Here is a 120,262-nt window from a genome sequence, read left to right on the forward strand (position 1 = left end):
TATCCTATATTTAGATTTTATCTATAGAAATTATTTTTTTCAACGGGAGGAGTACTTCATCCGTCCTTAACAAAAAAAAAGCTATCCTCGTACTAGAACGGGATACATTATAGTATAATGAAGTTGGACACGTAGATTTATACAAATGAGTGCATAGATAACTATTTTTTTTACATCGTTAATGATGGCAAGTGACCTCACATCTCGCAAGCCAACACAAATCACGAAGAGACGTTGATATTATGGGTTTGCAGCTTTCACAGTGCAGCCACGGGACGTGGGAGTGGATATACTCCCCCCCTACCGTACTCCTATCTTTTTGAAACAGCCTCTTTTTTTGAATGGTGAGCTACTACAACTTTGGTAGTTCTCTCATGCTCTCACACACTTGGATGCTAGCTGCACCGCCATTTGTTTATTGCCATCATTTATGATTTCGTATTTCGATTTGGTTTGGTCGCATTTGGTTTGATTTGATTCTTTCCTAGGGATAGTTTTTTTTCCCCTTTATTTTTTAAAATTTTTTGTCTTGTATTGGACCCCCCCCCCCCCCTCCCCTTCTTTTTATTTGAACCCCGCTCCTCCCTCCCGGGCGTTTCCCTCTCTTATTCAAACTTGACCCGTTCCGCCTTCTTGCTCAAGTGTTCGACCTGGTCTTGGAGCGCGGCGTGTCTCTCTCGCCGGCCGGAGTCGCGAATTCCGGCCATGGGCAAGGCGGCGAGGTGGTTCCGCAGCCTGTGGGGCGGCGGCGGCGGGAAGAAGGAGCAGGGGAGAGAACATGGGAGGACGGCCGCGGCGCCGCCCCCGCCGGACAGGAAGCGGTGGAGCTTCGCCAAGTCGTCGAGGGACTCGACGGAGGGGGAGGCGGCGGCGGCGGCGGCGGCGGTGGGAGGGAATGCGGCGATCGCGAAGGCGGCCGAGGCGGCGTGGCTCAAGTCGATGTACAGCGACACCGAGAGGGAGCAGAGCAAGCACGCCATCGCGGTCGCCGCGGCGACCGCGGCTGCGGCGGACGCGGCCGTGGCGGCGGCACAGGCGGCCGTCGAGGTCGTCCGCCTCACCAGCCAGGGGCCACCCACCTCGTCGGTGTTCGTCTGCGGCGGCGTCTTGGATCCCCGTGGCCGCGCCGCCGCGGTCAAGATCCAGACAGCCTTCCGAGGATTCTTGGTGAGTGAGCCCCAACAACTTCCTCGCTTCTTCCAAGAACAACAGTGTCTGCTTCTGTTCTTGATCTGTTCGTCTTCTTTGGCGACGTGCTCATTTCGATTTCATCCACTGTTCCAGTAGATTTCCTTTTCCAAAAAAAGCTCATAGATTAAGACATGATTAGATTTTTATTTTTGTTCTTGGTTCAGGCGAAGAAGGCGCTGCGAGCGCTCAAGGCGCTGGTGAAGCTGCAGGCGCTGGTGCGCGGCTACCTGGTGAGGCGGCAGGCGGCGGCGACGCTGCAGAGCATGCAGGCGCTCGTCCGCGCGCAGGCCGCCGTCCGCGCCGCGCGCTCGTCGCGCGGCGCCGCGCTGCCGCCGCTGCACCTCCACCACCACCCTCCCGTCCGGCCGCGCTACTCCCTGGTACGAGTACGACCACGATCGCTTGCGTGCGAAGCGGGCGAGCTTTTTTTTAAAAGGTGTTCGTCCGAGGCATGTTGGTTGCTGTGACACAATTCTTACCTCGGGGGTTTCTTGTGTTTGCAGCAAGAGCGGTATATGGACGACACGAGGAGCGAGCATGGCGTGGCAGCGTACAGCCGCCGCCTGTCGGCGAGCATCGAGTCGTCGTCGTACGGGTACGACCGGAGCCCCAAGATCGTGGAGATGGACACCGGGCGGCCCAAGTCGAGGTCGTCGTCGGTCAGGACGAGCCCTCCCGTGGTCGACGCCGGCGCCGCCGAGGAGTGGTACGCCAACTCGGTGTCGTCGCCGCTCCTCCCGTTCCACCAGCTCCCCGGCGCGCCGCCGCGGATATCGGCGCCGAGCGCGCGCCACTTCCCGGAGTACGACTGGTGCCCGCTCGAGAAGCCCAGGCCGGCGACGGCGCAGAGCACGCCGCGGCTTGCGCACATGCCGGTGACGCCGACGAAGAGCGTCTGCGGCGGCGGCGGCTACGGCGCGTCGCCCAACTGCCGCGGCTACATGTCGAGCACGCAATCGTCGGAGGCGAAGGTGCGGTCCCAGAGCGCGCCGAAGCAGCGGCCGGAGCCGGGCGTCGCCGGCGGCACCGGCGGCGGCGCGCGGAAGAGGGTGCCGCTGAGCGAGGTGACCCTGGAGGCGAGGGCGAGCCTGAGCGGCGTGGGCATGCAGCGGTCGTGCAACCGTGTCCAGGAGGCGTTCAACTTCAAGACCGCCGTGCTCAGCCGCTTCGACCGCTCGTCGGAGCCGGCCGCCGAGAGGGACCGCGACCTCTTCTTGCAGAGGAGGTGGTGATCTGAACAGCGTTCGCCATTGCAAGAAGGAAGAGGACTACAAGAACTAGTTCTTCTTCTTCTTCTTAGTCTCTGTTTCCATGCGACATAGTAGCGATCGATCATGTTTGATCGATGGCAATGGCGATCGTGTGCTCCGCCATTGCCGTCGTCTCCGAGCTTGTTACTGACAAGTGACAGGCAAAGTGTACGTTGAGCTAGCTGGAGGGGAGATTACAAAAAAAAAAAAAAATCCCACTTCTTTCCCCTCTGATTTAACAGTGCACTTGGATGTACATTCCCCTATCAATTCAAGGCCAGCAAATCAAATCCCGTTGTTTTTTTTAAAACAAGTCCGGAAAGGTAACGGATTGAACGGCATTGACCAGCCAGGATTTGAATGGTAGAGGCCAGCAGTATGCTATACCCTATTTGGGGAGTTTAACATTCTGAGAAACAGATTCTTGCTAGTAAGCTTTTAAGAATTTAGAAAAGTTGGGTTTCCAGTTTCTGACTTTTAGTTTATTTTTTAAATTTTACATTTACAACTTTTTAAAATCTAAACCAAAAAACTGTTTAGGGGAGCTTCTAATTGTAAGAGAAGTTCATTTTCTAGTTTCTAATTTATTTTCTGGATTCTAATGCTATAACTTTTTAGAATTCAAACTAAAAGCCGTACCGTTTAGGAGTGCTTCTGATTCTTAGAAAAGTTGCAGCAGCTATTCAAACAAGCCCTATATGTCTCGTCACAGCAAGCGAGCTAGTCACTCATGGGACGAGACCACCATAGCCGACCACCACCAATCCACCATGGCCTTGGACCGACTCGAGGTTGCCATGCATGCATGTGACCGGGCGAGGTCGACGACGACCGACCGGGGAGGCTGTAGAGGCATGAGGGGGGCGTGCCTGCATGCGTTTGCCTCCCCGGGGAGCGGAAGAATTCCGATGCTGCACTGTGCCCTTTGCCTGCGCTCGTTTGGAGGCTTGCACTCATCCTGGATCGATCGATCGCTAGCTGCTTACAACTGTTTGGCATGTCGTGTGTTTTGAACTGGGTTGGGTACTTGCCGCTGCTGCCACTTGCCGTAGTTTGTTCCTCCCAGTTCCAGCTCAGGGGTACTGGTGATGTACATGTAGCTAGAGCTGTAGCCCTTACTTCCACCTTTTTACGATGTAAATCATTCTAATATTTTTCATATTCATATTAATATTAATGAATCTAGATAGATATAGGGTGCGTTCAGAAGAGCTGGCTGTGACAGCAGCGGCGCTGCAGCTACATTACTCAACAAGCAAGATTATGCTAGGAGAGCTGCAGCGCTGTAGCTGTGCAGCCACAGTCCAGCTGAACCGAACAGACCCATATATGTCTAGATTCATTAGCATCAATATGAATGTGGGAAATGCTAGAATGACTTACATTATGAAACGGATGGAGTAAATTTTAGTTTGAAGAGTTGGTTCTAGAGTACAATTGTGAGTAACCTAATAGCAGCTACACCTCTTTGATTCATTTTATCAAAACAGTCTAGTTTACTCCACTCTCTTTTTGTAGATGTGGCTGAAACCGTTTGGTTGGCTCTGTCAAACCTGCTACTCTAATTAATTTTTCTTTTTTTTCTTTCGGTTATAGAGACGAGGGGCTGTTTGGTTGGTACACAGTTTATCATGTTAATCCTTATTAGACGTGCCATTGTTTTTTTTAAGAACTTTTGATTCTTAAGCCGTTAACACCACATATGCAAAGTTTTATTCCTAAATTATTTTTTATCAATAATAAACGGTTATGACTTATACTATGCTGAAGGAGTGAAGGCAACTGATGGGAAGTTGGGAGCCTCAAACTTCAACCACTTTACAGCACATGGCGAATGGGGACTCGGTAACTGCTTAACGGAACTGTGCTCACCGTACAAACCCAACGGATGGATCACTCGACGAGATTCCGATTTTTCACTGTTACAGCACACTCGCCGGCCGATCGAAACATTCAACTGGCTATTGGATCGAACCATTCAATTGGCTGTTCTTCCTATTTTCTAGTCCACCTCGCAGTGAAAAAATGTCGGCAATCACCACACCCCCCATATCCTGGGTATAGAATTGAATGAATTGTAACGATGCCTCCAGCAGTATACGCAGGGATTGTCCCTTTTACTGCAGTAGGTCCAATGCATGGAAGATCTCCATGTAAACCAGATTGGATACTCGTAATTAAGTTACTGCAGTCATGGACCATCCGGTTTATGGACACAGCAGAATCCAGCATGAGCCATGAAGAACTAGGTAATGGTTAATAATACTGCTCCCTCTGTTTTCAATTACTCTTTCTTAGGATTCAAATCTGTACAAAAATATACATTATGATAGTACTAGTACAAAACAACCTGCAAATCAATCGCTTGCGTTTGGAAATGGATGAAGTAACTAATTAGATCGCTAATTATCAGAAAGGGTTCAATCTAATTATAAGTAAGAGTTTTTCTGAAACTCAGGATTGATAAAAAGGTAGAAATATAAAAGTTGTTTGGATTGATGCTAAAACGTGCCCATACCAATCTTTTGGTAATTTAAATAGTAAATGCGATAGTTTGGCTTGAAGCCAATTAGTTGGTTATACCCATGTTAAATTTGGCACAGTTTCTAGAAATTTCCTCACTACAATATGGGAAATTTCCTCACTACAATATGGGATTTGGCTTGTAATTGGCACCAATCCAAATATCAAATACTACAAATACGGTTGTTTATATAGGAGTAGATCATACAAATCGAATGAGAGAGAGATTAAAAAAAACAAAATTTAAAGATTCTAAAGCTTCTGTTGACTTTCTTTTAAAATCTACGTATACTACTAAGCTTATTTCTTAGTACTCTTAAGCTTATTTCTTAGGGATTTTAAAGGATTTGAAAAACTGTAAAACTAGCCAGATGTGCTGCACACAAGCCCATTGCATGTGAGCACACACTACTGGAGTGTACTGGTAGGAGTAGTAGGAGTAGCATGTAGCAGGTGGTGAATGAATCGGAGCTGAGTGGTGATATGAAAGGTCATACTTTTGTCTTTCTTTTTTTTTCTCTGGCGCTAGCTTTTCAACGCCTATCTTTCTTTTCGGCAATGATTAGGTTCTGATTTGATAGCTGAGAAAGGCACTCGATCTCTCCTGGAAGGACTTGACTGGGGTACACTCGTCATTGTAGTACAGTACTCCCTCAGTGCTAGTAAAGGAGTCGTTTAAAATAATGTTTAAATTAAATCTTAGAAACATAAATTATGAATAACTTTTAATTATAACTTTTAATTATTAAGTTTAAAAATGTAAAAATTATGTGAATAGATTTATCTTAAAAAATACTTTAATAAAAGTATACGTATATCACTTTTCAATAAACTAGGAAGGTGGCCCGCACGTATGCGCGGGCACTTATATTATTGAAAGGTAAGATTATTATTTGTTCAGAAATTTTGTCTCACAGATTTAGGACAAACTAAAGTTTGGATAATATTATTTTATAATAATTTAAGGGTTCTATTTTTCTTAAGGTATCATAGAAAACCATTCACGAACTTTTGAGTAGGAGATGGATTAAGTATTTACAACTTTTGAATATTTTTTTTCTCGAGTAAATAAGAAACTATTGGTAGTTAATTATCATGCATTCTATCTATATACATATCGTATAGTATGGCCGCAAATAAAAAATACGAGTGCAAGATACTCAAAATCTTTGATTAAATCGTCTCATGAAGACGCATGATATAGTAATAAAGGGAGGGAAGCATATGCATGGAAAAAAAGAAGAAAGAGAAAAATGAAAAAAGGGAGGTGAGGCGTACGAACCCGCGCACGTAGGTACATACCTATGAGGTGGGACCCTGTAGTATTTAGTTTATTCTAAGATCAATTTAATCTAATGGTTTATAATATTGGACCTACCGATTTAAGTGGAAATTAAGTAATAGATACTTTGATTTTTTTTCTTAGAATTTCTAATATTTGCGCTAATTTATCAGAGCACCACGTGGTAGCTTGAGAGCATTTTAAGGAATTTTAAATGACTAATTAGAATATTAACTGCGTAATATATATATGTATGGGACATATGGTAGTATTTAGCTTCGTCCATGTTTATATGCATGTATAGAGAAATTAATTTTGTGGCTAGCAAGCCATTAGATGTCTAATTAATAGCAATTAATTTTAACACCTATTTACAATTGTTCAGAGTAACTCTTACATATTCACCTTACGACTTCGATGATCCTTTGATCACTAATTTACTAATCACCATGACTTGCATGAAAAAAAATGTAGTAAGGTTTATGATAGATGAAATTGATGAATTATACAATTTATGTGATAGCTATTTGAGGGTATAAACGAATGAATTGACTTCTAAAAAGTTATAATGTTGTTTAAAGAAGACACCATTTAGAAACTTAGAAAGCATGCAAACAAAAATCCAAAATATAGAATCGGGAAAAAAAAAGAGTGCCTTAAACTCTATTTATCACCCTTGTCGTAGTAAGAGTTCTATGGATATTCGTCAATATTATGCTCACATTTATAACATAATGATTCCTTTCACCTGTACGAATAAATAGTACAAAATCCAAATACGATATAACACAAATACATTACAATTATTATGTAATCAATTCTTAGTTTCAACTTAAATAGAGCTAATTAGTGTTGAGAAAAACATAACCCATGGTACTTAATTATTCTCTCGCTGCATCACACCTTTAATTTTCTTTTCATGTTATTAACAAAATTAATCATCTCCATATATGATTTGATATATGGCAAAGCGGTAGCGCTACATCGGTTGTGATCACCTTAGATGTCTCAGACACTATGCTTTGTCACACGTGTGAAAGGCAAAGGTGCAGACATGCATTGTGCAGCGAGCAAAAAGATAATTTCGGACGCTTTATTCATTAGCAAACAATAGATCCGATGATTATAATAATATGTCCGTCAGTTCTAGTGTAAGTGTAAATTAGTTAATATATATTTTAAATTGTTATTTTAATGGGTACACATGGTGTGCATCTTATTTTAAAGGGGGCTGCTATATAACGGAATCCCGTTTTCGAACGGGATGATCCCGAGTAGGTATCAGGTGTGATACCTATCAGGTATCAGACGATTCTACAAAACAGGATGATCCCGAGTAGGTATCAGGTGTGATACCTATTAGGTATCAGACAATTCTACACACGTTTCAGGTGATACATGCGAAGTATCACGTGATACTTATCAAGTATCATGCGATTTTCTACCACGTGTCGCGTGATACTCGCGAGGTATCATGTGAAACCTGTCAGGTATCAGATGATTTCAACCACGTATCGCATGATACTCGCGAGGTATCATGCGATACCTGTCATGTATCAGACGATTTCTACCATGTATCACGTGATACTTGCGAGGTATCGGATGATACTTACCAGGTATCAGGCGATTCCTGCTAGATATAGCTGGGCATCCCGTTAGGGTAGGAGCACCCCGACACGCGCAGTTGCCCCCTGCAGCCGTCACTTGTAGACGAGGACGGCGACGGCGAGGGCATAGGACGGGCGCGGCGACGGTAGCGGGGGATTGGCGCGGCGGCGGCGGCGATAGGGGACGGACGCCGCGGCGGCGACGACAGCAGCGGCGGGGAACAACGACGACAGTGGTGGGGGATGGGCGCGGCGGCGGCGGCATCGACGGGGGACGCGAATCGCGTTTGTGGAGAGGAGCTATCCCGTTGGGGGACGGTATCCCGTCCCCTAGCATTCCCGTATTTTAAAATTGTGCATTACTTGAGAATAATAGACCAATGTAATAAAAAGTAGATCCGATGATTTATATAATGGGGCCATCAGTTTAAGTGCACGTATAAATTAGTTAATATAGATATTATTTATTTGATAGGTACACGATATAATTGTGTAAAATTTATTTTAAAATAGTGCATTATTTGAAAATAATAGTACAAAGTAAACCGGTTTAAGTTATATGATGGTAGATTATTTGTTTGTAAAATTATAATTATTTAAAAATATATCCATTATATATATAAATGGAAAAAAAAAGAAGAAAAAAGAAAAAAGAAAAAAAAAGCTGGGGGAGAGGAACGTACGCATGTACGTAGGTATATACTCCACCTGCCAATACGCGGGAGGAGGATAGGTGGGACCCATGGTATTTAGTTTGTTTTAAGATTAATTTTATCTAACGGTGTATAATATTGAACCCACCAATTTATGTAAAAATCAAGGGACAGATGTTTTGCTTTTTTCAGGATTTTCTCTATTTTATTAGAGCGCCACGTGGCGCTTTGAGAGCGTTTATAGTAAGTTTCATGGACTTTTAGTATATAATAGATTTTTTATAGAAACAAGATGTCAAAATTGTGTTTTGGAGATCGTGTCGCTGTCCAAAACGATTTTCTTTATGAGTATGGAGGGAGTATACTACTGGTAGGTCAATACTAGCTCGATCCGGTTCTCCAATGGCTGCGTCACAGTGGCATTGCCATGGCTCATTGGCTCTGGTTTGCAGCTTTGCTGCGTGTCGCAGTGTCCGTGTGGATGATGAACACACAAACACACACGCAGTCATGAATTTGAATACTGCATAGTAGTAATAGTGGAGTATGAAATATGGATATGAATATTACTAGCAAATGCAAGCTTCTGGTGTCAGGATTGGTAGGAATTAGCTCAAGCTTATTAGAGCAAGTTTAATGGTATAGCCCATTACTACCTCCAATTCATCCATAGCCTCCAATTCATCTATAGCCATTGTAATAGTTAATTCATGCAATATAGTTGTTTACTATACTATTAATATATGGTCATACCTATTATACACACGCTGTATCTTGGAATCCGTGCTGTAGCTGGTTATAGATCTGTAGTCCGTTTCTCTTCTCTTTTATCTTTTATTTCATTAAAATATGTTTATAGTTAGCTAATAGTCGGCTACTGTATCCGCTCTTAATCGTAATTGATTACAGTAGTGATGGAAGTGGCATCCCTCTGCCCTCGGTTCCGGTGACACTGGGAGGGCTGGACATCCATCGAGGTGACACCGCCTCGCGCGGGTCGACATGTGCGACCATCATCTCACTGGATGCATTTTGGCAAAGAGGATCACATGCATGCACACTTGGCCTAGCGTGCATGGGTAGCCGGACCGGTACAAAACGAAGGATATAAACACACACAGGCTAGCGCTGCAGGCAGGCAGGCAGGCGAGCATGCAGGAGTCGTGGTGCGACGCGCCGACGAGTGGACGCAGGGCGCCGTATTGGTGGTCGTCGCTTCGGGTGGAGTAGGAGTAGGAGTAGCAGAGGTTGCGATATGATTCATATCGTCTCCGACGACGCGAGGCCAGCCGGTGGGTTCATGCATGCGACGGCCAGGAATAGCAGAGTCCACGAGACGAGACGCGAAGGCGACGAGCTACCCTACTCCGGAGTCCGGACAGGGCTAGTGGTAGCAGAGCTCAGAGGAGTGTACTGCTACATGATGACGTGCGACTTGACCACCGGCCGGCCTGCCCTGCCCTGGACTCCCGACTGACACCTGCGCATGCACTTCGCACGCATGCACGGCTCCCCACGCCCTGGATCTTTGTTGCCGCCCTGTGTCGCGTGTCTCGTCTCCTCCCTCCTGTTCCGCTCAATCTACTCCCTGCGTACGGATGCCCGACGTGCCCACGTACTCTAAATAGAGTACTCCTACGGTGCACAGTACTCTACTCTTCTATTACACCCTTGGTAAAAAAACAAAGGCTGTGTTTAGTTTCTTTCAAAGTTAAAAGTTTTGTTGAAATTGGTATGATGTGACTGAAAAGTTGTGTGTGTATGACAGGTTGATGTGATGGAAAAAGTTGGAAGTTTGGATCTAAACACAGCCAAACACATACTACTCCTACTGTCCAGATTCGTAACGGAGAAAAACTATTCAAATCTGTATTACTACGACATTTACACATCCTATACAAGATGTACTCCTACTAGTACTTATTTAGGGATAGAGTATAAGAATCTTGAACCAGACATGATATTTTCTAGTATTATGAATTTGAAAAAACTGTTGGTCCATATTCTTATATTTTGGAATGAAGTAATAGCGGCTGGTTGGTGTGGCTGTGACAAAGAAACGTAGTGCTATACTAGTAGTAGTACAATTCAATCAACTATGTGCAATGCGATGGTGTGCCCAAGCATGGCATACTAGCACGGTCACGGCGTGTAGTATGTGCTGCAAATTGTACAGGACACCTGTAACGTACCGCCTCTCCCAGGTCTGGCCCGCTTACATCTGGCAGCTTTCATAGATCATAGATTGCCCTCACAGACCAACACTAACGTCCCACCTGGGGACCAACACAAGTCTTTTCTGCACACTTTGTCCTCATTCGTACGCACTCAGGAAGAATTTCCAGATCGGTCACCCATCCCTAAATTGCTCCAGACCAAGCACGCTTAACCTCAAAGTTCTTTAAAGATCGGCTTCCAGAAAAGAAGTTGCAACTTGTTGCGCCCGTGAAACCGCGAGAGTCGGCTCTGATACCATTTTGTAACGTCCCGCCTCTCCCAGGCCGGGCCCGCTTACATCTGGCAGCTTTCATAGATCATAGACTGCCCTCACAGACCAACACAAGTCTTTTCTGCACACTTTATCCTCACTCGTGCGCACTCGGGAAGAATTTCCAGATCGGTCACCCATCCTTAAATTGCTCGAGGTCAAGCACGCTTAACCTCGGAGTTCTTTAGAGATCGGCTTCCAGAAAAGAAGTTGCAACTTGTTGATATGAGTATTCTATTAATCATATTAAGCTCTAGGCCGGGATGTTACAACACCGAAGTTGGGACCGTCCGTCTTAACATCAGTTATAGGCAGGGTTTACCTTATCGTTTGGGCCGAGCTTACCGCCTAAAATCGCACAAAAATCACATCCAAAAATTCGAATTCAAAACTTGGTGGTTTGGCGGTTTCACCGCGATAATCGCATGGTTTATCACGATAACCGCAATATTTGCACGGTTATCATGGGCTATGTAGCTGAAATCATTTAATGTAAAATAAATAGGGAAAAAAAATAAAAAATACGGTTGAATATGTGTAGAAAACTATAAATTGAGAATAATTGGAAGAATATGTTGGATATTTAAGGCCTAATATTCTCTTCCCTTTTCCAATTTGTAAACTATTTTCGCTTTTGCCCTCAAATTTGAATTTAGCTTACACTATTTCAAAAATATTCTTTACTATTGACAATTACAAATCAAGAACTACATCAATGATTTTTTTCAATTTTTTTGATTTTTTTCCGGAATTTTGAATTTGGTCAAAATTCACCCAAACTATATCGCCGATTTCCCCGTGATAAGCGCAATCACCGTGATTATCGTACGATAAGTGAAACCCTTGTTATAGGTGAACCTAGAATCCATTACGTACAATGAAAAAAAAACAAACCTTATACACTGTGAGAACCGAATAGTTTCAATCAAAGAGAAGTTGAACACATCGAATAAATTCTTTTAGATATGCAGGATGAGGGGAAAGATGTGATTGGGATATTTTTTGGGTGGGTCTCGTAAAATCGATTCTGACGTTTCGGGAATCTAACAAAAAATTGATTCAGCGCTGCTATACGTACGATTTTTTTGTACGATGTTTATACGATGAAACGTTTCTCTCCTAGCCCATGAGTGCTCTTGACTGCCGCGTGCGCATGTGCCGTGTGCTCGTCATGTGCTCGCGCCGTTATCGTACTAAGATCGTAAGAAAAAATTGTACGTACAACAATTTCCAAATTTATTTAGGGCATGTTTAGTTAGCGAAAAGAAAATTTTTGGATGTCACATCGGATGTTTGACCGGATATCAGAAGGGGTTTTTGGACACGAATGAAAAAACTAATTTCATAACTCGCCTGAAAACCGCGAAACGAATCTTTTGAGCCTAATTAATCCGTCATTAGCACTTGTGGGTTACTGTAGCACTTATGGCTAATCATGGACTAATTAGACTTAAAAGATTCGTCTCACGAATTTCTCCCTAACTGTGCAATTAGTTTTTTCATTTATCTATATTTAATGTTTATGCATGTATTCAAATATTCGATGTGATGTTTTTTTAAAAAAAATTTTAGGGAACTAAACGGGGCCTTAACTTCGGTGGAACAAACTCGCCGAATCGATACTACAGCTGCCATAAGACCTTAGCAGGCATGCCCAGCCCGACTGATGACTCAAAATAGTCTGAAACTGGCAATTTTAGAGTATGCTCGTGTGGAAACTTTCTAGGTTAAGTATATTCTTCTCTTCCCTTTTCCAACTTCTACCTCTTATTTTTCACACGCATATTTCCCGAACTACTGAATAATGTATTTTTTTACAAAAAAATCTATTAAAAAGTTGTTTACAAAAATTATATAGTCTATTCTTTAAGTATTTAAACTAATACTTAATAAATCATTCGCTAATGATCTGTTTCTTTTTTTTGTCGAAAGGATTAGTTTCCAACGTATCCTGCCGAACACATCCCAAGTCAACTGGCCCTGATGCAAGTCTGGCTTGACTCTTTTTTTTCTCTTTACCTTTGCACTTTCGGGTGTGAATTAGGGGGGTGAAAATGGATCACATATGAAGGAATAATTTTCATATCATATTCTAAACTACAGTAGTTGTCTATAATCAGTGAGTCTATACTGAAATCTACGAGTTGTAGTAAAGCTAGAAAGGGTGCTTTTGACCCTAATTTTGTTTGTGTATAACACTATTGCATTGTGCACAAGATCTAATAAGTTCATATATTGAAGATAAGTGGACTCAAATCACTGACATCTGCTATATGGTAAACCACTGCTTCTCAACTCTCAAGACTCCTGACTGTTCTACTATATATGGAGGCCAACAATACACAATAATTCTCCTCCGAGTCTGAGAGAAAGAGCTAAACTCTAAAGTAAGGACTCTTTTGGAACACATGATTAACGACACTCATAGAAATTAGTAAAAAAAGGTTACATAATTAGAGACTTAGAATGCCCTAGCACTTCAAATCCTATGAATTAAAAAAAACTCTAAAAATGACCGTCTGAATGTAAGCAGGAAAAAGATAGGCACATATGATTCTTTTTTTCCCAATAGGTTGGACCTTAAGTTAAAAAAAAAAAATCAAAATTCCTATGTTTTGAGCAGACCCAAAGAAATCGCATATGATTTTTTGATGTCTATTCATTTGATCCAAAGGATCACTTAGGAAATTTTTTCCATGGAATTGAATTTCTTTTAAAAACCGTTTTGTTCCAAAGGAGCCTAATTCTGGCCGGATAAAAAAAAAAACTTCCACGGTCATCAAGCATTTATAGTGACCCATACTACTTCCTCCGCCTCGTATTGAATTCATTTTTAGCTCCTTCCATTTGTCCCAAAATAAGTTCTTTTATAAAGTAATCATTGTATTTGGAGTTTGTACAAGTATGAGAATTAGGAGAAGATAAAATGAGGAATAGTTATATTGGGAATTTGATAAAAACGGGGGATGAAAAATAAACTTGTTTTGAGACAGAGGTAGAAGTATTAAACTATCAAATGAGATTGTTGTGGTGATTGTACTACTCAAATTGAAAAGAAAAAAAAAACAATGGTACTGATGAGATTCACAAGTTGCTCATAGAGTGATGGACAGGAAGTGTACTGGGACAGTGTGAGTGAGGATGAATTGAAGGTACCATTTGTCATGAGACGGGCATATTCCATCACGTCCTCTATTCCCATCGGTATCATTAAACAACGGCTCATTTCCGTTGTCTCCCTCTGCACTCAGATCCAACGGTCCTGTATTCCCTGAAGTATTCTCATCCCAACCAACAGTGTCCTGCAAAGAGAGTAAGTCCTTCAAATTTGAAAAACAAAAGTCAGTATAGTATACTACCACTCGAGTACTGAGAATATACGTGTATTTGTTTTTACTAATTGCTGCAGCGCCGTACATCTATATATTTGTTTTACTTGTAATAAATTGGTAGTTACTGTAATATAAAAGTCGTCATGGTCAACACCCCAAACACACCGTAGTCACATGAGCAATCCTTACATGTGCAGCTTCGGTATACTCTACAGTATCCATTTCAAAAGATGGAAAATTAACATATTGAGTTGAATATTGTTTGTGGCTAAACATCATTTGAAAATTGTGGATTCATGTTTGATACTCTATCTGTCCTAAATATAAGAGATTTTAGTGTGGGATGTAACACATCCTAGTATAACGAATCTGGACATACTAGGATGTGTCACATCCCACCAAAATCACTTATATTTAGGGACGGATGAAGTATATGAATACGTTTTTTCTACTTAAAGATGAGCAACTTTTAAGTTTTGATTTTAAATAGTACTCCATCCCTTCTAAAATATAACAATGTTTATCTATGAATTTAAATAAATACATATCCATGTTTATAGCTAAAAATTAGAACGGACATAGTACGGTATAACGAATTTTGCCTAATTGCACAAGAAGATCAGGACCGTTGATCCAGAGAGATGCTTTTCTTGAGATCAGTATGGTGATGTCAACATGTCACAGGTGCCACAACGAGAATCACGCGCGTAGGAACCTTCCCTTACGACCACTTGATCGATCCATCATCACGCAGATAGTTCAAAAAACTGCGATAAATTGGCGTAAAACTCGCGTAGTTCCACAATTAAATTAACGTGATCAACCTGATTACGCCCCTGCTTGTCACTAATCATGTCCGGACTTGGTCACGTTCTTCTGTTCTTAATTACCATCGCTGAATAATTATGGATTTTTGGCCTGTTCGTTTGTTGGTTGATCTTGTCGTGTAGGTTGTCCCTTGTTTTCTTGGCCATGTTTTTGGGTGATCGGAGACGTAAACCCTACTGCCTAACCTGACACCTGATTGCTGTTCATGAATACGGACAGCACTAATTACAGTTTAAGTTGCTTGTTCAAACGGCAAAACATGGACAAAATGTGTGTCTTCAGCTATGGATTATCACTGGGTCTTCAGTCTTCTGCATCTCGAGCCCAGCAATGCTAGCTGCTGCTGCTGCTGCTGACAGTTTGGTTTCATGTGTCGTTGCGGCCATTCGATCGATTTGATTCCAGCCAATGATGTCAAACTAAGTGTAGTGTTGATTAATTAAACTAACCCAGCTCTCACTCTAATGAATCCTTCTGCTACTCCTCCTGCTCCACTAATTTAGTGATTAGCACGTGAATCGAGGCGGCTTTATGAGTAAGTATTGCATAGCCGTTTGTCATTAGCAGTCATGCATCTTATCTGTGTCCTAAACACTACAGAACTATATAAAGTAAAATACTCTACAGTGCAGTATATTTCTAGTGTTTTTTCAAAAAGTTTGGATGCTTTAGTTTGGGTCAAGTGCATGCCCCCCACTAGTTTAAGTCTGAAGAAGTAGCTTCAATTAATTATCAACTGGAGAGAGTCCCCATCATTTGAATTTTTGAAGTGGCTATGTGATCCCCTGATCTTGATGCTACTTTTGTAGCTAAATTAAGCAGATTCTACTCCTGACCTGATGAAGATGAACACATGACTTCTGGCACATAGTGTAGTTGAGATTAAACTATGGTAGGAAGATTGTATTTCTTATAGTCCATTAACACTGCTTAGTTAATTGTGTAACAATGGGTTAGTTGGGCATTGATCATAGTATTACTTTATAAATTAGGGCACTGGTTAGTTCCTACTTGGGATTTTGTCAAGTGATCTAGTCGTCACTACCGTTGGGAAGATTCGGCTTGAAAATATTAGAAAAGCATCACCACTTCTAGCTTAGCCTTCTATATGCTACTAGTACTACACTATATGAGTACAGATTATTACACTAGTTTAGAGAGATGGTGATTCGAAAACAAGGAGTTTTCATCAGCAATATAGCTAGATGATCGGACCAAATATGCGGGAATCGAACCAATTCCAATGAAATTTTTGTGAAGTTTTCATAAGAGCATTTCATTCCCAATGAGACCGAATCCGAACCGGTTTCGACGATAATTTTATAAGGTTTTTCATGAGAATGCTGCAGAGTAGTAGTACGTCGTGTGAGGCCCGCGAGAATTCGTCTGCCTGCCTGGGCCTCATTGTGCTGAGTAGTAGTCCTATATGTCTCGCTTTACAGGCAAAAATCTACCATGAAATCAGTTGAGCAACGCCCAAGGAAATTCTCAGCTGTCAGAGTTTCAGAGGGGACACCTGAATCGATCGATCGAGCTCCCAAAGCAAAGCTAGGTCGCTCTCAATTCTCCAGCCACTCACATTAACTCTGAATTGAAATCTCAAGAACTGTCAGGCATTCAGGCAATGGCTAAACTTTGGGGTTAGGACCACCTGACCTCAGGATCATTTAGTTATTCAGAGAGTGACCTCACAGCTGTAACCATTTTCGCTGGGAATGTTTCAAAGCATTGTTCAGGCCAAGCAAAGCACACATGTATAATTTGAATTGCCAGTGATCGATTAAGTAGAGCAGTACTTACTTCGCTGCATCAGTAGTGAGATTCTGATGCACTGGTGTGCTCTAAATTGGCTGCCCAAATCTTCATTAGAATTGAAAGCTTCAGTGGACCTCATTTGCTACTACAGGTTTTGCAGGGCAGAGGCACGAGGCAGACAATCCTTCAGAAAATCAGAATGAATCACTGCTTCTTGTTCAGAGATCAGAAATGCCAAGGATACAGTGCTCTTATTCAGTGCAAAGTATGGCAAGTGAGGAATTTCCTCGCTGTTAGTGAAGGAGTAAATCAAATCCATCACATTCACAAGCCACAAGTGGCACTGAAGAATGTCAGAGTGCATGGTTTGCCTCAATTCTACTGTACCACTAGTACTAATAGTAGTATCTTTTTTCCCCTCTCAGGACAGGAATTGATCCCAAATCAAGGACAGGTTGGGTCTTTCTCTCCAGGCACATAATTTTGCACCATTTTCGAATCGAAAACGTAAGAGGTGGGTTACAATGCTTAGTACAACCAATTTTAGTCTGTTTATTTCATCTAATCCAATGGATCAAATCTATATATACTACCACATCAACTACTGGTAGTAAAAAAAGAATTCTATTGATAATATAATTCATGAATAAGTGGTTACTAATTTATGAATTCATAAATCACTTCTACTAATAATAATACTGGTAACAGAATATTACCAACAAAGAGCGCCGTAAAGTTACTTAAGACGTAAACGCTGGCTACCCAAATAAAGGAATGGTCAGTAGTTCATCAGAAGGTCACTCAAGATTGTGAGGTGATTCATGTGAGTCTGCCTAGAGAGGACGAAATTCGTTTAGGTTGCTGAATTTAAGAGGGACGGCGCAGCCAGACTGCAGGAGAAACTGACAGCAACATATCGTCATTTCCTCATTGGATTGGAGTGTGCAATAAATAGGAGCCTGCGCTTCTCATTCTTGTGAAAAATGAAAAAAAAAAAGCTCATGAAAAAAAAAAGAACGAGGTTTTATTGCATGAATATGGCTGAAAAAGAATTATGGTGGCATTTCCTCCCCTCTCCAATTTGGCAACAAAATAGTGCAGTGTATATTTTATGTACCCTTTCATAGAGATGCTTTTTAGGATTTGTTTATTTTAGTTGCAAAAAGATCTCTTCTTTCAAGATTTAATAACCTTGTGGGACCGCCTATACATTTGTCGACAAATTTTCTTCTAAAAATTTGACAGATGTAATTATAGTACAATTGTAGTGTAATTACACTGTAACTTGCATGTAACTACAGTGTAATTTGTATATAAGTTTCACGTAATTTTGAATCGTTAGATCTATTACAAAATTTGTTCCGGTGAGGAAGAAAAAAAAATCACATCACACACATATGTGAAAGAATGTTCTCACAACCTCCATTTTACCGAAATAAATGTTAGAGTAAATTTCATAAAACTACATGTTTTATGGTTCAAGTTGCAGAAAACCACACATATTTTTGACACTTGGTACTTAAGTACATATATTTTGGTAGTTTAGTTTCACAAAACCACACTATCGATGAATGAATTCACCCATGATATAACGTGGTTGTTCCATTTAGGATGTGGACGTGGCATCCTATTAATTTCGTGCGATGGCTGGTAATAGGATGCCATGTCTTTCTCCTAGGTGAAACAACCGCGTCATTTCGCGGGTGAATCCATCCATTGATAGTGTGGTTTTGTGAAACTACACTACCAAAATATATGTACTTAAGTGTCAAGTATCAAAGTGTGTGCGGTTTTCTGCAACTTGGACCACAAAACTTGTAGTTTTGTGAAATTTACTCTAAACGTTATGGAGAGATTTTTGAAAGTTACATACATGTTACATTATAGTTACAGTGTAATTACACTACTATTGTATTATAATTACATCTGTCAAATTTTTAATGGAAAATTTGTTGACAAATATATAGCAAATTCGTAACCTTGTATATTTTGAGACGACATAATCTTCCAAGGCCCAATTGCAATTTGCAAAAGAACACAAGGACAGGCGGGCCTTCAGGGAAAGGCCACATTTAATTTTGCAGAGGTCTTGCAAGTCCAATGAAGAACCAGCCCATAGCTGAAGCGAGTGTTACTGGGCCATCAAAAAGCCCATTTATCTCTGTTACATTCCGACAAGAATATGCTAAAATTGCGTCAGTTCACTCGGAGCTAGTATGTAATGTATGTAAGCAAATCCGTTGATTAGCAGATTCACTGATTCAGTGGTTGGTTTTGAGGAAGGGCACTTGAAGAGGTGAAGGAACCAGTGCATGGCATTGCCAATAATATACTGTCAACTGCTCTGTTTTGCAATTAGAAAAAAAATGTGCTAACCTACCAAAACAACCACCTCTTCTTAGCTCCCTTGCGCTTGAGAATTTTGGCTTCCTCCCTTCTCCATCCCACGGACCAGTGCTTCCATCCTTTTCCTGCAAAGACATTAATGTAAAACAGAACAGCGAAAACGCAAACTTGACACGCAAAAACGAAGATGTAAGCCCATTTCTGAACTCAAACAATTGAAATTTTCATCTGGAGTAGCCATTCAAGAAGCACTTAACGTATCAGTGTATAATTTGTTCAATATCCTAATGAGCATGGGTGTAAATATGTTGTAACAGTTCATTCTGCTCTATCAATACATACGAGGCAAAACTTTTGCCCTCTTTTCAAGAGAGAGAGAGAGAGAGAGCATGGGTGGGATAAGGCCCCTTAGGCCTAGTCGGGATTTCTTGCTCAGTCTCAGATGATAGCTGAATATTCTTAATTGCTAAGTAAAAGAAATTGACAAGGCCTTTATTTTCAGATGTTTACAAACCAATCATCTGGATGTGAATAAAGAAACTATTCAAATGCATATGGATTATATTACACATTAATTAAGCACCATTCCTTCACTAGTTTGTCAATATTTGAAGTACATGTTCACAAGTTACAAGTGAGCCCATTCGACTATGACAGAGATGATAAAAACACATGAACAATGCAAGATTTAATACCTCGTATCCTCGAGCTGTCCATGCAAGCTCCATCTCTGGCAAAATCCCTCCATGCCCTCAAGCCCACTAGCAAGAATCATGCGCCTACAGAAGTACGAGACCACATACAAGCAGAACTGATGAAATCATGCCGATGAATTATTAACAAAAACTCAGTACACCTGATGATTTCTTTTGTCCAGTCTAATCTAATCAATACAATTAGAAAAAAAGTGTCTGTAGGCAATAGGTAGTGTTCTTAAAAGCAAAAGTCTGTAAATCATTTTATACGGTGCTGAAGAGTGGTCACAAGGCAATTTTACGTGTGCTTGGCTTTGTCCCCGGTGCTACTCATTGTCTCGTATGCCTGTAGAACAGCAGAATGCGTAGTATTGGTTACAAGTGTTTCACAGAGCATCGGCTTAACTTAACTAAACAGTAAACACCTAGGGCTCTCAATGTGAAAATTACTGGAGTATAGCGTATATAAGTTGTTTGTCTACATGACTTCTACTTATATGTGGTTTACAGTATCATTTTTAACCCCTTTGCTCTCATCTAAATCTATAAGAACAGGTAGAAATGCAGAATAATTCCTTTGGTGTTAATACAAGAAAATATGTGGGAGAACGAAGGCATATACAATTGGAGTGTGCTATCATCTCTTAATTATAGCCTGAACACTTCGGTGGGTTCACTGAAGCTTAATTTAGAAAGTATAAATACAAATGAGCTGCTAAGCAGAGAATGATGCTACGGAAATATATAGGGGGGAAGCAATCCTAGTTAGGTTACCTTTCAAGCAATGTGACTTCCAATTGGAGTTGAGTAGTTCTTTCCTTTCCTTCTTCCAGGGGCATCGAAATGCCCAGTTTATATTCACTGTCTACCATCTTCTCTCTTATTTCCTTGTCCTATAAAATAGGATATAAAAGCAACATATTAAATAATAAAAGGGAAAACCACTTGCAGTTTCAAATAGTTCAACATAACCTTACCCTTTTTGCAGCACATTGTCGGTAAAACACAATTTCATCTTGGCAAAAAGGCTCGATGTCATTGATTTGCAGGCCTGTGCCGTATAATATTTTTGAATAATACTTCCACACACAGAGAAAGAGAAACACGATTTTAAATGTCACAGAAACAGTTAACTCACATAAGAAAAGATTCCTGAGTATACCATCACAGGGCTCAACACCTTGAAGGACATGCGAGGCAATTTCTTTTGGTATGACAGGGGATGGTGGCTCACGCATGAGATCATCACCAACGAGAATGGTCTCTTCCATTGTTTCCTGTTTATCGACTATTGGGAAACAGATATGAAACAATAGCATCACGGGCACAAGCAGAAGCCATACATGATCACAAAGTTAGAATCTAAGGCTGGATTCTCTTATCTATTACGTATGAATACACAGCATATTGGGAGATTAGTTATGATTGTAATGTCATGTAGGTAAGTAGTATCTTGCAGATGCTTTATTGGTTATGCAGCTAGAAGAGGATTTTTACCAGCATTCCACCAAACTTGATATCATTTACATGAATGGAGGGGAAATAGAGCAAAGACACCAACTGAGCTAATCAACAAATCTCGGGTATCATTGTGTGCAGAAAATCAGCACAAGTTCCAGAAGTTGAAAGCCCAATGGAAGATTATACTAGAGAGAAAAAACTTAAGAGGCACCTGAGAAAAAGATACTATACGATGAGACTGAAATACTGAACATGTCCGGACTGACTCTATAAGGGCTTTGTTCACCGTATTTTGATTACATCCTTTCTTACAATACAAAGATAACAACACAAATTTTATTAATGTTACCATCATATTCTGTAGGATGATATGGAGTTCATTTTTCAAGACAAGAAATGGACTGGAGAGCTTAGTCCTTGTTGTCCTCCAAACCCATATAATTGGCAATCTACTCAGGATGACAATGCTGACAATAATGAATTTCAAAGTGATTTTCACACTGCACATCACTATAATTCAGATCGCCTATCAGTGCAAAAAAAGAGTTCTTTCCTTGTAGTTGCAGTTGTTAAATCCAAAATTAACTCGGCTTACCACTAAATTGCCTGTCATGCAACTACAATCAACCCAGGTCCGCACTAATCACCAACTGCACATTCCATCAGCTAAGACACAAATTATACCCCTAACTAATAAAAACTGTTCTTTCTACTCCCCCCCAAACTAACACATAATAACCAGAGAGCAGTAGGAGAAAGGGGATTACAAGAGGGCAAGCGCGTGCATACCGTCCATGATGCCCTAGTAAGCTTTCACGCCGGCGAGCAATCCGACGCGGCAAAATCGAATCAACTCCCTCCAGCAACAAGAGGAACAAATACAATACAGGTTAGCCTCCGACTTCGGGAGCAGAGGCGTGAAGCCCGAAAAGAACGAATCAAATGCAGAGATGGATACAAGAAATGGATCGGAGAGGAGCCGGACGGCGGCGGCCGGCGACCAACGGCGGCGCGCCGTTTGCCGGCGAGGGGATCGGAGGAGGAGGACGACGACGACCTGAGCCCTGAACCACCTGTGGGCCTTCTGGGCTTTTCTTCGCTACGATAGGCCCACACGTCTGTGCCCATGGGCCTGGTTTTCCGGCCCACGATCCATCGGCCCCGATCAACGGCTGTGATTCGACGAGGGTGAGCTAGGGCAGGAGTCCCCGCCTTCCGATGGAAAACGGACGGCGCAGATCGCGTCCCGCGGCGGCCGCGCGCTGTATAAATCCGCGGCCCCGCAGCGCGAGAAACCCTTCACCGCAGAAACCCTAGAGCTCACCCTAGCGCGCCGCCGCCGCCGCCGCCATCTCCGCCGCCGCTCGTCGAGCTCTCTCCATCTCCCATCCAGGTAAACGGCACACCCCCCTTGGATCTCTCCCTCTCTTAGGTTGCCATTTGTTAGAGTTTATCTTGTTGATGGAATGATGACGGGTGCTGGAAATGTGCTTCGCTAATGCTAGTGCTGCGATCTGTGATCCTTTTGCTGTGAGATAATTGGTCTTGCTGCTGTAAGTGTTAGTTTCTACGCGTTGGCAGTAGGTTCTTGGATCGAATGCAGCAGCGGGCGTTGGGTTTACTTGAAATGTTCTGTTTTTTTAATGTTACAGTTTCATGTGTGAATCATAGAATATTTGTTTCCGTATTGATGAAATGGACAAAAGTATGGTTAGGATCTGAATATGTAGTTCCACGTTTACGGGATGTGTACAAACTTGTATATGTTACATTCTATCTCTCCTGATTGGTTGTTACGCTCATTTATTTGCTTTGTCCTTACATGCTAGTGTTATATGTTAGATTCATTCTTTTGCTGTGATAGTTTATTTTGTGGCTAGTTAATGCCATTTATCTGTTTAGACTTTGCATCGCAGTCTTGGTCATTGTCACCTATGTTCGTCCTTTATTCTTAGGAGATAACATGCTTACCGATAGTTGTTAGTCACCTTAGTTGTTTAGATACATGAGGAGTTTCTGCTAATCATGATCCTTCTGTTAAGTTGAAGTTACATAGTCTGACCATATTTCGTCCCGATTTGTTCAGGATGAAGTTCATTTCTGCCTATCTGATGGCCTATCTGGCTGGCAACTCCAGCCCCACTGCGGAGGATTTGACAACGATTCTGGAGTCAGGTAATTTCATCTCCCTGATTTATGTCCATATTTGAAACTGTTCAGAAAATGTAATCTAGCCAATAAATCTGCTTAACTGGTGTCTACATTTTCTTCTGCTTAATCTGGCTAATTCCATGACTTCAGAAAGCAGTTTTTTTGGTCTAATTTTCTTAGCATTTAATTGTTAAATTAGAAGGTACCATTCTAAGGTTTGCATTCCTTTCTAAATGTTAGACTATATTTAGATTGATTGGTTTTGTTCTTATCTTCCTGGGTGCTTTCATTAAATATAATATTGAAGTAATAGTCATCCACTTCTAGCTGTATGTACTGTGAAATTTGACCTCAATGTTTATCTTTGTGGCAGTTGGTTGTGAAATCGACAATGCAAAGATGGAACTCCTGTTGTCTCAAGTGAGTGGCAAGGACATCACTGAGCTCATCGCTTGTGGCAGGGAGAAGTTTGCTTCAGTTCCATCTGGTGGTGGCGGTGTAGCTGTTGCTGCTGCTGCTCCTGCTGCCGGTGGTGCTGGTGGTGCTCCTGCAGCTGAGGCGAAGAAAGAAGATAAGGTCGAAGAGAAGGAAGAAAGTGATGATGTAAGACCAATGTTCTTATTTGTCTCAATTAGCATATTTTGCTCATTCATTATGTCTATGGTAGTTTGACATGACTTCTATTCAATGTATAATATCGTATGATTTGCAAACCGTTGCTTCTGCTATGCTTCTTATTGCCATTTAACATTCATGTTTAGTTTATTAGAACAAATACACCTAATGGTAACTAATTTAACTGTTTGCAAATTTATTTACAGGACATGGGCTTCAGTTTGTTTGACTGAGTGATGCGGTCACCTCTTCTATCATCAATACCAGACTTTGCGCAGGAAACTAGAGTGATGATGTTTGGGATTTTAGCTTTTCTTCTTTAGTTTAAGTTGAAAACACTTGAGGAAAGACTATGCTTCCTACTATGTTTTGATATGTAGTAACGCAGCCATAGGTTGCTGGTTACTTCACTGGTGAACCATGCTTTTGCTATCAAAATTCAATGCTTAATGGAGGATGAATTGTGCTCGGCAGTAGTTTTTAGCTGTGTTCAATTATGTGTCCCTATTTGTTCGGTGTTATCAGCTCCCAATTTGATTCATTTGAGCTACGTTATCTGTCTATCGTTCATCTTCCGAAGTTGTTTTCCTTTGATTTTCTGTTTTAGAGATTACGATAAGCCAGAAGTTACATCAGTAATAATAAAAAACTTTGGCAATTTTAAACGAGAAAAAAAGGCTATTTTTTGCATGCAGATGCAGTAAAAAATCATGTAAACAATTTCTGGAGTCTGCACATAGCAAATGAAAGATTAAGGACATGCGTAGTGGTTAATTTCAAAGTAGTGATAGAATCATAGAATTGCCATACAATCTAATGATCTCTCTCGAAGAGCAAAATATGTAGATGGAAACTATAGGACTGGCATATAATACGAAATGAACCAATCACGAAAGAGCTACTACTAAATTTGCCAGAATTCCATATCTCAAAGAGCAAAATATGGAGATGGAAATTATAGGACTATGGCATATAAATACGAAATGAACCAATCACGAAAGAGCTACTACTAAATTTGCCATAATTTATTTTTATGATTACTGCTTCAGAATGATAAGAAACAGAAGGTGCAGTGCAGAGTTGCAATCAGAATGATACTCCCTCCGTTTTTTAATGAGAAAATCTCTTATATATCCCTGAAATTTTTCCTAATCCCTTCTATACCCCTGAATTTTGCTTACTTCCTTGTATACCCTAAAATTTAATTTTGATCCCTTGCATACCCCTCCCGTTAGTTGACCGTGTATTTTCTATAAAAATGACCATTTTACCTTTGGATGAACAAAGAAATTCATGAATTACATTATTAAAAATATAAAAGCTTCTCACATGAAACTATTATAGTTATGAGTTGGTTGTGCGATGCATTATTTATAAAAAAATATTTTTAGATAATGAAATAAAAAATACGTATTTATTTTTTTAAAAAAAGGTCATAAAAATGAGGAGCATTCATATAAAGATAGGTATACCAATGTTCACAACATATTTTTTTTATGAATGCTCCTAATAATAAAGATCCATTGTCCTATTAAAATTTCAAATAAAAATCTTAATTTTTTACATTTATTTTATTTTCAAAATTTATGTCAAAATTTTCTGCACTAATTATTTAGTCTCATTAGTTTTATAAAATGCACACGATGTGCACTCAAACAAAATTTTCAATTGTTTTTGAAGCTTATATTTAAACCTAAAGCATCAAAGGCAAAAAGGACATTTGCAACCAAACGTAACAGTGAAATGATGGAAAATGTAACGGTAGGGGCATGGAAGGGATCAAATTGAAATTTCAGGGGTATAGAAGGGATCGGGTAAATTTTAGGGGTATGAAAGGGATTGAGTGAGTTTTCAGGGGTACACAGGGAATTTACTCTTTTTTAATAGATGAGAATGATACTCCCTCCGTTTTTTAATAGATGACGCTGTTGATTTTTTCTCACATGTTTGACCATTCGTCTTATTCAAAAATTTTATACAAATGTATAAGATATAAATCACACTTAAAGTACTATGAGTGATAAAATAACTCGTAATAAAATAAATTATTATTACGTAAATATTTTGAATAAGACGAATGATCAAACATGTGAGAAAAAGTCAACGGCGTCATCTATTAAAAAACGGAGGTAGTAGCAGATAACAAACAATACGGTGCAGCGCAAAGTAGCAATGGAGAGAATTTCCTTGCTTTTAAGCAGAAATTGGATAATCACATTGAAGAGAAACTGGATAATCTTCAAAAACATCACAGCCACCATGGTTAAACAATTACATGCATGATTTATGACACATGTCATGTACTCAACAATTCCAACATAATGACGAACTGACTTTTAAACAGATACCCAAATTTTGTGCTGATTATTTATGGGATTAATGACAGATTCTTGTATACATATACCCAGTTGCCCTCTTACTGCAGATTCTGAGTTCAGAAACCCTGTTCAACAAGGTAATCGCCAAGCCTCTCCACAACCATGTTGCACTGGCCAGGAGTCATCGGTTCCTCATAGATTCCAATGATGATGGATAGATAAGGTCTTCTTGACAGTAACCCCTCCAGTTCCCTGAGAAAATGTAACAAAAATGCGATACATGAAATTAGCATGTCTCTACAGAGACCAGCAAGAGCTTGTAGCAAATCAATTTTCAGGTAAAATTTGTAAGTTTGTTAAACATAAAATACTTCTGCGGTTGAGATAGTGTCTGAACAATTAAAGGTCTGGTCAATCTGCTTTCCGAGATAAAACGGTTTGATGAGAGAACGGAGATAGTAGCAGGGATGAAAATGGTCGGAAAAACCTTAGTGTGATTCAATTCTAGGAAACTTTATCAATGTGCTAGTGATATTTATGGTCCATATTGTGGCGTTCCTAGTGATTTCTGAAAGAAAGGGGAATCTTGCAGCACTATTCTAGACCCTTAGCTTCGAAAAATGATGTAATTGCTTTCAGCTGATTTGCTGGAAGGGAAGTATATTTTGTAGGTCAAAAGTTGAAATTTGAATCGGCGAACTCGGTAAAGTTGCTCTCATAGCTTTCACATATTTGTGAGCCCTATGGGTAGATATAAGAAGGAAGCCGACATAATCTACCTTTCTGTGAGATAGAAGCTAAAGAAGTTTATTCCCATGTAACTGGAAAATTCGAATAAAATGCTCATAAGATACTGGGCTACATGGTCATTCGAATTTCAGAAGATGAAGTCTATACAGAGGTGTGTTTGGAGGACCATTCACATGAAACAGTCCTTGCAAGGTTGCAAGAATCAGGAACCAAAATTTCTCTCATTTTTCTAGAAATTTTTGCGATAATAACAACTTGCCAAATATACCAAGTATAAAACGCAATCGCTGGCCACACAGGAAGCCTTTTGTGTTCAGCAATATAATTTCCCTTCATCACATTGTTCTAAACTTCTAATCAGTTGTGTTTAGTTTACCACCGATTCACCATTCACCAACAACGATGTCAGTCCTCCTTTTGGCACAGAATGACTGACTGATAACATCGAATGCTGACTAAAAATTAGCAACGGAAAACACATGACAGGGAAAAAAAAAATAGAGCCTGGTTTTGCTGCTAGATCAAAATTCTCTTCTCTTCCAGGACTGGAACAAGCAAAGCAATCGCAAACGTCTCTGCTGGTAATGGCAGGGTTAGAGTTACGCATCTGAATATCTCTCATCTCATGAGAGTGAAGCAGAGAGCGAGAGAGAAAATTGCTCTGCTCCGCTCGTCCTGTGCTCCCAGAGATTTGATTCGATTCGATTCGATTCTTGCCCCTGACTTGCCTTGCCCAAATCTTGGCAAGCGTCGTCTCTGCTCACCGTATGTTTGATTGATCGCACGTAAATCAGTAGTATTATGGGCCTTGAAGGCCCGTAATGGAAAATCAGCCTGTTGCCCGGGTGTTGATCCTTGCATCATCATGCTGTCTTTTAATAGATTTTTTTTTGGTGGGGTGGGGGGTTATAGTAGGCCTAATACCTTTTTTTTTTTACATCGGCTGAATAAATGATTACTCCTACATTCTTGGTTTAACGAGTCTAGGATTTGGGCGGGAGCATACAGTCTCCAGTCAGCACTAGACCTAGCACTTATTGCCATTCGAGCAAGATCATGAGCCACCCTATTTCTCCTCTTTTTATTTTGTGCACTTGCACCTGTTAGAGACATTGCATCACACTTATTTCCAAGCTTTAATGGATGAATGGCTGAACTGCAACGGATTATCTGATGATTTGGGATGTGATAATATTTGAGGTACAACCAAATGGATTAACTGTTATAAATTTAAAAGAAGTATTGTGGGGAACTTACATACGTAGAAAGCTATTATTATAAAGCTTGAAGGCTGAAGCTTCCAACCATAACTTAGGCTGTGTTCGGAAACCCCTCCTCCCCGGCAAGCAAAACGAAATACATATTATTGCATGATTAATTAAGTATTAACTATTTTTTAAAAGAAAATGATTAATATGATTTTTTTAAAAACAACTTTCATATAGAATTTTTTTTTAAAAAAACACACCGTTTAGCAGTTTGAAAACCATTCACGCGAAAAACGAGAGAAGTGAGAACACAATCTTAGGGTGTGTTCGTTTTTCTTTTTTGCTTTTGCAACTCCCTTGTTTACCGTAAGCACACTTTTCAAACTGTTAAACGATATATTTTAAAAATAATTGTATATAAAAATTTATTTTAAAAAAAGCAAATAAACATATTTTTCAAGTTTGTCGTACTTAATAACTAATTAATTATACACTAATATCATTTATTGTTTCGCACATGGTAAGAAAAAGAAAAAGGTAAACGAGCTTTCCAAACAGAGAGTATATTGCAAAAGTTCAAGATTCAAGCCATAGCATCACAAATAGTAATAGTGAAAAATAGTTAACACAATAAAAGTCAACTATTTTAGACTAATAAAATTAATTAATTTGAGATGTAAAAACCTGCTATAGAAACAAAATGGTTCGACGTATGGCAACAAATCGACCAACCATAAGTAGATTTGATTTAATTTATTATTAAATGTTCTTTAAACGTGATATAAATATTTTTATATTTACATAAATATTATTGAATAAGATAAATCGTTAAATATTGATAAAAAGTTATCGGCTTTTATTATTAAGATACGGAGGTAGTAGATGTTGATATGCCGGCCAAACAAGAGCCCATCCAAGATCGGATGCCCCCACGTAGCGTATTCATCAGGATAAGGTTGTGCATCTGCAATCGCCTACGCCAACAGCCGATGCACACGCGTGCGATACCGGAGGCAGGATATAGACCAGCAGAGAGAAATATCTCCTCAGAAATTTGTCATTAGCAGCAAGCCTAATTAATTCACGGTAAAACCAATTATAAAAGATAAACCCAAAGATATTTCAATCATCTCACCAAAAAGATACAACAGTGCACAGCACGGCAGGTACGTACACGACCGATTATTAACTGAACTTATGTGTCTGAAAAAAAAATGCAATTCAAAGTTGAGTACTATAGCTAGCTAGGCATCGTTTGCTTCACGACGACGACGACGAGGAGGAGGCTGTAATGGCTACGGCGGCGCCGGCGCGCTTGTAGTTGTCGATGTAGTAGGCAGGGTTGGGCAGCTTGAAGGTCCGGCGGCCCTCCGGCGAGCCCAGCAGGTCGCTCCACTGGTCGCCGATGTTGCCGATGATCACCATCCCCTTCTCCTCCTCCAGCTTCTTCCTCTCCCCCGACTTGTACTCCACCACCGATCCCGTCGCCGTCGAGTTCTCCGACCTGTTCGTTCGTTTCATCAATTTTATACTCGCACCGTCTCAAAATATAAGTATTTTTAGACTCTTATACACGGTCTGCGAGATGTTACTTTAACCAACAATATCTATATAAGTAAGATGTTTTAAATAAAAAGAGTTACATATTATGATAGTTTGTTTAATGATAAATCTAGTAACATCAATTTTATATGATTGAATTTTTTTACTATTAATGGTTAAAGTTTAAAATATTTGATTTGTCACTATGCTAAAAATGTTTATATTTTGGGAGGGAGTACACGCAGGAATTCAGAGATTAATTAGTTTGTAATGTGACCTTAATATGAGCTCGTCCCAGCAGTCGAAGCCTTCCTTGATGAGATTGGTGGCGGTGGCGTTCCTCAGCTCCGGCGTGTCCGGCCTGTCCGACAGGAAGACGATCTTGACGCCGAGGAGGAGCAGCTTCTTGTACAGCGTCACCGTGTTCGGCAACGCCGACGCTCTGCCGGCGATCAGCCACTCCATGAACGCCGGCTCGTCGGTTCTGTGGTACCCGAAGCCGTGGTTCTTGTAGAACTTGACGTGGGAGAGGGCGGTCTCGTCGACGTCGAACACCCAGGTGGCGTTGGCGTCGGCGGCGGGGTCGCCGGAGAGGACGGCGGCCTCGGCGTAGGCGGCGGCCTCGTCGACGACGACCTTGCTGTCGCGGCGGTAGTGGTGGCCGCGCATGTAGTTCTCGACGTAGTTGTCGCACTTGCGCGGCGTCGCCGTCCACCCCCGCACGTTGTTCGCCTCCACGCCGACGCGCCAGCTGTCGCAGTAGTCGCCGTCGCCCACGGCCGCCGGGATCATCATCTGCCTCAGCCTGTCCACGAACGAGAGCGCCGCCGCCGACGACGACACGACATCGCCGGCGCCGCCGCCCCACCCGTGGCAGGTGGTGGCTAGCGCGGCGGCCACGGCCAAGAAGGAGACAAGTCGCTTGGGCGCCATCGCCGTCGTCTACTGATGTTTATGCTTCACTCTGCAGCTGGCAGCTGGATATATATACACACACTGACACACAGCACTGGCACAGTGCAGAGTTAGTTACTCCTAACATTCTATCCAAGATTTATGGAGGTAATTGTATGGCGGCCCCGGTGGCGAGGTGAAGAGACAAGAAGAGTTTTTGTCTATTGCAATCAATCAATCGAGCAAGCATGAACCATGTCGCATTTGTCACGTTATCCGGGACCAAGCAGCAACAGCAGCTAGCTATAGCCTATAGCTGGGGCTCAGGAATCATGTGGATTCTGGTGTCAAGATAAGGCGCCGCGGGCGCGTAGCGCGACGTACATGTGTGTGGACGCGGCGCAGATGAGGCCGCCTCGCCTCGCCTCGCCGGCCGCTTCACCTGTCGCCGCGCCGCGCCGCGCCACGCCACGCCACGGCGCGCCGCGCGACGCTTCACCCGCGCGCGCGAGAGAGAAGCGGGCCGGTGTGATGTGATGGGGACGGCGTGGCGTGGGCCGGCCCATGCGGTTCCGGGCCGAGATGGCGGATGGCAATGGGCTAAGAGCTATTGGGCCGCGGTGCGTTGTGAGGCCCATTGGAAGAAAAGGGAAATTGATTGAAGCGTAGTAGTTCACCGTACTTGGATTTGCTGATGTGATGACGCCACGAGTTCCATGACGCATCGGATGATCGGATTTGTCATATTCTTGGGAGGAATTCTGCTGCTATTTTCTAAGCGGAGCGCGCATCTGCAAACAACAGGCGACAATTGCAAAGCCAACAGAATCTAAGATATACCCGCACCAGCATATATTTTATTTCCCACAAAATATTATTACAAAATTAGTTCTCTCTTCTGTTCCCATCCACTACTATAACCCAAAGTTGTTTTACTTACTTGGGAAGGCGAGAAACACATGGCTATTTTAGGAGAGACTTCCGACAATCAAAAGCTACTCAAATAGTTTAGTTTTTTATTTAGGTTTGGAGAAGTTATATAGTTTTAAAATTCAGGAAAATAATAAGAAGCAGACGCCTGCAAAAATGTTTTTTTTTCAGTTGTGTGTTTTTTTTTTCACATGGTTTTTCTATTCTCTCAAACTGCTTATCTGAATCTAAAACTCTCCTAAATAGACCGACAGATCGAGGTACAGTTGAGAAGTTGGGTGCATATGATTATTCATCATGGTTCTAAAATCCGAATTCCCCACCAAATATCGCACATATGGGTACCTTTCAAGAAAATAAAGTTGTTTTACTTACTTCCATTACTAGCTAGGTTTAATTACTTACACAGCACTAAAACCACAAATGTGGGTAAGGAAACAGCGTCGCATTGGAGGCAGGAATAGATAGGCATACTCCTTTGAGATAATTAAATATGATTAGGGAACAATTGCTTAAAAGAAAAGAAGAAACTAAAGCTAGATCAATATCACATTTGGGAGAGAATAATCCGGAAAGGAAAGATAGGCTAGCTTAGCTAGGCCATGTTGTGTTATTCTCAATCCCACTATCTAACAGTACAATTCGCCTTGCAACTTCTTTTTGGGACCGAATCAACGACACATGGGAGAGCTTAACAAGAGGTTAACTCATCTACACACATGTGCACTTTTAGTTTCTTTTTCTTTTCTATAGTATCGTCTCCAAGTAATATAATTAAGGTGTATTAATTCTTATTGTATATATGCTTGTGCGCGTGAGAGAGAATATATCCCCAGATCGATCTCTTTTCAATTTCTTTGTTAACAAAATAGTTGTTTTGTTTTGTTGCATGGCCATAAAAGAAATAGATGAGAGTGAAGAAGACAGACATGAGACATGGCCGAACTCTCTCTTTTTCACTCTTTCTTTTATCCTTTCTATCTCCTGTGGAAAGGGACATGTGAGCATCTGGTTTGTTCTATGATGTTCCATGAACCTGAAACTGTCTGAACCTAACCATTATTTTTTATTAATCTCTGAGGCTCTGAGCATATCATAGGCAACAAAACACATGATCAGTAGCTTGGATCATATCATACTATCATATCGGCTGAGAGATCTAGCAGTAAATATTAACTAGTGTTAAATTGCCCAAAACAGATTGTACAAGAACTATATATTTCAGTCTTAATTTAGAGATGAAACGAATAATGTTCATAATTTAGCTAGGTTACAAACACAGACGCACAAATGGGCAAGTTACTTCTTTGGTTAGCTGCTCTGAAAGGTAGAATTATAAAGATAGAGATAGTTTATTATGATTCGCTAAAAGACAAATGCAAGAACAAATAATAGGGGACATTAACTGCAAAACAAACAAGGAGGAACCTTTCCTTTACCTAACTCGTTCATCATCAAGTTTTTTATGAGGAAAGGCGATGCATATGTTCTCTCCTTAGCACTGAGATTCTCAGCAGCAATTATAGAAGTAGCATTATGCCCTAGAAAGACGAACTCCATGATCAGTTCGTGTGTATATATATGATCAGACCGAGTGATATTTAAGAAGCATCTTCCAGATAAAATTCGATGATGGTACAGAAAGAAAGGTTTGCATAGTAGCTAGTAAAAAAGAAGAGATCATATTCCAAGCGCGTACCCTGATATCGATGCATGGTAGGTCCTAGGATCGAGTTGACGTACAATCCGAGGTCCGGAATAATCTCTATCGATCCTCCAATCATTTAAATTTTTTTAGGGATCGGAATACCTCCATTATCTAATTGTAGTATAGGGTATCTCCGATTCTGAGGTGCTAACATATAAATGTCTAATATATAATGTATAGGGAGTACTCCCTCCGTTTCATATAATAAGTCATTTGGATATATTTCATGTCAAAAAAAAAGGTATTGTACTGTGTTTCATCAAACATCAATGTTATATTAGGATATATTAGCACTCACGAATCTCATCCCAATTAGCTAGATAAAATGGTAATCTAGCTTGGTGTATATACACATATTCTACTAGCTATAGCTAAGTATACACTCTCTTCATCCAAAAATATAAGGGATTTGACATTCACCCAAAATCCCTTATATTTTGGGACTATCACATGTGGCATGTACTACTGCACACGCACGTTTTATACCTAGCGTACGTGAAACCCTCCTATATCGATCAATATGCCCCGTGCATTAATGATCAGAAGATAGAAGCTTCCTAGGTACTCGATCTTAATTTATACTACTCTGTCAAAAAAAGAGAGCAAACTCTAGCTACGAACCTGGGTACACATATGATTGGATTTTTTGACAGAGAGGGTACAAGAGTAAGACACGTAACCATTTATTTTTAATATTAATACAAAACACGCATGCATATATGTAGTTAACTAGCACATTCCTCTTCCTTTTAATTCATTTTTAAATCATACACCTTAAAAATCTCTAATCTAATATTTTTGGGTGTATGTATTATATTTTATTAGAGTGATCCAGAGGTGATAATAATTCTTGATATTTGTGTCAATGGTAGTTGTGCCATGTATTTTAATTTGGGATGGAGATAGTAAATTTAGATCGTACGTCTAATTAAGTAGAGATTCAGTTACAGTGTTGATTTAACTCAATTAGTTAATTAAAATTGCTGCGAGTAATTAAGATATCTATTCCGGCAGCCAAGATATATACTCCCTCCGTTTCAAAATATTTGACACCGTTAACTTTTTAACACATGTTTGACCATTCGTCTTATTCAAAAAAAATTTGTGAAATATGTAAAACTATATATGTACATAAAAGTATATTTAACAATGAATCAAATGATATAAAAAGAATAAATAATTACTTAATTTTTTTAATAAGGCGAATGGTCAAATATGTACTTAAAAAAATCAACGGTGTCAAACATTTTAAAACGCGGGGAGTATATGAGAGCCGCCCATGCATGGTCCACAGGCAATTACTGGCATGCACGTTGCTGCTTCCTCCCCATCAAGCAGTGACGTGGTGGGTGCATCTCTCATGTGATCGAATTGAGAAAGAAAATTAAATATGCATATATATGGAGTATACGTAGTAAACTTGAATGCAGTATTAGCCAGCACGTACGATATATAGGATGATCTATCATGATGCGAGGTTTATGGTTAATAGAAACGCAATATACAATAATTAAGTAGTTAAAAAAGAGCACTTTGTTGTATTGGTCTTGAGGCCCGTTTGTAATTATCAAAACTAATTCATAAAAAAAGGTATGTAGGAAAATAACTTGCTGTTCATTTTGGAGGATTATGAAAAGAAAATTATATATATCATGCATGCTTCAGCCTAATTAATTAATTAAATGGGTAATAGCTAATTACCCAAAAGTTTCATAGTTCCCACATAATGTGGAAATGAAACTAATTGATGAAACCATGCTACGTACAAAAGGTGGCGTTGCATGCATGCGCGCTAATACTAGCACTTATGTTAGGTGTTCCGACTTAATTAGAGCTACCCACATACGTCCTCGCAGATTAATTTTGTTCTAAATGGTGTACTGTACATATGCAAACATATAGTACTACTATATATGCAAATGCGTACATTAACCACATGTTTTTGTCGATCTCTAACATGCGTGCATTAATTAATTGGTATATATATACGTCGCGTGTACGATCGAATGAGAATTAATACGTGCACAAAATCACACACAAATGTACACAGTAGAATATGCGAGCGACAACCTTAAACAAGCAGCTAGCACATATGCCTGCACCTTTCTTCTTCCATCGACATATATTCATATGTTGCACTTTTGCCTGAAAACTACAAGCGCTAGCTCTTTAATTTGGAACAATAGGTGGGAGTACACCACCAGTGATATGTGCATTACCCGAAAAAAAAAAACAGTACATCTAGTGATGCTAGCTACTTCCTCCATTTCATAATGTAAGTTATTCTAGCATTTCTCACATACATATTGATGTTTAGATTCATTAACATCAATATGAATATAGGAAATGCTGCTAGAATGACTTACATTGTGAAACGGAAGGAGCAGTAAAAAGCAATGCAATTTTGGTTTCATTCCATATATATGTGTGTGCAACGTACATGCTGGGGTCGGATTCGTTCAGTTTAATCCTCAAGTACTCCAAAAAACATCATTTTTGTTAAATTTTTTTTGAAAGGAGTCATTTTTGTTAAATTAAACAAAGCCTTATGTTCTAGGTAGGGCATGCAACTAAATGTAAACAAATTGACAATAACATGCATGCACGGTATTAAAGTATAAATAGCAGGGTGTGTTAATTATACTGTGATATTTGTTAGTGCCCCCCAACACACAAAAAAAATATATTCTGTGGAATAGTATGACGATGCACAGAGATCTCCCTATATATGCAATAGTGATAAATTAGAATATACTAATATTTGTATTTCTAAAATGTAATAGTATATATCCAACAATACTAATAATGCTCATTAATTGTTCCCCTGGTAAAAAAAAAACGTATGTACCTCCTGAAAATAGTCTAGCCTAAAACTGTAATCAAACTTGTCAAAAAATAGCACACTATATGCATAACATTAAATTGATATGCAATAATTAAATAGCTGTTAATTAATTTGTATTTAATTTAGTAGCTATATATATACACCGTAATATGTAAATGAAACTTGAAATGCCAATAGGTACAGGTGCACTACTGCACATTAATTGTATAAATACAACACATGTCTATATTGAGAGCTGATATTTTTTTATATGAACAAAGGAATTTTCTGTGCTTACGTATATGTACATCAGTATCAGTATGCAAGCATAACTCTTAATATATAGCCAACACCACTCTGATTCTTAAACCCATATGTACAGGTACAGCAGTAAACTAACTAGTTAGATCATCGAGTAATCTGATATATATGTGATATATATAGACCACAAAAATCATGCATGTCAACGCCAGTTTATTCCTTGAAACCAACATGCATGGCAGATGAATTCAACTCTCGTTACAAAGTAAGTAGCATCAGTACCCAAACGCTAAACAATTTTTGCGCCTCTAGAAAGGAAAAAGAACTTATTAAGTTGGGAATTTAGTCCCCCTGGATGCATTTGAAGCACAAGGTAAGCAAGGTTAAAAACACACACGCACACACCCATCTAGAGAGAGAAGGGACCGGCCAGGGGGTGTAATGTACATCACAGTACATGCAAACAATACTACTTTTTACAGTTGAAAAATATCTAATGCATATCAAAAGCTGTGATAAACCAAAATGTAATTATAATTATGCTTCGGTTGGGGTGCATTAATATTGACTGCATCTAGCATGTCTAGCCTTCATTCTGATGTAATTAAGCACAACAATACCTTTGCCCAAACTTTTTTTGTCCTCTCTTTTCTTTTCTTTCAACAACTTTGTCTCTTCTATCTTGGAGTGTCCTTGCACAGTTAATTTGATCTCCCTTTTTTCATGGAGGCAGATCTATACAGATCTCTTTAATCTTTTTCTTCTCCCAACCGTAGTACATACATTCTTCAAGAAAGCAATGTTGTATATTCAAGAAGACAGAGACCACACAAGGTGAAAGAGAATGTGGTTAGTTTTCTTTTGGTATTGATCTTCACTATTTACCAGCCTTGTTGCTACTATCCATGATGATCCTGGTTGTCAGGAGTCCAGTATGGCTGGTAAGGCCATTCTGTCTCTTGGGAGTGAGGAATTGAAGCTTCCTGCAATAGAATATGGAAAAGGGGGGGGGTGGGGGGGGGGTCAAAAAAGAACAGCTCAGTGAAGTGCAACAGTTGAATAAGAAAGATACGGTATCACTTTAAAATGTCAGTAGGGAAATAATTCAAAATTTTCAACTGTTCAAGTACGGACTACCTTAGAGCAAGTTTTATAGTACTTGCTCTTATTTACACTCCAGATGATACCAGAAATGTTCATTTAAATAATATCAAGGTAGCCAATTCGGATCTCTTGTGAGAGATATAGCAGATACCACGGTAGTAGACTAGTAGTACTATAGTTGTGTTGTCACAGTACTTTATTAATTAATCTCCCATATAATTCAACGCGAAAACAAAGGAGGGGAATAGTAGTAACTATAGCATAACTCTTTTTGTCACTTACTTATACGGAGTATATAGTCGGGGTCAGAATGATTGATCTCCAATATAACGCATTGCACCATATTATTAATCAGGCCAACATGTCAAAGAACGATCTCATTGAATAACTATGCAATACACATATCATTACTACCTTGATCTGTTCGAAAATATAGCAATTATTGACTACGAATCTAGACATACTCTTGTTTAAATTCGTAGCTAAAAGTTATTATATTTTGAGACGGATGTACTACTCATGTCTAATCATCCAATGGAGTTTTGACAAAAATAAGTACACTTTTGTTCTATATTACCTGAACGTGCATGTATATACTACCTTGTAAATGTCAAGATTTTAATTTTTAGTAATGTAATACAAGAACAAGTTCACAACGATTAATGCAAACAAATTTCACAATAATGATTCTCTTATCCTCATGCATGGTGTCAGTGTGAATTCATTTCATAGAAAAGAGACAAAAGAGAGCAAGAAACGAATGATATTTCCTCCTTTTCTTTTGCTCTTTTCGCAAGAGATAACAGTAAACAACTATTCTTATAGCCATACAGTCAGAAAAGCGAGGAGAGGGGCTACTGACATGGAGAGAAAGCTCTCGTTTTCACCTATACGGTCATGAAAGCAAGGAAAGTATGGTCTTGTTTTTACGCTGGTCTTTGGCTCTCCCCCTTTGGCACTCAAAAGCAAAGCAAAGGGTGGTCCTTGTTTGCATATATTCATGATGTTTCTTCTATCTACTATCTCACTAGGAGTACTGAAGATTTCTCTCTCTCTCTCTCTCTCGTCGGCATGCTTGCTGTAAAAGCACACCTAAAATGGCGAATTTAAAAATAGGGAAACAAATGAGAGGAAAAAGCTGTCAAGGTGAAGGGCCTGTTTCAAAGTGCTGGCTAGGACGACAAAGAAACTATGAGGCCCCACACTGAAGTTTCCTCAGGACCCTCCTGAGCAGTCTTTCTTTTCTAAACCCCTCACCTCGCCTATAAGACATAGCTTGCAGCTTTCCCACCCATGTATTATATGTTTAAATCAGTATATATAAATAACTACAATTATATTAAATTTGGCCTGAGCTAATGTTCAGATTAAAACCGTTTAAAAGGGACACATGCATGCGTCTCACATGCAATTGCTACGTACATGCATATATATTAATTCCAATTGGATATGTGCAGGAATGCTTTACTGCATGCGTAGAGCCTCTGACTGGTAAATTATCGGCTTGGATCCATGCTGAGGAGGCAATCAAATAGAAATGCAAGAGAAACTTACTCCTTTTGTGCTCGAAGACGTGCAGCCCATTATCAGTTCCTCCAAGCCGGCAGACCTCCTGTCAAGCTTTTGTTGCTGCTGCTGCTGTGTTGCATGTTCGTTGTTAATTATGTTGGGATAGAACAGTAGCTAAAGCATTCTTTAGTAAAGAGCAAAACGAAAAAAAAAAGTAAAGGAGCTACAATAATATAATTAAGTAAATCACCAAAGAGATGAAGAATGAGCTGAGACAATGCATTAGTATCTTGATATATATGAAATAAACAGTTCAATTGTATATAGATTTACCTAAAGTGATACATATATATAGGAACGGTGGAAATACAAAGCAGATTCATTACCAGATTACACATATATATATGGGTAAACAAAGAATCCTTCCAGAATTGTCTAGGCTCTATATTTATAGTCTAGAAAATGCATCTTCAGACAGCTTAATTTCATCCATATGCAACTTCCTTGGTATATATATAAAAAAACATAGTTCATATCAAATAGTAATTACACGACTTGAAAAACCCTACATATGTACAAATCAACATTAGAAGTGCCATAACTAGAATTTTTTTTAATATTTTGTATATCACAATTATTTGTATAAATTATTGCCCAATATGTTTAGTATGACCAACTAAAAATGACTAATTTTGACACTTAAGATTATCACAAATCCTTGATTCTTTTTATTGAAATTGAAAGCTGAGAATGGTTTTTAGTTTATTTTTAGAGAATTCAAAGGGATCCTATGATAGCAAGAAACTCTTAGCTTGAAGGAGGAAAATGTGGACTTTAGACCAAGCCGTACTAATTAAGTTTGTCTAGATGGGAAGTATGAAATGTACTGCCTAGCGAGTCCATTGCTTGTTTTCAAGCTGAAATTGTTTTTTGTTGGAGATGGTTTGTTACTCCTTACTTAAATTTAACATTCTCAATATGTAAAGAATATTCTTCATAAATGCATGCATATATGTGTTCCTATAGTTTTTTTTTCAACAGCTACCGTGCCCAATCTATTACCCAGCTGCTAGAAAAAGAGAAATTAGTATTAATTTTAGGGAATTATTTTTGATAATGGAAATGTTTTATTTGAGGAGAAAATGTATAAGATGAGATGAAATCACACCTGAAATTTGTCGTGGTGGAGAAGGATTGCTGGCACGTGGAACTGATCATGATCAAGAACGACAGATGCATGCTGCATTGCTGGTGGCACTATATTTGATACAGGGTTCGTCGGCCGGCTGATCAGGAAGGCCGTGGCAGGCACCGCCGTCGTGGTTGCAAGCAACGGCCGGTGCGGCTGTTGTTCCTGGCCAGCATGCTGCTGCTCCGACCTCCCAAGCTGATTGGAGTGTACCTGATCACCACTTATACCAACCTGTTTGATGCAAACAAATGGAAAAATTCCATGTCATACATGCATAATGTTTTTTTATAAAACTAACATACATGCATAATGTTTTTTATAAAACTAACATACATGCATAATGTTCCCATTATATTTGTCTTTTATCACTCCCTTTCAGTTAGTATGTATGTTACAGTAGTATGTATATTATTTGAACTTTCTTGAAATATACATTTTTTGGTTGGAATAATTGAAAGAATGAGACCGGGCCAATTATTCAGAAAATATATATTACTAGTTTTTGCTTTCACGGTGGGTGGATCGTGGATGGTTTTAGGGTTGCTTGCAATCTGAGTAAAATGATGTGAGGCTCGAACTAATTAAAAGGGTCCATGCTGCTGTGTGATGTGTAGCTCATCTTTTGCTTTAAATTGGCGCATCCTACACATTTGGTCAGCTACCCCGCCCCAAACCGCTCATCCATACGCAACAAATTGAAGGAAGCTCATCTAATCAAACAGAAAGTATATGTATCCCAATCTGCACCTAGAAAAACAGAAAGTCAGTATATATCCATGCGAGCGAGTGTATATATATCCATGCATGCGTGCATGGGAATATGGACCATGGTTAATTTGCATGATCTGCATGACGTGCACTGATTAAGATGCATGCAGAAAACGGCACAGAACCTAACCAGCAGTTTACTTGGAGAGAAACTGATTAGGATGCGTAACCTAACCAGCATTACTCCGAAAACTGATCAAAGATTCATACAGTATGTATACAGAAAAGCGGCAGTATGCATGTAACAAGTGGTAATTAAATTAATTACCTCCTCGAAACTCTTCCTGAAAGGCGCGAAGCTGAAATGGTCGGCGGCATGCTTCAAATGCTGCATCTCGACGGCGGCGGCGACGGCGTACCCGGCCGTCGAGTAGGACGTCGCCGACACCTCGTGGTCCCTCGTCGACGAGCAGCTGCCGCTGCCGCTGTCCCTCCTGCGCTGCTGATCCTGCTGCACCGCCGCCGTCGTCACGGCGGATGCGGTGGCGGCGGCGCCGCCGCCGCGGTCGGAGGACCAGCTGCACTGCCGAGGCTGCGTCTGGTAGAAGATCTTGCAGACGACGAGCTCCCCTTCCTTCTCCTCCTCGAGGTCGCCGAGGTGGTACTGGTGCATCACCCAGTTGGTCTTCTCCGGCTTGCGGTGCTTGCCGAAGTTGGTGTAGAGGACCAGTATCTTCTTGCACCCCTTCTGCCGGCCGCTCACCATCACCGGCCGGGTCTTGCCGGTCTTGTGCCACCTCGTCTCCCCCTTCTGCACGTCGCACTCCGTCTGGATCTTCCGCCGCTTCCTCGTCCCCGTCGTATACGCCTTCGACGGCCGGTGGAAGAAGTGCTTGCTCAGGCCGTCCCTTGTCACACCTGCTCCATCGATCGATCAGCACAAACAGAATAATTAGCAGGATCAAGATAGTATAGAGAGTTTTGTGAGATCCAAGAGTATAGTGTGGAGTGGGTGGCCTATGCTTCTTGACAGATGCAACAAACCTCTCTGAAAAAGAGGAAGAGAGGAAAGAAACCTATTTGGAAACTTCAGAAGCATCTTACCATCATGACAGAGAGGAGAGAGTGGGAGATGAGACTAGGCACAACTTTCCATAAACAATAATTCTCTTTGCATATACCGGCCAAGAGCACATGTAGAGAAACACTAGTAATAAGAATAGAGAGGGGGGAGAGCACATCAAGAACAACAAGGGAATATATGCCATATCCCAAAATCCAAAACCACGACCCATAATTCATGGCGAAACAATCCCAACATACAATATATATCACTCCATGGAAAGCAAAAAAAACCCGATAAAGTTTTGCAAAAAGCCAGGAATATATCTGTATCAAAACTATGCGGGGGGTGCAATGTTTTGAGCTATAGCTACCTTAGCTCTCTCACTCTCACCTGGAAGTTTCTCAGGGTGGGTGTAGCATATGCCGTCCTCCCCTTCTATCGTGGGTATGAACTCATCGATGAGAGGATGAGATCTTGAGCCTTCTTCCCTCACTTTGGCCTCGAGGTGCTCGATCAACTCCTGGTCCGTCGGATCGAACTTGACTCCTGCCGGTAGCCCCACCCAATCCTTCTTGCAGTTACACCAATTAATTCCATAAGAACAAGTTTTGCACCAGGCAGCAAGAAGCCCAAGAACCCTCGCTACCGATCGAGGTGCAAGTGTGCAATTACTGAAAAGAGCTAGGCAAAACGAAGTTGATCACTTCACTCTTCACATACCGGTTTGCAGTCGAGCTTGTTGCCGCAGCTGGGGCAGTGCTTGGCCGTGGAGATCCGGCGTTCCTCGAGCTTGGCGTCGATGAGCTCCGAGCTGCTGATGTGCCCCCTATTCATGCCTGATTCATATGCGTCCGGCAGAGACCGTGCACATGCATGTGTAAGCCTCCTTCTTGTTGCTAGCTGTGAATAGAGCTGCAAGGGATCAAACAAACATACAGTTAATTAATACACACACAATTCAAGGAGAAGACAAGATCATCGAAATCGAATAACAGAAGCTATGCAGGAAGAAGAGGCCGGAAGCAAACCAAAGAGGACAAGTAGTAGAGGAGGAGGATGAGCAGTAGAAGAGCAAACGAGAGAGCAAGGAGTGTGGGAGAGGTGTACATATAAAAAAAAAATCGAGGCAGGCAGCCTGCTGCTTTCACAAGTTTAATACAAGAGAGAGAGAGAGAGAGAGAGCAGAATTCCTGCCTACTTTAACTGAAGCCACACCTCTTATAGAGGAAAAGTTAAAGGGCCCCTCCTCCTTAGCCTCTCCATCTCTCTCACTCACTCTCTCTCCATCGTTAATTTAAGCATAGCACAAGACACACAAACCCCTTTCATCTATGCTAAATTGAACTGACTGTAAGATGACGCCTCACCAAGCACCTTTGGCTTAGACGTTTACCGCTAGCTAGCTGATTCATGTATATTTATTAATTTAGAGAGCTTATGAGAGACTGGCCAGTCCTACAACTAAAAAGCAAAAGGCAAGAAGAACTGCTGCCTCACCACATCACAGCTGTTACTGCAGATTCCACACACTGCACTGCACTCACTCACACGCAGCATAAAGCTCCTACGAGTGGAGGGCGAGCTAGGTGCTAGTAGATCGACTCATCAAAGGTTGCATTGCCATGCACTTCATCAAGCTGTTAAACAAACAAAAGAAATCCTGATACTCAACAAGAAAATCTTTAAATCCAGATTGCCAGTACAGGAGAAAGTGCTTAATTAATTACGATGTGAACAAAATAATCATGTGAGGTATTGGGCATGCAGCTGGGAAGAAACACTTCTTTCACACATTCGCTTTCGCGGAATGATGGAAAAGGATATTTCTTTCCAATGCACAATAATGGGGTTTGCAAATTGCAGTAGAAAGAAGATATACGGAGCAGGTGATAAGAGTTCTCACATGGGCATATGGAGGAGGCCTTGTGCTCGAATGATGATCCTTTTCGGCATGAGAGTCTGTGATGTTGGAGACTAGCTAGCTAGAGAGAGAGAGAGAGAGAGAGATGTAATGAGAGAGGTGAATCCCAGGGCTTGCTTCCCACCCAAGGCAGATGGAGCAGTACTACACAACACTTGATGGACCCCAACAAGGGTACATGTAGACAAGCTAAGGCTAGAGAGAACATACATAAAAATTTTATATGCTCGTGTTGCCTCGCATGCCTGCCCAGGGGAGGGAGCAACCTTCTCCTGCAAGCAGAACCCTAGCCATTGGCTCTCGGACATCCAAAACAATTAACCCCTTTTGTGTGTCAGCAAGAATGCCGGCCAGCATCTAATCCACTCCGTATTCGATAAAGATAATAATCTACTACTACATGCTCAGGTTTAAACAAACAGAAATTGCAGCAATAAATTGAAATGCTTTTGTGCCAAACTGCCAATGAGCCAGACAGAACCTGCATGCAAGTACTCATAACTGATGGAGAATGTCGTACCTCTGTTCACTCGAGGACGATTGATCCAATGTGGATGTACTTCGAATATATATATTGCTAGTAGGACACTGGACAGTTGCTTAATTACCTCCTTAAGCAGTGCCCTCCTGCAAAGTCTGAAGCAGTTGAACAGCAAGCCCCGTCTTCTCCAGTTTCGACACGCTCTCCTTGTATGTCACCTCAGCGCTAGCTTAGGTGGCCACATCCAAACAAGCTGACGAAAACTGTTAATTGATGACCCAGTACACGCGCGCAGCTAGCAGCTGGGGCCCAGCTGCCATTCTCCCCGGCACCACCGTGTGTGTCACATTCCTTCCTGCCATGGAAAGCATGACCAGAGCAGCGGAGCTGGTGCTCCGGGCCCCACCGGGCAGGGAGAGAGATCAGGTCCCCGCGCTGCTGCTGCTGCTGCAGTGAGGTGGGGTTAGCTAGATCAGATCGATACGGCCAGCCTGCCGTGCCTGTGCCTGTGGGCGCGATCGATCGACCACGACGGCCGGCGTCAGGCCCAATAGATAGGCCTGGTTTAGTTTCCATTTTTTTTTCAAAAATATCACATCAAATCTTTGAACACATATATGAAATATTAAATATAGATAAAAACAAAAACCAATCGTATAGTTTGTATGGAAATCGCGAGACGAATCTTTTAAGCTTACAGTAACCCACATGTGTTAATGATGGCTTAATTAGGCTTAAAAATCCGTCTCATGGTTTTCAGGCGAGTTATGAAATTAGTTTTTTTATTTGTGTTCGGAAACCCCTTCCGACATTCGGTCAAATATCCTGCGTGATACCGAAAAATTTTCTTTTCACGAACTAAACACATCCATAAACCAGGTTGCAGAACATTGACAGCGGCGATAAGGTTAGCTCGGTTAGGTTCAACCGTACCTGGACTGAAACAGCATCGTCCTCCTCCTCTCCTTCTGTGTCTCTCCTCTCGCGGTCGCCTTCGCTTACGCCTTACTCCAGGAGCTGTAAATAAATCCTGAACAGGGAAAAATCGGGCTCATCCGTCGAGCAGCTGCCTTCCTGCCTGCTCCGATCAGTCCACCTCTCTACCCCGCGGCCGTGTGTTGCATTGTGCCTCTCATGCATGCCCAAATCAGAGCCATTATGACCCTGATAACCCCTCCTCCTCCCAATGTCGACACGACATCTTGCTCACCTGCGAGAAAATTCCAGGGGGGGATAGCCCCGGCCGTCTTGGCATTTGGCAGGGCAAAGATTCATCAGCATCATTAGGCAAACCCATTCTTAATCATGTGTCTCTTTATCAGGAAAAAAAAATGATATGGTAGGAACACCTCACGGGGGGTTTCATGAATATCACCCATGAGGCCATATGACTATTGACTATACATAATCCGCACGAGGCATGAGTTGCTCGGAATAATAAGAGGTTTGTGTGTGGTAAACGTACGTACACTTGGAGTCGTGGTTCTGGCCAACCGACGGACCTGTCACAAGCTCATAATTAATAATTGCAATGTGTTGCTTGGTATACGTACAAAAATATGATCACAAGTCACAGCGTATAAATGCGTATATAATTGTATAATACTCCACTATTCATTAGCAGAGTATACCAAATCAATCAAGAAAATGTCAAAGAGTAAAGTACCTGAACGGACATGCAACTCTCTTGATCAATTCATGTCTTCTGTTGAATCACATTAATTGACGCAGTCGCATTCAGGCGTACAACTTCAACCGATCTCTTTCTGACGAGCTGACCGTTCACCTGTGCATGTAGACATATGAGAGACATAGTTTTCTGAAGCTGGTAAACTAAGCCATATCTTCTTTGAGCAATTTAGTCTGTATGCATATAGTAAAAATCAGAGCACATATTCTACCAACATATTTATTGAAAACACATTGCCACCTAATGGGGGGAAGGAAGATGAAAAACAGACATCATGCGGGGAAAAATGTTAGCCTGTCGCAGTTTTACGCGGACCAATTGAACCTATACATGCTGCATGAAAGTGATAGGGAATACAAGAGGCTAACTACAATTTGTGGTGAGCTTTCGAGGAACAGTTACAAGTTTACGACACATAACAAATTCATTTCATAAAAGAGCATATAAAGATCATGCATAAAACCGTGGCTTGCACCTGCTGCGGTCATGCTCAAAGCACAGGCAGCACAGTTCCCCTCCCATGCGCCATGAGGACTTTTAAACATCATCAAGCACAAGCCGCCAGCACATGCTTCCCTTGATGCCTTGACGGTTATTTTAAGTATTTACCTAATTGAAAAGAAGAGTCCAACAATCATTAGCTGATCACTCTGCAACAGCTACCTTATTGAGAGAAGAAACATTACATGAGGAACTAAATGAAAATGTCGTGCTGGTAGGAAATTGTGACAACAAAGATATTTTACAACTGCAGGCAGTTTTTCCCATCTGAGATGCTTGCACTAAAACAAGAAGGTGCAGAATAATACTATGGAATACTATCAGTTAAGTGGATGTGCTGTCTCACAGACATGTCCAGGTGCTTCAGAAATTGTGTTACTTCAAGCAATGTAAAACTTTTCCATCGAAAACAGGAAGAATATAATATATTTGTTCAAGGAATCAATAGCAACAACTTAAATAGAAGGAATATGAATCTGTTTTGCTCCAAATGCACACCACCAAATGGCACAGTATTTTTAGAAAATGGGTTAAACCCGGCCTCTACATCTAATTGGATGTACACAGACAATAACACAGTATATGGCGGTCTATTCTCAGGATGTAAGCTACATCCTAACTGGGAGGCATAGCAAACTGATAATGCAAGAGAGTTCTCCTGCTCTATTAACATATACAAGGCAAAGTTTTTGCCCTCCTTTTAAGGACCGCAAGAAAATTGTGTTAACATACAACCACCAATAGTGAAAATTTTTATTGACATTGGACAGTACACTATCCAAAGACCATAGGAACAAAATGCATTGCTGTGGTTGGCCAACAACTATAGCTAGCAGCTACTCCCTCATACAAGGCACATTACAATCAAGTTAATATGTGTCCCACATTTTAAGTACCTTCTACAGGTACTTAAAATGATCAACGGATGTTAGGTCTCACAAGCACTCTAAAAGGTCTCCTGCATGGCTGCATAGATCATTGACACGAATAAAAGTCTCCTGCGAGAGCATTGACACAATCTCCTGTACGCAAATGACTAATCTGTACAGGTCCTCCACCTAATAAGCGTGATCTGATCAAACATCAAAGCAATAACTGTTAAGACCCTACACAAACGCCCACAATAACCAACTACCTCCATACACCAACCCTACGCATACACCAAACACATGCTCGAAATCTAGAGCCGTCCTTGGCAGCTTGTCCTGAATCTGTCGAAAGCCCACAGCTCAACAAGCAGATTTGGACCATTCTGACAAGCGACAACTTTGCACACGACACATCTTTCAGACAGAACAGAAGATGTACCCCCTAAAATTTATGAACTGAAACTGGAATTCCCTCAAACAGGTGGTGGTGGTCAGATCAGTTGCATTGCATACCCACCCGGGGATGATTTCAGCACAGAAACCATCACTCTCTCTTCACTCAATGCCGTGGAAATTGGAAGTCATCTACCACGCGGGGAGCAAATCCCCAGACGTAATTGCAAATGCGACAAAATTAACTAGACACCAACAGCAATAACTAGAAAGGGGAGAAAAAAAAAACGAAACGCACAAGCACCTTCAAGCTTGACATCCCTAACCGGCATTTGATCAAGCAACTCATCTGCAAACTTTGAGGGAGGATTCGACCGGCGCCGTTCGCCTCACAACCGTCGCCGTCGCACGCCTACCCCGTCCCTCCGCGTAGCCGTCTCCGCCTTCGTCTCCGCCGCCGGAGACGTCGAGCCGGGGCGGCGCATCAACGGCGGCGACTCGGCGAGCGCCGGCGCAGCGGACGATGGCTTTGTGAGAGAGATCAGATGGCCCCGACTCCCACGAGCCCACGAGAGGCGAGAGGGGTAAGGCCCAACGCATCTAGAAAATGGGCCAAAGTGGGCCCAATCGCCACAGAATTATTCCTCTTATTCGGCCCGGCCCATTTAAGAGCTCTCGCCCACTTCTATATGCGGACCAGCGCCTCGAATTTCTTCCCCTTCCACTTATCTGACGGGCCCTCGCCTTCCCTTCGCTTCCTCCCCATCTCCGCCTCCGCCTCCGCCTCCGCCGCCGCGCCGCCGCCGGCGACGACTCCGACGAGCGACCCCTCCGCGGGCACCGGGTCGCCATGTACCGCGCCGCCTCCGGCCTCGGGGCCATCAAGGTCAGCCGCACCCGTCCCGCCCCAAACCGTGAACCTTACCTCGCTCCATTTCGCTAGATCTGATGGTATCACCCCACGATGCGTCCGATCCGAATCCCCCTTAGGGTTATCGCTTCGCGATGCGTGGTGGAATGGTACGCTTTAGTGGTCTGATCGAGCGAGCTTCGGTGTGGATTTGATGTGTGCGCGTGAGGTCATGAGCCCCTCGTCGCAGCTAGCGATCGTGGTTGCCTAGTGAATTGGGAAAAGCTTGGATTTGATATATGACGATGAGGGTTGTTATTACGGATTTGTTTTGTAGCATACCCTTTTTTTGGATACGTTTGATCTCAGTGGCCGTTCTGCAAAGGCGTGGAAAGGCGATGAGGGCATACATTTTTCTGAAATAGGATTATGTTGAGTTTTAATAGGTTCTGGGTTGGTCATTCCCTCGTTATTGCTGAACTTCATGAGTTAGGCGGCTAAAATCATCCTGAGAGCAGGAGGTTATCGGCTTATCGCTCAATATGGAGAGTATCAGTTTTATCTTTTATGCTTGGTTCTGTTTTTTGTTGTCCCTTAGTTGATTACTCTGAATGCAATGATATATACAGTTAGATGTATGACCCTGAAGAGTTTAGATGACTTTCTTTAGATGATTCACTTCCTATGTTATCAACATTTCTTATATAGGCTTACTAAAAATCTTTGATATTTGATTTCACTTGACTGGAAACGTTGTGTTGATGAATTTTTTTTCCATTCGACATCAGATTGCTGCTCTTTCGTTTGTATCATGCATAGTGCAGAAGCCTGGACTTAGAAAACCCCTTTTAAATGAGGATGCTAGTAACTTCATGGATTAGATTTCCGTACATAGAAATATTGTTGTGCTATGCACTGCTTAACTCTGACAGTACACAAGCAGAGACAGCTGGTTTTTGGAGTAGTTGAATTTATTATACAGGCCAATACAGCTTGTGCTACTGATCATAATTTTTGTTGTTACCTCTTTTTTCAGCGGCATGGACTGGATGGTCAAATGTTGAATGTTGCGATTAGGTGTGCTAGCACAAGTGTTGCACAGAGGTCATCAGGTGGCTTCTGGACCTGGCTGACAGGTGCACGGTCAAATGCATTACCTCCTCCAGATTTTACACTTCCAGGGGTCACCATTCCACCTCCGCTACCTGACCTTGTGGAGCCTGGCAAGACAAAAATCACAACACTTGCAAATGGTGTAAAAATTGCTTCTGAGACAACTCCAGTATGTGCTCCTCATTTCTATGATCTAACTGCTTCATGCATGTTTCTGTGGGCAGTTAGCAATACTGTTCTGCTTTGTATTTGCTTTACAGGGACCATCTTGTTCAGTTGGAGTATATGTTAATTGTGGTTCTGTACATGAAGCACCTGAAACACTAGGTGCCACTCAGCTGTTGAAGAAGATGGCCTTTACAACCACTACAAACAGGAGCCATTTGCGTGTTGTGCGTGAAATCGAGGCAGTAGGTGGCAATGTGAAAACATCTGCTAACCGTGAGATGATGAGCTACAGTTATGCAGCCCTGAAAACTTACATGCCTGAAATGGTTGAGGTGCTTATTGATTGTGTACGCAATCCTGCTTTTCTTGATTGGGAAGTCAAGGAACAGGTATTTCCTTGTAATATCATGCCATCCATGTCTGTAAATCTGTAATGTAGATTAACATGTGTTCATTACTGACTTATTTATCTTTGTAGATAATGAAACTGAAGGCAGAGCTTGCAGAAGCTTCAAGTAACCCTGAAACTTTTCTTTTGGAGGCTCTTCATTCTACTGGTTATTCTGGTGCTTTGGCAACCCCTCTGATTGCCTCAGAATCCTCAGTTAGCCGATTGAATACGAATGTCCTAGAATACTTCTTAGCTGTGAGACTCATGTCCGAAGCCCTTGTAGTATTCTATCTGTTTACAGCTGTTAACATGCTTTTGATAACTTGACTTTTTTTGTTGTTGCATGGATGTCAGGAGAATTACATTGCTCCCCGAATTGTTCTAGCTGCAACAGGTGTTGATCATGATGAATTGGTATCTATTGCTGAACCACTTCTGTCTGACATGCCTGGTGTAACTGGACCAGCAAAGCCAAAGTCTACCTATGTTGGTGGGGAATATAGAAGAACTGCTGATTCATCGGTAAGGCATTTATAAAGTTATTTATGCCATCTCTTCTGGCATTTAGGTTCTCTCTTCTTATTCTGGATTTTTCTTGAAAAACAGAACACAGATGTTGCTTTGGCATTTGAGGTCCCTGGTGGGTGGCTCAAAGAAAAAGAATTTGTAACAGTATCAGTTCTTCAGGTCTGACAACTATTAAGGGACTCGCATTTACAATTTTTTATTAAGCAGCACTTCAATTGTTTAACTAAGAAATGGGCGATCTGTTTACCTTTTAACAGACCCTTCTTGGTGGCGGTGGCACATATTCCTGGGGAAGGCATGGAAAAGGCTTGCATTCAAGTCTAAGTAAGTTCGCCCTATAGTGTGTCTTGTAGCTTGGGTTGTATCTTTGGATAGGCAATGAGAATTTACTGCCAAGTTGCAATTATTCAATTATCTGACTGGATGTATTCAGTTATCTTACTGGCTGAGAGCCCAAGTAGTTTTTGCTCATAAGTATATATTGTTTATGAAGATCTGACTGGAAAAATCATCACAAATTGTAAAAGATGTAGTTCAACTTTCAGTCCATTCTTTTCTATGGTAAACAACTAAACTTGATAACTGTTAAGTGTGCAGTGTCCTGCCCAAATACTGAAAATTTGTATGATCGAAAATCTTGTGGCGCTGCAAATGTTCTTTTATCTGCATACTCCTTAGATTATATTGTCGACATAGCGTGAAGTGTTAACATATAGGGTAAAATATAATTCCTTTAATGGAGGCAGTCAAGGTCTATGTATTTGTTAAGGATCATGCTTGTGCCTGATTTTTTGTGCTGCTTTGTGCAGATCATCTCGCAAATGAATTCGACCAGATTAGATCGATAGCTGCTTTCAAGGATGTTCACAGTAACACTGGCATTTTTGGAATTCATACATCTACTGTAAGTACTGATTTCGTCCATTGACGTGGATAGTTTTTTTAAAAAAATGATGTACACCACTTGAATGGGCGTAATGAATAATTGTTTCAAAGCGGTTGGTTTAAAGTATGCTAGTAGCTTCTTTTTGTCTGGTTGAGAACTCTAAACCATGTAGTCACATTGTATGCTCTTATTGAACGGTTAAACTATTTTTATGCAGAAAAGTGTAGTGTCCCATAGTTTGTTTTTTAGATTGTGTACTCTAATGACTAGTGAGTGTATTGTTTCAATACCAGGATGCAGCATTCGTTCCTAAGGCTATTGACTTGGCAACCAGAGAGCTCACTTCTCTTGCCACTCCTGGAAAAGGTATTAACTCCTATATTGGCTCATCACTTAAGTAGTTATTTGTTGTCACTTTTCTCAAACTTCACTTTTAATTTCAGTTGACCAAACTCAACTTGACCGTGCTAAAGCGACAGCTAAATCAGCAATCTTGATGAACCTGGAATCAAAGGTATGTATTATGTAAGCATACTTATTATATTTCTGCATATTTTTGCTTTGCTCCACTCTAAGAATTGAAATTCGCAGGCATCAGCAACTGAAGACATGGGACGGCAAGTATTGGCCTTTGGTGAAAGGTGTGGTGTTTTGATTATTCTACTGTATTGCTGGACCTTAAAGTTTTGCCTGTTGCTTATATCTCTATTCTATCCAGCGCCACATGGTTATACTATTACTGACTTAATAGTAAATACAAAAGTTTAATATGCACTCTAGATTTTATAGAACTCATGTTTAGTAGGGTTCAGATGAACTATGCCATTTGACTTGTTCATGGAATTAGGATAGAAGGTTATATAATATAGGCTGGCAATAACGTAGCTTTTATAGCACAAATTATTGCTCTCTTTATCGTTTAGATCAGTACAAGATAACTGAAAAAAACAGGTTTTTACACTTGATAAATCTTTCTGTTGGCATTCTACAGTATTGGCAGAAATTATCTAAATTATTGTAGTGAGTTAGAACACCCACACCCCCTTCATTCCGTTCCATATTGTCTTCAATGTACTCATTTCTGTTATCTGATCTGTGTATGGGCAGTTATTTTGTATGTGCTGCTATATAAGCTAAAAGTTTTTTTTACAAAAAAAATAAATAAAAATATATACATATTCAACTGATGAAGTTCCCTCCATCCAGTTTTTCCAAATTCAGACCTTGTAATTTTAGCCCACAATTTGTCATGTTATATGCATATTATTTTATCCGTAAATTTATATATATAAGTTTTTGTGTTTTCATAGGATAAAGGAATATGTAGGTCTTGTATTGTATTGGAAATTAATATTCAAATTTTTATTTTGATGACCATACCAACTCAAGCCAAGCCTCAAAAAATTGTACAGAGGGTGTATATACCTCAAACTCATAGCATGGTGTTTATTATCCTGTGTTCCCTGGAATGTTTTTAATCTTCAATGCAGGCTAATTTACGCCGTAATTTTTGTTTCATAAAATTTTTCAGGAAACCTGTTGAGCACCTTCTCAAGGCTGTTGATGGTGTTACTCTGAAAGACATTACAGCCCTTGCTGAGAAAATCATATCATCACCATTGACAATGGCATCTCATGGAAACGGTTAGCTCATATTTTTCATATGTAGCCAGTCATCTTTACATAGTGTAACAGTTGCAGTATCCTAACTCTGCCCTTTACGATGCAGTTCTGAACGTGCCAACTTATGATTCAGTCAGTGGCAAGTTTCGCTCGAAATGAGTAGTAATGTGGTCGTTGTTTTCCTCCTCCTGGACAAGTTTTAACTGTTGATAGTTTTTCCTCAGGCCATTCATTGGCAGGGTTTCAGAAAGAGAAAAATAAGGAGCTTCATACAATTTTGATCATTTAACTCTGGATGATTGAGAATACCATATTTTACCTTTTTCTGCAACATTTGTCCACTTGAGTTGGAATTTTTTATGCTGTTTTCATCAGTTTTATGGGCCTGTAAATTTTAGGGCCCTCTTTCGGTGGCGGCCAGGGCCTGTACAAAATACCGGTCTCCTTCTTGCAAAATCTTTGACACGAATGCTGAAGCACTTGAATAAATATTTTATCTATACTCTTGCATGACACTGAAATTCTGCAGGAGATGCGTCCAAAGCGAGGGAACTGCCGTGAGCCATCGCTTTTCCACAATTCCAATCACGTTTTGCATGCTGTTTGGACTGTCAATTCCCGTCTGTTTGGTTCCATGATTGAATTCGAGGAAATCGAGCTCATGAGTCGAAGGCAAAGAGCAAAGAGCAGCTAGAGGCAGCAATGCAGGCTGGTAAACTCCCAAATGCCCTCCAAGGTCTATGAATAAAATTAATTATTCAGTATCATCTACTGTGCTGAAAATGCAGCAGGGGATGGGTCTGTGTACGATGGTGCATCGTCTGGATGAGCTCTAGAACCAACTTCCTGCGAAGGAAAATGGTTGTAGCAGCAGCAGCAGCCGAAATTTCTGAGAAGGTGTCTTGGTTGGAAGGAAACGACACCCTTGGTTGACTTCTGGGCCGTGTACGAGTGGTTTGGACATGAGTGGCCCATGGGATTGGAAAGGGAGGGTCCAGGTCGCGAGGCGACACCACATCGGCAAAGACGACGGCGACGCCTCCTGTTTGAGGGAGTCGCCGTTTCTGACTCCGAGCTCCCGGCGGCTGGAGGGGCCAGAATTATTGCAGTCGAGGAGACGACGGAATGCAATCGCAGTGCCACCGACCCACCCACCACCCATTGCCGATTTGCCACTCGTTGTTCCGAGTCCGAGTCGTTGTTTGTTGGCTCGTGGATGCTCCTCTGCCTCGACGTCTCCGTCCTTGGTTAACCTGCTCAAACACCGGAGGCGCCGGCGTTTCTCTCTCTCTCGCTCGCTAACCCCATGGTTTTCTCCCGTTCGGTCTTCTTCCTTTTCGGTCGAGTCAAGTTATCACAAACCTATTCATAGCTTCCTGATAACCACGAAGGCTTATATATGTGGGTTTTTTTTTGGAGACTGTATGCAAGAAAATTATTTTCTAAGACAACTTGCCACCGTTTGTGTGGTTAGTCCTGGAAGGCTGGAATAATGCATTGACAGCATTGTTACCAACCTACCTTTTGATGCTCCAAAGAGTGAAACAAGGTACCAACCAATTGACGGCATGCTAGTGACCACTCCCCACGTCCCAAAACGTGGTTACCTAGAACATAAAGTGATATTACCTAGTACTATAGATTTGGATAAGGACATTAGGAATCTGAATAAAGACATATTGGGTAATGCCACTTTATGTTCTACTATGTATTAATATTTTGGGACAAAGGAGTAATGACTAGCAAATGGGAAACAAGCAAAGTTTGTAGGCTTTCCGTGTTGTTATCTGAATCCTCTAATGGACTTGTTGGGTTATACTCTTATTAGTGACGTCGCTGAAATCTGTATATGGTTAATATGGAGTGGAGTAATTTACAGTAGCATTCCTCCAAATCAAATAAGTCAAAGAATGTCGTATTCGCCTTTGCCTCGATTGATCCTACTACATCATCAAGGCATAATAACGTCAACTAGCTACACCAATGTCCAACGGAAGTTAACACTTAACTCGAGAAACGAACAAAGCAAAGCAAATGCATATTTTACATTTCAAGAACGAATCTGAAACAAGTTTTTCTTTTTGCTATATTTTTTTCCCTGTCGAGGAACAAGAAGAATTTGGAGTTGGCACCTAGATGCATCCATCCGTTTAAATAAAGGATTGGCTTGGGTTTATTAGGACCCAAATTAATCATTGGTTTACCAGATAGCCGTTTCGTATTTAAGTGGATTAAACTAACGCAACGGCGGCGTTTATTCACAGCCACGAACAACAATATTCATTTGAACACTCCAATCATATAACACTCTCAAATTAAAGAAAAAAATACTTGCATCACTCGCGACAGAGCCAATTGGACGAAAAGAAAGTCTATACATCGCTTCATCAAATTAGAATAACATTTTTCAATGCATCATAATGTTGCTTGATGACCTCCATGGAGGGTGACATTTTGGACTATTGAAATTCAGCTTTGTGTAACTTTCATCCACTTCATCCGTCATTGGCAGCATCATGTTAGTTTATACATAGATAAAACCTTTAATCATCACCAATGGAAGGCGATCAGGGTGAGACAGAGGGAGGTAGGTCATGAGCTCATCATGCATGCGGAGATAATACCTGTGTTAGATAAAACCTCATGTATGCAAACATCACTGGTTACTAATTGGAGCTTACCTGTCTAAAAAAAAACTAATTGGAGCTTAGCCTGCTGCCTTTCAACTTGCATGTTGTTCTTTTGTTTCTTCCACTTGATATAATTTTGATCTTCTCCAATACAAACGGGTAAATTTTTTGTCCGTTAATTTAATCTGGCAAAATTGGGAATTGTTGCTAGCTTTCTATAATCTCAAACCTGAGATTGTTGCAGGGACCATGAAATGAAATATAGTTGAAACCACCATTATCTGCTTAACCAGCAGTTTTCGTTTATTTCTAGTATGTGTTTTGCTGCACAGTTGTACAGGTTTTTTTTTTTGTTGTGAACATACAGTTGTACAGGTTGAGCTCCAATTGGACAAGCTAGCTAGGTAGACAAAGAATTAATCGACAAACTTGACTTCGCTACCAATCAATAGTTTATTTTGTTCTCTTGTCTTTGTCTGATGTAGAAGGAGCATTTAAATCTGTTCATTTGTAGTTTGATACCACCGGTATGTCTCGTTTTCATGAGCAAAGCAAACCGAAGAGGAAGGAAGGAACGGACGCCAAGTTTTCGGAGATGATTCTCTCATTATAATTTTGTTTTTCTCCTCTGAAGAAAAGGAGAAGTTCGAGAAGATTTTGTGGTATTCCTATATAATAAATCACGGAAAGTATTACATCACTGACACTGTTTTTAGCATAGAGAACATGTTGTTTGATGTAGCATTCTGCATTCCTTCAAAAGGAAAAAGTATTTTTTTTTTAAAAAAAAAGGTAACAAGTGTACATTTTGAGTATAACATTTTCTGTTTTCCTATGTGAAGCTATATGAGCTCTTTTCTACTCCATGGAAGCATAGCCTTAGCACTCTCTCCTTTTTTAATATATGATACTGTTGACTTTTTGAGATACGTTTGACCCTTTGTCTTATTTAAAAAATTGTATAATTATCATTTATTTTATTGTGACTTGATTTATCATCAAATGTTCTGTAAGCATGACATAAATATTTTTATATTTACACAAAAGTTTTAAGTAAGACGAATAACCAAACGTTGATAAAAAAAGTCAACGGGAATCATACATTAAAGAAATGAAGGGAGCATTTATTTGTATTGATTGGAAATTGAAGCTACCATCTTGACCTTCTGATTGGAAAATGAAGGTCCTGATTACATGATTCTACACATGAAACATGCAAGTGGTATTAGCTACCCAAAGTCATCAACAAGAAAGACAACAAGAATAATGCATCCCAAGGAGGAGATGATAAGAGGAGATCGATTCGGATTTGACAAAACAGGGAGGGGAACCTTAATATGCCCTCCATTACAATAATGACACTTTACACTTCTCTCATCTAAAAGCAAGTTTATAATACTCATCACCCATCCCTAACCTCTCATAGGTCACAACCAAACATCTAATCAGGATCTCACAGGTGGATGCATACATGATATACGCACAATAAGCTTATAAGCATCTCCCAGGGAATAATGCTCCTGTCATCATCCAAAACCACTCGCTGGTAGCCTATCTGCCTCTGATCTATAAGCTATCAGGGACCATGTGAGAGGTTATCAAGGCATCAGCACCCTGATTTTGACTCTAACCCAACCATAAACTAACCAATGCTACTACTTTTTAATTACTAGTTTGTTGGCGTGCTGTCATTAGTGAGTTGATCAGAGTTTTGTGCTTTGTTTGCTTGCTGAGAGATAGATTGACAGGAAAGAAAAACAAATATGTGGGCGGTTGAGGAAGCCAAGACGGATCGCACATAGTCTTGCAATAAAAATTGTGAACTCCACATGGATGCGACTGGAGAAAAGAGCTTGGTCGGCCGGCCATGGAGTCTTTCATCTATGGCTGCCTCCTCTCAATGTGTCCTAAGCTTTGCTGCTGCCTGTGTTTGTTTTCTTTGATTAGTCTCCTTCTTAGAGTAATTAGAGTCTTTTATGGAAGTTGTCATGGACGCATGTATCACTCGGACAGGTAGAACTGGTTCAGGAATTGAAGACAAAGCTAGGAAATTTAATTAGGAATTGTTTAGTTAAGGAAAAATTTAGGTTTAGTGGTTATATCGGATATGCGGAAATACATTTGAAGTATTAAATGCAGTTTAATAACAAAATAAATTATAGATTCCGCTCTGAAACTGCAAGACGAATTTATTAAGCCTAATTAATTCATTATTAGCAAATATTTATATAGCACCACATTGTCAAATCATGGCACAATTAGACTTAAAAGATTCGTCTTGCAATTTACACGCAATATGTGTAATTGGTTTTTTTCTACATTTAATACTTCATGCATGTGTCTAAATATTCGATGTGACAGCATGAAAATTTTTATGTTGGGAACTAAACAGGGCCTTAAGACAAAGCCAGGGTCGTGTACCTTTTGTTCATTATTATGAAAGTACCTTTTGGAATTGGTTGACCCATGGATTCATTTAGTGTGAATCTTAGATCAATTGAAAAATACATGTACTCTCTCTCCAAAAATAAATCGACTCAAAATAAATTAATGATGTCTATAGAATAAAATTAATGGTTAAACACAACTGTCCACAAGATCACAACTCAAAATAAATTGGCCATGCCAAACTACAATGGGCGCCATGCCTTGGTAGTAACGTAGCCACATGCGTAAATATGGGCACCATTGTCAGATTATTTTCTAGAGAACAACACAGTAATACCTCCGTTTCGAACTACTCGTCGTTTTGATTTCTTTTGAACGTTTAACCATTTATCTTATTCAAAAGATTATAAAATTATTATTTATTTTATTTGTGACTTGATTTATTATCAAAAGTGCTTCAAGTATGACTCATCTCTTTTATGTTTATACTGTTTTTTAAATAATATGAAAAAGGTTAAAATGACATCTAATTAGGACGTCTGGAGTACTAACATGCATATATGACCTGAGACATGCCTTAGAGATCAAGGTGTACGCCTCTGTCAGAGTTCATAATGTGCGTGGATTGGGGAAGGGGGCAACCATAATCTCAATCAGGGCAACTAACCACGTCAAAGACACCGTCCGTACGCTATGCCCCTGCTTCCTCTTCTTTCAGCATGTTTTTTTATTAAGTAGGGTACAAAATGTGGAATTAGTATTGCAAATCGCCCTCCCCATGTCTTCGAGAACAAGATCTATCCACATCATTTTCTCCCTTAAACACGTTTGGTTAAAAAAATTCTTAAAAAAAACAACTGTTTTATCCTAGAAAAATGTTGCTTGTGATCTGAGAGGGACAACAGGCAACAGCCATGTGTGTGACTCCCAGGGACACGTGTCAGGATGTAGAGAAACCATGCCCAGGTGTCATGTTAATGCAACTCTGGCAGTCTGCATTTCTGCAACACCAAGCTAGATCTCTCCATTTATTAAAACAAACTCTAATGATTTCTTTTTGTTTTTATTAGCATTTGTTTAATGATCAGGCCAATGGCAGCCTCAGAAAAAAAGGAGAAAATAATTAACTGTGACCACAATCAAGATTAGCCACATAAACAAAATCATTGATATGGTTGGCCCAGGATGTCCAAGTCAAGGATGGGATGGAGCAGATCAAAAGATAGTAGAGAAAAATAAAAAGAAAAAGAAATGGTCGGAGGAGCATGATCTGCATCAATCAAGTGTCCTTCGTGTGCTTCTTCTCTAGTAGGCTCTAGAAAGCAGAAACTAATCACTAATCATTTTTCTCGTGTCTCTTAATTAATCTAGAAAATTTGACGGTATTTTTCCAAGTCTTTTTTTCTCTCGTTTCCCCTTTTCAATGAGATGAACCCCGTGCACCGCCAATTTTAACTGTCCTGGTGATGTTTCTACGTGACACGTCATGGCTGTTAAGTGGGATTACACCTTTGATTTGGCTGAAATTGCATGTGATGCCATCCAATATGTTGGAAAAAATGACTCTTTTGCCCTGTCCCCAGGACGTACGGTAGCAGGGGAGAGTTGGCGCCGTTGGCACCGTGAAACAAATCTTGTGCTGATTTCCATGTATGACCCTGCCTATTCTCTCTGTAGCAATTTCATATGGATACTTATCTAATTCTTTTCTCCTGCTATAATCATGCTGAATAAACATGCAATATTTTAAATTATAAAAAATAGCAACAATGCTATTTAACCAGTTCTTTTTTTTAACTCTGAAATAGTTTAATGAGAATGAGAGAGCATGCTGGAATTGTTTGATAAGAAAGAGGGCCGGACGCAGAGCGATTGATGCCATAAATTTATTTCATTTTGAGTATGTTAGAAATCTTAGTGGTACGGGTAATGGTTTATAAATCATACCTCAATAATATGCTTTGTTGACTTACTATGAGATTCATGAAGGAAAAGCACCCCAAATTAAACAATTGATCTTAGATTGCAGTACATGTCATTTTTAAATTAGGAGTTTTAAACAAAAAAAATATTGATACGATTATCCACGTCACTTTCTCTAGTGCTATAAATTATTCTGTCTTGTCCACGAAAAATTACAGTGAGGCATCCCATGGAACGGAGGAACTTAGAACGAATTGAACTAATCCATAAAAGGTTCTTTTGTAAACTTTTACATTCTAAATATTAAAGGAGCCCACAGCATACATAGCTTCATCAATATAGCCATAGCTTATGTGCGAGAGCCATAAAATTTATAGCATCTCTAATATTCACATGCAAAAACCCGTTAATACTATACGTATGCAGTGATTTTACCAAACTCAAGATATACTTTCCCTCATCCACAATTGATAAGCGCATAGCCAGTTTTTTTTTTAAAAAAAAAATCCACAAATAATCAACGCCACACATTTGCATGCGGTATGCGCAGATAGTCCAGGTGGATTGAATATATGCCTCTCGCATGTAGAACGTTTGCACACGGAGAAAAATGATATGTTTGTTCAGTTAAATGCAGAGTCACACACACTCAACGTGTCATGTGGTCGTGACGTGAGGCCTCAGGATATAACAACACAAGCATGTAACGAGGCGTGTACGAGGGGATTTTCTTTGCATCTTGGTCAGGGTCCAAATACAATACGCTTATCAGTTATGCATAGAATGAAGTTCCGGGTTAGTGTCGATGTATTCGTTCAGATAGGATGTGCATATATATATTTTTAGGGATATGTCCGCACGCGCATACGAGTATATATGTTACTCCCTCCGTCCCATTTTAAGTGTAATTTCGCCCAATTTTGATTGTCCATCTTATTAGAAAATTTTTTATGATTAGTATTTCTGTTGTTATGAGATGATAAACAGAAAACCTATACCACGGCATCCCGTGGAGACGGGATCCCCTCCTCCTATCTCACTCCTCTCCCCAAAATCATCCGAATCCTCTCCTCCTACCTCACTCTCCTCCCCCAAATCACACAGCACTGTAGCCCTCCCTCTCCCTCTCCCCTCTCTCTAAAGAATGCCGAGCGGAGACGAAGCCGGCCGGGAGGAAAGGGTCGTCGTCGTCGTCTCCGGCGGCCGAGGAGGACGACGACGATGGCACTACGTTGGCGAGGTCGGCCAACCCTCGGCGGGGTCGCCCTCGAGCTCGCCTCCCCTCGTTGCGCTGCTCTGGCTCACCGCCCTCGTCGGTCAGGTGTGCGCCGGGGAGTCGTCGCCCCGGGGAGGGCAGAAGCGAGAGCCCCCCTCGTCCTCGCCCTCGCCCTTGGCGTCACCGTTGTCCCTGTTGCGGCCTGCCGCTTTTGCGCCTCCGGGATAGACGTCGACAGCCCGCGTTGACCTACAACAGGTATGGCTGTCAACCTCCTCCTCGGCTCCTCCTTGAGACTTCTCGCGCTCTCTGGCTCGGGCTTCGCCCCTCACCTCGCCGTGCCTCCTCGACGCCATCCTCCACCGTTGCGGCCCTCCCTCCCCCACGTCTCCTCCTCTTTTTGACAGTACCTTCTGATACCTCACAAATATCAGGCTTGATACTTTGGTATCAAGGTCTGATACCTAGGTACCATCCGGTATCTTGGGTACCGGGCATCAGGTATCGGTCGATACCTAGTTGGTATCAAAGGTACCAGGTACCAACCAGTACCAGGTATTAGGTACCAGGTACTAGGGGAGTACACGTGGACAGAGAAAAGGAAAAGGGAGAGTCACTTAAAATATTCCGCTGCAACGGTATCCTGTTGGCTAGCAGCCCTCGATGATAAAATATAAATAGTACTTTACTCGTGACTTATGTTTTTATTTTTTTAAAAAAAATAAATAAGACGGATGGTCAAAATTCGGCGCGAAAAACCATGGTTGTACTTAAAATGGGAATGGGACAGAGGGAATACATATTTCTATATCTTTTAAAAAATAATAAAAAAGAGAGCACACACATCTTCTCTAGCCCTAAATATGCCGAAGAATATTCCATGTCTCACTCTAGTAAGCGCGAAAACAATTTCTTCCTCCGCAAACCAGAAGCACAATTAACGAAATGGCAAAACCGTCAATAAACTGAAACCCCGGGCCTTGTTATGAACCCCCCACGAACCTTCTCCCCGTCCACGTCCACCCCTCGCCGTCGTCAAAGCGCGGCGATTAACGGCGGCGCGCGACGGCAATTCCACCCGAATCCGATGTATAAAACCACCCCGCGGCTCCCCCAAATCACCAAGAAGAACACCCACCTCAGATTAGTCCCAAAGATTATTCGCGATTAAGCTTGTTTTTTTTTGTTCCTAATCGCAGATACAAAGAATTCGCTTTGCGTTTGCCACTCGAGAAAGATTTTGTTTTTTTTTTTGGTTAACGGATAATTAAGCGCCGCCCCTCCTCGTCGTCGTCGCCGCCGCATGGAGGCCGTCGGCGTGGCTCCGGCCCCCGCGGGGGTGCCGGAGAAGAAGCTGCTCGAAGTGAAGGAGTCCCGGAAGGCGGCGCCGGCGGCGCCGTCGACGTCGATGGCGGCCAAGTGGGCGATGAAGAAGAAGCTCGTCGGCGGCGACGCCGGGTACGTGCTCGAGGACGTGCCCCACCTCACGGACTACCTGCCCGAGCTTCCGGTGCGTGCAACTGCCCCCATATGCCTCTTCTTCTTCGGGTGTCTCGCGGTTAGCTGAGATGATTTGAGTCGAAAGGTTAAAGTTCTTTTGCTTTCTTGGGGTTCTACACAGTTTTATGTGAGCTTTCGAGCAAAGATTTGGATTTTTTTTCCCGCTCTTTTGGGGATGTTTTTTTGGCCTGTGTTTGGTTCAGGTCATCCCAATTCCAGTTTGTGGATTGATTTGAGAAAGTGATTTAGATTTAACTCTTGATTTACTTGGTCCGATAATGTTTTAAGCAAATGTTCCGATAAAGTTTGAAGCGAAGTTAAATCGATCTGTAAAAAATGGATTATGAAATTTCAATTTCTGTGGGCGATGCGCCTACTGATTGAGCTGCAGTATCATTTTGACCCCATTTCTTGAAGCAACTGCTCACCTGCTACTGTTGCTGATCTGCAGACTTACCCGAATCCTCTGCAAGACAACCCGGCTTATTCAGTCGTCAAGTAAGAATTCTCCTCGTCTCCTGCTCTAAATTAATTCCATTTGATCCATGAGAATTCCATTATTCCATAGTCCAACCACGCTTGGTACAAAAAGGCTTACCTTTCTTCACACCACGTGTGCTCCTTCTTCTTCTTGCAGGCAATACTTCGTCAACACTGACGACACCGTCACGCAAAAGGTGAGGCTTCATCTTTCCATGACGAAAAGATTACTGTAATTCGGTTACAGGGTGATCATAGTTTGACTGAGCTAACTTAATTTTGTGGTGTTTGCTGCTTGCTTCAGATCGTTGTTCATAAGACCAGTGCTAGGGGCACCCATTTCCGGCGAGCCGGGCCGCGGCAGCGGGTCTACTTCCAGTCCGATGAGGTCAACGCGGCCATTGTCACCTGCGGTGGCCTCTGCCCTGGACTTAACACTGTTATCCGCGAGCTTGTGTGCGGCTTGTATGATATGTATGGCGTCACCAGCGTCGTTGGCATAGAGGTGATTAACTTGTTCTTATTTTGTCACGGCTTTGTGTAACTTAGTTCTTTGTTGGGATGCTAAACATGTTTTGGGAGTAGTTGATTTGTACATTTTAGGATATCAGAAATGCCATTACTGCAAAAATCATCTGAGAACACAATACTGAAAGTGACACAAGCATTTTAGTTGGCACTTGGTGGCCAATGACATGATGCTAATGCTGTTTGTGTGTAAATGGTGCTCCTAATCAGTTGTTGTGATCATTCTGGTTTTGTTTTATTGACTTGATTCTGATGTGCATGTTTAGGGTGGATACAAGGGTTTCTATTCTAGAAACACCGTCGCACTGACACCGAAATCGGTGAATGACATCCACAAGAGAGGTGGGACTGTTCTTGGAACCTCCAGAGGAGGCCATGACACCGGCAAAATAGTTGACAGTATTAAGGATCGCGGTATTAACCAGGTGTATATTATTGGAGGTGATGGTACCCAGAAAGGTGCTTCCGTAATTTATGAGGTAACTCACAGGCTGATAATGATGTAAATAAATGTTTGTGGGATGCCCAATGCTATCTATAACACAAACTTGTTGAAAATGATTTCAGGAAGTTCGTAGGCGAGGCCTCAAATGTTCTGTGGTTGGTGTCCCAAAGACCATAGATAACGACATTGCGGTACTTTCTTCTTTCCAGCACACTTGAGTTTGGATTTTCTTCATGCTAATCGCTAAGATTGATGTTGAATTGTTTGCACAGGTGATCGACAAGTCCTTTGGTTTTGACACTGCGGTGGAGGAGGCTCAGAGGGCCATCAATGCTGCTCATGTTGAGGCTGAGAGTGCAGAGAATGGCATTGGTGTTGTGAAACTAATGGGGCGCAACAGTGGTATGTACCTCCCCAATATGATTATGATTTATGAACTTGCCCCCACATATTCTACCAGAAAGTACTAAGGAGCTTTAAAATTTACTGCTACAGGGTTCATCGCAATGTATGCTACTCTGGCTAGTCGCGATGTGGTATGTTTTAATCATTCTACTTGTTCATTGCATTGATCAATCTAGGGTAAATGCTGAATTATATGGTTGATCTACTTTTTACTTCAGGATTGTTGCTTAATCCCAGAGTCTCCATTCTATCTAGAAGGAAAAGGTGGACTCCTTGAATTCATCGAGAAACGGCTCAAGGACAATGGCCATATGGTCATTGTAGTGGCTGAGGGTGCTGGGCAAGATCTCATTGCGAAAAGCATGAATTTTGTGGATACTCAAGATGCTTCTGGAAATAAGCTACTTCTGGATGTTGGCCTTTGGCTCTCCCAGAAGATCAAGGTCAGATGTGGTCCAAACCTTCATTTCCTTTTCATAGTGGGGACAACAATGATCTTTGCTTATGCCTCATTCAATTTTTTTAAAAAAATGCTGATAATTCTCCAACTACAATAAATTTGATCACATCAGGTTTCTTTTATTGCCACCAATGTAAAACTAAGCCATCATCGAACTAGTACTTTGTCTTCATATTTGTCAATATCGTAAAGCCTGGAAGAACCAAAGAACCATGATGTGCCCTGATCTCATTCAGAATGCTGAATTACTTCCCTTTCTTCATAATGCAGGATCATTTCAAGAAGAAGCGCAACTTCCCCATCACTCTCAAGTACATCGACCCGACATACATGATCCGTGCCGTCAGGTCAAACGCATCCGACAACGTCTACTGCACCCTGCTAGCTCACAGCGCCCTCCACGGTGCCATGGCGGGGTACACCGGCTTCACCGTCGCGCCGGTCAACGGGAGGCACGCGTATATCCCGTTCTACGTAAGTCCAGAACACTCTTTTTCAATGATCAATCTTTAGTGTTCAGTTCAGTTCAGTTCTTCACACCAGACATCAACCATATCCTGATAATCTGGACACTGAAACTCCGGCGATTTCTACAGAGAATCACGGAGAAGCAGAACAAGGTGGTGATCACGGACAGGATGTGGGCGAGGGTGCTGTGCTCGACGAACCAGCCATGCTTCCTGAGCCACGAGGACGTCGAGCACCTCAAGCACGACGACGACGAGCACCACCTGCACAACACGCAGCTCCTCGAAGGCGAGAGCTCGCCGGTGAAGGACTCCTCCAAGTGCAACGGGACAGCAGCGCCAGTGTGAGAACCAACGAGAATATATATATATATATATATTGTAATTGTAGCTTTCTTTTTGTCCTTTTTTTCTGAAATGACATTGTGGGGAAGCTACTGTAATAGAATTACCGTGTAATATAGCAAGGCTGGTTTCATCCTCGAAGCAGAATAGTAGGTTTGGTTTTGTTGGGAAAATAGTAAGGGTTTCATGTCATCAATTCATCATCCTACTAGTAATAAGGGTTAATTTTGTAGTATAGTGGATTTGGATCGTGAATCTCGGGCTTGAACTTAGGATGCCAATTCTCATCGAAAATGTACATAGAGCAAACCTTATTTCGCAAAACATTTGTACCGATAACGGCATACAAGTAACAAAAAAATAATTTGTATCTGTGTTGTTCGATGTTCAAATGGCAATGCAAAAATAAATTACAATGGAAAACCATAAAATCAGTTTCAAAATTAAAATTTTTGCAGCGACTTGTAAGCTGAAAGGTATACAATGGGATTTACGCACCTACCCATGCGTCTTGTGTAGATGACAGTTATTTGAAGTAGTACGGCAGTTCAGTCAAGTGTTTTACAGGGAAAGCATACAGGGTTCCTCTACATTGACAAGATCAGGTTCACAATCCCAATAGAAAACCGATGAAATCCAGTTAAATTTTGTTAAAATAAAATAAAATTCGGTTGATTTTTTTAACTTGGCAAAAAAGAGAGAGTGAATTGTGCTTTCTACCTATTCTGGAAAGTCCAGCAGGATGGAATTGTAAACCCTGGACAAGATTCCTACAGGGATGTGTTCCAAGCAGTAGGAATCTTCTCCAGACTTAAATCCAAAAACTAAAGATCAGATATCTTGTAGACTAATCGAGTGATGTCCAATAAGAAATACAATTAGTACATTAAGTACAGGGCGTTGCACAGAAAACATATCACAACCCCATGCTGTGAACACACGCTAAAACACATACGCGTTAAACCCACACACACAGTTTCAAATCTTCATCGAGGAAATCTGAAGCTTGAGCATACACGTTGTCACGTAACTACACAGGCGCAGCTGGGATCGGAAACAACAGGTAGAGTAGTACGGCTACTGCTTTTTTCTTCTTTTGCCATAACAACAGTGATGAAAAAGAATCAGGTCTCTCCTCGAATTGAGGAGAGTGGAAGAGATTGTTCTAGCCTCTGTACACGCCGGAGGGATCAGCGTTTTGAACTATCCAAGGGTGCTCGAGGAGCTTGTGGAGGGGCAGACGATGTGCCGAATTCTTCACGAGCATCTGCAGATCAAAATGCTTTCTTGAGGTTCACACTCTGGTGGATGTTCTACTTGTGTCCAAGTGACGATTTACTTGTCACAGTTTTACAGTTATGTAAATCATCAGGACAGGAGCATGCTTCTTACCTGTGAAATTAGGTCTTTCGCAGCCGGGGACACGAATGGTTTCAGTGGGAACTTCAAGTCAACTTTCACAATCCTGCATGTCCACAAGACATTTCAGAGAACAGTGCTTGCAAGAAGTTTCATGGAACTTATTGGTAATTACAGGTGAGAACAAATGGAATTAATTGTACTCTGTCGAGCATGGAGGATAGATTGAACATAATCACGAGTGTTTATTAAAGTAGCAGAAAAAGATATAAACAATTAGCAGAGTATAGCTCAGATATCAGAAACGATAGTGCAGAATACAACCTCTAATGGGCAAGAGACAATGAGATTCACAAGGGCATTTGAGATATGTCTCAGGCTAGTTAGTAAAAAGTCACTGCATTCTCACTCTGAAACTCATCATTACCTGCGATATGTTTCGGAGTGTTCTTTTGCTTCGAAAGGTGGGACTCCATAAAGGAACTCATAGCACAGGATCCCCAAGCTCCAAATGTCAACATGGTAGTCATGTTCAGTCTTCTCCACTGGACAAATTATAAAAATTTTAGAGTCAAGGAAATTCATACATTTACTGATATTTTCAAGGAAAGTACCCATTTCAGGGGGCAGGTAATCTAATGTTCCACACATTGTCCTTCTTCTGTTGAAGGTGTGCACAGACCAACCAAAGTCTGCAATTTTCAGTTCGCCCTGTTCATGAAAGAATGCAGCCATGTAATTACCAAAGACCATGTTTCTACAAGTAAACATCAGAGAGCTGTAGTTTCAAAATTGAGACAGTCAGACAAAGAAACAAAATAATGCAATTACCTGGGACCCAATTAAAAGATTTTCAGGTTTAATGTCTCTATGGATCACATGCTTTCCGTGAAGGTAGATGAGCGCACGCGCCAGTGATGCAATGTACTAAAAGAACAGGCAAATCTCAATTATTACTTTTCGACAAAGGTAACAGAAGAAAAGTTTATCAAGCATGTGTGCAGATCATCTACTTACAGTCGCTGAACGTCTTTCAGAGAAATGCTTGCACCTCTGCAACTCCTTATAAAGTTCACCTTTTAAGGCATACTCCAAGATCAAGTACACACGGGTCTGCAGAATCCATGTAGCAGAAGATATGATGATAAAACTAGAGGAGATAAACAATTACATCATATCAGAACTGTGGTTTTTTTTTTTCTGGACCTGATCATAGAAATACCCATACAGCCGTAGAATGTTGGGATGACGAAGATGACTCTGAATCTCAACTTCCCGACGTAGCTGATGCTCCACCTGGGACTGCTTTAGTTGGCTCTTGAAAAGTACTTTCAAAGCCACAATATGGTTACTCTGTTTCACAGAAAGAAAATAGATTAAGTTCACTGAAAGTGGAATAATTAGAATCAAAACAAACAGGAACAAGCATTCTGAAGCATACAGTACAGTTTTAGGTTACAAACATTTACAATTGCAGGAGATATTTAAAAAAAGCTTTAAAGATCAACATATTAAGCATGACCCAGAATTCCAGTTAGAACCATATGAAAGTGCACTACTTTTTTAAAAAAAAATATACTACCTCTGTTTTTTAATAGATGACGCTGTTGACTTTTTCTCACATGTTTGACCATTCGTCTTATTCAAAAAATTTACGCAATTATAATTTATTTTGTTATGAGTTGTTTTATCACTCATAATACTTTAAGTGTGATTTATATCTTATATATTTGCGTATTTTTTTTTTAATAAGACAAATGGTCAAACATGTGAGAAAAAGTCAACGGCGTCATCTATTAAAAAACGGAGGGAGTATATGCTAGCGCACTACTTAATGACATAACTTAAGGCTCGAGAGTATACAAAAGATCTATACAAAACTTACACCTTGCAATGCATGACACGGTATCATGTTATTTCTTCAAGAAAATTGGATATCTAGAAATTAAAATCAAAATTAGATAGTTTGTCTTGTTCTTTTAGCAAATTCATTGTAGCAGACATTAAGCTTCTTAGCTGAGATGGAGAAATAGACGAATTAAAAGGCCTTCTTGCTTCCTAGTATACCCAAAAGGCTCGAGCACAACAGCACCATATTATTCAACAATAACATGCACAATACCCGAAAGGCTCATGTAGATCTAAGATCGGATAGTGATTATATGTCGTGAGGTCAAGCAATTGTAACTAGTAGTAACTAAGTTAGTGTACTGAGCTCAAGCAACTGCAATACATAAACCTTTCACTCAAGTAATGCTCCTGAATCAATTAGTAGTAACTAATAGTACCAAGAGGAATGGAAAATGTGTAACAATGAATATAACAATCAGCTGTGGCTGAAATGACAACATGTGAGAAGAATCACTTACTCTCTTTTCTCTTGCTAAGTAAACATGGCCGAACTTGCCCCTCCCGAGGGGCTTCCCGATGTCAAAATCAGACAACACCCACCGCTTCACCTCCTGCGAATGCGGCGAAGCCTAGAACAAACGACCAGAAGAGCATGTCATCATCTCATTCCATACAAAGCAGGTGAATCAGAAGCAGCCTAAACATTTCAACCTCATAATAATATCCTCAAGGTCAATTTAATTTTTAGCCAAGCAAAGCTTCACATAGGAAGCCGAAACAGCCGCGAATCCCTGACAAAATCGCCCAAATGGACTGAAATTTTAGGGCCGTCCTGTCCACCAGATCCAGAGGGAAACCATCAAACCACCAAATCCTACCGTTTCAGCGCACCATAAACCCCTCGACATGACGGATCGAACACACGAACCCTAGCCACATGACTACGAGGAAGAAAAAGCAAGCAGAAACGCGCGTATTCGTGACCCCTGTCGCGTCAACAACCTACAGGACCCAGAAAAAAATGGGGGAAAGCTGAATACTAGACCAAATCCCCGCCGATTCGTGCGAAACCGCAAGAACACACGACCACCCTAACCCCATCCAACACGCCAAATCCCTCCCCAAAATCGCAAGAATCCAACACCCGCCGGATTCCACCGCACGAAGATCCGAGAAAGGGGAAGGCGGAGAGGGGACGGGGACGCGGGGAGCGGACGCATACCTTCTCCTCCTCGCAGCGCGACTCGGTGGCGATCGCCATGGGGGAACAAGAGAGAGAGGGGAGGGGAGGAGCGGCCGCAACGGCGACGAGGCGGAGAGATTCGAATGGGGGATTTGGGGGATTTGGGGGAGGAGGCCGCTTTTAAGACGTGGGTGGATCGCTCAACGGTCGAATTTCTTTCGGCTTCATGGCTGGCAGAGCGTGCGGCTCACGTGCGAGCCGACGAGCCGTTTGTGGTCACGGTATGGGCCCCCAGGATGATACTGGGCCGAGAGATTGCGCTCATGGCATGGGCCACCAAGATGACGTATCTAGTGGGCTGAGACAAAAGGTGGGCCTTTATGGGCTCTCGTTTTTGGAGAGCTTCGTGCTCATGCGTGCTGAACATGTCGAATTTCTGAGGAGAGAAAAACATTTCAAATAACCCTCTTTTTTTCATTACTCTATGATGCATGAGAGAAGAGCTAAAAACAATTAAGACGATATAGCTTCATGAGAGAAGAGCATTAACTATATTTAGTGGGGATGAAATTTATAGATATACAGGATTCAAGGACTTTTGTTTGAAAAGTTCGTGGGCTGAGATTTTTTGTTTGAAATACGATTTTATTCTTGGGGTATATATTGGGTGTTAACCCATCTAACTTCTTGAAGAAACCATTTGTCTCGGACAAACCCTCCTGCAGCAATAGAGGGTTGACATCAGGATACAACTATACAATTAAGATTCTTTTAGCACAGTCAATCCCTTACGTACGTAGCATTCCAATTGTATTCACTTATCAACATCACTCATTCGATATTTTACCTACTTTGACGATACAATAATTGGCTCAAGCCACCCTTACTTAAAAACAAAACACAATAAAATGTGAGCCGTCTGAATAACAAAATGTGTACACTCATGATGCATCCTCCCCGAAAATCAGCACACACGCAATGATCGCACATAAACAAAACCCCCAACTTGTACGTATAAATTACTCGGTGCCCTAATTGTATATTGTACAGTATTATCTACTGTATCTGTAATCAATATGCAGGCCAAAAAAAAAAAAGAATATTGCATGGTTATTTAATTTGCAGGCGACAAAACATGCAGACATGCATTGCACACCACTTTATTGTCTCGCCACAAAATGTCATAACCAAGTGGATTGCGATCTAATTAACAAATGGCTGATGGCTTATCTCATCTTGGAGCTTGGCTAATTAAGTCAGACGGCCAAAGTTCAGAGCCGATTTGTTTCATCTTCGCTTCTTCTGATTGCTATGGATCGGACAAGCACAGATCCTTGGCGATTTTGGAGCGTTTACATATGCGACTTGATGAATTAACTTTCAATTTATTATCATCTTGTAGACTTGTACATACTTGTGACGATAAACTAGAATAGATTCTCTTCAAAGATAAATTAAGTTTCAGTGCATACAGGAGGTAGCAATTGGCTGAAAATGACATATTCCTTTGCATTTCATCCCCACCCCCCATTTTCATTATTAGCTGTGAGCGAGATGATCGAACACGGCAAAACAAAGGTATTTGTAGACGTTTAGTACACCCTACATTGCAGATTTGCAACTTTAGCATAACGCTGGAACTCTGAATTTTTGAACCTTTAGGTAGACAGTCCATTTCAAGTAGTACATATTGAAGTTGCACGGTTGATATGATTTGACCCCTATCAAATTTACTTAATCTCCTCCCCGCAAAAAAAAAAAACTTAATCTCCATATGCGAGGAACAAATTAATAAGTAATCTATCACACTAGAGCTTAGCTTGACGCGTAATTACATATATTTACATAAGTCGAAGAGTGAGACCTAGTCATTTGAGAAGTGACATTTCGTTTTCTCGTGCTGGAATATTCAGAAATTCAGCAACGAGACAGGGGGCAAAGTGATAAAACATCGTTGTCTACAATTCTAAGGCCTAGTCTCTTGGCTCTTGCTTAATTAAACACTGAAGTAAAGCAGGGCGTCTTTTCCTTATCCGTGTCTGTCAATAGAGCAAAAAAGTGGCTTTAGTTTGGGTTTATACTCCACATGACCTGTCTAGGTAGCCACTTTTTTGCTGTTTTGATGTTTAGGGTGTTGATGTGTTGGATTGGATTAACAAGTTGGACACAATAAGAAACAGACAGCATTCAGTCATGGTAGATATTTTGTCAAGAGAATTTGTTGGTGCAGCATTGTCAGTATTTTCTTGTGTGTTTAGCTTGTCAAGTTTTTTTTTTCAGATGGCAGTAGTCAATTACTCCTACTTCATGAGTAATACAAATCTAGAATGATAAAATGCATACTACTTCTGTTTCAGGTTATAAGACGTTTTGACTTTGGTTAAAGTTAAACTTTTTTAAGTTTAATCAAGTTTGTAGAAAAAAAATAGTAAAATTTTTAACCCAAAACAAATTTATTATGAAAATATATTCAATTATTGATTTGATAAAAATAATTTAGTATTATAAATATTACTACATTTGTCTATAAATTAAAACGTCTTATAACAGGTTAGTACGTAACATATAGAAGTAGCTACACGCTGGCCTACGCGCATTCGAGGAGAATAAAAGATCGAAGCTGTACGTATACAGTTTTCAAAAAAAGCTGTACGTATACCGAAAAATCAAATATGACTGGGGCAAGACCATGTGGACAAGTCGATATTTATATTTATGAACTTTCCACGCTCCTGTAGATCGTTTTTCATCCGATTCTCTGTGATCTTGCAAACACGGTGGAAACGGTGCTGACTGACCGACTCTAATAAGTCTAACGATTAACTTAATTTATGTGATCTAAGAAATCTATCCGCCTATATATCTTCCCCCATAATCATATCGCCTACAAATACTTATGTTTTATGAATGACAGATAAATTTATCATCTTAAGGAAGGTATAATACCAGATTTTCTAATGCTAATTTTGCTGACTCTAATACCTTAGATATCTCTTCAGATACTATAATTTTTAGCGTAAAATTCTTATATTTTCAGATATTTTTTTGAACATATATAAAACCTCTCAATAATCATACATACATCTCGTATCAAGTCCATGTAATGTAACGAAGATAAAAGGCGGTGAAGGTGAAAGGCCCAGACAAGGCGACGAACGGCACGTACGTACGAACGTACACGTACGTAGGGGTAGAGTAGTCGCTGCGTTTCACGAAAGAAACCCTGCCTTTATTTGCCACCAAGGTGGGTCCCACGTACGGTCCCAAGCAGCCAGGTGGTGGATCTGAGCCGACCATCGCATGGTGGACGGTCCAGATTGATCCGACAGGGACTGGGTTGCAGCAGAGAGCTGAGGCCAACATTGTGGTCGGAAACGATTCTCTGACACGTCAGAATCGGGCATGGTTGCATTGCAATTCCAATTAACTACTGCAAATCTGCGTATTGCATGGTAACGAAAGAAATTAGTCACGACTGATCAGTGAATAACTCAACCAGTCCGGTCATTTTCCATCTGATTAATCCCTCTTCCTCCACACGATTCTGCAATGCAGACAAACCTTCAGAACCAAATACTGTGTTCAGTCACCTTTTGCTGCTATATATCCTCCGTTCTTAGTGCTGTGATTGGATCCAAACTTCAATCTTTTTCTATCACATCAACTTGTCGTACACATAACTTTTCAGTCATATCATCTCCAATTTTAACCAAAATCTGAACTTTGTGCTGAACTAAACACAGACTAGGTAAGCAGAATCAAAGGATAACAAAAGAAAAAATTCACCGCCTGATACAAACAAAAGTGTGATCAATCAGGCTAAGCTAAGCATGTGAGCTTGGAATTAAATGTCGCCTCTCCATCATCACAAGCGTCCCTAACCATGTACCCCTATGTGTACTCCGCTGCTGCTATGAAACTACAGTACAAGTACTGTCCGATTTTGTTCCTCATGTGGGCCCCGGCTGTCTGCCCTGCCCATCATTACAATTTATAAAATCTTATTTTTGTAAGCTTAGAATTACAAGTTTTTTTTGTTAATTACAGGCTCTGTTTGTGACCGTGATTTCATATTGCCCACATTTTTTTTAGGGGAATTGATATTGGCCACTTGCAGAGCAGCAGGGCACATCATGGACGAAAGCGAATCTCGAGGCGGATCATGGCTCATCATCCTCTGGATCACCATCAGCTATCTTCTGTTCTTCCCGGCCCATGCAAACTCTCTGTGCAATTTCACACGCAAACATGAAAAACTACAAGACGAAAATTAACACGAATCCATGTGAAGCAGATTTGTTTTTTGAGTCTAAACGAACATGTAGATACCACATTTGAAGCACAGCAAAATACTAGTAGTAGCTTTTTGTTCATAGCAAGTGATCTAACTTTGCACCTGATGAATTTTCTCATGTTCAAGTACACTACACGCTTCTTGTAATTACGCGATGTTTGATCGATCGACCAATCTCGCAGGAACACGCGGAGATGTGGCATGTACTGATCCTAACACTAGTGTTTGATCTTTGAAACGCACGAGTTCACTACACTAGTGATGATGACAAGCTCGGATCGAGAGGGTAGTAGTAGCCGCCGCCGATGAAGTGGTCGTCCTCCGCCGTGGCGGCGCCGGCGAGGTCGTCGGAGCTCATGCAGAATTCCGGGAACAGCCCGCCGCCGCCGCCACCGACGACGACGACGCCGGTGTCCGCCGACCAGTTGGACCCCGACGACGCGGCGGAGGCGGACGTCGAGCCGCCGTCCGTGGCGGCGCCGTCGGCGAAGGGATCCCGGAGCGCCGTGGCGGCGGTGGCGGTCGGCGGCAGCTGCTGCAGGAAGTCGTCGCAGGTGTACGCCTCGGTCTTGACGGTCGGTACGGCGAGCGGCGGGAGGAGCAGCAGCGACGACGACGGCGACGTGTGCGTGGCGGCGAGGGGCGGCGGCGCCGGGAGCGGCAGTAAGGGCGTGCAGGCGGCGGCGGCGGCGAGGCGGCGCTTGAGCTTGGTGTTCCAGTGGTTCTTGACGTCGTTGTCCGTCCTCCTCTCCAGCTGCGCCGCGATGGTCGACCACCTGGAAGGAATCAATCAGTCAGTTACCGCCATGGCAAGAAGAGAGAGAGGGAGAGAGAGAGGTTTAATTAACTTACTTGCTGCCGAGCTTGGAGTAGAGGGAGATGATGATGGCGTCCTCCTCGTCGGTGAAGGCGCCATGGCGGATGTCGGGGCGGAGGTAGTTGAGCCACCGCAGCCTGCAGCTCTTGCCGCACCTCCTCAACCCTACAAAACAAAAAAGAAAACAATTCAATTCAATTCATCGTCAGAAATCAAGAAGAGTAGTGGCCATATCATGCAGGATGATGAGAAGACATGGACTGACCGGCCTTGTTGGGGAGGGAGATCCAGTTGCCGGCGGTGCCGTGCCGGTTGATGTAGTCGCGCAGCGCGTCGTCCTCCTCCGGCGACCACGGGCCCCTCTTCACCGCCTCCCTGTCGCAGCACGGCGTCCTCCCCATCCTCCACACACACCAACACAACACCTCCTCGATCTCCTCTGGATGACAAGGGAGGGACAAGAAGACGCAAGCAAGAAGTGGAGGCTACTTGTATTGTATTGTACCCGCGCCGTGTCCTGTCCTCTTGCTGTGTCCTCGTCTCGTCGTCTGCAAGGTCTTATAAAAAAAAAAAGAAAAGGGGGAAATCGCGCGCTGGGTGGGAGAAAGAGAGAGGAGGAACACGGTGAAAAGTGTGGAAAAGGAGGCCGAGGTGCAGTGACCGAGAGGGTTCAGCTTCAGCAGCAGAGGCTGCAGTGCAGAGTGGTGTTTGTTTCCCGTTTCGATCTTGATTCTCGCCTGCAGGCTGCAGCCGTGCAGGCTTCCGTTTTTCTTGTTCAGAGTACTACAAACAGTACTAGTACAGACGCAAGGACGCGACAAAGTACTCCAGTACTCTATTCTCTCAATTGGAGTACTGCGAGTACTCCAATATTTTCGCTGACAGGCAATGGTACTACTGAACTGCTAGTGTTATGAGAATCTACTAGTGCTAATGACAGGCAATGGAGTGGAGTATGGTTTTGTTTACATCAGTGGAGTAGGAGTATCTAGTTCTACTTCTTGTATACTACTCCTATACCTGTATTGGTCTGTGAACAGTTTGTAGTAACAAGAATGCAAGAGGTGTAGTTGCAGCCGGCGTGAAGAAGAACACCTTGCGTTTACCCCGACAAGCATGCAGGCGTAGTTGCAGCGTTTGCAGGCAGGCACATTTTTTGCCACCAATTGATGGACGATCAAACTGGCCGACGTGGTTTCATCATATATCCCGTTTGCTCTTTTCGCTTATTATACACACTTCTATCTCAACCCATCTACTCCTCCTGCATCTTTGCAGTAGCAGTTTACCCAAAGGCATATATTCCAGTGGTTGTAGTAAGCTGAGTAGCAACTTAAGGTCCTGAGTTTAAATCTTTATCTGAGGGGCTAAGTTCTCTATTTAAACTAGGAAGGTAGCCCGCGCGTATGCGCGGGCACTTATATTATTGAAAGATAAGATTATTATTTATTCAGAAATTTTGTCTCATAGATTTAGGACAAACTAAAGTTTGGATAATGTTATTTTATAATAATTTAAGGGTTCTATTTTTCTTAAGGTATCTTAGAAAACCATTCATGAACATTTGAGTAGGAGATGGATTAAGTATTTACAACTTTTGAATCATGTTTTTTTTCTCGAGTAAATAAGAAACTATTGGTAGTTAATTATCATGCATTCCATCTATATACATATCGTGTAGTATGGCCGCAAATAAAAAATACGAGTGCAAGATACTCAAAATCTTTGATTAAATCATCTCATGAAGACGCATGATATAGTAATAAAGGGAGGGAAGCATATGCATGAGAAAAAAGGAAGAAAGAGAAAAATGAAAAAAAGGGAGAGGAGGCGTACGAACCCGCGCACGTAGGTACGCACCTATGCTGAGGTGGGACCCTGTAGTATTTAGTTTATTCTAAGATCAATTTAATCTAACGGTTTATAATATTGGACCAACCGATTTAAGTGGAAAGTAAGTAATAGATACTTTGATTTTTTTTCTTATAATTTCTAATATTTGCCCTAATTTATTAGAGCACCACGTGGTAGCTTGAGAGCATTTTAAGGAATTTTAAATAACTAATTAGAATATTAACTGCGCAATATATATGTATGGGACATATGGTAGTATTTAGCTTCGTCCATGTTTATATACATGTATAGAGAAATTAATTTTGTGGCTAGCAAGCCATTAGATGTCTAATTAATAGCAATTAATTGTGACACCTATTTACAATTGTTCAGAGTAACTCTTACATATTCACCTTACGACTTCGATGATCCGTTGATCACCAATTTACTAATCACCATGACTTGCATGAAAAAAAAATATAGTAAGGTTTAGGATAGATGAAATTGATGAATTATATAATTTATGTCATAGCTATTTGAGGGTATAAACGAATGAATTGCTAAAAAGTTATAATGTAGTTTAAAGAAGACACCATTTAGAAACTTAAGAAAGCATGCAAACAAAAATCCAAAATATGGAATCGGGAAAAAAAACATAGTGCCTTAAACTCCATTTATCACCCTTGTCGTAGTAAGAGTTCTATGGATATTCGTCAATATTACGCTCACATTTATAACATAATGATTCCTTTCACCTGTACGAATAGATAGTACAAAATCCAAATACGACATAACACAAATACATTACAATTATTATGTAATCAATTCTTGGTTTCAACTTAAATAGAGCTAATTAGAGTTGAGAAAAATATAACCCATGGTACTTAATTATTATCTCGCTGCATCACACCTTTCATTTTCTTTTCATGTTATTAACAAAATTAATCATCTCCATATATAATTTGATATGTGGCAAAGCGGTAGCGCTACATCGGTTGTGATCACCTTAGATGTCTCAGACACTACGCTTTGTCACACGTGTGAAAGGAAAAGGTGCAGACGTGCATTGTGCAGCGGGCAAAAAAAGAATTTCGGACGCTTTATTCATTAGCAAACAATAGATCTGATGATTATAATAATATGTCCGTCAGTTCTAGTGTAAGTGTAAATTAGTTAATATATATTTTAAATTGTTGTTTTAATGGGTACACATGGTGTGCATCTTATTTTAAAGGGGGCTGCTATATAACGGAATCCCGTTTTCGAACGGGATGATCCCGAGTAGGTATCAGGTGTGATACCTATCAGGTATCAGACGATTCTACAAAACATGATGATCCCGAGTAGGTATCAGGTGTGATACCTATTAGGTATCAGACGATACTACACACGTTTCAGGTGATACCTGCGAAGTATCATGTGATACTTATCAAGTATCATGCGATTTTCTACCACGTATCGCGTGATACTCGCGAGGTATCATGTGAAACCTGTCAGGTATCAGATGATTTCAACCACGTATCGCGTGATACTCACGAGGTATCATGCGATACCTGTCATGTATTAGACGATTTCTACCATGTATCACATGATACTTGCGAGGTATCGGATGATACTTACCAGGTATCAGGTGATTCCTACTAGATATAGCTGGGCATCCCGTTAGGGTAGGAGCACCCCGACACGCGCAGTCGCCCCCTACAGCCGTCCCTTGTAGACGAGGACGGCGACGGCAAGGGCAGAGGACGGGCGCGGCGACGGCGGCGGTAGCGGGGGATAGGCGCGGCGGCGGCGACGACGACGGGGGACGGACGCCGCGGCGACGACGGCGGCGGTGGGGGACAACGACAGCAGTGGTGGGGGATGGGCGCGGCGGCGGCGGCATCGACGGGGGACGGGCGCGGCAACAACGGGGGACGCGAATCGCGTTTGTGGAGAGGAGCTATCCCGTTGGGGGACGGTATCCCGTCCCCTAGCATTCCCGTATTTTGAAATAGTGCATTACTTGAGAATAATAGACCAATGTAATAAAAAGTAGATCCGATGATTTATATAATGGGGCCATCAGTTTAAGTGCACGTATAAATTAGTTAATATAGATATTATTTATTTGATAGGTACACGATATAATTGTGTAAAATTTATTTTAAAATAGTGCATTATTTGAAAATAATAGTACAAAGTAAACCGGTTTAAGTTATATGATGGTAGATTATTTGTTTGTAAAATTATAATTATTTAAAAATATATCCATTATATATATAAATGGAAAAAAAAGAAGAAAGAAGAAAAAAGAAAAAAAAAGCTCGGGGGAGAGGAACGTACGTACCATCTACGTACGTATATACTCCACCTGCCAATGCGCGGGAGAAGGATAGGTGGGACCCATGGTATTTAGTTTGTTTTAAGATCAATTTTATCTAACGGTGTATAATATTGGACCCACCAATTTAAGTAAAAATCAAGGGACATATGTTTTGCTTTTTTTCTTAGAATTTATAGAATTTTCTCTATTTTATTAGAGCGTCACGTGGCGGTTTGAGAGCGTTTGTAGAAAGTTTCATGGACTTTTAGTATATAATAGATGGATAGATAGATGGATGCATATGTCCGGTTGAATGTACAAGCCGGGTAAAAAATACCCTTTTCTAAAAAAAAATAAAAAAAAGTTTGGCTCATGATGATTAGTATTATACCTTGTTATTCCCGTTTTTTTAAACTATTGTTCTTTTACCTGGAGTCCTGGACCATATCAAGCACAAAAGTGAGTCATCCATGCAAGTACCGTACCTGAAAACAGAGGCAACTTTTGGCAAGTCACCAAATTTTAAATTTAATTACTCTGTGTTCCCACCCCTCTTTTAACCCCAGATCTTTTGTAATGATCATGCCGTACTTCGCACACGGTGCTTTAAAAAGTTTTAAATCGAGTACTCATGTCTTTCGAGAGATATGCTAATCAGTAACCTCAAGACCATGATTACTGAATCCCATCCATGCAAGAAGGGGTTTGCAGACCATGATTAGACCCATACCAACGTGATTCGTTTTGGATAAGTCTCCCTAAACATTAGTACTAATCACCAATTCACCGTCGTCGTGAATCGTGTGATCACCAAAAGAAAATGTGATTTGATTTTGGTCATGGCAGGCAATGATCTGTCGTTTGCAGAGACGAAGAAAAAGAAAAGGAGGAACCTAGTGTGCCCACACGAAGAAGCCCGCGGCCAGCAAACGGACGGCCCAGATGTTGACACGTCCGAGGGAGCTTCCTCCCTCGACCGTATGATCGCCGGAGGGGTACGGGTCTCGTGGTCGGGCCCGATTGGTGAAAGGAGACCTCCGTTTTGCGAGTAATTTTTTAGCTTGACATTTGGGCCGTGTTCACGTCAGCTTTCGATCCATCTGTCTGGTGGTGGGCCCACGAAATTGCCTTGTCATTTCTGTTCTACTTCATCCCATGGTCGATATGTATCGAGGACACTGTCATTAGTCTCGCATTTTTTTCAAAGGGAGAAAAAAAAATAACTTTACATTAGTCGTCCATGTCTCATGGTGTGGGTATTTAATTACTTGGCTGGTGTGTCTAACTCGTGTTGAATTGAGTCCTAGATCAATGGAGAACGTCATCATTTATAATGGAGGCATTTGCAAATTTGCCACCGCTTTTTTCAATTTTGTTAGAGTGCCACTTGAATAATAGTTCTAGTGGCATTTTTGTAATTTTCTAGTAGTAGTCTTGCAATAACGATTTAAAGCAGTGGTAAAATTACAATTGCCCCTTTATAATGCAGGTTTTAAGCTGCGCAGAACATAACCCTGGCAAATTTTCAAAAACACGGACCACAACAATGGCAAGAAACACAACAGTTCTACTGTGACACTTGTACTAAATAGTTTTTCATTTTAGGTACTCCCTCCGTTTCACAATATAAGTCATTCTAACATTTTTCACATTCATATTGATGCTAATGAATCTAGACATATATATCTATCTAGATTCATTAACATTAATATGAATATGGAAAATGTTAGAATGACTTACATTGTGAAACGGAGGAAGTACAAATTAATTTTATTTCAGCGGGAATATTTTGAGAGTTCAAACCAATGTAGAACAACGCCAATGATGGTGGTGCATGTGCATCTTTCGTGTAACAAAAAATAAATATAAAGGAAATGAGTTGTATTTTCAAGAATAAAGTCTTCTTTCCATCGAGCCCAAACAGTTGTGACATTTTGGGTCCCTCATCTTTCCGTCGAGTTTAAATTATATACCTAAACCACAAAGTCGGAAATCTTCACACTTAACTTGTAAAAACCGGGTTAAATTATATCCTATGGTAGTATGGGTGGCTGTCTTCGCTTACGTGGCATCCATGTCGGTGCCCGCAGGAGGAGTAGGTGGAGTACGGTGGGTTCGGCTTGGAGAGGCGGCAGATGACGTGGTTGAAGAGCGACTAGGCAACAGGGGTCGGCGTGCTAGCGTGCGTGTGGATGAGGTGCGCGCGCATCGACTGTAGCGACCAACGGGCCGGGTGGTTGGTTGGAGGCGTGGGATGCCGCCGTGCTAGGCCGCGCATGGGGGGTGGTCGAGGGAATTGGAGGCAGGAGAGGGAGTGGGAGACGGCCAGCAAGCCCGTCCAAGCTCGAGCTCGCCCGGCCTCCGTACGAGGGGGGAGGGGGATGGCGTGATTGAGAAGTAGTCGGACGACAGGAGGTGACGTGCACGTAGACAGTGGATCATCGGAGCGCACCTTTCCGACGCTTCATGGTGCCCTGTCTACAAGGAGGAGTTCGAGCTTGGGGAGGCCACGACCAGATGCCGTGCAAGCACCTATACCACTCCGGCTGGCCCGTAGCTCTGCCACACAAACTCTTGCCCCCGTTCACAACCACATGCAAGTACCAGCTGCCGTCCTTCACCGCCGTCGAGTCCAACGCCAACAACCAGGCTCGCTGCAACACCACACCGCTAGCTAGCAACGGCGACACGGTAAAATGGCCCGAACAGGGAGCAGACAATCGTGAGGTGTGGGGCCTGTTCTTGTGGTTGTGGCCACCGCGAGGGCTCGAAGACCACGACGACGGGTGCAAACATTGGCAATGGTGACTCAGCAGGCTAACCCAGAGAGATGGGCCCGGTCAACTTGCCATGTAAGTGAAAATAGGGGATTATAGTGCCATGGGACTCAATGTGCGCAGGTTTGTGCCCCGGGCCGGCACAAGACAAGCCGGAACTCCGGAAGCTGGTGAGCCCAACCTGCTCCTGTTTCTGGGCCCAGAAAGTTTGTCATGGGCCAGGCCTAACATAAACTGCTTTGCGATCCAAGCCCAATACATGGATGCAGGCCGTAACAGAGTAACGCTGCCCCCGTTCTGCGGTTCTAGTGGGGGCAGTGTACAAACCAGCGAAGCTGGATTTCTTACATTTTAGCCATTGTACACATGTTTATTACAAACAAAACTCTGGAAAAAAAACTTATTCTAAAAATACATATGTTTTTTACGCCTTGGTTAAATTTCTTGAGATCAACAATACTAATGCTGATACTCTCATCTTTTACGGTAGCTAAGTTGACGAAACGGCTAAATAGCGACTAGTCGCGCTCACCCTCCCGCGCGCGACTGGACACGTGTCGCGCACGAAGAGGACGCGGTGACGGCGCGCATACGGTCCCTTTTTTTCGGCGTACGGTTTCTTTTTTTTTTGTTTTTTCTGTTTTTTTCTCTTCCGTACCTTTTCCGGTTTCCTTTTTTTCTTTTTGTTCTTCTCATATATTTTTCTGTTTTTCCTTTTTAATACGTATGAATGCAAACTTTGTATACATATAAATACAGACTTTATATACACATATATAAATTTTGTATACACATATGTAAACTTTTGTATACGTGTATTTTTTGGTTTTTATACATACGTATACCTACTTTGTATACACATATACAAAATTTGTATACACATATATTTTAGATTTTTTATATGTATATACACAAACTTTATATACATATGTATATTTTATACATTAAAAGTGCATACATATAAAAATTATATATATGTACACACGTATGTACATATACAAATGTACATACGTGTGTACTATATGTATAGTAGTACTCCATAGGATAAGAGATCAGACTATTTTACAAATAGATCTCATCGCTAATCTCTTTGGCGCTAATCCCTCTGCATCTCGTCTGCTACGGTTTAGGGCGACAAGGGTATGTCACTAGCATCGAGAATTATGTTTATTCCTAAATAAATTTGTCTATATAATTATCTATTTGAAAAAAAAAAGTTATTAAAAGGGTCAAGACATAAAATAAGAAAGAGTAAATTTGGTACGTACCATCACAAAGTTCCTGGTGTTGGAAAATACCATCGCAATGAGCTTGAGTGGAAAAGTACCATCCAAATTGCCCAGTTTGTTAGAAATGCTCCTACCGTCGCTTTGTCTGTTTGAAGACGTTGTTGATGATGCGGAATGGCGATGATGCCCCTGCAAATATTTCAGCATTTGGCGCCAAAATTTCCAACTTTTGGAGCCAAAATAGATGCTTCGGGGGATATAAAAACCTAGATCCTTTGGACCTTATCATTCCAGCTTCTTGACATCTTGTTCTTCTCTTCTTTGTCTGTTGCTCCTTCTTTAATCAAGTTGCAGCATAGATGAGTCAGTCCGTTGCCTCTTCGGCAATACCATCAGTGGTTTGTCCCAATTGCAACGTGATGGTTCGGCGGAAGACATCAGGAACAACAAGAAATCCAGGCCGGCACTACTACAGGTGCCCATTTCACTCGGTGAGTTAAAGATTAGCAACTTAACAAAGTTTTAACTTTTTGGCAGTTGTAGCCATGGTCCCAATGTGATGATTTTCCTTGTCACAGGATGAGCCAAGTGGCTGTCATTTTTGGTTTTGGGAAGATGAACTGATGGCTCCAGTTATGGAACAAACTGCCACAACACCAAATGGAAGAAATGATTTGAAGCTTGCAGTTGAGATAGGAAGACGTTTTGATATGATGGACTTCAAGATCAACATAGTTATATTTCTAGTTGTATTCCTTACAGTTGTAGTAATTTGGAAGCTGTAATATGTGCATTTCTTTATCAGTTGTATGCGAAAACTAATTTTAGTGAAGTGAATGCAATGTCAAGTAGAACATCTAGAAGTGCAGCTTTTATTATAAAAACAATTCAACTAGGTGGAAGTGCATAACATCAGTTTAACAACAATATAGAGTTGAATACTAGCCCGAAATAGGCAGACCATACTTCTTACATAACAGTTTCACATCCATGGTTTTTAGAGTAGCAAAATAACAGTGTGATAGTACATGAATAACACATGATTAGTAGTTATCAGTCTAGCAAAATAACATGGCAACATAACAAAGACTCAGAACTTCATGGTGCTTCGCAATTGTTAGCTTCCAATAACCTTTTCCTGCTCCTTGTCAAAGGACTAGAACTAGGCATTACAAGAGTTGGATCTCTAGGAGGAGTAGAAGTTGGTTGAATGGTTGCTTTCTTCCCCCTTGGAGCTGTCCTCTTTGTAGCCTTGCTGGTCTTTGTACCCTTAGTTGTATTTGAGGTTCTTGGCCTGCAACACAATAGTAAATTGAGTTGTATATGATCCATTGTAAAAAAGAAGTAAATATAGTTTGTGTAACCACCTTTTATTGTTGCTTGGACCTGCTTCAGATTGACCTTCGTCAAGAACATTTTCTTTGCAAGTAGATTGCCTATGTCCCAATCTTCCACACTTCTTGCACTTGTGCTTCTTACCCCATGGTTTGCCCTCCTTATGTCTTGTAGTTTTAGGTCTACCAGCTGGCCTCTTTAGGTTGGGAGGATGCAACTTGAAGCCTTGAGTCCCTTTGGTCCACTTGGCTTTACCTGGCATTGGCCTAATTGCATGGGAGTAGGCAGCCTTGAACATTTGAACTGAGTAGTATTTATTAACATACTTCTCAACCTTATCCCTCTTTGAGCAGATCACAGCAAGAGCATGAGTACAAGGCTTGCCAGATATTTGCCACTGGTTGCAGGAGCATTCATTTGCTTCTAGGTCAACTGATTCCCTCCAAGCAGTCCCATCCTTGTAGGATCCACTAACCTCTGCTTCTGTCGAGGAGCTTAGTTTTACTATATATCCTTTTAGATCCCTGGTTATTGCATTGAGCTCCTTGATGACACTAGGAATAATTGTACCTTCAAACTTTGCTGCAACTCTTCTTCTCACCTCTATTTTTTCCATCATCATTTGTCTAAGCTTGTCAGCAAGCTCATCAACTGGGAGCCCCTTCAAAGGATTTATCTTGTTATTGAAAGACTCAGAAATGTTATTGTTAATATAGTCAACTTTGCAAATTCCATTGAATTTGCTCCTAGCCCATATATGGGGATGGTTCTGTTCAAGCCATTTTATGGCTTCAGGATAAACCGCTTTGATCTTCCCCATGTATTTATCATAAAATATTGTATCATAAGCTCTTGCTGCAGGCCAAATGTTGTCATCGATGGCAGTACCGTGGAACTTCTTCATCATATTCTTCCACATGTGCATCATGCACTCCCTATGTTCCACTCCTTTCGGAAATACAATACCAACAGCTTTTGTCAAGCCAATTCCAGCATCTGTATGCAATGCTAGTCCACGGGGTGTGCCGATTGCTTGCTTAAGTTTTTGAAGAAACCAAACCCAATTTTCAGCAGCTTCAGACTCAAATATGCCATAGGCTACTGGAAACATCCAGTTATGACCATCTATAGCAGTAGCAGCTGCTAGTTGACCTCTATACTTTCCTATCAAAAAGGTTGAGTCGATGCCAAGGTAAGGTCTACAACCTTGAAGGAATCCATCTATGCAAGGCTTGAGAGCCACAAACAGCTTGCTGAACTGATGTTTTCCTTTGTTCTCCTTGTAGTCTATCTCCACTAAACTTCCTGGGCATCTTTTCTCTACTTCTGCCTTGAAGTTGAATAATCTATCAAAGCTTTCCACCCATGAACCTTGAATTTGTTCAAGACAAGCCTCTTTGCCAGCCCAAACCTTGAAGTATGAGACATCCACTTGGTACTTCTCTTTGATCCTTCTCTTCAGCTCCTTAGGGCCAAGGGTAGGGTTTTCAACTAACCAATCCATCACATTAAGTGCAACCCACTTAGAAGAAGCCATCTTGTCACTAGAAAAACTTGTAGAAGTACATTCATGGTCTGACCCAACAGTCTTTATCTAGAAAATAAATAAAAACATGTTACTATAATGAACAAAATTAAGAAAAAGATTGACAATAATACACTATACCTGAAATGAATGCTCATCTTGAAGCCTAGAAGCATGTATTCTCCACTTGCAATCAGGATCACAGCATGAGGCACCAAATTTTGTCTTGTCACTATAGTCAACACCAAATTCAAATTGTTTCAGAATTGCGAAATGTCTAAGAGCTTTCAGAAAGGAAATTTTATCAGGAAATACTTCATTGATTTTAATAGCTGGGTTTTGATAATCAACGACAGGGCAGGGCTCACAAGGTACACTGTCAGTAATTTCATCTTCACGTTCCAACAAATGCTCTGTTGGATCTTCACCTATCTCAACCTCAGGTATTGGCCCCACCATGGGAGCAACACCATAAATCCCCTCATCATCAACCCCAACATAGTCATCAGCAGTAACTGCTACTGAAGGAAGAACTAGTTCAACTTCTTTATTTGGAGATGCATCTTCTTTATTTTGAGCTGCAGATGGATCAGAAAGATTTAGAGCTGCTGCTGGTGTAATAGAAAGATTTGGAGCTGCTGCTGCTGCTGGTGTAATAGAAAGATTTGGAGCTGCTGGTGGAACCGGAATAATTGATAATTGTGGAGTACGTTGCTCAACCACACTAGATGGTTGGGAGAAGTTCTGAGCACTAGAGGTATTCTGTGACATCATAACAGCCTCCATGGTCATGCCAAGCATTAACTTACCAGACCATTTTGGTCCTATGTCCTGCACAAACATGTTTAATTGGATTGCCCTCTCGACGAAATACATTTCAAATGCTTCAATAAGCTCTGCATCAGAATTAATTGCTGCTAACTCTGTAGCACATTTGTCCCAGAAAAAACAGGATAGATATTGCTTACTCCCCATCGAAACTCATCTCTTAGATAATCAACAATAGTCAACAGTGAGCATTCCTCCTTATCTACAACCTTACGGATGGATCTGGCAGTGATGTACTCAATCCTACCACTATCATCCTTTGCCATATATGATCCCATTTTAATAGTAACTTTGAACGCCTTGGTAGGATCCATCCTACCGCAACAAAGCAGAAGAAAATGCACTGATATGTTAGAAAAAACCTACGCCAATAGATAAAACAGGATTAAAAAGTACTACTAATCGCACATATATATTGGTCTATTCTTTGAATCCAATCAACCAACAACAATGCAAACATTCGGTTCAATTTTCTGAAAGTAAGTGTACAGGATAGAAGCTATTACCCTTCTGGAATCCAAGAAGCCAAGTTACTGAAGTTTGGTGTCTCACTTTGCATGTACAGAGCTTGGCTTTGCAGGAGATTGTCCACTGGGGACTTTGCAAGAGCTTGGCTTGGAGAATACGTTGATGTCCTCCTGCCCTCTGCCATGGACTGCTGCTCTGCTGATTCAGCTCGAATCAGATCTACAACTCGAGCCACCACCGCTTTGGACCGTGTTGCTGGCGACTTCAATGGACTCCTCATCGTGATTATCACTACACATGTGCCGCCGGTGCCGGGGAAGATTGTGTTGGCGGCAGGAGAGATGTGGCGCACTAGGGAGATGTGGCAGAGGGGATGAGGGATTGGGATTAGGGTTCAGTCCTATGTGGCCACAGCAGGGGCATCATCGCCATTTCACATCATCAACGACGTCTTCAAACGGGCAAAGCGACAGTAGGGGCATTTCTAAAAAACTGGGCAATTTGTATGGTACTTTTCTACTCGAGGTCATTGCGATGGTATTTTCCAACACCAGAAACTTTGCGATGGTACGTACCAAATTTACTCAATAAGAAAAGATCTGGATCCAACAAGCTTCTCTGTCAGGTACACCGCAACAGCACGTTAAACACTTGCTATCTACTACTTTTGTCCCTAAAAATTGAACATAGTACTCGCTCCTCGCCCCGTTTCAGGTTATAATACCTTCAATTCTAAATATTTTATACCGTTGATTTTTTTAAATATGTTTGATCGTTCGTCTTATTCAAAAAATTTAAATAATTATTAATTCTTTTCCTATCATTTGATCCATTATTAAATATACTTATATATATACATATAGTTTTATATTTCACAAAAGTTTTTTAATAAGATGAACGGTCAAACATGTGCTAAAAAGTCAACGGTGTCAAATATTTAGAAACAAAGGGAGTAAGACGTTTTGACTTCGGTCAAAGTCAAACTGTTTTAAGTTTGACTAAGTTTGTAGACAAATATAGTAATATTTATAATACTAAATTAGTTTCATCAAATTAATAATTTAATATATTTTCATAATAAATTTGTCTTGGTAGAAAATGTTATTATTTTTTTCAAACTTAATATTGTTTGATTTTAACCAAAGTCAAAACGTTTTATAATCTGAAATGGAAGGAGTATAAGATATTGTATAACATATTACTAGGAATCAGTATATGAGATCACATATTAATACATAGGGCCTGTTTAGATCCTTTGGTAAAATTTTTCACTCTGTCACATCGAATATTTAAACACATGCATGGACTATTAAATATAAACGAAAGAATAACTAATTACACAGATTGCGTGTAAATTGCGCGACGAACCTTTTAAACCTAATTACGCCATGATTTGATAATGTGATGCTACAGTAAATATTTATTAGTGACGGATTAATTAAGCTTAATACATCTCGCGGTTTACAGGCGAGTTCTGTAATTTATTTTGTTATTAGACTACATTTAATACTTTAAATATGTGTCCGTATATCCGATGTGACACGCTAAAATTTTACACTTATAGATCTAAACACAGCCTATAATTTGTAATTTGTGCAGCATCAGCATTCATCTCTTTGTCGTCTGCAAGTCAGCTTCTCCCAGTTTGCAATAAAATCAGCGAGTTCCGAGATCTGAGCGACAGAGCAACCCCAAACAATGACACTTGTGGCTATCAGGATTCGCATTCGGCCCATCCATGGACGACATTTCCCGCATGCAGCAGCGTCAGCGTGGCAATTGTCCGAGCTGCCATGGCTCCACGTGGTGCGCATGCACACACTGTGTTTGCAAATCAACGAGGTGGACTTTGGGGCATTTAATCCGGCACGTTACCGTCTGCCTCCGTTGAGATCTCCGACACCGACACCGTGTGACTGACCACAGATTCTGCAAGCCACACAGACTCTCAGGCTGTGTTTACTCCACGCTAAAATTGAAAGTTTATTGATTGAAATTAGAACGATATAATAGAAAAGTTAAAAGTTTATATGTGTAGAAAAATATTTGATGTGATAGAAAAGTTGAAAGTTTGAAAAAAAATTATGAAACTAAACACGGTGTCAGTGACACCAGTGCAGGTCTGCGTTGGTGGCAGTCGATGGAAGCTCCCAGTCCGATGCACCTCGACCAAACCACACGACGATCACGGAGACTTCGCCGTTTCTGCTGAAGATATCGAAGAGATATTGCTGTCACCGAGTATAGATGATTGGCAGATGCACTTCTCTTGATCCAGACGCGCATGCGCGGGTCAACACAAGGTTCCATAGATGATTGGGAGTGTGCTTAGAGCAAGTTAATCGTACAGCCAACTACTATAGCTTTAAATCATCTATAACTAATATAATAGCCAATTCATATAATAGTTGCTTACTATACTATTAATATCTAGTCCCACCTATCATATACTCTCTCCGTCCTATAATATAGCAACATAGTACGGGATGGACATTTTATATTACAACGAATCTGAACAAGATGGTGTTTACATTCATTGTAAGGCTGTGTTTACTTTCTGAAATTGGGGAGAAGTTTGGAGAAAGTTGGTAGTTTAGAAAAAACATTGAGAGTTTATATGTGTAGAAAAGTTTTGGATGTGATGGAAAGTTGGGAGTTGGGGGGAAGTTTGATGTGAACTAAACACATCTTAATATGAAATGTCTCATCTGGTACTATGTTGCTATATTATGGGACGGAGGGAGTACACATTACGTCTTAGAGTCCGTGCTGCAACTGGCTGCAGATTTGTATCCCACTGCTCTTCTCTCTATTATTTTATCTCTTTAAAATATGTTTATAGCTGACTTATAGTCTACTATTATACATGCTCTTACAAAGCACCCTCTTCGTTTTTAAATAAACAAATATAATATCAAATATAACATATTTTGATATTATGAGTTTGAATAGAACCATGTGTCTAAATTTATCATATTATAACATGTTATATTCCGTATTAAATTTGTTTATTGCAAGGTGTATGAAATACTCACTCGAGATTGCCGAGGTCAATGCGACAGGGAAAAAAAGTACACGCGTGGCCACACCTGCGTGTGCGATCCAACTCCTAACGCCTGTATGCGACATTTGCGACTCTAGCGGCAAACCGGCGAGTAGATTATTGGAGTATTCAGTTTAACAGCCAGTACCTGTCCACGCAGACAACAAGTGTGGCAAGTATGGTATCGCGTCCCTTTCTATGTCCAAGTTACCTACTCCTCCTACGCAAAGTGACGGGAAAGCAGTCACTTTGTCTTGGCACATCGAGGCTTCCCGGAGGATCGCACTACGCACGCTTCCATATGTAAACAAATGTCAATCTCACAGCAATGTGTGGCGGTAATCTTTTTCACGTACACTAACCGTCCGCCGAACGGATTGTTCGTATTATATCAGCATTCACTTTATACATACTCTAATCTGTTCCTAAAAATAAACACTTATGGGTGGTTTATTAAAGATTAAGATTTGAAAAGAAAAAAAAAACTACTACCTCCGTCCTGTTTTAAGTGCGGTCGTGGGTTTCTGTCTGCAATGTTTGACCGTCCGTCTTATTTAATTTTTTTTTATAATTTGTATTTTTATTGTTAGTAGATGATAAAACAAGAATAGCACTTTATTCATAACTTTTTTAAAAAAATTATGATTTTTCAAATAAAACGAACGATCAAATGTTGAACATAGAAACCCATGACTATACTTAACTTTTGACGAAGAGAGTATAGTATTGCTTGAGGAGTATATATAAAACTATAGTATTTCAACCTTCGGTTCAATTTAATTAGGGAACTGCCATTATATTTAGTTTATTACTTCCTTTAATTATAAGTATTTAATGTTTAGCGCAAGATTTATCCATATTGTATTCAAGCAACTTTATAAAAACTATTATGTTTATTACATTATGGTATTATTTTTTGAAGAAAATTTATGTGTGACAACTTTTTGTTCTTAAACTAAGCATTTTGAGAAATTATCGATACTCAAAGCTTTAAGATTTTGACTAAATCATTTTTTTCTAAACATTAAATATGATTAAAGAGAGTCAATATAGCAGATCCACTGATATTGTTAAGCCCGGACGACGAAGAGCATTTGCTAGGCAGATCAATAATTTTTCACACGTATGGCCAATATAATATCATAATAGCAACATGGGCAAATGGAGCCGCCAGGCCGCCCGATTAGAGGTGGTTCCGTTGCTTAAGAGAGAGTTTGTAAGCCCCATAATCTTTTGCGCTTAGCAGACGCAACAAAAAAAAATCGAAAGTTCAGTTTTAAAAGTATATTTTATGTTTCTTATTATAGTTTATTTTTCACTGTAGGCTTTTAATTCAGTAAAACGCATATATTAAAGTTTTGCATGCAAATTGTTTTTTTCCTAATAAGTGTTGCGTCTTATAATGAGCAGTGGGCAAACGACTAGTAATAGTCTAGCACATTTTTTTCTTTTTCTTTTTTTACGATGACTATATGAGAACATATATCATAATACTACGAGTACGTAGATAAAAATACAATCTCTCTTCTTTTTTTATTTGGCGCTAGTGAGTATTACAATTGTTGTTAACCGTATACTCATATATCGCTTTCTTGCCATAGGGGCACGTGAGTGTTTGGCAACATATGGATTACTTGTCGAAAGTAGCTAGTGCTCAGAATCCCAGAGAATCGTCGATCTACTACTGCTGCCGGTACACAAGTTGAGAAGTTTGCGGTCAGCAGTTCCTCCTGGAGCTCAAGTAGAAGCAGGAGGAGATCATGGTTCTTTGGGTGCAGTTTCAGGTGTGCAGTACTCCTACAGCGAAAGGGCATTTGATTTGATAGATGAGCTAGATAGGGAGGGTCAGCAAAACAAGGGAACCAGCGTGTCTGTTTTGGTTGGATTCACGCGTTTGCTGAAATGAAAACTTCGATCCGGACAGAAATTTGTCCCTATAGCTTTCTTCGGATTGTGAAAAATAGTTACTCTCTCTATTAAGACTTTCCTGAAATTAGAAAGAAGTTTAGGAAAAGTTAAGAGCTTATTTGGTTCACAGGATTTTCAAATCACAGGAATAGAAAAAATGTAGGAATAATGTAGGAATGCACGTGCAAAACAAAGGATTGGAACACATGAATTTTTCCTCCACCGAGCTAAACAAAAGAGGATAGATTGGATGTTTTCATTCCTATGGAATTAGTACATTTTGGAGGATTTTTGGAGGATTGGCATAGTGTTTCTATGGAAAATTTTTCTTTGAATCCTACAAACCGAATGTATGAATAGTGCTTATTCCAAAGGAATTAAGATTTCTTTTAGGAATCCTTCAAAACGAATAAGGTCTTAGTAGTTTGAAAAAAAAAGTTGAGAGTTTATGTGTGTAGGTAAGTTTTGAATGTGATGTGATGTGATGGAAAGTTTGGAGTTGGGGGAAGTTTGGTGTGAACTAAACATGGCCTAAATTGGTAATTTGGACTACTGATTGCTTCATCAGTTTATTAGTCACTAATCTATTTGGGCCACAGTAATCACCCACAAACCAGGACGTATACAGAACGAGGCCACGGAACGGAATGAAACCTGAAAAAAAGTTGGCCATGCCACAGACGTACATACGTTACGGTCACACGCTATCCCAGTATCCCTTCCTCTTATCCCTGCCGTTGGAGCGGCACACCGCTTCGGCCGCGCGCGATATCTATCGCCACTCGCCACGCCGCGATCGCGAGCGCACTCACGCCGCCGCGGCGCCGCTGGTATGTACACCCCCTCCCATCTCTCGCCGTTGTATTCGCCGCCCGATAAAATTTCTACTCCTTTTTTCTTTCTATCACCACCACCTGGTCATTCATGTGTACATAAACCGTACTATAATACGTAATACAGATTTTACGGGTATATACCTACGGGTACAGCAGCAGAAGCTACCGTAGATTTGATCGATGTACGCAAAAAAGGGAAAGGTATCTCTCTACTTTTGACTTGTTGCATGTGTGTGCTGTGCTGTGCTGTGGCAGTTACTAATACGGTCGCCGTACAGTGCACGTACGACGTCACGTGCATGCATGCAACTTGTAGTACTACTATGTACTATACGACACGAGTACGAGTACGAGTACGAGTGCTGTGTGTGCGGTCTGCCTTATCCACAGGATGGGGAGGATCGAGATGAGGCTAAAATCGATCGATTTGGCCGGACCCGCGCGTATCTACCGCAAGAAAATATATTATCGCACCCTCATACATGGTGGTACCACCCAAACCAAACCAGATATTTTACGCCTACCCCCTACCGCCATCAAGTCCTTTTTTGCAAAGCAATATTTTGCAAGTTGTGTATCTATTGATACATGTGTTTATCGGTTATGAATTTTCATCTGTTGAATATGAGATATTCAATCCGGTTTTAATATATGGCGTCATTGATTTTTATTATATCCTTTGATTGTTCTTCCTGTTTAAAAATTATAAGTAATGCTTAAAGTTTCTATAGTGACAAAATCAAGCTACAACAAAAAAAATTATTTACTTTAAATTTCTAAAATAAAACGAATAATCTTAAAAAGTCAATGGTATAATATATTATTAAAAAGCAGATATAGTATATTAGATAAAGATAAAAGGTTAACACGGGAGGCAATCAGCAGATCATATCGATTGAGAGTTACGAAAGATAACAATTTCGTGATAAATACAACCTCTGTTCTGAAAGATAAGTATTTCTACACATATTTTGTGAAAAATAGCAATGAATATACTATGGAAGAAAGATGGGCGTAGCAGTTCCGACCTGCCATTGCGTTTTGCGGAGTCGTAGTTTAGGCGCTGGTCGATTTGGATCCAGAGCTGTACATTTCTACCGCTATACGTTAATCTCTAATTAACTCGAGCAAATTAGTTGACGACTGAGTTGGAGTCAGATCTAAACACAAGCATGCGAGAGGAGAAATATTATCGAAAAATCAGCCCAGTTACAGTTACAGCTATGCATGCGCGGAGGAAGAAGATATTTGTAGCCGCAGTTACGCAAATTGGGGAAAGATATTTCTTCAAGTTGATCAAGTTGCTTCATCATCCATAAAGCCAATTTTCGGTCGGGTCCGTACCTTGTGCATGATAAACATAGATTAGCTGTGTTTATTACTACTCCCTTGCAACTTTTGTGTCGCAAGGCTCTCACCACCTGCCACTAGTGCCGTACGTCCTGCTGCTAGCTTTGCCACGCATAACAACAAACTGAACATTCCGAACAAATAATTGGACTGAACATTCTGAACAATCCATAATCGCCAGCAAAATTGGGATGGAGATGGCCTAAATCGAGCTCATACACATACAGTAAAGAGCGAGTACGGTTGTGTTTGAGGAGAAGAGATAGAGAAAATTAGGAACATACGTAAAACGAGGTAAGCCATTAGCGCATTGTTAATTAAGTATTAACTATTTAAAACTTCAAAAATAGATTAATATGATTTTTTAAAGCAATTTTCCTATAAAAACTTTTTGCAAAAAACACACCGTTCCCGTGATATTTGTCCCGCAAATCAAAACTTCTAGTTGTTTTTGCGGTGGAAACCAAACCAGGCTTGATTTAGTTCCTAATTTTTTCTTCAAACTTTTAACTTTTTCATCATATCAAAATTTTCCTACACACATAAACTTTTAATTTTTTCGTCACATCATTTTAATTTCAATTAAACTTATAATTTTAGTGGAACTAATTAAACACACTCCAAACCAAAACAGCGCATGCTGCTAGGCCGTACTACGTGACTGGAGCGTTGGTGATGATTCGTGTCACGTGGCGGCGACGTGCGGAGGAAGGCGATCCATGCGGCTGTGTTTGTGTGGATGGCAATGGATGGATGGATAACGTCGAGGCTAGTCCAACCCTCGCTTTGAGTAAGGAAGGGGGTCCATGCTGCTGGATTGGCTCTACTCGCGTGTGTGGACTACAGCTATACTGCTATACTAGGCTCTCTCCGCCTCTTTTTCTTCTCCTAGTTTGTCGGACATGAAGCGGCAACTAGTAGTATTATTTTCCCAGAAAATTTTGGGCAGCATATAGTAATATCTTCGTCAAATTGATCTGATCATTTCCCAGAAAATCGTCTTCTTCTTTTGTCCTACTACGTCAAATTTGTCATCACGATTACGATTATAATACGGAGTATAAAGCAACACGAATTGCTTTGTCAGACAAACATATAAGGTCCGTTTGAGGGAGTTTTTAGCTGCCGCAGTTTCTCGCCGAATCGGAAAATACCCAAACAATACATTTTTTATTCTAGATTATAAGAAACGGTGTATTATATGCTTATAGGTAACTATTGTATAAATAAGTTACTCCCTCCGTCTAAAAAAAAAGATAAACCCTGGTTTCCGTGTCCAACGTTTGACCGTCCGTCTTATTTAAAAAAATTATGGAAAAAAAATAAAAAAATAAGTCACACATAAAGTATTAATCATGTTTTATCATCTAACAATAAAAATACTAATTATAAAAAAATTTCATATAAGACGGACAGTCAAACGTTGGCACGGGAACTCACGGTTTGTCTTTTTTTTTGGACGGAGAGAGTATTAGATTAGCTATATGGATAAATTGGAGCTAGTAGTTGGCTATAAAACTTGCTCTAAGAGCAAGTACAATAGCAGACTATAAGCCAGCTACAAATATATTTTAAGAAGATTAATGAAGAGAGAGAAGAGCAGCTGGCTATAGATTTATAGCCAGCTATAGTACGGACTCTAAGACACAGTGTGTGTATGACAGGTGAGACCAGTTATTGATAATGTAGTATGTAACTATTGTATGAATGAGCTATTAAATTGGTTATAGATGAAGTAGTTGACTATACTATTAAACTTGCTCTAAGTATTCGGTACAGTATATATACTGTAGTCCACGCCATCTTTTTTTCTACGGGATACTGTGTATGGAGCTTGCTGGACTGTGCGAGGTCGTGACGTAAACAGGAAGGGTCGAAAAGGACTAGACATGCCCATCAAAAAAAGAAAGTAAAGCGAAAGTGTACGAGACGAAACGGAGCAACAAGAAGCCACCACCACCACGCCCGCTGTCTCGTGGGAACCGGACACACAAGCACCCGATATTTTCTCCCCCACCCCAACCCCGACTCCGACTCCGACCGATGCGTTCGCGACCCAACCCACCAACCCATTCGTCTCGAGACGGAGTCGCCGCGATCCGATCGATCCGGGTCAGATTCGGGTGCCGCCGCCGCCGGCGTCATCGTCGTCTTCCCCAACTCCGGCGACGTGTACGGGCGATAAACAGTCGCACTGCCTGCAAAAGGCAAAGCGGACGCTACGCTACCGGGTAGTAGTACATGTACATACTCGAATAAGGAGGACGTGTCTTTTTGTGGCCAAGCAGCGGTGCGGTGGAAGAAGCAGAGAGCTGCAGCAGCATGTACAAGCCAATCCTGCACCATCGATTCCACCAAAGATGACAACGACTCGCCGGCGACTCCGCCGCCGTCGCACTCTCCGCCGGTCTATGTCACGGCAGGTTCCCCGGCACCATCGCCCCCCGCTCAGCTCCACAAAACACATCGATTTCGTCACTAATGAACAGAGATATTAAGATGAGTGTTATTTGGATCAAGGAAGTAATGAAACATATAGCAACATAATATTATTGGATCATTTACTTGAAGCAGGTGATTACAATACATTGAGGGGGCTTCATCACCACATATAGGTAGATGAGTCAGCAAAAGATTTTCAGATTTAAAGCCAAGGTACAAAATATGCTGTTGGGGGTTCTTAACAAAACAAAGATTACATCAACAAAATAGGAAATCAACAAGAGGGGGGGCTTGATTGAAATCGATCGATGATCTTCATCAGCTAGTCGATGATGCAACAAACGATGAACAGAGGATAAACCCCCAGAAATCACTGAAATAGGCAGGGCCGCCGCCGCGACGGCGGCCGAAATCCGGCCATCTTCTTCCGCCATGATCTTCTTCCTTCCGTGCTTCCTTCACCTCCACACACCCTATGCACACTGGAGACACTGAACCACCTCCATTTCTACTCCTCTCTTTTTTTTTTCACCTAATTTTTTTGTGGGTAATTTTGCTACTACCTCAAAACCCCAAAACAAATCCACCCATCTTTCCATACTTGCCTCCTCTCCACCAACCATGAATATTCACATGGGAGATAGATATGTACAGGAATTAGTAGAAACTTGACTTGAAATCGCAAAAGAAAATGAAGGATTTTTTGGTTGTGCCATCATTTTCTTCTTACCGCCACCTTCTCCTCCTCCATGCCATCATCCTTGATGCTCACAAAAGGGGCTTCCAATAGCGACTTGGAAGCCTCAGTTGATGAGGTCGGACACCCAATCAACGTCGAGGCCAACACCGGCGGTGGCGGCGGCGGCGAAGGCGGTGGCGTCGCCGGAGATGGCACCATCCCGGCTCAGTCGCTCGAACACCTTCTCCCGGAGGGCTCTTCCGGACTCCACCCTCTGGACCGGCTCCTCGTCGCCGATGAGCCCGAGGTCCAGTGGCTCCAGGTTGGGCATGAAGCTGGAGGCGGTGGTCACCGTTGCCGTGGAAGCCAGTGGAGTGGTGGGGAGGCTGTAGAGGCCGGTGGCGGCCTTGGGAGACCCGTAGACGGCGGACGACGAGGGGTAGCTCCACCCGCCGGACGGCGACGACTTCACCTTGTTGAGGCGGAGCTGGCGGAACGAGGCCAGGACGTCGTTCACCGGCGAGCCGACGCCGGGCCAAGATCCGCGACGGATGGCCGCGGCACCGTCGGGCGACAATGGCGGGGACTCCGACGGGGGCGACTTGGGCGGAGACATGAGGGTGCTGGTCGGGGACGAGGACATGATGGTCTTGGTGAGGTAGCTCTCGAACGCCTGGCGGCGCAGCGGCGAGCCGTCGTAGGACTCGGCCAGCGGCGAGGACGCCACGCTCCTGGGGCTGGACTGCTGCGCCGGGAGGACGCGGAGCTGGTCCGGGGTGTGGGCGAAGAAGCAGACGCGGCGGCGGCAGGCGGTGCCGTCCTTGCACGGCTGGGTGCGGTAGCGCGCCGGGTGGAGCCAACACTCGAACACGCCGTGGGCGTACTCGCAGGCGTCGCCGCGCTTGCACCCGCCCTTGCGGAAGTCCGGGCACGCGGTGCCGGAGTAGTGGTACTTGCGCGGATCGCGGCGGCGCGCCTTCTCCCCCGGGTGCGCGAAGGGGCACTCGGTCCAGTCATGGCTCCGCCCGCGCGCGCACCGCCGCACCTTGAACTCGTACATCCGGAACTCGTCGCACGCGTACGCGTCCACCGCCGCGGCCATCGCCGCGGCCTCCTCCTCGTCGTCAGCCCCCACCCCGACATCATTCGCCGGCAGGTAATCCCGCAGCGCGGCGATCAGGTACGGCGTCATCTCATCCCCACCACCACCACCACCGCCACCACCGCCGCCGAGCACATCGACTCCGCTCACGGGGAGGTGAGACCACGGCGGGACGCTGCTGACTCCTTCCCCCATCATCATCATGGCCACCGCCGGCGGCAACACGACCTCCGATCAACCGGTGTATGGACTACGGCGAGATCTCGTGGACTCGGCGTATGGACGCGAGTGAGAGAGAGTGGTGCGATGTGTAAGGCGAGGAGGACGAAGCCGAAGCGGTGCGCGCTTATAAACTGCTCCACTAACCACGGTCTCCCACCTCGGGATAGCCTCGAACCATGGTTGGGTTAAACGCCAACCACGGTTCCACCGTGGGCGGAGGGGTCGTAGTAGTACCACGCATCCGGTAACTGACGCCGTCTCTCGCTCCCCACATCCCGGTGGGCGCAGCGCCACGTCTCACTGACAGCACTGGCCCCACGCGTGGTCGGGCCCACTTCCAGCGAGACGGGGGCGTCAAGCAGAGGGGGGACACGTGCCGGTGAGGGGAGGAGGGTGGCAGGCATGCGGGGGGCGAGGTGGAGCGAGAGGGCAGCGGGGGTAGGACACGTCGCGCGGTGGGGGGTAGGGGTGCCCTACGGATTTGTTTTGGGTAACGCTAGTACGTGAGGCTCTCTAGACTGTGGTAGGTTTGGGGTCCGTCAGGGATTGGAGATATTCCTGTAGGTTCTAGAAACCTTGGGTAGCGACTGGGAGGGGAGGGGGGTGGCGCTGTTTGGACGCATGCGTGTGGGCCAGCGGGGGCCGCGGATTGGCCGATGGGGAATCCGGCCGATGGTTCACCGGAGATGGGTGGTTTTCCCGTACGTAGATCACTGTCGCCGGAGATGGGTGGTTTTCCCGTACGTGGATCACTGTCCCGTTGATCGTTCTTTGTTTCGCGATATCGCACTTTGTGATTTTGCATTATCGGTTTCCCTTTTTCCTTTTTTTCGGGTACCTTTCTACGGTAACTCATTGAATCGAGTGATTATTTGATCATGTTAGGTAATACTCCCTCCGTATTTTATTGTATGACGCCATCGACTTTTTAAACCTCGTCTTATTTAAAAATTTTATGTCATTATCATTTATTTTATTGTGACTTGATTTATCATCAAATGTTCTTTAATCATGAGATAAGTATTTTATGAATAAGATGAATGATCAAACGTTGGTTAAAAAATCAACGGCGTCATACATTAAAATACAGATGGAGTACTAAAAAAATAATTTTATGGATTAAAAAACACTATCGATCGTTAAACTTGAACCAAACTACATCATCTGTCTTTCAAAAAAACCAACTTCTGATCTAGACATATACTCCCTCCTTCCCTAAATATTTGACGCCGTTGACTTTTTTATACATGTTTGACCATTCGTCTCATTCAAAAACTTTTATAAAATATGTAAAACTATATGTATACATACAAGTATATTTAACAATGAATCAAATGATAGAAAAAGAATTGATAATTACTTAAATTTTTTGAATAAGACAAACGATCAAATATGTTTTAAAAAGTTAACGGCGTCAAACATTTAGGGATGGAGGGAGTAATATGCCTATATTCGTAATTAGAATTTAACTTTACTTTTTTTAAGGACATGAGGAGTATCAATTAGACAATAATCTTATAAATCATGAAATTAAATCCGAACTCATGGTTACAAATGTTGTTTTGGTTGCTCCGGAACATTGATATGGCTCTCAACGTAGGCCGAAACTTTACTTCCAGACTTCTCTATAAGCCCCTGCAATAGTAAATTGAAATTTGCATGTAGCCCCTTCTCCCAGGAATGAACACCTCGATATCCATTCTTCGACCCGAGCTCCACCACCGTGATTCCCTCGTGCAGTCGATAAGGAGGATGATGATACCGTGGTGCTTTGGACGGTGCAATTAGTTCTACCATAGATTCTACACCCATGACCAATAGCACATCGCACCAAAAGCATCTCGACATGCTGATATCCTTTGATCATCGCGTAGACAACATGAGGGCTTCGATGCCCTAGGCAATTACGATTACATATTGACATATGCAATTTACAAGATTGAGGGTATAAAACTAACACATATACAAATTCAAATACTGTTGAGATTTGTCTGACAGAGTTTCGGCTCCTAAATTTGACCAGGAGTGAAGTTCGAAGGAATCTGAATGCTGTTTTGGTTCCCTAGTTAATTTGTGGGAATATTTGATCTCACTTCATTTCCTTTTGATAGAGATAAAACCGTTTGATCGAGTTCCAATTTGAGAAAAAAGATAGGTTACACTTTTTCCCGTTACTGAGATATTTAACTACTCTCTATCCCAAAATAAATATATCTATGCTATCTACTATTAATCTTAAAATAAATTTATTTTAGAAAAAAACGCTTGTATCGGAGTTTGTAAAAATATATATAAAAAGTTGTATTGGAAGTAGATAAATGATAAATAATTGTATTATGATTTGGTAAAGTAAGGTTTTTCTAGTTTTAAATTTTTCATATTTATATTTTTTATATGGATGTGGAGTATGGGATGAATGAAAAAATGAGTTTATCTTAAAATGAAGACAAATGAGTTTATTTTCAAGTAAATGCATGAGCAGTAGTCGAAAGATACGGCCCCATTGTTTCACTTATTCGTGTAATAAGCCAAATACCATTTTTTTAACCGAAGAGTAACTATGAATAAAATTTTTATACACGTGCTCTTAGCGATCTAAAGCAAATATTAAAAAATGAATTTCAATAAAAAATCCTAAACTCAGCTCTAAATTTAAAGTTAAAAATTTAAATTTTAACGGATAAGAGAAGCATAGATGCCCCTCAGATTTTAGCGAGGTGCCATACAATCGTACGGCAATTCAGCCAGCGGATGCTAGCGACAAACCACGATGGACCTCCACCCGGCGGGCGACTCGCATGGCTCTCCGCCACGTTTGCTGGGTGGCCATACCGCACCGCACACGCAGTCACGCGCCCTGCGCATGCACACGCCACGCTGGCTCTTCGCTCGGGCCACCGCCGGCTGCGGCTCGCAAGGCGACGACCAGAAGAAAACGCCGGAGATCGAAGTGGTCGGCCCCACCTGTAGGCCTGAAACAAAAACACCCGTTTTTCTCCTTTGGAAGAAAGATAGTAGTAGCAGTAGTATTGCACATTGCCGTACTATGGGCTCTTCTCTTTTTTTTTCTCGGGGAAGAAAATCCAAGAAAATCTCTCTGGTCTACGGACAAATTCATCCAAAAGGATTTTCATTTTTTTCTCTGGACGTCTCTTTCCTTAACTCTAGCGTTACACTCCTACTGGTCGTAGCGTATGGCCACCCTACTACCTCTCGATCTTTCTCCCGATCTTCTCTTTGGCAGATCGAAAAACTCTTAACCGCGCAAGCTGGATGTGATGTCACGTACGCGACCGATCCAGCCGTACGTGACAGTCACAAATCACAGAAACGAGAGAGCGACCGAGTGAGGCGACGGATCCGTTCCCTTGCCGTCCCGGCTCCTCCCGGCCGCTGGTCTCGCCGTCACGCGTCGCGACAAACACAAACACACACACACGGTTCGATCCCCACGCGAGCGAGCCACGTATAGTGCTCCGTTGTTTCAATTCGGCGCGATCCAGGCGTGACGGTTTCTTTAATTAAAATTTCTGCTCTTGGACGAAACGGACGCTGCAGAAAGAACGCAGCGGGTCGCAATTAATCGGGGCGTGAGGTCAGCCAAAGTGGACGTGCAACCGCGCGGGGGCCAAAATGGCACGTATCTGGCCCGGAAATGGGAGACACCGCTCGCACACGCCTCCAAATTTTGGTAACGGCCAAGCGGATGCCCATAGCGCAGCGCGCAGTACTACTGATTGCGTGCACCGATGGCGACGTTGCACAGCGAGAGCGGCCAAATTAACACAACTGCAAGTAAAGGAGTACTGATATGAGAGATTTTTTTTTTTTTGCGGGGAAATAAACGATCACGGTGAGATTGTTGTGCTGAAAATCTTTACTCCTACTTTATTGTGCTATATTTGTTGCTGTAAATGGAACGGGGGTGAGAGGCTGAGATTATGGAGGGGCACTGTTACACGTGTACGCTATCTTATCCTGATTCACAGTGATAACGTACGGCGTGCGATTGAGATCTGGGAGGAGAGACGAGGGAAAAGGAGGCTGGAATAATAGCAGCAGCGGATGGGAAGGAATCGTGGTTTGGGTGGAGAGGGTGGGAGGGTGGTACGACGGAGCTCCACGCGGCGTCCGGGGGCTTTGGCTAATCACGAGATGGGGCGCGCGCGCGTACGGCTCGCGTACCGCCGGGCGGGGCGGGGGCCCCCGACACCCACGCCCACGCCGCGCGCTGCGCATCATCACTGCGTCTACAGCGCCGCCCGGTCCACATCGATCGATCCGATGGCTAAAAAAGTCCAACTCACTCCGTGTCTCCGTCGAATAAAATTTAAATATAATGTTCATTCTATTTTTTTCTCATAAATATTCAGGATGCAAACTTTTTTTTTTTACAAAAATATACCGTCGGTTTGTGCGGAAATGGCGTAGAATGACATCGCAGTCGGCATCGCGCGGTGAAAATGCAAGACTGCGCGGACTTGCACAGCAACATCGTGAGACCGCGCAGTCCCGCGGGATGTAAAAGCGAAGCCGAACGGTCTCGCTCAAGCAATTAGCGATACCGGTGCCATACCGATTTAATTAGTTATTAATTAAATGCTAATTAGGATAATTAATCACTAATTATTATTATTTAATTGTTAATGAAGTAATTAACCACGAATCAAATGGAAACCGTTGGATAATGTCGTTGTTTGATTTGGCGAGACCGATGGTCTCGCTTTTCCATTCAGCGAGACCGTGCGGTCTCGCACTTTTACTGCGCGATACCGTCCGCGACATCACGTGTATGTTATTTTCGCGCAACGGTTGTGCGAGATCGACGGTATATTTTCGTAAAAAAATTTGCATCCCAAATATTCATTTTAAAAAATTGAGTTAACAATATATTTTCAAATTTAATTCTATCTCCGCCTCATTTAAAATTGATTTTTTTCAACATTTGACTGCCGTTATATTAAAAAAATTATAAAGAAGTAAAACAAATAAATCATCGTATAAAGTACTAACTATAAAAAATTAAAATAAAATGGACGATCAAACATTATACATAACGAGATAAAATAAAGAGCTCCTACTCACTTCCTTCCCAAATATATATAAAGTTTTGGTTAAATAAAACACATTATAATACTACGAATTTAGATAAAAGGTTTATTCAGATTCATACTATTAAGATATATTTCATCAATCTAAAAGTTCTTATATATTTTAAAGACGGGGAAATAGTATATTTGTGGCAGCTACACTAGTCGACATGGTCGTACGTGCTGCCATCTTTGTCACTGCACAGTAGCACAGCGGCTGTAGTAGCGCCGCGCCATCTTTGCCCATTCCATGCGTGCTTGACCCGATCGATCGAGCGCGAGGCCATTCAACAGGCTAGGCGAGATATCAGACGAATCAATGCTTTCAATGGGCACATCGTGCTAGCTGCTGCCATAAGCCGGGCCGTTCAAGATAAGTGTGGGTCGCTGGGGAGCAGCACGCATGCATGGCCATCACGCACGCTAAGACACCACACCATGCTTGATGAACGCGCTTGCTTGCTTGTTCGATGGGTCTCTCCACCGTCTCCCGGTGTGGCGCGCCATCTCGCACGCGCGAGTCACGTGACAATGTGACATGAAGAACCCTGGCGTTCCTGTAGGCCGCTAGAGGATTTGTCCAAAGCTGCTGCCTTTGGCTTTTCCAAGCGGTCTCGAGAATGGCCAACAGCACAAGCAAGAGCAAGGAATGATGCACATAGCCTTTGCTTTTTGCTTGGTTTGGGTTGGGTTGGGTTGGATGGCTTTGCTCCCTGCCTAGGTTGTTCCCTCATTCCCTACCTAGTGTGCACCCATCATTGCAGCACATCTGTGGCTCTGATCTCTCCTCCATCTCCTTTGCATCTATCCCCCTCCCCCTGCTCTATCTTTAACTGCACAAATGCAGATCCTCTTGCATGCCTGCTGTCCCTGTAGCTTCAGACCCAAGGTTGGCCAGGCTAGCGAGCTGCGTGGTGACTGACATGCATGTTCCCGTGCAGGAGAACGCCTAGTTTCGGGCATCTCAGCTGTAGCGGGTGGTGTGTGCGTAGTTTGGATAGTTGCTTGCTCAGTTGCTCCGATCTGGAATTCCAGAATCTTCTTTGTTTTCCCGGACGTTTCTGGAAGCACAAAACTTTGTTTAGCCTTCATATCAATCTTGCGTACAGTATGAATTTTCGAGAATGAACGTACTACCAGTATGCTTTATTTCTAAGAAAAACAGTGTTTTAAGGTGGTGTTTGGAAATGAGGGACTAAACTTTAGTACCTCTCACAAAAGTATAGGGACTTATACTTTTGTGAGAGGGGACACCCCTAAATTTTTTTGTTTAGCATATGCAATTCAAAGCAAGTACTCATTGTTGTTGATTGCTGAGTTATGGCGAGACATGCCGCATCAGTCGAAACAAGCGTCAATCGACGCCAACCCACGGCCGGCTCGGTGGCCTGCCTGCCGGGTTGATGGTGATCGACCACATCCACACAGAGAAAATTGCATATGTACCATCGCAAAAGAATGGATTCGCTGAAATGCCATTACTTAAACGGGCTTCGCTAGAATACCACTCATAACCAAATCGTGTACGTTGAAATGCCATCATGGACCAATCTGCCCTTGGGCTTCATCTTCCTCACTCCAACTCCTCAACTTCCTTGTCACTGGTGGCTATGGCTGCGGCGCGGAGAGCCGAGGGAGCGAGCTCGCCGGCCGGCGGCGGTCGTCACGTGTGGCCAACGGGAGCAATGGTGGCAGAGGCATCCTTGGGTAGCCGCGCGAAGTGCTTGGGGCAGAGCAGGCGGAGCGCGGTGGGGTTGATGAGGACAACGGAGGCGGACGTGCTCTCATCGACCGCGCGCGACGACCGCCGTCGAGAGCCACCGCGTGCATTGACCTCCACTGCCCACGCGCTCCCGCCACAGCGTATGACGACCTCCGCCACCGACGCACTCCCGTCGCCGCGTACGACGACTGCCGCAGCACCTGCACTCCCGTCGTCGCCCATGTGCTCCCGCAATCGCGTGCAACGACCGCTGCCGCCCACACGCTCCCACCGCCAGTCGCCGAGCTCACTCCCTCAGTTCTCCTCGCCGCAGCCAACCGCCGAGCTCCCTTGGTTTTCCTCGCCGCCGTCGGCCGGCGAGCTTGTTCCGTCAGTTCTCCTCGCTGCCACCATGGCCACCGATGACGACGAAGACGAGGAGTTGGATGGAGGAAGAAGAAACCCGAGGGTAAATCGGTCCAGGATGGTATTTCAGCGTATACGATTTGGTTAGGAGTGGTATTATAGCGAAGCCCGTTTAAGCGATGGTATTCCAGCGAATCCAATCTTTTACGATGGTACATATGCAATTTTCTCCACACATGACGAGAGACGCGTGAACCGTGCGATCGAGCCACACCGCGTGACCCCACCCAGGCACCCACCCATCCCGTCCGTCCGTCCACCATCAAACCGGTAGGCGCCCACGCGACCACGCGGCGCCCCGCCTGCCCTGCCTCCTCCACCCGGGGCGCGCGCGACACCGGCACAGCTCGTCCGGATAAGCGCGACACCGCGTTTTCGCGTAGAGTACCTGGGAATCGAAGGGATCGGACGGTGTGCGCGGCTGGACCACGCACCGGATCCATCCACCGCTCATCGCTGCAGCCTATCGATCCGTGCTCGTGCACGTACAGTGTTCCTCTGTGCCTCTGCACAGTGCCAATTACCGCTTTACTTAAAAGCGACGGAGTTGGCTATAATTGGGACGAAAGCCAATGTGCACGACTCCTCCCTGGTCTGGTCTCCCGGTTTGGGTTGGGAGATGCTTTATTTTGCCAGGTTTGTTCGTGGTTATCTGCTGCATTGGCTTGGCTGCGTGCGCTCTGTACGACCCGGCCTAGAGTACGTACGTACGGCGTACTGTTTTTGTTTTTAATGCAGCGAGTAAACTCTCAAATCCGTAGATGGCGTACACCACGTTTGACAGGATGGGGACTTGGCTGCTGCCCATGCTGTCCATCGATCCCTCTCTAAGCTAGCGCACGGCGTGTTGCCTGCCGGGGGGTGCATGGCAAGCTCGATCGGTTTGACACCGTGTAAGCATCATGTAGCCAAGATGGGAGGCCATCGGGGCTAGCATGGTACGCTACTATACCTATACGTAGGAACTGCCTGTGGTGTCAAAGGCTATAGGAGTACTCCCTCCGTCTAAAAAAAGGTAAACCCTGGATTTTTTTGCCAACGTTTGACTATCCGTTTTATATAAATTTTTTTTATAATTAGTATTTTCATTGTTGTTAGATGATAAAACATAATTAATATTTTATGCGTGACTTATCTTTTTAATTTTTTCATAATTTTTTTAAATAAGACGAACGGTCAAACGTTGGACACGGAAACCAGGGTTTGTTTTTTTTTTGGACGGAGGGAGTATATGATTGGTGGACCTAAGGCCCGTCGTCGACTTTGAACGGCTGGTGTTTGAATCTTCTAGAGATGAAGATAAAAATTACTACCTCCGTCCCAATATAAGTGTAGTCGTGGATATCCGTGTCCAGCGTTTGACCGTTCGTCTTATTTGAAAAATTTGTGAAAAATTTGAAAATATTTAGTCACACATATAGTACTATTCATGTTTTATCATCTAATAGCAATAAAAATACTAATCATAAAGAAATTTCAAATAAGACGAACGGTCAAACGTTGAACATTAATAGTTTAAAACTGCACTTATTTTGGGACGAAGGGAATAAGTGTTTCACGTAAAATAAAGTGGTAATAACGTGTGATTAATTGAGTTTTAATTATTACAAACTTAAAAAATAGATTAATATGATATTTTAGAGCAACTTTCATATAAAAGTTTTCGCACGAAACATACCGTTTAGCAGTTTGAAAAGCATGTCACGAGTATCCAAAATTTATCCTCTCCCTACGGAAGAAACAGATGGGGTCTAAACACTACTCCCTTCGTTTCAAAACAAACTAACCTAGAAGGGAATGTGACCCTTCCTACGAATCTGGACGTCACTTTTACAGATTTGTGGTATAAAGAGGGGTCACATCCGTTTTTAGGTTGGGTTTTTTTACAGAGAGGGTAGTAAATAGTGGAGCATTTGATATTTAATTATGGTCTTGTTACTAGTTATTTAAAAATTCTATAATTAAACCTTTTATATCTGTTGCTAACACATAAATAATAGACAAATATCATGATAACTGACTTGTCAAGATAGGTGATGAACAATATGTTTACAAATTACTATAGTAAATAGTAGGATGCTAGAGAAAACGGTTGTCACGCATAGGCTAAAGAAAACCTTGAACTTGTGGACCAAAGTAAACTCCTTATCTGGTGTTTTTTCTCTTCTAAAGATAAGATTAAATTTTTTTACGTAAAACGAACTGGTATTAACATATGATTGATTGAGTTTTAATTATTATAAACTTGAAAAATATATTAATATGATATTTTAGAGAAACTTTCATATAGATAGTTTTCACAATAAACACACCGTTTAATAGTTTGAAAAGTGTGACACGAAAATCTTAATCTTCGTCCAACTCTTGTTGAAGAAAAGAACGGGTAGTCTTACAACCGCGCACAAGACGACTAATCTTCTGGAGATTGAAAACTGTGCTAATAGTAACTCAGTAGGGATCAATCCAATATGGCTTGCATCAAGTCGAATCTATTGCTCTACTGTACTCTAAATTAAGTTGTTTTATATAAACCCACGTTCTCACCGAGCCCTTCTTCTCAAATTGAAATGCGTTATGCCTATGTAACCATATACCTTCTACTCCATCCATTCTATATTGTAAGACTTTTTATCTTATCTAGATTAATCTATTGATCAATTTATATGTTTTCCATGCGTCTAGATCCATTAGCATTTATGTGAATTTAGATAATGCTAGAAAGTATTATATTGGAAAATAGAGGAAGTATTATATATTAAGATATACGTAGCAACCTAATACTCAAAATGAAGTGGTACTAGTCTAATTAATCAATTTTGAGTATTACGTAGGTGGCTACATTTTTGCACATGGAGAGCAGAGAAAAATGACTTCTCCTTTTACTGTTTGAAAGTTATTTTTAGCCTCAGCGTTTCGCTTATTCATATGTTTATCCACACCGCTTATTAGAAAAAAAATATGGGTAATACTTTTACATACACGTCTTTAGCGATTTAAAATATCTAAAAGTAAGTGATATAAAATTAACTACGATAACACTACAAAACTAGCTTCAAAATTAATCTTTAAAATTTAAAATTTTGACTAAGCATAAGTGAAACAATGAGACCCTTTATATGATTATCGTATCTCTTCTAAGATTGTGTTCAGATTAAGACTTCGCACGGATGTTCTTAAAACGGTTAAACATTTTATAGAAAGATATACATAGAAGTTACTTTTAAAAATTCATATTAATTTATTTTATTTTTTAAAATTATAATAATTAAATATAACATCAACCATGCTAATGATTCACCTAATTTTAGGTATTTTTTTAATTTTCTTTTTCCTTCTCTCGAACGCATCCAGACTCTACTATTGCTCTTCGATACAGGGATAGATGTCCTAAAAGGTAAGCATAGGAGAGGAGGTGGTGGATTATTTTAGGAGGTCTGACATGGTGCTTAGAGCCTAAGGTTTGACCGGTTCCTTCCTTCACCTTCAGTTCCTTCCCTCCCCGTATGCGATAAAGATCAGTCTTCTCCTGACCAAGCGCCTTTATCCTCTTTGTCCTTTGGGTTTGTTGCCCTCACATGGCCATGGTTATTCCACAACCGCATTCATCTCTGCTTAAACACACCCAACAAAGCAACCTCAGCACTATCACACCAGCTAAATACCCTAGTATTAGTAGTTTTTTTCTAAATCGTGTACTACTAAATTAATTAACCATTCGTCTCGGTCGCCTGGAGTGGTGGTGGTTTGCTTTCCACTTCGATATCCTGGGTGGGTCCTGCACGTGTGGCTTTGGCATGTGAGCTTTGCCTAGCTTATTTTAGCTTTACCTTAGCTACCTTAATTATTTGTATCTGTCTGGGCGTAGCACACTGCAGATTCTTCCTTATCCTCCTGTAGTATGGTCTAACTATATGATGGTCATAGCTAACCCATAATCATCAAAATAAACAACACCAGGTTAGTACAGTTGCTGTCGATCTCCTCTTTGATTAATTCTTGGATGGTACGATAAACTATAGTACTCCTATGTAGGAGTAGCCTGGTATCTCTCTCTAGCTTTTCTTTGTGGGCTAAGCTAATTAAAGCAATCTTCAAATGTCCACCCAATTAACAAACCCGACCAAGTCGTTAATCTCCCCAGACTCAACCGCATAAAATACTGTTCTTTAGGCTTGCAAGTTGCAACATCTTTCCACCCAGAAGTACTGCACAGGGATAAAAAATTTTGCGTCGCGATCAGGTTAAGCAAAGCCCGTAATTTGGGGGCCGCTGTATATACACATATATATGGCTCACGGTTTGGGGCAAAGTTAGTAACCCCGTCTCTAAATATGACGCCGTTGACTTTTTAAAACATATCTGATCGTTCATCTTATTAAAAAATTAAAAAATTATTAATTCTTTTCACATCATTTGATTTATTATTAAATATACTTTTATGTATATAGATAGTTTTATATATTTTATAAAATTTATTGAATAAGACAAACAGTCAAATATGTTTAGAAAAGTCAACGACGCTAAATATTAAGGGACGGAGTGAGTAATTAATCGGCAGCCGTGGTGACAAATCGACGCATCCGAAATGAAGTCCAAGTTCGTGCCCAATGGGTGGCTGGCCCTGTTTGTGGGCGCAATTATATGAGCCGAGCGCATGCAAAATTTTCCTGCGGAATCGCGCTTTTTCAGCTGCACGGGGAGGAGGTGAGGTGATGGGGGAGGAGGACCCCTGTGTGTTGTTGATTGTGGAGCACGTAACAGCGACGTGCTGATGTGGCCGGTTTGGTGGTCGCATTATCCTCCCCCCTGATCTAGCAACCGCGACATGATCAATAATTAATTAGTCTATGTGCTCACAAATTAAGTAGAATCTTGTGTGTGTGGAGCAAGCAGACAAACGTACATGACGTTAACTTCGTACTAGTACACTGCAAAAACACGATCATTTGCTAGCCGCTTACAAGATGGGACAGCTACGGAGTGAGTGTGGTTTAAATGACTATTTTCTTCTAAAAAAAATTAGAAATAATCCACCTAAATTTAAACTCTAGACTTAACACGGTTGTATTTCAATGATAAGTGACGTATTCACGATAACTTTATCAATATTAAGATATACTAGTCCAATCTTCCGAAGATGCTTATATAGATAAGATTTGCATGTATACGTTTATAGGAGATGCATGTGCATGCTGAACGTCTTTCTATATGTAAAAAAGATGAGATTGCTAAATGAACGATCAATCAGTTCATGGCCGTTGATTGCAGAGTGGAACACCCTCTGCATCGATCGATCTCGCCATCTTTGTCGTCCTTGATAGAATGACACGATAACCAGTCGAACGATCGTACGTAGCAATCGTAACGAACCAACTGCTTGACGTTTCCCTGTTTTGGGCCTATATATACAGAAATATCCTCGTCAGCCTCCTGATCGCCAAAAGACCGGCCCTAGCTAGCTCACCGGCTTTTGTTGGTGGCGACGGCGTGCCTGCCGGTTGACCATCGCCGGCCAGCAAGCCAATCCGGCCGTCGGCGTCCGACAAGTCAATCCTACCTAAAAATGAACCGATGCGAGTAAGAACGGCCCGACCGGCCGACGTGGCACGGCAACGACGGCGTCACAATCCGGATAAGATCAGTTCCCATCCACGGCGTGGTTATACGTGGTGGTCGGAACATGAAGCTAGCTAGTTGTAATAAAAAAAATTTAGTTAGGGCAGATAATTAATTAAGACGCTATAAAAGCGTCATTATGGCCGCATTATGGATTGCAACCCAAGCAAAGTATATACAGTTAAGACAAAAGGTTAAGGCCAGTAAAGGTTACTCCAAGATTACATCCGGTTAACTAATAATCGGAGTAATTAAATTAAACAGAAAGCAGGGGAGCTTGATGGCGACGTGGCGGTCTGGTGGACAGATGCATGGATAAGAAAGTGTGATCGATCGAACCGGCTGGCTTAATTTGGCTAATGCACGGCTGCAGGTTAAGCTAGTGGACAAGGTGCGGATGGAATGTTTGGATTTCTTTTGTCTCAAGGCTATAGCTTTTTTTTGATCGATCGATGCTTTTTTAGTTGTGTGGCTGAGACGAAAGGCTAACATGTGCCCAACTCGATGCCGGTCTTGCCACGTACGTACAAGGAGGGTAGATTATATATAGACACTAAACAAAAAAAGGGCTGATCGATGAGCCGTGCCCCTCCTGCCGGTCAATTGGGAGTTGGTAGGGGACAGTTTGGGTTTTTCTTTCAGAGATGACTGATGAGGGAGAGGCAGCGAGGGCGTTTGGTTAGTTGGTTGGTGCGCGAGAAGATTGGATGATCAGAGAGTCGAGGAGGTAGTTAGTTAGTAGTAACACGTAATGCGGTTGAGTCATCGACGGATCAGATGGAGGGTGGGACACCGGTACGCACCCCTACGTGGTGCGGCGCGGCGATCTCCCACATGCGACGGCATGTGCGCCCGCGACGCGGCGCTGCACACGTCGCGCGCCCGGCCGCGCGCGGCGCATGCAGGCGAGACCCCCCCACACGTCGCTGACCCTCCCTCTCCAAGGCGCGCGTCGCGCGGGGGGCGTTTGCACGTGAAACGCGAGTACGTGGAGGTGGAGAGAGCGGAAGACGATGGGATCGTGGATGGCGTGCGGCGCGCCCGGGACACGTACGCCGCGCGCGCGGGGGACCAGCATATGCCGGCGTGGGACTGAGTCGAGACCGACACGATCACACGAGTGTCCGCCGCATGCACGCAGTTACTCGTGCCACCCAACCCAACCCAACCCAACCCACTGGGTGTACGTCATGGCCCAGGGGTTGGTTAGGCCGTTTCTTCGGCCCAGCAAATCTCATTGCTCACAATTGTGGGCCGTCCACGCATGGGAGCATATGCTAACGGGCCGACTTGGTGCTAAGATTTTTTTTTTGTGCGATTGAGCATAATAAAATTTGATGCTGTCAAATTGTTGAAGGATAACAGATTAAACATTGCTTTACGAATGACATCATATCAAAATTTGGTAGTTTCGAAACACTACCAAATTTTAATTTGAAGGTATCAAACTAAATACATCCACTCTATCAAAAATTTGGCATCACCAAAACTTACCAAAATTTGATAAATTGACAACAAAGGGCATGTTTAGATTGTAGCTAAAATAAACCTAAACAAGTTTTGCCAATGCCAAAATTTTGGTAAGATGGTAATATTGCCAAAATTTTGGCAGAATTTCTTATGTATTGACCAAATTTGGCAACAAACTAAACATATACATTTTTTTTGGCAACTTTGCCAAAAATAATAGGTTAAAAACGGCATTAAAGTGAATAGGCCCAAAGTGAACACAAGTCCTAAATTTTACAATACTATTTTTGAAAACTAAACTACCACAAAGCCTATATATTTAAAATGAATGTACCATAAAACCATGGATTAAGTAATAGAGTTATCATTTTTCGCTAACACGCAAAATGATTGCACATCAATATATTAGAAGAAAAGAGTTATACTTACAACCGACTTATGCCAGGGGAAGGGAGAAAAGCAAAATAAAAAACTAAAGCTTAAAAAACTACTGCGGCGGCTAAACCTAAACTCCAAGCAGCGGGAAGGGGCCGAGCCACACTACACTCCCAACAAATCCCAAAAAACGGCAACGCCAACTAAAGACCACATATAGTTAATAGAGTTATCATAAAACTACATGTTTAAACGCCAATTTTTAATCACAAAAATACAATATTTGTAACTCAACATCACAATAGTATTAGCAATTTGACCTTTAAAATTCTAGTTTTATGATAGGTTAATCAAAATAAATAAAATATTTATAGTTTTGTGGATTTTACTCTAAGACTTTTCTTTTAAGCTGCCATCTAGTAATGCTGATGTCATTGCTACCGTCAAGCAATTTTTTCCCCGAGATATGTCATTGATTATGTCACTGTAATGGTCACACATTGTAGTATACTCCTATATGCCGTACTCCCATGAAAAGTCATGAGACGGTCTGTGATTGGATCTTTCATTATACTTTGTCAAATAGGCGAGAGGAAATTCAATCCTTTCTTCTTCGGACAATCTGCATTGGATATACACGTTCATATCCGTACATTCGAAATTTAGGGCCAATTTGTATTGCTACCCTAAATTTTGGTAGGGTAGCAAACCAAACACCTATACTAAAACTCTACCTATGCCATAAATTTGGCTTGGCCTATGAACTTGTCTCTTATGTGCAAATTTTGGCTTCAATCCAAATAAACATTTTCAACTCTACCCTATCAAAATTTTGGTAGTACCAAAAGTTGCCCAAGATTTGGCGCTACCAAAATTTTGGTAGGGCATCAATCCAAACATACCCTCATTTTGTAGTTTGCATCTAGATGTCTCATCTCAGGAGTAGAAGATTCCAAGTTTCACAGATAAGAATGTTGTTGTGAACTGCTGAAGCATCCATGACTATACTGTATATGCAATAACTGTGTCACAATAATTTGATAGTAATCTGTATATTGATATCTGGTTGTAAAATATTCCAAGTTGCAACGATAGATGCTGTCACTTCCTGCTGCCAATTCTTGAGGCATTGATGACTGTGCATGGTTACTGTGTCACAATTATTTGACAATAATCTGCATGAAAGCGCATTGCAGCCACAGAAGATATCCTGTCTTAACTCTGACGAACCAATCTTCTTTTGTGCAACCTACACTATGCGTCCTACCTTTTGCTATTCAACAACGATCACTTATGAAACAACATGCAGTAGTGTGTCTCAATCTTTGAAAATTCTCCATGTTTAGTGCAGAATCAAACTATTTACTGATATATTGATCCTAAAAAGATGGGGGTGTTTGCTGAACTGTCGCCGTCAAATTTCTTGTCTCCACTGAAGTCTTCACTGATTTATCATCTTCCTTTATCCAAAAAAAGAGGAGCCATCTTTTCTTCTCTTTCGTGGCATCACTTTGCAATAATTTGGGCTCCCTGTTTAGATAGATAGATAGATAGATAGATAGTATACTGTAGTGCTACGCATACTAGCGAAAATTGATCACGAAAGAGACACGAATGGTTGCCCTATACGTTTCTTCTATTGGAGCACATACTTGAGCTTCAGTTATGTCAACCATTTTCAAGGTTGCGTTCTATCCATCTCATCTGAATTAACTTTAGGGTCAACCTAATTTTTTTTTTGGGTTATCTGTACCAACATATGATGAACGAAAAAAGGGAGAAAGATAACACAAGTTGGGGTTCACCAAAGTCAAAACCTGACTCCAATTGTAGACGCAACTAACACATGATTTCCCTGAACAACAAGTACAGAGAGGATAAACAAGAAGCATATATATGAACTTGTAGGCATATTTTTTTTTTCTCCTTTTTTCGGCAGAAGATTGAGATTGCTTCACGAACAAAAGAAAGGGCACAATCATCGTACACACAGGACAATGTGAATTGTAGCTTAGGTCTCTGAGAACACACGTCTCGCATAGTTTCTTCAACGAAAACGTCGAAATTAATGGGCCAGTATTCCTTGCTGCTGCTGATGGCACAGCTTCAGAACAAAAGAAGAAGAAGAAGAAGAATATATAAGAAGAAATGGATCTCATCGTCTCGCCGCCTCTGATGGCTCCATCACGGCACAAGACTTTGCTCGCCCAGAATTAGGTTTCCGATCACATCTCCAGTCGAGACCATCCACGCATCCATCATCATCAATTCATCATACAGCAGCAGCAGCAGCGAAGTCTTGCAGACCATACATACGATATCCATGGCCAGAGAAAGCGATGTATCGAGAGCTAAGTAGCCCTAATTATTCGATCTCTTGTAGTACTTTTTACCAGCAATTCAGATTCAGCCATCGTTTTGTATGTGATAAGTGTGCACGTTACGAGAGGATCGATGTATCTGAATAATTGGACCAGATATAATCTTTGTCCATTTAATTTGGTTTCAGTCGTACATCGTCTGGTACGTGTGTGCCACCTGTGCAGGGGAGATTGAAGGCGACAAATGGGGAACTGACAGGTGCCATGCATCATGGCCTCGACCCTTCGCCTTCGGTGGCCGGCTTGATTGATTTCATGTCGTTGCATACGTACGTGTTTGGCCGGTGTTCGTCCACTTCACCCGTCGTTGATTTGCAGCTGATTTTACGGCGGTGAAGGCTGAGCGTACTGTTGGTCCAAAAAGTGTCAACTAATATGATATACCGATTCACAGAATTAAATTTTTTAATACACAAATTAAAGTACATACTCGTATCTTTTAATAAGATTAGAAAGGGTAGATGCTCTACACAGTTACAACAAACTATACACAACGACTCTAGACCCATCTTGCACACAGGTTGGTGCCCATCATATGAAGATTGAGGACCCCCAAGGCTGCCAAACCCGTTAGTGTGCAGACTCGCGACCAAACTAAACAGACCTTGCGATTCAAGGCATTATGATAATGGTGTGAACGAATGAATCAAACATTAGAAAGTTGATAAGTCGATCTAAAGAAGTTTAGTAAGAAATACCGATGAGGAAAAAGTTTTTATAAATATCATGTGCCGTTTAGTAACTTAAGAGAAGTGTCAATGATAATTTACACTTTACTCATAATTTATAATCTGTTAGCTAGAACTAGGCATAAACACACTTGTAGGCCGGACCGCTGCACCATGGACCAAGTATATAAGGTATTGTCGTCTCTATTATGTGATATCCCATAATCTAATGGGAGAAATAACCGAAGTGTGTCTCTGTCAATCTCCTTATAAAAATGTTAGTTTCACAAGTGTTCTCTATTTCAAACGTGTTTCCCCACCATCAATAATCGCTATGGGGTCAGTCCAATAATTTCAACAAGATAGAATTAGCTTTGATCTGCAAAGATAAAGAAAAAAAAAAGACCCGAAGAAAAGCTCATTATCCTTACCCAACCCTCCCTGAACTAAAATAATCAAAGATAAGATCACAGAACACCAACTTTATCTAAATTTTCTTTTGATCTCTTCTTCTCCCATCACTTTATATCTCCAACCATTTGAGTTGTTAATTAATCAACACAAGTATTCTTTCAGCATGTGCAGGGGGCCTACGTGCGACTCCAGTTCCAATCCTGTGGTTTGCAATCTTAGCCTTTGCCTTCACTCTATATATCTTCAGTTCTTTACACAACACCATATCCTAATCTTTGATTCTTTCCTTTCATTATATTCTCTCTTTGCTAGTACCTTTCTAGCTAGCTATCACCCTCCTAAATAGAGCAATTGTTTACTCCCAAATTGGCAAGTAAGTGTGTGCTTTTGTTAGGTACAACGCTCTTATCGTTGCAAAAAAGATATGATGAATTACTGTGCCTGAGTGAACAGAAAACAATCAATATACATCTCATAGTTTTAATATATATTGAATTGATTTGTTTGTGCCTTGAGCTAAGTTAACATGCATCCATCAGGGAAAGCGATGCATGTCGCAGATCCAACCACCGTTGCAGTCGTGCGACTTTGGGCAACGAACTCGAGACCGCCACCTGGCATGTTTGAGCGGCTTATCAGATATTTGTTCGTCAGGACTCATGATCCTATGATCCTATCTAATCTTGGGTGAGATTGACCTGAATGATTGATAACTCCATTCATTGAATCCATCGTTTCAGGGGCGAAGAACTTGTCGATTCCGAACTGAATTCATATATTGTGAGAAAAGAGTTGTCCTTTTCTTTTCAGAAATATACTATTGTGGTAAGATTTGAATATAAGTTGTGATAGTAATTTACTTCAATAATATGTTACTGTTGCGTTTGTGACCCAAATTCCTTTACGAAGGTAAGGTGGTTTAATTTAATACAGTACATTGGATAAAGAAATCTCAGCTCCAAAGCAAAGACCTCTCCCTGCGATATTAAAATTAAGGAGAGAATGAGAGTTACCCCATATACTTAAATCAGTTAATAACCTTTTTAATGCTTCTATATATCCTATACACGAGTGTTTGCTCTCCATAGGGTGATTCTTAACCCATATTCTTGGGAAACCAATGAATGCCTTTTTCTGTGCGAGACTAAGGCTCTGTTTAGTTTGCGAGACGAAAAATTTTGGCGTGACACGTTAGATATATAGACATACATTTGAAGTATTCCCTCCGTTTCAATTATAAGACGTTTTGACTTTAGTCAAAGTCAACCCGCTTTAAGTTTAAACAAGTTTGTAGAAAAAAGTAGTAACATTTTTAATCAAAACAAATTTATTTAAAAATATATTCATCAATTATTGATTTGATGAAACTAGTTTAGTATTATAAATAGTACTATATTTGTCTATAAACTTAGTTAAACTTGAAATAGTTTAACTTTTACCAAAGTCAAAACGTTTTATAACCTGAAGCGGAGGGAGTATTAAACGTAGACTAATAAAAAAACAAATTACATTCCGCATGTAAACTGCGAGACAAATTTATTAAGCCTAATTAATCCATCATTAGTAAATATTTACTGTAGCACCATATTGTCAAATCATGGAACAATTAGGTTTAAAATGTTCGTCTCGCAATTTACACGCAAACTGTGTAATTATTATTTTTTCAATATTTAATACTCCGTACATGTGTCCAAACATTTGATGTGATAGGGTGAAAAGTTTTTATTTGGGAAATAAATAGGGCCTAGGATAAACTCTGATCGGTAGTTTTCTGGCATTTATCACCATATGCTACAAGCACGTTTGCTAATACGTAGTAGTACTACACACAAAGTAAATACTATATGTTAGTACTTTATGTGTGTTATCCGATGGGCGATGCAAACATTATTATTCTCGAAGAAGGATATTACCTCACTTTTTTTTTTCTTACCTCATGCATGAATCAAAGAGCCAATGTAAGGTTGCATAATCTGACAGATTTCCTTAAGAACATCCGTTGAAAGAAAAATAGTAATTCTGGACATTTAAACCTTGGTCGGTAGCTTTCTGGTATTTATCATCATGCTACAAGCACGTTTTTATTATGTAGTATTGCAAGCAAAGTAAATTCTATGCTAGTACGTAAATATATGTTATCCAATGGGCAGAGTAAACAGAATAGTAAGAGTTTTTTTTGCGGTCCTAAGAGAAGGATAGTATCTCACGGTATCTCTTCATGGCTATAAAATCTAAAAAAACATCGTACAATATTGTACAGTAATACGAAGAATAAAGAAAAGTGGTAGTACTATCTACAAAATATATATTCTTCGTATTTGGTGGGTAGCAGCCTAGCAGGG

The 120,262-nt window shown here is 41.6% G+C and overlaps 10 protein-coding genes and 1 long non-coding RNA gene across 17 annotated transcripts; 4 read left to right on the forward strand and 7 right to left on the reverse strand.

The window, feature by feature from the left end:
• The first annotated feature begins 584 nt into the window (after positions 1–584).
• On the forward strand, positions 585–2,754 carry LOC127775618 (protein IQ-domain 26-like). The gene is made up of 3 exons (XM_052301887.1): positions 585–1,167; positions 1,356–1,571; positions 1,695–2,754. Exons 1-3 carry the CDS (start codon positions 706–708, stop codon positions 2,421–2,423), a joined length of 1,407 nt encoding a protein of 468 aa, XP_052157847.1. The 5' UTR covers positions 585–705; the 3' UTR covers positions 2,424–2,754.
• Positions 2,755–18,913: 16,159 nt separating this feature from the next.
• On the reverse strand, positions 18,914–22,485 carry LOC127756752 (uncharacterized). 4 transcript variants are annotated; one of them, XM_052282148.1, is made up of 7 exons: positions 22,370–22,485; positions 22,201–22,264; positions 21,089–21,238; positions 20,928–21,001; positions 20,725–20,843; positions 19,951–20,034; positions 18,914–19,380 (listed from the first exon to the last, which is right to left on the reverse strand). In XM_052282148.1, the coding sequence occupies exons 2-7, from the start codon at positions 22,205–22,207 to the stop codon at positions 19,308–19,310; spliced, it is 507 nt and encodes a 168-aa protein (XP_052138108.1). In that variant the 5' UTR covers positions 22,208–22,264; positions 22,370–22,485; the 3' UTR covers positions 18,914–19,307. The 4 variants fall into 4 exon arrangements, with proteins under 4 accessions (XP_052138108.1, XP_052138102.1, XP_052138098.1 ...); XM_052282142.1 differs by having other exon boundaries at positions 22,201–22,268; XM_052282138.1 differs by having other exon boundaries at positions 22,201–22,485.
• A 228-nt stretch (positions 22,486–22,713) lies between these two features.
• On the forward strand, positions 22,714–24,634 carry LOC127756783 (60S acidic ribosomal protein P2A). The gene is made up of 4 exons (XM_052282159.1): positions 22,714–22,804; positions 23,498–23,586; positions 23,936–24,165; positions 24,384–24,634. Exons 2-4 carry the CDS (start codon positions 23,499–23,501, stop codon positions 24,408–24,410), a joined length of 345 nt encoding a protein of 114 aa, XP_052138119.1. The 5' UTR covers positions 22,714–22,804; position 23,498; the 3' UTR covers positions 24,411–24,634.
• Positions 24,635–29,549: 4,915 nt separating this feature from the next.
• On the reverse strand, positions 29,550–31,064 carry LOC127762741 (stem 28 kDa glycoprotein-like). The gene is made up of 2 exons (XM_052287224.1): positions 30,273–31,064; positions 29,550–29,957 (listed from the first exon to the last, which is right to left on the reverse strand). Exons 1-2 carry the CDS (start codon positions 30,926–30,928, stop codon positions 29,714–29,716), a joined length of 900 nt encoding a protein of 299 aa, XP_052143184.1. The 5' UTR covers positions 30,929–31,064; the 3' UTR covers positions 29,550–29,713.
• A 5,760-nt stretch (positions 31,065–36,824) lies between these two features.
• LOC127760122 (NAC domain-containing protein 75-like) lies at positions 36,825–43,417 on the reverse strand. Of its 4 annotated transcripts, none has more exons than XM_052284336.1 (7): positions 43,220–43,417; positions 42,912–43,103; positions 42,582–42,762; positions 41,454–42,043; positions 40,394–40,648; positions 39,271–39,351; positions 36,825–37,595 (listed from the first exon to the last, which is right to left on the reverse strand). In XM_052284336.1, the coding sequence occupies exons 1-7, from the start codon at positions 43,298–43,300 to the stop codon at positions 37,512–37,514; spliced, it is 1,464 nt and encodes a 487-aa protein (XP_052140296.1). In that variant the 5' UTR covers positions 43,301–43,417; the 3' UTR covers positions 36,825–37,511. The 4 variants fall into 4 exon arrangements, with proteins under 4 accessions (XP_052140296.1, XP_052140294.1, XP_052140297.1 ...); XM_052284334.1 differs by having other exon boundaries at positions 39,271–39,354; positions 43,220–43,413; XM_052284337.1 differs by having other exon boundaries at positions 42,582–42,759; positions 43,220–43,400.
• Positions 43,418–45,496: 2,079 nt separating this feature from the next.
• On the reverse strand, positions 45,497–46,373 carry LOC127760905 (uncharacterized). Its single transcript, XR_008015185.1, has 3 exons — positions 46,260–46,373; positions 46,059–46,095; positions 45,497–45,803 (listed from the first exon to the last, which is right to left on the reverse strand). It is a non-coding gene; the product is annotated as an uncharacterized LOC127760905 (long non-coding RNA).
• Positions 46,374–48,764: 2,391 nt separating this feature from the next.
• LOC127783184 (mitochondrial-processing peptidase subunit alpha-like) lies at positions 48,765–54,120 on the forward strand. Its single transcript, XM_052310422.1, has 13 exons — positions 48,765–48,932; positions 49,933–50,178; positions 50,270–50,566; positions 50,656–50,823; positions 50,923–51,090; positions 51,175–51,255; positions 51,354–51,420; positions 51,906–52,000; positions 52,276–52,348; positions 52,426–52,496; positions 52,574–52,623; positions 53,514–53,626; positions 53,712–54,120. The coding sequence occupies exons 1-13, from the start codon at positions 48,897–48,899 to the stop codon at positions 53,762–53,764; spliced, it is 1,518 nt and encodes a 505-aa protein (XP_052166382.1). The 5' UTR covers positions 48,765–48,896; the 3' UTR covers positions 53,765–54,120.
• Positions 54,121–62,831: 8,711 nt separating this feature from the next.
• Positions 62,832–66,595, forward strand: LOC127772500 (ATP-dependent 6-phosphofructokinase 6-like). The gene is made up of 11 exons (XM_052298430.1): positions 62,832–63,272; positions 63,714–63,760; positions 63,900–63,939; positions 64,047–64,247; positions 64,537–64,749; positions 64,838–64,906; positions 64,988–65,117; positions 65,211–65,251; positions 65,339–65,563; positions 65,851–66,054; positions 66,177–66,595. The coding sequence occupies exons 1-11, from the start codon at positions 63,066–63,068 to the stop codon at positions 66,393–66,395; spliced, it is 1,596 nt and encodes a 531-aa protein (XP_052154390.1). The 5' UTR covers positions 62,832–63,065; the 3' UTR covers positions 66,396–66,595.
• Positions 66,596–67,228: 633 nt separating this feature from the next.
• On the reverse strand, positions 67,229–70,936 carry LOC127772510 (serine/threonine-protein kinase Aurora-2). Its single transcript, XM_052298442.1, has 9 exons — positions 70,825–70,936; positions 70,121–70,231; positions 68,958–69,104; positions 68,769–68,864; positions 68,583–68,678; positions 68,366–68,462; positions 68,179–68,296; positions 67,785–67,857; positions 67,229–67,659 (listed from the first exon to the last, which is right to left on the reverse strand). Exons 1-9 carry the CDS (start codon positions 70,861–70,863, stop codon positions 67,558–67,560), a joined length of 879 nt encoding a protein of 292 aa, XP_052154402.1. The 5' UTR covers positions 70,864–70,936; the 3' UTR covers positions 67,229–67,557.
• Positions 70,937–75,080: 4,144 nt separating this feature from the next.
• On the reverse strand, positions 75,081–76,458 carry LOC127772518 (transcription factor RAX2-like). The gene is made up of 3 exons (XM_052298455.1): positions 76,162–76,458; positions 75,932–76,061; positions 75,081–75,855 (listed from the first exon to the last, which is right to left on the reverse strand). The coding sequence occupies exons 1-3, from the start codon at positions 76,295–76,297 to the stop codon at positions 75,330–75,332; spliced, it is 792 nt and encodes a 263-aa protein (XP_052154415.1). The 5' UTR covers positions 76,298–76,458; the 3' UTR covers positions 75,081–75,329.
• A 21,399-nt stretch (positions 76,459–97,857) lies between these two features.
• On the reverse strand, positions 97,858–99,868 carry LOC127754519 (zinc finger CCCH domain-containing protein 2). Its single transcript, XM_052280090.1, has one exon. It carries the CDS (start codon positions 99,758–99,760, stop codon positions 98,579–98,581), a length of 1,182 nt encoding a protein of 393 aa, XP_052136050.1. The 5' UTR covers positions 99,761–99,868; the 3' UTR covers positions 97,858–98,578.
• Between the last annotated feature and the right edge of the window lie 20,394 nt (positions 99,869–120,262).

Source organism: Oryza glaberrima, chromosome 1 (assembly GCF_000147395.1).
Source record: "Oryza glaberrima chromosome 1, OglaRS2, whole genome shotgun sequence".
Lineage (NCBI taxonomy): Eukaryota > Viridiplantae > Streptophyta > Magnoliopsida > Poales > Poaceae > Oryza > Oryza glaberrima.

Coding starts and splice junctions, on each gene's coding strand:
- LOC127783184 (XM_052310422.1), top strand. CDS start 48,897: ATGTACCGCGCCGCCTCCGGCCTCGGGGCCATCAAG. Junction 48,933..49,932: donor CCGGCCTCGGGGCCATCAAG/GTCAGCCGCACC, acceptor CTCTTTTTTCAG/CGGCATGGACTGGATGGTCA. Junction 52,001..52,275: donor TTGGAATTCATACATCTACT/GTAAGTACTGAT, acceptor TTTCAATACCAG/GATGCAGCATTCGTTCCTAA.
- LOC127756752 (XM_052282130.1), bottom strand. CDS start 21,269: ATGCTATTGTTTCATATCTGTTTCCCAATAGTCGATAAACAGGAAACA. Junction 21,002..21,088: donor ACTCAGGAATCTTTTCTTAT/GTGAGTTAACTG, acceptor TATACGGCACAG/GCCTGCAAATCAATGACATC. Junction 19,381..19,950: donor GGACAGCTCGAGGATACGAG/GTATTAAATCTT, acceptor ATGTCTTTGCAG/GAAAAGGATGGAAGCACTGG.
- LOC127772510 (XM_052298442.1), bottom strand. CDS start 70,863: ATGGCGATCGCCACCGAGTCGCGCTGCGAGGAGGAGAAG. Junction 68,679..68,768: donor CTGAAAGACGTTCAGCGACT/GTAAGTAGATGA, acceptor CTGTTCTTTTAG/TACATTGCATCACTGGCGCG. Junction 68,297..68,365: donor TTACCTGCCCCCTGAAATGG/GTACTTTCCTTG, acceptor TAATTTGTCCAG/TGGAGAAGACTGAACATGAC.
- LOC127772518 (XM_052298455.1), bottom strand. CDS start 76,297: ATGGGGAGGACGCCGTGCTGCGACAGGGAGGCGGTGAAGAGGGGCCCG. Junction 76,062..76,161: donor CTCCCTCCCCAACAAGGCCG/GTCAGTCCATGT, acceptor TTTGTTTTGTAG/GGTTGAGGAGGTGCGGCAAG. Junction 75,856..75,931: donor TACTCCAAGCTCGGCAGCAA/GTAAGTTAATTA, acceptor GATTCCTTCCAG/GTGGTCGACCATCGCGGCGC.
- LOC127762741 (XM_052287224.1), bottom strand. CDS start 30,928: ATGGCGCCCAAGCGACTTGTCTCCTTCTTGGCCGTGGCCGCCGCGCTA. Junction 29,958..30,272: donor TGGGACGAGCTCATATTAAG/GTCACATTACAA, acceptor ACGAACGAACAG/GTCGGAGAACTCGACGGCGA.
- LOC127756783 (XM_052282159.1), top strand. CDS start 23,499: ATGAAGTTCATTTCTGCCTATCTGATGGCCTATCTGGCTGGCAACTCC. Junction 23,587..23,935: donor GACAACGATTCTGGAGTCAG/GTAATTTCATCT, acceptor TCTTTGTGGCAG/TTGGTTGTGAAATCGACAAT. Junction 24,166..24,383: donor AGAAGGAAGAAAGTGATGAT/GTAAGACCAATG, acceptor ATTTATTTACAG/GACATGGGCTTCAGTTTGTT.
- LOC127760122 (XM_052284334.1), bottom strand. CDS start 43,300: ATGTACACCTCTCCCACACTCCTTGCTCTCTCGTTTGCTCTTCTACTG. Junction 42,763..42,911: donor ACAAGCTCGACTGCAAACCG/GTATGTGAAGAG, acceptor TGTAACTGCAAG/AAGGATTGGGTGGGGCTACC. Junction 39,355..40,393: donor TCCACCACGACAAATTTCAG/GTGTGATTTCAT, acceptor CATGCAACACAG/CAGCAGCAGCAACAAAAGCT.
- LOC127775618 (XM_052301887.1), top strand. CDS start 706: ATGGGCAAGGCGGCGAGGTGGTTCCGCAGCCTGTGGGGCGGCGGCGGC. Junction 1,168..1,355: donor CAGCCTTCCGAGGATTCTTG/GTGAGTGAGCCC, acceptor TTCTTGGTTCAG/GCGAAGAAGGCGCTGCGAGC. Junction 1,572..1,694: donor TCCGGCCGCGCTACTCCCTG/GTACGAGTACGA, acceptor TTGTGTTTGCAG/CAAGAGCGGTATATGGACGA.
- LOC127772500 (XM_052298430.1), top strand. CDS start 63,066: ATGGAGGCCGTCGGCGTGGCTCCGGCCCCCGCGGGGGTGCCGGAGAAG. Junction 63,273..63,713: donor ACTACCTGCCCGAGCTTCCG/GTGCGTGCAACT, acceptor GCTGATCTGCAG/ACTTACCCGAATCCTCTGCA. Junction 63,761..63,899: donor CCGGCTTATTCAGTCGTCAA/GTAAGAATTCTC, acceptor TTCTTCTTGCAG/GCAATACTTCGTCAACACTG.
- LOC127754519 (XM_052280090.1), bottom strand. CDS start 99,760: ATGATGATGATGGGGGAAGGAGTCAGCAGCGTCCCGCCGTGGTCTCAC.